General features: G+C 40.3%; 4 protein-coding genes, 1 long non-coding RNA gene and 1 other non-coding gene across 6 annotated transcripts; 4 read left to right on the top strand and 2 right to left on the bottom strand.

Moving 5' to 3' along the window:
• Positions 1–6,555: 6,555 nt before the first annotated feature.
• LOC124253249 lies at positions 6,556–21,135 on the bottom strand. Its single transcript, XM_046686993.1, has 8 exons — positions 21,004–21,135; positions 16,349–16,372; positions 16,048–16,152; positions 15,241–15,341; positions 14,718–14,823; positions 9,029–9,199; positions 8,121–8,281; positions 6,556–6,991 (listed from the first exon to the last, which is right to left on the bottom strand). The coding sequence occupies exons 1-8, from the start codon at positions 21,065–21,067 to the stop codon at positions 6,896–6,898; spliced, it is 828 nt and encodes a 275-aa protein (XP_046542949.1). The 5' UTR covers positions 21,068–21,135; the 3' UTR covers positions 6,556–6,895.
• A 14,408-nt stretch (positions 21,136–35,543) lies between these two features.
• Positions 35,544–39,199, top strand: LOC124253238. Its single transcript, XM_046686983.1, has 4 exons — positions 35,544–35,656; positions 36,305–36,525; positions 37,196–37,291; positions 38,374–39,199. Exons 1-4 carry the CDS (start codon positions 35,620–35,622, stop codon positions 38,707–38,709), a joined length of 690 nt encoding a protein of 229 aa, XP_046542939.1. The 5' UTR covers positions 35,544–35,619; the 3' UTR covers positions 38,710–39,199.
• Positions 39,200–49,241: 10,042 nt separating this feature from the next.
• On the top strand, positions 49,242–51,242 carry LOC124253235. The gene is made up of 3 exons (XR_006892144.1): positions 49,242–49,455; positions 50,025–50,123; positions 50,769–51,242. It is a non-coding gene; the product is annotated as an uncharacterized LOC124253235 (long non-coding RNA).
• Positions 51,243–53,207: 1,965 nt separating this feature from the next.
• LOC124252944 lies at positions 53,208–56,155 on the top strand. The gene is made up of 4 exons (XM_046686635.1): positions 53,208–53,478; positions 54,151–54,386; positions 55,035–55,133; positions 55,693–56,155. The coding sequence occupies exons 1-4, from the start codon at positions 53,472–53,474 to the stop codon at positions 56,041–56,043; spliced, it is 693 nt and encodes a 230-aa protein (XP_046542591.1). The 5' UTR covers positions 53,208–53,471; the 3' UTR covers positions 56,044–56,155.
• Positions 56,156–77,358: 21,203 nt separating this feature from the next.
• Trnae-cuc lies at positions 77,359–77,425 on the top strand. Its single transcript has one exon. It is a non-coding gene; the product is annotated as a tRNA-Glu (tRNA).
• A 259-nt stretch (positions 77,426–77,684) lies between these two features.
• LOC124252936 lies at positions 77,685–81,402 on the bottom strand. Its single transcript, XM_046686624.1, has 4 exons — positions 81,394–81,402; positions 80,098–80,258; positions 79,355–79,418; positions 77,685–78,708 (listed from the first exon to the last, which is right to left on the bottom strand). Coding segments are annotated over exons 1-4 (657 nt in total). The 5' UTR covers positions 81,395–81,402; the 3' UTR covers positions 77,685–78,277.
• Positions 81,403–123,719: the final 42,317 nt, after the last annotated feature.

Raw genomic sequence — 123,719 nt, 5'->3', positions numbered from 1 at the left:
ACACGCACACATGTCTTCAAATACCCAAACTCACAAACATTTCCTCAGATACCCAAACACTCACACATATCCTCACACACATCCTCAAATACCCAAACTCACAAACATGTCCTCAGATACCCAAACATGTCCTCAGATACCTAAACACTCACACATGTCTTCAAATACCCAAACACTCACACATGTCTTCAAATACCCATACTGTCACACATGTCCCCAAATACCCAAACACTCACACATATCCTCACACACATCCCAAAATACCCAAACACATACACTTCCTCAAATTCCGAAACTCACACATGTCCTCAAATACTGCTCAAAAGTAATGGAATACCTGTCATGTTTCCTCATGGGCTAAACGAATGTGCTACAGATACCCAACAGATTGAACAGAATGTTATAATGTAATTATCTGTCCCACATTTGAACCCAGCAGTTTAGGTGTTCGCAGTTAAGAATTTTGCGAAGTCCTTATAAGGAATCTACATTTGTATACAGCAAACACAAGGCGTGGTCTACATGCTGTTGACTGCCAGCCGGGTCGACGACATTACACACACATTTCCCGCTCTCATGTGTTTACATTATCATCGCTATTTTGCATTTTCTCTTTAATGGAAACTCTTTCGGCGGGTAATCGACACCGAACATTTTATATTTACCTGCAGCAACCTTTGCCCTTTGTATGGGTTGACGGAACGTGTAAGTGCTCGAGCACTGAAGCCTCCAATAGTCCGGGATTATTTATGATTAGAGAGAGAGAGAGAGAGAGAGAGAGAGAGAGAGAGAGAGAGAGAGAGAGAGAGAGAGAGAGAGAGAGAGAGAGAGAGAGAGAGAGAGAGAGAGAGAGAGAGGAGAGAGAGAGAGAGAGGAGAGGGAGAGAGAGGAGAGAGAGAGAGAGAGAGCGAGAGAGAGAGAGAGAGGAGAGAGAGGAGAGGAGAGAGAGAGGAGAGGGAGAGAGAGAGAGAGAGAGAGAGAGAGAGGGATAGGGAGGGAGGGAGGGGAGGGAGAGCGAGAGAGAGGGATAGGGAGAGAGAGAGAGAGAGAGAGAGAGAGAGAGAGAGAGGGAGAGAGAGATGGAGAGGGAGAGGAGAGGAGGAGAGGGAGAGAGAGAGAGAGAGAGAGAGAGAGAGAGAGAGAGAGAGGAGAGAGAGAGAGAGAGAGAGAGAGAGAGAGAGAGAGAGAGAGAGAGAGAGAGAGAGGAGAGAGGAGAGAGAGAGAGAGAGAGAGAGAGAGAGAGAGAGAGAGAGAGAGAGAGAGAGAGAGAGAGAGAGAGAGAGAGAGTCAAATCGGTTGTTTCAATGAGAGTAGGTGTATCGTGATTTCATAAGCCCTCATTACCCACACTGCAATAGTTGGCACATGCGCAGAGAGCCGGTTGGATCCTACTATCTAACTTGTGATCCTCGTAAATTTGTCCATGGGCAGGAGGGGCCAGGCAGTACCTAACGCTAATGGTGGACAAAATAGAGCCTGCAAAACCTCGACCTTTTCCGTACATTGTCTCCATAAAGTCTGCTTATCATGTGATCAGTTTGCAGTCAGTAAATTTGTGTCATTTACCATATCAAAATCTGGTTTTATTAGTATATTCATTGGTGGCGACGTAATGTGTTGTTTATAAGCAAGGAATTATTAAAGCAATGTAGAAGATACTTACCTTTATATGGAAAAGGGCTTTGTATGAAATATCATCCTGGGGATAAGTCAAAGAGGCAATACAAATATACTTCACATACTATAGAGAACAGTAGCATGTAATAACACCATTCACTTCCACCAATAGTGGAGACACCTGATATCTCTCATGTCGCTGGGAAGAATCACCACCATCGGCGAAATATGTCAACCCTTCATTATTTAACAACCAACAGCAGTTTTCAAGCCCGACCCATCATTGTAGAACGCAATGGTACATGTTTGGCTAAACTCAAAAATTCGTACGCTTCAACGTTGCACTTCATCGACGCTCAGTCAGCATTAAATAAATACCATTTCTATTTAACTGATGAACAGTAGCATTACAGCGCTTGAGGTTACACCAGTAAACGGTAGTATTTCATTTATCTAAGATCGGAGTGAATGACCACACCTAACGCACTTTGTGTGCACAGCCGGATCTGTGTTCACAACCTCGGTGAAAAGCGGAGAGGGTTTAATGCACGATCCCAACAAACACTGGCACGTCTGTAGGACGGGTTAAAAGGTAGGCTAGCTGGCTGAATAGTTCTTAAAAACTGAGTCTTGATTTAAAGTGTGATCCTTGACGAGACCCAGTCGTGGTCAGTGGTGGTCAGTTTGATGACGCTTCTTGGTAAGTCCAGTGGTATCTGCCCAAGGAACTGCACGACACATCCCAAATCATACTTCGGACTCTGCTCTTGATGATAATGGAAATACTCCTGTCGTCTCCGTTTACACTGACTCCGTTTACAACAGCCATTGAGCCGATATGTGGGGCCTTGTGATGGGGACGAAATGAAGGCACTGAGGTACTGAGAAATATCGATCCCACTACATGGCGGCGATGTAACCTAGTGCAGTTCCTACCAACCCATACAGTGATTGAAGTCATGAGCATCGATCTAAGCCATAAGGATATGAAGCTGTGCATCGGCCAAGGCAGAGAACCATAGCACATGAATCCTGAACAGAAGGAAATAGATGTATTCGTTTTTAGCTTGGGTCAGCGCGCCCGAATATACCCGTCGCCATGCGTATATGCACGTGGGTTTTAAAATCTCGTGCATTTTGTGGATATAGCTGACGACAGCGTGAATCAGTTTAACATCGTCGATATAGTTAGACATTGTTGAGGGACAAAGACGTCCATATAGACATCCAGCCTGGAGTTACAAATTGCTGGTTAGATTGCTTCCATTATCGAGAAGACATTTATACAGACGTTTACTTATCATTCATGTTATCGGTGAATGTGCAGTGTGGGGGAGTTTCCATTGGGTTTACTGTTTTGTTTCAGTTTTGGTGTATTAAATGTTCAGACATAATTCTTTTGACTTTTCGTTTATTTTATAAATGGGGAATACGAACTGCCTCATTCCGAATTCCGTTAGTTATCTCTTGTGACAATCATGGAGAGTTGAAGACACATGATGAATTGTTTTTGTCACGGATATTGTCTTGGAACCTAGGTAGCTGGAAGCAACTCAGTACAGCAGACTACTTGCCAAATGAGCTTAACTTGGTTTGGTTTGTTGTTTACGCCGCACTCAGCAGTATTCCAGCTATATGGCGGCGGGCTGTAAATCATCGAGTCTGGACCAGAAAATCCAGTGATCAACAGCATGAGCGTCGTTCTAAGCAATTGGGATACGATGACATGTGGCAACAAAGTCAGCGAGCCTGACCACACAACCCCATTAGTCGCTCTTACGACAAGCATGAGATACTGAAGACCAAAACTAACCCGGATCTTCACGTGTTGAGCTTCACTAACAGGCTGTGTTAACACAAGTCATATAGCGTCGGTTCGGAGTTTTAGGGTCAACGTAGGAAACAAACTTGATTATATGCCATTTTCAAAATAACATTATTAGAATTAATGTATGCTATACACAATATGTCATAAGAAATACCCCCTCAATTGTTATTTACTTAATTCCAAAATGAGGGATACATTGTTTAATGTTATTTAAAACCCACCTTTTTGTGTAGGTTGAATATCAAGCGATTCCTTCCGGTGTATGGACATTTATCGCACAACATTTTTACCGTTTTTCGGTGAATTAATCCGCTGGAGAATGACAAGTGACAAGTTGAGCACCCTCCCACAGATAACACTCCGACATGCAGAGGATGAACGGAATTCTTAATGTCATTTCTAATAGGTATAAATGCTCTCTCAACAAGAGATTGGTAAAACTGTCAAATTACAATAGTTACATTCCTCGCAAGTTTGTGGCGTGTCATTTCAGGGGGTGTACATATGAAATATTAAAAAACAACATACGCAGTGGAGTATAAGGGACACGAGAAGCACTTGTCACCTTGCAATACATGGAAGTTCACTGGTAGCCCAGTCGTCCCACCTGCTACCAATAGTTTGAATCCTAGATTCGCCCTGGTATGTTTCTACGTTTCTCAGCGCTATGACCGGTTTGTTGGGTTTCACTAACCTCTCGGACTTGCGTTACTTCGGGACTTCCTCCCACATTAAGCTGACATGCTGTGACATAACCGCATTATTGTTCATAACGCCCTTAACGAAACACGCTCACTCACACAACGAAGCCGTTTAGACTGACTCCTGTGTTGGTAGCTCAGTCGGCAGACATCAGCAGTTGATAATGTATAATTATAATGTAAACATGAAGCAGTCTGAACTCAGTTTGTATGAACCATGTCACTATTGTCAGTTTACATCATCTTAGTGGATGAACCATGTCACTATTGTCAGTTCACATCATCTTAGTGTATGAACACATGTCACTATTGTCAGTTCACATCATCTTAGTGGATGAACCATGTCACTATTGTCAGTTCACATCATCTTAGTGTATGAACCATGTCACTTTTGTCAGTTCACAACATCTTAGTGTATGAACCATGTCACTATTGTCAGCTCACATCATCTTAGTGGATGAACACATGTCACTATGGTCAGTTTACATCATCTTAGTGTATGAACCATGTCCCTATTGTCAGGTCGGATCATCTTAGTGTATGAACCATGTCACTATTGTCAGTTCACATCATCTTAGTGTATGAACCATGTCACTATTGTCAGTCACATCATCTTAGTGTATGAACCATGTCCCTATTGTCAGGTCGGATCATCTTAGTGTATGAACCATGTCACTATTGTCAGTTCACATCATCTTAGTGTATGAACCATGTCACTATTGTCAGTCACATCATCTTAGTGGATGAACCATGTCACTATTGTCAGTCACATCATCTTAGTGGATGAACCATGTCACTATTGTCAGTTCACATCATCTTAGTGTATGAACCATGTCACTATTGTCAGTTTACATCATCTTAGTGGATGAACCATGTCACTATTGTCAGTTCACATCATCTTAGTGGATGAACCATGTCACTATTGTCAGTCACATCATCTTAGTGGATGAACCATGTCACTATTGTCAGTCACATCATCTTAGTGGATGAACCATGTCACTATTGTCAGTCACATCATCTTAGTGGATGAACCATGTCACTATTGTCAGTTTACATCATCTTAGTGTATGAACCATGTCACTATTGTCAGTTCACATCATCTTAGTGTATGAACACATGTCACTATTGTCAGTTCACATCATCTTAGTGGATGAACCATGTCACTATTGTCAGTTCACATCATCTTAGTGTATGAACCATGTCACTTTTGTCAGGTCACATCATCTTAGTGTATGAACCATGTCACTATTGTCAGGTCACATCATCTTAGTGTATGAACCATGTCCCTATTGTCAGGTCACATCATCTTAGTGTATGAACCATGTCACTATTGTCAGTTCACATCATCTTAGTGGATGAACCATGTCACTATTGTCAGTCACATCATCTTAGTGGATGAACCATGTCACTATTGTCAGTCACATCATCTTAGTGGATGAACCATGTCACTATTGTCAGTTCACATCATCTTAGTGTATGAACACATGTCACTATTGTCAGTTCACATCATCTTAGTGTATGAACCATGTCACTATTGTCAGTTCACATCATCTTAGTGGATGAACACATGTCGCGTGACGACTGACAGAATGGCATTGAATTGAATCACTGAATACATGATTGCACAAAGGTAACATTGCTTGGCGGTATGTCGGATAACCTTTTGTCAGATGTAATCTTGTTCTTCAGAACCCCTTTCCATAAGAAGCTGAAACTTTATAAATGTATTCTCTGTCTGGACATTACTGAAGAGAGAAAACCGCAATGATGAGAGGGACTCGTTCCCTGTGACGTTCACCGTATCGGCTATGCAATGGCAGCATGTGTATGAGCATTCTTTGGGCGGCGGATTAGTACCGTCGTTAAAGCATTCGTTGGGTCGAAACACCACCAGGTTCGAGTCTCTACATGCAAACCGACCCGTGAAGATCCTGGGTAGAATAGGCCTTTAGCAACCCATGCTTGCCACATAAGGCGACTATGCTTGTCGTGAGAGGCGACTAACGGGATCGGGTGGTCAGGCTCGCTGACTTGGTTGACACATGTCATCGGTTCCCAGTTGCGCAGATCGATGCTCATGCTGTTGATCACTGGATTGTCTGGTCTAGACTCGATTATTTACAGACCGCAACCATATAGCTGGGTCTGTCATAGGAGCTGAATATTGCTGAGTGCGGCGTAAAACTAAACTCACTCACTACATGCAAACCATGGCTGAATCTTGTGTTGTTGCTTAAAAAATTCAAAAGGACGTAAAACACCCACTCACGTTTCAGGTGAAGTACATAAGTACATAAATAATGTCTTGACATTATCGTTCATATTGTAGTCCAGTTCATCTCTAGAAATCTGCACGTGTTAGTAGAACGATCGATGTTCACTAAGTTAAGAAACAGACAACAACTCCAGTAACATGCGTAATTGTATTTAATAACTTTAACAAGTTTAGAAAAATACATCCGCCGTGATATTGCTGGAATATTGCTGGAGTAGTACCATACTCACTCACTTACTCACTTACTCACTCACTCATCACTCAACAAATGTAAAGCGATAAGATCCATTTACAGTTTCAGCGTAAAACAACTGTTAAAAAACAAAACAAGAAAAAACAGTTTTCACCACTCGAGGATCCAAAACGCAACAACCAGCAAACCAGAAAACACCAGTGTGACACAAACTCGAGAGTCCACGTTAAATCTCGGAAAGGGACGAGTACTGCCGAACTTGCTATCCATACTGACTCGGCTTAGCAGAAGTTACGTAGAGGGTTGGACATATAGATGTGGAGTGTGGACATCCGGCCGAGTCCGGACAGACAGCGTGGAACAGGGTTCAGGAAACGCTGAAATAATAATAATAAAACAAATGAAATGAAATCATGTATTTTCTATCCCACAAGATTCTGGTGATTGACAAGATTCATGATAATCATGGTAAATATGCCTCGCATGAGAAATGTGAAGAGTCCATCCCTAGTACCAAGCTGCCCGGCTCCCAAGTGTTATAGGTACTACCCAATCTCTTGATTTTAAATGGGGTGTGTGTGTTCTGGATGAGTAGGGGGGCATCAATTTTGTACATAAATATATTTAACAATTATGCTTAAAATATGGGGGAGGGTGGTATTTGATTTTGTACATGACATGCAGGGTGGTCACTTACTTTGTACATTCATGTTGGGGGGGATGGGGGAGGGTGTGTGTGTGTCATTCACATTGTACATGCTTCTCCACAAAAATCATCACCACCCACCCATAGACATAACTTATGAACGGTCCCCAAAGGCCCTGAGCTGTTGATGAGCCTTACCAGCATGACTGTACCAGGATCACCCGAACCCTCTTTGATGCATTCATTTGTTTTGATTAATTTATATATAACAGCAGAAATAGCGGAATTGGTGATTGTCACATGTATGAATGGAATGGATTGCATGTCCCACAATGTGATGCAGACAATTCTCATGCTATTATATATATTTGTACTGATGCCCTCGGGTGCTCGTGAGGCAAGCATTCTACAGTGTGTCGGAGAAATAACAATTCCAACAAAATCGATAGTAGCGTTAACGTACTTTTCCTAGCTACCGTTGGTCTGTCTAGGTTGAAACAAGGAACATTCGTGGCGCTAGGAACATCTTTCCGATTGTTTGTAGCTTCGTCTTACCCAAATAGCATGTATCTCACACTCTCCAGATAGCTTGTGATATTACTGATGCTGTTTCCTTTGAATCCGCTACGAACTTTATTTCTACAGATTTAATTGCTATGAACCTGAAGACCAGAATCCTGACTATTGCCAAACTTTAGGCCAACAGTGGTTGGTTGGTTGGTTTTATAGTTTTAAGGCGACGTGGGTGCTGACGTGAGTGCTGAACAAGGAGATTTGCATCCCCTTATTGTCCGTTTGAGCCGCTGGACCGACGGGGGGAAGGAGTATAAGAGTCTAGCTGACTCCTAGTGTGAACTTACCCCAAACTGTGATTCAGGAGGATGTTCAAAACGACGCGACGACAGATTGGCGTTAAACGCCCAGCCAAAAGAGTTGAGCTTGCCACCATTGTACATGAGAAACACTGGGAAGAAGCGGTCACAGTCCATGTTCAACGAAATGTCATACCAGTAGTGAACTCCTGAAGAAACACAAATTAGACGTCTTGGTATCCATTCAAGTTACGATAACGATACTCAATGTATGTGCAATTATCACCAATGTGACTACGGGGTTGTTTCTACGGTATATCGCTTATAGAATAATGTGTTTTGGAGCAATACCAAATCGTATAAAATAGAAGAAAATGAAAACATTCACGTTTGACAAGGCCCGTTAACTACAGAGACTTGAGGCCTCTGAGATGATCACGAAACTTCGAGTCATCTGTCCTTCGAGTTACGCTCCGCGCTCACATTACTTCACAGAATGTTAATATAACCAGACAATCATAGTATACACTCATTGTTATGACGACTATGAAACAACACACGAAGAAATATTCTTGTGATTATCAATTGTTTCACACAGGCGTTCTCGTTGTGTTTAGAAAAAAATTGTAAGGAATCAGAGACAGCTTACAACTCAGCAACGTTTTGTTGTTTGTTATATTTTTGTTGTCAAATCCATTTTTTAAGCGTAGACTTTCTTTTGCCCAGTGGCGTATATATGGTTAGTGTAGTGACTGTTGACGAGGTTGACTATTGTTTAATGCCGATTTGCCATCATTCCAGGAGCACCAGAAATCATGGAAACCAGACATTGTACAGATGTAGGGAATGGTACCAAGAGATTCGATGTGACAGGCAAACGCTGTAACCACTAGGCGAACGCATTCCTCCTTAGCGAGGCTTAACAGTAGTGTGATGGTATCTTCAAGACTGCTTACCCATCCATGGGAAGCAGCGTCCCCTTGTCCAAGGTGTTCTGAGAAGTTCTGACTCGGTCATTGGTATAGTGATGTACTCCCCGGGGATGGTGCCGTTCTGGACCAGCAGCCGTGTACCCGTCCCCTCCTCGGAATACTGGCTCGAGGTCCGTCCCGTGCTGCATATCCTGTCTGAAAACATGATGAGTGAGTGAGTGAGAGTGATTAAATGGCATTTGTTCAGTGACTATGCCTGTGATAGAGAGTGAGTACAAGCATTTTGTGTGACCCAAATGACCGAAAAACATATAAATTTACAGATGTACATGATTTGAGATTAAGTTGCAGATTGTAAAGCCTCTCAGCGCTTCATAGTCACCCTTACTGTGACCTTGACCTTTTGCATGAAATATCTGAACTAGATCAAACAATCAAAAGCAGTATTTGACTGTTTGACATTTCAGTTTCGACCCATGCAGTCTGGGTTTTGTATGAAGAACATCAATGAGCGCAAATGGGTGTCGCTGTCAGTGCAGATGTGCTTTGTTCCTGTAACGTCGGGAATCTCTTGACCTCTCATTATCAGATGCAGGGGTGGGAGTGGGTTGTGGGAGCCTTACACTAGTGGTGCTGGGACCCAAGGCAGGCATTCAAGGAGAGATCAGCCTCATTTGCCGCCCACCTATTCTAAGCCCGGAATGTTCATGGGGAGATGATCCTTAGCTGCTGCCCACCTAATCTAATACAGGAATGTTCATGGGGAGATGATCCTTAGCTGCTGCCCACCTAATCTAAGACAGGAATGTTCATGGGGAGATGATCCTTAGCTGATGTCCACCTAATCTAAGACAGGAATGTTCATGGGGAGATGATCCTTAGCTGCTGTCCACCTAATCTAAGACAGGAATGTTCATGGGGAGATGATCCTTAGCTGCTGCCCACCTAGTCTAAGACAGGAATGTTCATGGGGAGATGATCCTTAGCTGATGTCCACCTAATCTAAGACAGGAATGTTCATGGGGAGATGATCCTTAGCTGCTGTCCACCTAATCTAAGACAGGAATGTTCATGGGGAGATGATCCTTAGCTGCTGCCCACCTAGTCTAAGACAGGAATGTTCATGGGGAGATGATCCTTAGCTGATGTCCACCTAATCTAAGACAGGAATGTTCATGGGGAGATGATCCTTAGCTGCTGTCCACCTAATCTAAGACAGGAATGTTCATGGGGAGATGATCCTTAGCTGCTGCCCACCTAGTCTAAGACAGGAATGTTCATGGGGAGATGATCCTTAGCTGCTGTCCACCTAATCTAAGCCGGAATGTTCATGGGGAGATGATCCTTAGCTGCTGTCCACCTAATCTAAGCCGGAATATTCATGGGGAGATGATCCTTAGCTGTTGCCCACCTAATCTAAGCCGGAATATTCATGGGGAGATGATCCTTAGCTGCTGCCCACCTAATCTAAGACAGGAATGTTCATGGGGAGATGATCCTTAGCTGCTGCCCACCTAATCTAAGACGGGAGAATGTTTTATGGGGAGATGATCCTTAGCTGCTGTCCACCTAATCTAAGACAGGAATGTTCATGGGGAGATGATCCTTAGCTGCTGCCCACCTAATCTAAGACGGGAGAATGTTTTATGGGGAGATGATCCTTAGCTGCTGTCCACCTAATCTAAGACAGGAATGTTCATGGGGAGATGATCCTTAGCTGCTGCCCACCTAATCTAAGACGGGAGAATGTTTATGGGGAGATGATCCTTAGCTGCTGCCCACCTAATCTAAGCCGGAATGTACATGGGGAGATGATCCTTAGCTGCTGCCCACCTAATCTAATACCGGAATGTACATGGGGAGATGATCCTTAGCTGCTGCCCACCTAATCTAAGACAGGAATGTTCATGGGGAGATGATCCTTAGCTGCTGCCCACTTAATCTAAGCCCGGAATGTTCATGGGGAGATGATCCTTAGCAGCTGCCCACCTAATCTAAGCCCGGAATGTTCATGGGGAGATGATCCTTAGCTGCTGCCCACCTAATCTAAGACGGGAGAATGTTTTATGGGGAGATGATCCTTAGCTGCTGCCCACCTAATCTAAGACGGGAGAATGTTTTATGGGGAGATGATCCTTAGCTGCTGCCCACCTAATCTAAGACAGGAATGTTCATGGGGAGATGATCCTTAGCTGCTGCCCACCTAATCTAAGACAGGAATGTTCATGGGGAGATGATCCTTAGCTGCTGCCCACCTAATCTAATACAGGAATGTTCATGGGGAGATGATCCTTAGCAGCTGCCCACCTAATCTAATACAGGAATGTTCATGGGGAGATGATCCTTAGCTGCTGCCCACCTAATCTAATACAGGAATGTTCATGGGGAGATGATCCTTAGCAGCTGCCCACCTAATCTAATACAGGAATGTTCATGGGGAGATGATCCTTAGCTGCTGCCCACCTAATCTAAGACGGGAGAATGTTCATGGGGAGATGATCCTTAGCTGCTGCCCACCTAATCTAATACTGGAATGTACATGGGGAGATGATCCTTAGCTGCTGCCCACCTAATCTAATACAGGAATGTTCATGGGGAGATGATCCTTAGCAGCTGCCCACCTAATCTAATACAGGAATGTTCATGGGGAGATGATCCTTAGCAGCTGCCCACCTAATCTAATACAGGAATGTTCATGGGGAGATGATCCTTAGCTGCTGCCCACCTAATCTAAGACGGGAGAATGTTCATGGGGAGATGATCCTTAGCTGCTGCCCACCTAATCTAATACTGGAATGTACATGGGGAGATGATCCTTAGCTGCTGCCCACCTAATCTAAGACAGGAATGTACATGGGGAGATGATCCTTAGCTGCTGCCCACCTAATCTAAGACAGGAATGTACATGGGGAGATGATCCTTAGCTGCTGCCCACCTAATCTAATACAGGAATGTTCATGGGGAGATGATCCTTAGCTGCTGCCCACCTAATCTAATACTGGAATGTACATGGGGAGATGATCCTTAGCAGCTGCCCACCTAATCTAAGCCAGGAATGTACATGGGGAGATGATCCTTAGCTGCTGCCCACCTAATCTAAGACAGGAATGTTCATGGGGAGATGATCCTTAGCTGCTGCCCACCTAATCTAAGACAGGAATGTTCATGGGAGATGATCCTTAGCTGCTGCCCACCTAATCTAATACAGGAATGTTCATGGGGAGATGATCCTTAGCTGCTGCCCACCTAATCTAAGACAGGAATGTTCATGGGGAGATGATCCTTAGCTGCTGCCCACCTAATCTAAGACAGGAATGTTCATGGGGAGATGATCCTTAGCTGCTGCCCACCTAATCTAATACAGGAATGTTCATGGGGAGATGATCCTTAGCTGCTGCCGACCTAATCTAATACAGGAATGTTCATGGGGAGATGATCCTTAGCTGCTGCCCACCTAATCTAAGCCCGGAATGTACATGGGGAGATGATCCTTAGCTGCTGCCGACCTAATCTAATACAGGAATGTTCATGGGGAGATGATCCTTAGCTGCTGCCCACCTAATCTAAGCCCGGAATGTACATGGGGAGATGATCCTTAGCTGCTGTCCACCTAATCTAATACAGGAATGTTCATGGGGAGATGATCCTTAGCTGCTGCCCACCTTATCTAAGCCGGAATGTTCATGGGGAGATGATCCTTAGCTGCTGCCCACCTAATCTAAGCCCGGAATGTTCATGGGGAGATGATCCTTAGCTGCTGCCCACCTAATCTAAGACGGGAGAATGTTTTATGGGGAGATGATCCTTAGCTGCTGCCCACCTAATCTAAGACAGGAATGTTCATGGGGAGATGATCCTTAGCTGCTGCCCACCTAATCTAAGCCGGAATGTTCATGGGGAGATGATCCTTAGCTGCTGCCCACCTAATCTAAGACAGGAATGTACATGGGGAGATGATCCTTAGCTGCTGCCCACCTAATCTAAGACAGGAATGTTCATGGGGAGATGATCCTTAGCTGCTGCCGACCTAATCTAAGCCGGAATGTTCATGGGGAGATGATCCTTAGCTGCTGCCCACCTAATCTAAGACAGGAATGTACATGGGGAGATGATCCTTAGCTGCTGCCCACCTAATCTAATACAGGAATGTTCATGGGGAGATGATCCTTAGCTGCTGCCCACCTAATCTAATACTGGAATGTACATGGGGAGATGATCCTTAGCAGCTGCCCACCTAATCTAAGCCCGGAATGTACATGGGGAGATGATCCTTAGCTGCTGCCCACCTAATCTAAGACAGGAATGTTCATGGGGAGATGATCCTTAGCTGCTGCCCACCTAATCTAAGACAGGAATGTTCATGGGGAGATGATCCTTAGCTGCTGCCCACCTAATCTAATACAGGAATGTTCATGGGGAGATGATCCTTAGCTGCTGCCGACCTAATCTAATACAGGAATGTTCATGGGGAGATGATCCTTAGCTGCTGCCCACCTAATCTAAGCCCGGAATGTACATGGGGAGATGATCCTTAGCTGCTGCCCACCTAATCTAATACAGGAATGTTCATGGGGAGATGATCCTTAGCTGCTGCCCACCTTATCTAAGCCGGAATGTTCATGGGGAGATGATCCTTAGCTGCTGCCCACCTAATCTAAGCCCGGAATGTTCATGGGGAGATGATCCTTAGCTGCTGCCCACCTAATCTAAGACGGAGAATGTTTTATGGGGAGATGATCCTTAGCTGCTGCCCACCTAATCTAAGACAGGAATGTTCATGGGGAGATGATCCTTAGCTGCTGCCCACCTAATCTAAGCCGGAATGTTCATGGGGAGATGATCCTTAGCTGCTGCCCACCTAATCTAAGACAGGAATGTACATGGGGAGATGATCCTTAGCTGCTGCCCACCTAATCTAAGACAGGAATGTTCATGGGGAGATGATCCTTAGCTGCTGCCGACCTAATCTAAGCCGGAATGTTCATGGGGAGATGATCCTTAGCTGCTGCCCACCTAATCTAAGCCGGAATGTTCATGGGGAGATGATCCTTAGCTGCTGCCCACCTAATCTAAGACAGGAATGTACATGGGGAGATGATCCTTAGCTGCTGCCCACCTAATCTAAGCCCGGAATGTTCATGGGGAGATGATCCTTAGCTGCTGCCCACCTAATCTAAGACAGGAATGTACATGGGGAGATGATCCTTAGCTGCTGCCCACTTAATCTAAGCCCGGAATGTTCATGGGGAGATGATCCTTAGCTGCTGCCCACCTAATCTAAGACAGGAATGTTCATGGGGAGATGATCCTTAGCAGCTGCCCACCTAATCTAATACAGGAATGTTCATGGGGAGATGATCCTTAGCAGCTGCCCACCTAATCTAATCCCGGGATGTTCATGGGGAGATCATTTCAATCGGTTATCGAATAGTTGTAGATTATTCGAGACAAGATCAATGTACTATTTTGTAGAGATCCAGAATGAGAGGGCGACCCCATGCCCAGAACATACCCGACTATCTTGGGATGGAATAGTCAGCTGTGTTACTGTGTGTCATGTTTACCCTGCCAAGCCTTGACAGACCGTGACGTGACGTAACTGCAATACTACAGACACCGGTGGACAACAGCATTCAATTACTCTGGTGATTAGCTTAATCTGATTTTCTTCAAGCATAGTATATCCTACTCAGCAGATAACACATGTACGTACTGGGGTCCATGAAGTAAGCGGTGATGAACTGGTGATTGTCGTGCTCCACGAAGGGGTGGTTCTGCAGGGGGTTATGGGGGTACCCATTCGGTTGATTGATGGGGAACTGAAACACAATACATCCAGAGTGAATGAGTGAGTTTAGTGTTACGCCGCACTCAGCAATATTCTAGCTATATGGCGGCGGTCTGTAAATTATCGAGTCTGGACCTGTCAATCCAGTGATCAACAGCATGCGCATCAATCTACACAATCTACAAAATTGGGATACGTGTCAACCAAGCCAGCGAGCCTGACCACCCGATCCCGTTAGTCGCCTTTTTCGACAAGCATGGGTTTTTGAAAATCAATTCTAACCCGGATCTTCACGGGTCCAACACATCCAGACGTTACACCACAATTGGCCATGCAGTACAGTTATTGTAACTGGGGAAGTCAAATCAATAGAAAGCTGTATGACATTTTGAAATTCAACATCGCAACATGTCTAACGATAATGACCTGCTTCATATATTGATCTTACCCCTGTTTGAATCCCTGCGATGAAGCCGTTCACGTCGAAGATGAGGATGACTGCGAAGTCGCCATTTTTAGCATAACGCTTGCCAGCAAACATAGGAATTGCTGAAAACACATTAGTTACAAACGGAAATATAAACATGAGATACTGCGGCACAACAGATAAATTTCGTAAATGTGTATTGATCGAAATAAATATGACACCACAAAAACAAATTAAGTGTGAAACACCTTAGATTACACACATCCTCACACAGATATGCTCACAGGCACACACGCTCATATACACACATACTGACGGACAAATATACTCACATACACACATACTGACGGACGAATATACTCACATACACACATACTGACGGACAAATATACTCACATACACACATACTGACGGACAAATATACTCACAAACACACATACTGACGGACAAATATACTCACAAACACACATACTGACAGAGACATACTCACAAACACACATACTGACGGACAAATATACTCACAAACACACATACTGACGGACAAATATACTCACAAACACACATACTGACGGACAAATATACTCACAAACACACATATTCACAGACACCCGTAAGAGACGACTAACGGGATTGGGCGGTCAGGCTCGCTAACTCGGTTGACACATGTCATCGTACCCTTATTACGCAGATCGATGCTCATGCTGTTGATCACTGGATTGTCTGGTCCAGACTCGATCATTTACAGACCACCGCCATGTAGCTGGAATATTGCTGAGTGTGGCGTTAAACAACAAATAAACAATCAAACTTACAGACGCACGCACTCACCTCCGCACCCGGACAGCTGGGTGTACCCCTTGGTCCTGGCGGCCAGCTCTGTTCTCGGGACATGTGAGAATGTCCCCGAACTGAATATGTTGATTCCGAAAGTCACTGAAATAGTGATAAAAAGTTTGATTATAACCACATGAAATATAAAACAATTGCAAAATACATACATATAACTAGACAATTCCTGCTGACAAATCATGAAATCTGAGTATATATGAGACTTTATTCTGAATTATGACCGAACGGGCCGCACAACCTCCCGCAGCAGAATGTACAGGATTTAGTGAAATCAGTTTACCTTGCAGCTTGTTCCAGTCGGGGGCTGAAACAGAAAGGCACTAAGATAAGTGTCATAGTACATGTCGGTATAGTCACGGGTAGGCAAGCGGGGATAAGGAAAGGGGAATGCGGGGATGGAAGAAGCCTGCGGGGATAGGGAGAGCGGGGACTGTGGGGATGAGAGAAGCCTGTGGGGATAGGGAGAGCGGGGACTGCGGGGATGGAAGAAGCCTGCGGGGATAGGGAGAGCGGGGACTGCAGGGATGGAAGAAGCCTGCGGGGATAGGGAGAGCGGGGACTGCGGGGATGGAAGAAGCCTGCGGGGATAGGGAGAGCGGGGACTGCGGGGATGGAAGAAGCCTGTGGGGATAGGGAGAGCGGGGACTGCGGGGATGGAAGAAGCCTGCAGGGGATAGGGAGAGGGGACTGCGGGGATAGGGAAGAAGCCTGCGGGGATGGGATAGGGAGGAGGGGACTGCGGGGATGGGAGAAGTGGGGATAGGGAGAGCAGGGACTGCGGGGATGGAAGAGCCTGTCGGGAAGCGGGAGCCTGCGGGGATGGAAGAAGCCCGTGGGGATAGGGAGAGCGGGGACTGCGGGGATGGAAGAAGCCTGCGGGGATAGGGAGAGCGGGAACTGCGGGGTGTGGGAGAAGCCTGAAGGGATAGGAGAGCGGGAACTGCGGGATGGGAGAAGCCCGTGGGGATAGGGAGAGCAGGGACTGCGGGGATGGGGAAGAAGCCTGCAGGGGATAGGGGAGAAGCAGGGAACTGCAGGGGATGGAAGAAGCCTGCGGGGATAGGGAGAGCGGGGACTGCGGGGATGGAAGAAGCCTGTGGGGATAGGGAGAGCAGGGGACTGCTGGGATGGAAGAAGCCTGCGGGGATAGGGAGAGCGGGGACTGGGATGGGAAGCCTGTGGGGATAGGGAGAGCAGGGACTGCGGGGATGGAAGAAGCCTGCGGGGATAGGGAGAGCAGGGACTGCGGGGATGGAAGAAGCCTGTGGGATAGGGAGAGCGGGAACTGCGGGGATGGAAGAAGCCTGTAGGGGATGGGGACTGCAGGGGGGGAAGAACTGCGGGACTGCGGGGATGGGAAGAAGCCTGTGGGGATAGGGAGAGCGGGACCAGGGGATGGAAGAAGCCTGTGGGGATAGGGAGAGCGGGACTGCTGGGATGGATGGAAGAAGCCTGTGGGGATAGGGAGAGCAGGGGACTGCAGGGATGGGAGCCTGTGGGGACCAGGGAGAGCAGGAACTGCGGGGTGTGGGAGAAGCCTGAAGGGATAGGGAGAGCGGGAACTGCGGGGATGGAAGAAGCCCGTGGGGATAGGGAGAGCGGGGACTGCGGGGATGGAAGAAGCCTGCGGGGATAGGGAGAGCGGGAACTGCGGGGATGGGAGAAGCCTGCGGGGATAGGGAGAGCGGGGACTGCAGGGATAGAAGTAGCCTGCGGGGATAGGGAGAGCGGGGACTGCAGGGATAGAAGTAGCCTGCGGGGATAGGGAGAGCGGGAACTGCGGGGATGGGAGATTGAAGGGATGGGAGAGCGGGAACTGCGGGGATGGGAGACGGGGAGAAGGACTGCAGAGATGGGGAGTGGGACTGTGGGGATGGGAGATGAGGAGAGGGACTTTGGGGATGGGATATGGGGAGAGGGACTGTGGGGATGGGAGACGGGGAGAGGGACTGGGGTGGGAGACGGGGAGAGGGACTGGGGGTGGGAGACGGGGAGTGGGACTGTGGGGATGGGAGATGAGGAGAGGGACTGGGGGATGGGAGACGGGAGTGGGACTGCGGGGAAGAGGCACTGGAAGGATGAGAGACGGTGAGAGGGACTGCGGGGATGGGAGACGGGGAGAGAACTGTTGGGGGGAGGGGGGGGTTGTAGACAGGGAGAGGGACTGCTGGGGCCACACCCCTTTGAGCTGCAGTATTCTGGTAATTATGTCAACTTCATATGTCGGCCTATCGGGTTAACGTGCCGAGAAATACAGCAACCGCGCGCGAAACTCGTGCTATCAGACAATCTGGGAGTAACATTCACCTCAAGGGTAACTCCACAAGCCTACGTCCTGTCATTCTGTCACGTATGTTTCGTTTATGCAGTTGTTTCTTGATTTCTAACGCCGTAGATAGTCAAATTCCAGATTCTACGGCGGATAGGAAGTACTAGTGGTTCGACCAGATTAACTAGTGATTGATATGATGTGGAACACCCCCATGTTGGGGACAGTCAACCAGGCTCCACCCCTTCTAACACTGATGGGGGATCCAGGAAGGAATGTCAGTCGGCCAGTATACGAGTAGACGCTGTCATTAACGCCAGCTAACACATGCAGTACTGTTGGTGTTAGCGGAGTTCGAGACGGTGCCGGTATTCAAGAGGAATGCCATGTTTATAACTGAAACTAAGAAACAAGTACATGGAGGTATTGCACGTGCATATCAAATGTATCAACACTCACATGCCTAAGTTCGAACAGGATATTTCAGTGATAAAGAAAATGATTTTACGCCGCTTTTTGCATATTGCAGGTGTCCAAGCGCGTTGGTTTCGCCCTCGCAAAGTCGTCAGGATGGCTGACAGACGGACGGAAGACACAAGTCTGTGGAACTGATGACAAGAGAAGCAGTTTTTATTGTGGTTGGTTGACGACAGGTCGAAATGGTACAAGTTGATGGTAATCGCGTGACCGAACGCAAACCGGGAACGAGTGGCCAATGTTCCCGGTGAGGAGGACCGCTATGTCATTTACACCCATCCAGAAGTCGGACGGCGATTCTTCATCGTCGACGAAGTCGTTGATGATCCGACTAGATGCACAATCAATCCGCTTCTGTCGATGATCTGGTCTCGTCTCTCCTTTACGCCGTCTCCGACTGATCATTCCAGTCAGATGTTACTCTCATAAGAACTACATCCCATTTGAACCAAATCCCAAATTAACTACAGGGATTAACTAGGGATTAGTAGAGCAGTCCCCGATCTGAGTAGAGGCACCCCCATGGCATGTAATGAGCACAGTCCATCAGCTCGTCATAGGCGACGCAAAACGGTAGTAGCTATGTCGTCATCATGTGTATGACGTTACAGTTAGTGACAATAGGTAATATGTAATAGATATATAAGACATATCTTCTTATGTAGTTGAAAATGCTGATCATAAAGCAGTAAAAGTCCCAAGAGAGACACTTATGAAAACAAAAGAAACAAATACAGAGATGGACATTCTTCCATTTGTTTGTACCTACAATCCTAATAACTGTACAATTATGCCCATTAAAAAAGCAAATCTTCCAATTTTGTATAAAAGTGATACTATGAAAAAGGTTTATCAGTCAGTTTAACAAAATGTCAAATACCTTGATATGGAACTAGTTAAATCATAACTGAAGACTGCAAATTTACATTTTGTGAAGGCAAACTATTTACTATCAAAACCAACATGAACTGCCGCAGCTAAAATGTTATACATGTTTTATTTGTTTTGTGTTGGGCAAATCCATTAAGCAGACGCAGGTGACAGCTTGTAGTTAATCTGTGCACTAGACCATCACATGTGTTGTTTTAAGCTGTAGTTCTTATGGGATGTAGTTCTTATGGGAGGACACCTTATAGATGGAGGACACCTTATAGATGGGGGACACCTTATAGATGGGGGACACCTTATAGATGGGGGACCTCACGCCATGCGGTGCAAGGTCACTGTTAATTGACATATACTGATAGCATTAAGGCTCCTGCTTGTGGGGTTGGTGATGGTGGTGGGGGGGGGGGGGTGGGGGTGGGGGTGGATTGGTGGATTGGTAGGGTGGTGGTTATGAAAAGAGGGGATACAAATTTTTTTTGTGAAATGGTTTGCACTAAGACACAAGCAATATGGAAATAAAGATGACTAAACCCAGTGTCGATTGTACAATTGTGACTATATCACGAGTCTGTGTTCTTTGACGCCGCATGCAGCTGTATTCCAGCTGTACGTCACGTTTCCTAAATCTGATGACGATGTTATGTTTCGACAGTGTTAACAAGACCAAGTGTCACACATCCACTTTCGCAAATCCCCGCAGAAATTAAATATGACAAACACAAATATTGTAAATGCTATGTATTAGTCAGGAAGAAACACATCACCTGAGACAGCTCATGCTCCGTATAGCATGACAATCTGAAAACGAGCGAGTATTTTGGCGTTATATACATACAATTCCCTTGACTAGAAGGCACAAGATTGACTAATTGCCATTTCGTGACAATGTGGAGTGAGTGAGTGAGTTCAGTCTTACGCCGCTTTTAGCAATATTCCAGCAAAATCACGGTGGGGACACCAGAAATGGGCTTCACACATTGTAACCATGTGGGGAATCGAACCAGGGTCTTCGGAGAGACGAGCAAACGCCCTTAACCACCAGGCTACCTCACCGCCCCATGACATATTGAAATATGACATTAAACCAAAGGGCCGATATTAGACCAAAGAGTCGATATAAGACCACAGCGTCGATATTGGACCAAAGAACTGATATTTGATAATAAATGCTGGACCCGACTGAAAAACAAAACAGACAGACTTCGACTTCGTCAAAGAAAGAGTTTTACGTGCCAGTTCTTCGCACTCAGTTATGTACACATTACAACAGGCCATGTATGATTATATGAAGGTCGACTTACATCTACTGAAGAAAAACGCCTGGGACACAGCCAGAAGTGAGACGATCAGCAACAAGCGGAACATTGTCGAACCTTCCAACTCAGATGACCGCCGTGGACTGACTAGAAGCTGGAGCCGCAGCCCAGGTAATACCAACGGGAACGTACACTTTCAGCTGGAACCCGAGTCGACCCGAGGTGTCACGAAACAACTGGAGTGAGGATGCGAGTGCGATAGTACTTGCCTGAGTGCGTGTGTTCTGCGAGTGTGTGTGGACGGCTGGGTGTGTTTTGCGTACGTGTGTGTGCGGTTGGTTGGTTGGGTGTGTTTTGCGTACGTGTGTGTGCGGTTGGTTGGTTGGGTGTGTTTTGGGCAGGGAGCTGGTGTTTAATGATTTAATGAAACTACATTGATACTATGGCACTGAATCTGAACTGATGATTTATCCATCTACGACGTTGTGACATCTATTTTTATTCCACATGATGAGGAACGCGTCATTCCGTTGTTAGGGTGTACCCGTGAAGGTCCGGGTTAGACCGGGTCTTCAGTAACCCATTCTTGTCGTAAGAGGCGACTAACGGGATCGGGTGGTCAGGCCCGCTGACTTGGTTGACACATGTCATCGTACCCCAACTGCGTAGATCGATGCGTATGCAGTTGATCACTGGATTGTCTGGTCTCGATTATTTACAGACCACCGCCATATAGCTGGAATATTGCTGAGTGCGGCGTTAAACAACAAACCAAGCAACCAACGTCGTTAGGTGATCTTGTAGATGCTGACATTTAACACTCCACGTGAAGATCCGGGTTACCACACACCGATATATTTCTTTCCCGATATCTTCCTGTCATCGTATTCCATGTGATTGGACTGGTGATCATGCTGTAAGTCACTGGATTGTCTGGTCCAGAATTTATCATTTTCAGACCACCATCATATAGCAGGAATATAGTTCTCATCCAGGCTGAGTTGGTCAACAGCGTGTCGTACTCTTGCATTGCAGGCTTCTTAAGCTGTTTTCCCTGTATACAGACTGTTCCATAACAACAAGTTCTTGTCTTTTTCGACAGCATGTAATATCTTCGATGGTAAATTTGCACCTATTTTGTTGTATGCATCGGAAATATGGGGCCTTAAATACCATTACTGTATTGAAAAGGTGCAAACAACCTATTTCAAACGTTTCTTGTGTGTTGGGAAATTCGCATGGAATAAGGCAATATTAGGCGAAATTGGTCGTACCAATATGTTTGTTTTAAGTAGACACAGAGCTGTTAAATATTGGATTAAATTGGTTAGAATGGGTGTAAACAGATATCCACATCAATGTTATAACATGCTGAAAGAACTGGATGACAGAGGTAAAAGGAACTGGGTTTCAGATATCCGTCTCGTTTTCACACGTATGGTTATACCAAAATGTTGGAGACGAAAAATTGTTCTTGTATGTGTTCAAGCAAAGATTAGTTGATATTTATGTCCAAAATTGGCAAGGAAATGTACAAGCTTCACATTTTTTGAGAAATTATAGTCTTGTAAAATTAGGATTTTACCCTGAAGCGTATATTACATACCTGTTTCATGATAAGACGTTACTGAAGGTATTTTTTAAATTCCGAATTTCTCTACATAATTTGAATGTAAATGCAACCAGACGAAATAAGGATGCTGAAGAAGAATTTCATATTTTACTACAATGTCCAGAATTTAATGATTTGAAAATAAAGTATTTAAGATTTCTCGATTGAAATATGTATGTAAATCCCAAATGATAAATGTATTTAATTCACAAAATAGACATACCGTTAAAGCAATAGCAACATTTCTGAAATGTGTATTCTCCAAAAAATGTTTGAAACAGTGTTGAAATATAGCTTATCTATTTTCTTACGACGTGACAACAAAAGTGTTGTAACAACAATTGTAACATGGGCCAGTTGGCCAATATTACTAAATAAAATCTGTCTGTCTGTCAAACATTACTGAGTGCGACTTCAAACAAACAAACAAACAATGGGGTGGGTGCTGAACTTTTTTGGAGCTGTATATGAAGGGAGTCATGACTGTGTGCATTACACAGGCAATGTGTCATACAGACGCCTGGCTTGATGCCAATAACCGTATGCTGGGATCGAGTAGGTGATGTCACTATTGCGCAGGCGCTCCAATAACGTTTTCAAACATGCACGTGAGTTTATGTGATAAGGAACATGCTGTTGAAGAATGCCCATGTAACATTCAAGCATAAACAACAGACACGAGACCTGGCAATACGCCAACAAACAAGCACCAGGATAGACTACTCGACTTTGACTGATTCTCCGACTGAATATTTCACGACACGATTGTTCCACTGTCATTTCCATCGGCCTACTTATCGTCCTACACGTATGTAGGCGCCCTGTTCCTGTTGACGAATGTGTTACAATGGTTGTCTGACAGTTGTATCCAGTGCACGTATGGCACGGGAAGGATGACTCTTAAGTCTTAAGTATCATGACGTAGATATAATAGTGATAATATCGCATCTATAATGGCAACAATAATTGTGGAGGACTTTGAGGAATATATGAATGAATGAAAGAATGAATGAATACAATGGTGTTGATGATGATACTCATTTAAACAATATTCCTTACATTTTAAACTAAAGTTCCAAATGCAAAAAGCGTTCAATGAATCACCACATATAAATTTTCACCGGCTTACCATTGACACATTTGTTAGTTAGAATTACAATTTACTGTGAATATTATTGGTAGTCAGCTGGCGACCTATATACTTGGTGCCCCCGTATCTGTGACTGTTCTGTATATACACACATATAATATTATATACTTTGCCCCTGAAGTATATGTGATCTCTAGTGGAGGGCTGGAGTGAACAACAACTCACAGGGCACCTACAGAACAGTGACGGTGACCTGCACTGGGTAATGACAATTTAACCTGATAATGGCAGATTGTCTTTCCAACCTTCATTCAGCGACACTTATTGTGAAGTGCATTAATTTCTCGGCGGTTATGAACAATTCCGACTACACCAAGGCAATATTATCACCAGAGCTCAGAACACCCGACGTCCACGCCGAGACGATGGCAGACATGGCACCATAGACCCCAGCTCTGGCCGCCGTGGACTACAGAGCAACCGATCAACAGCCTCACCCTGACTGCAACCTTGATGCGAGATACCATGGGGTGACCATATTGAGCCAAACACTAATACACTGAACAATTTGACACTCTGTGTTAGATAACAGAAGCAAACATAAGATGAAGCATGAAGAATATGCAAAGTCGTGAAATGAACCAACAAAGTATTGCTTGTAGTCTCAACAGAAGTCCCAAATGCCACTACAGTCGACATAATTCAGTAAATGAATTAATACATGTAGAAAAATATACAATGGAAATAAACCCGAACTTTCAAAGGAAAATTTTAAAAATGGAACAATTGCTTTAATGATAAATGAACTGAAGTAGAATCATATTGAATTACGATGCAGGCAAAGACTGGAGTTCAACAACATTCTTGAAGAAGACATTGGACAACCAGACAATCATACAGGATAAACTATAGATGGCTGAGATCATAGACAGAGTCCACGGGATGGGTCCAAGCACACCTGGTAAGAATATACCAACAGTTGCATGTACCCATGTGTCTGCACATGATAATCGTATAAAATCCAATGCCAACAAGCTGAGTGGTACCAACATTGTTATGTCAGACCAGTACCCTGGGGAAGTAGTGGTAGTTGGTACCTACATGCAGTCACGAAGATAGGTAAGACGGCTCACCTGCGGATAGACGAGCTAATCGTGAATGGGAGAAGGATATCCATAACGCAAGATGTACTGCCCGACCCGCTGTTCCCTGCTGCATATCATGGTGAGTTCCCTACACTGACCAGGAGCCAGAAAACTGGCATAGCATTCGTCAGAAGGTCTGTAAAACCTTCAAGGTTTAACTGTTCACGAGAAAGGTACACTGGATTTTACAAACCTGTTCAGAAGTAGAAGAAGAAGAGAAAGAAGAAGTAGTAGTAGGTTATAGTATTTTAGGCCTCCCGCCTACCTACAGAGTAAACAAAATATATAGTAACCTACACAATTTGATGTTACTTGTAGTATTGCATCAATTTGAATACATTATTTTTCAGCATGTTATTTCTTAAGAGTGTTGCATGCTTTAAGAAGAGTGAGAGGCGTACAATGTCGGTATCATATCTAGAGGTCATAAAAGAAGAAAATGCAGTTTCTGGTGGTTCACTTAAGTACCTGTTTGGTATATACAGAGTAGGGCATGTAGATACAAAGTGGATTTTATGCTCTATTCCTCTTTTACGTAATATAAACTTCCTTTCATTTTTATCATTCCATATTATTTTTACGGTAGATTTTGCATGCCAAAAGACGAGTTTTTTTCTGGGCAATCGCATCTCTGGAATCCCCATACTTCTGAACAATAGAACAAAATCGGTTGTATTTGAGAATTCAAAATTTTAAAACAGACATTAGAGGGAACATTGTTAAGTTTAGAACAAACAAGAAATATTTCAATCAAAGCCTTTTACAACGTACATACACTAAACACTATTCAGTTGAGTCTGTAGTCCAAGAGCGGAATCTGCGATGTGATAGTGTGGGTGAAGGCAAAACTGTCTTAGGATTATCGGAACACATTTAGCTCTGTGCAAGTTACTTACCACTTGAAGACTCTCGACCTCCTATCAATCAATCCGTATTCAGATCTGAAGGCCACATGGCCGTAGTACAAGTATATACAATGTTCAATAACAGTGTGTATCTCTCTTCATGACAGCATGATAAATAAACAGAACAATTATTCTAATTAACATACGGTTAGCAGTTGACAATAGCTAGTTCAATATGTGTTTTAACGGTTGTTTCGTAAAATAACTGGGTAGATATTTGCTTCTAATAGTACTATAATGATCATAATTAGCAGAACATGGTATTCGTCATCCAGGACATTAATTTACAGTATTAACACACAGTAGGTTTGTTATGAAAATTTCCCTTTTAACACCTTTAATCATAGCAAACGGGACAAACCTGGGATACCTCTATTCTTTCTTTCTAATATTGATATATTCACATATGAAGTTTTCTTTAAACAGGGAATAAATAAAAGTACTGGGACTATTTTGGAGTTTTACATGCCACTCTTTGCTACTTCTTACAAGACAGGGTGGGTTCAGACATACATTTCTACATAATTAGGAATGGACGTACGTACCTAAGACAGGGTGGGTTCAGACATACATTCCGAGACATCAAAAGAAGCATTCGTAAAATGCTTGTCTCCTGCTACAGTGTTTAAACAAAGTAAAGGACAGCTTAATGAACGCCGTTGTCGCCACGTTCTTGTTTGGTTTTGGGTCGGTAAACCGAAATATCTGATCTGAATTATGTCTTTAAGATCTGATCTGAATTACGTATTTAAGATCTGATCTGAATTACGTCTTTAAGATCTGATCTGAATTACGTATATAAGATCTGATCTGAATTACGTCTTTAAGATCTGATCTGAATTACGTATTTAAGATCTGATCTGAATTACGTATATAAAATCTGATCTGAATTACGTATTTAAGATCTGATCTGAATTACGTATATAAGATCTGATCTAAATTACGTCTTTAAGATCTGATCTGAATTACGTATTTAAGATCTGATCTGAATTACGTCTTTAAGATCTGATCTGAATTACGTCTTTAAGATCTGATCTGAATTACGTATTTAAGATCTGATCTGAATTACGTATTTAAGATCTGATCTGAATTACGTCTTTAAGATCTGATCTGAATTACGTATTTAAGATCTGATCTGAATTACGTATTTAAGATCTGATCTGAATTACATCTTTAAGATCTGATCTGAATTACGTCTTTAAGATCTGATCTGAATTACGTATTTAAGATCTGATCTGAATTACGTCTTTAAGATCTGATCTGAATTACGTCTTTAAGTCCGCAACATAGTATTTGCTTTGTTTGTTTGTTGTTTAGCTATTTTTCAGCTATATTGCAGCGGTCTGTACATAATCGAGCCGGGTCCAGACAATCCAGTCATCAACATCATAAGCATCGATTCACGAAACTGGGATACAATGACATGTGTCAATCAAGTCAGCAAGCCTGAACACCCGATCCCGTTAGTCACCTCCAGCAACAAACGTGGGTTGCTGGAGATCAATTCTAACCCGGATTTTCAGGAGCCAAGAGATACTTTTCCTTAACTTGAAATCAAATTAGCTTACAAAAGACAGAGGTTCTAGAGGTGTCTTGGTGTGTGCGGGCCACGGCAACACGTTGACATTGTTGGCTGCACGGAGTTGCTGAACAATTCGGGCAGCTTTGGGTCTTGCGAGGTCATGCTGATGAAGGACATCACGTGGTAGCAGTTGTAGAAATGGTAGGGCAATTAGGCGAATAATGTAACCCATATAACGCTTATAGGTGTCAAATTGACCTAATTCCTCCCTGCAACACCGCACTCTCTTCACCATTCGGCAAGACCCCCTATAAACAACATGACAACTCTGAACAGACAGACGCAACGTGCAGTCCGATCCCATCTCGATCTCAGAAACTGTCCTCTGTAAGGTGTGTAAGCCCTACTTCCTTGAGCCTTGAGCCCTGAGTCACAATTGCACAAATACAATAGTGTGTTAGTTAAGTACGTATAAAACAATTACACAAATACAATAGTTTGTTAGTTAAGTACATATAAAACAATTACACAAATACAACAGTGTGTTAGTTAAGTACATATAAAACAATTACACAAATACAATTGTGTGTTAGTTAAGTACATATAAAACAATTACACAAATACCATAGTGTGTTAGTTAAATACATATAAAATAATTACAAAAATACAATAGTGTGCAAGTTAAGTACATATAAAACAATTACACAAATACAATAGTGTGCTAGTTAAGTACATATAAAACAATTATACAAATACAATAGTGTGTTAGTTAAGTACATATAAACCAATTACACAAATACAACAGTGTGTTAGTTAAGTACATATAAAACAATTGCACAAATACAATAGTGTGTTAGTTAAGTACATATAAAACAATTACACAAATACAATAGTGTGTTAGTTAAGTACATATAAAACAATTACACAAATACAATAGTGTGTTAGTTAAGTACATATAAAACAATTACACAAATACAATAGTGTGTTAGTTAAGTGCATATAAAACAATTACAAAAATACAATAGTGTGCTAGTTAGGATACGTGTTCCAACGTCACCAACGTACAACAGTTTATACATGATTGAATATCATATGTCGTACACACTCTGTACATCACTACATTGGGCAATCACACAGTATATAATGTAATGTAAACAGCATAATAAGGTTAAACAGAACTGAAGTAATCTATGATGAACACAGTACATGAGAATATCTGAGAAATCCACCAAAGTATAACATGTTTGACATAAACCTGAAGATAGTGTCAATGGTAGTAGCATATAGTTAAGGTACAATAGATTAAAGTTAAGGTACAATAGCTCATGGTACAGATTTAACAAAGTAGAAGGCAACACGAAAACAACGCAAAGAACTATCTCGTGAACTTGAAATTTCTTCAGAAACTGATATTAATACCTTCTTTAAATCTGTGCGTAAGCTGAGACGCCCGCGGTGAACAGTTGACCAATTAGTGTTTAACAATACCCACGCGGACACACCAGAGGCCATTTGTAACCTGTGGGGTGCTTACTATGCTAACCTCGCCATACCACATCATGCTGAAACTTTTGATGATGCATTTAAAGCATCTGTGGATATCAAACTGGCAGATATAATTTCACAACCTAATGATTCTACTGCTGCTGACGCTGTACTATATGCCGATATCCAGCCATTAGAGTTAAAACAACATCTGGTTAATCTAAATAGTAACAAACCCCCTGGTTTGGTACCTCCTGATCTCTTGGCGCAGATCAGGAGAGTGCCCGGGGTCTCCACCGGGAGCACAGCCCTTCTGACACTCTGGGTAATGCAGAAGGCTGCAGTGATCGGGAGCCTTCATGTTTTCCGTAAAGTTCTTGGTGGGTTCGACTAGGCAGTGTTTCCTTGGAGAAGTCCCATTCGCTGTCTGGGATGCGTGTAGAGGGGGAAGGGCCCTGAGCTGATGATGAGCCTTACCAGCCTGACTGTGCCAGGATCACCCAATCCCTCTCTGCTGCATTTTCATCTTTAATCTGTATAACATAATAATACTGTATTTATAAAACGCCTAATATCCACCATAGAGATGCTCAGTGGCGCTGTGACAATATTGGTGAAGGAAATAGTTCATATAACTTTATATAAAGGCAGCAGTGAATAGATGGGTCTTTAGCAGAGATTTAAAGTTTCTTTCGATGAAGTGTTCATGATTTCCTTTGGAAGACAGTTCAACAGTTTAGGGCTGGCACAGGAGAAGGCTCGGTCAGACAGTTGGTTTGAAGATCTGTGTTGGGTTAGGAGAGAGCCAGAGGAGGATCGGAGGCTTCGCTGAGGTACATACCTAGGTTTCAAGCCTCTGCAGTCGTCATCCTGCGATGCAGCATGTTCGGCAATTCAAAATTGTATTGCTGATATCCAAAAATGGATGACCAGACATTTCCTGAAGCTGAATCAAGACAAAACAGAAATGCTCATTCTCTGTTCAAGTTCAGCACGACAAAGGTTGTCTTCAATAAGACTCGAAATTAATGAGTGTATCATTGAACCCACTGATCATGCTCGCAATCTTGGGGTGATATTTGACAGCACTATTAGCCTTGAAAAGCACGTCAATAAAATGTGCAAGAATGCCTACTATTTCATCCGCAACATAGGCTTAATCAGGAAGTACATCAACCAGCAAACTGCTGCAACATTGATGCAAGCATATGTAGTATCTCGGTTGGACTATTGCAATGCTCTGCTGCAGGGGATTCCAGAATATCTTCTGAGCAAGTTACAGAGAGTCCAGAACTCAGCTGCCCGAGTTGTGACACGCACAAAGAAGACAGAGCATATAACACCTGTTCTGATCACATTGCACTGGTTACCCATCCGACAACGTATCCATCACAAAATATTGATACTGATGTTCAAAGCCTTGCACAACATGGCACCAGTTTATCTCTCAGACCTTGTGCAAGAATATCAACCAACACGCCATCTGAGGTCATCACAACAACACATGTGCCAGACTGTAGTCAGCCGGACCAAGACATTTGGTGAAAGGTCTTTTCAGGTTGCCGGCCCAGCTTTGTGGAACAAATTACCCCTCTCTCTTCGATCAGTACAGACATTCAATATTTTCAAATCCAGATTAAAAACTCACTTGTTCAGCATTGCATACGGAGTTCAGCAGCGCTCTTGAGCAGTCTTCTGAAGACTGGATATTAGCGCTATATAAATGTATATAAATGTAAATGTAAATGTACATACACAGAGATGAAATGTTTGAGATAGTCAGGAAAGTTATCATTGTAGCGGCAGTCATGAGTCCGAATGAGGATTTTGAAGGTAATTCTTGTAGTACTGGGGTGATATGATCATGACGATGAGTGTGAGTGATACATCTGGCAACAGAATTTTGGATTCTTTGAAGTTTCTGGGGTGATTTATTTGAGAGGTTGGCATATAGTGAATAACAGTAGTCGAGTTTGGAAGTTACAAGACAGTGCATCAGAAGTTTACAAGTGTCCGTATCAAGGAAGTGGCGGACTTGGGTGATGTTATCGATGTTGTAGTAGCAGGCTCTACCGATGGAGGTGATGTGCGCATCCATGGACATGTTGGAATCAAGGATGACACCAAGATTCCGGTCACTTTCTGATGGTAGGATGTCTGTGTCACCAATACGAAGTGAAGGTAATGACAAAGCAGTCTTCAACTTTATAAGCTGATGTTTGGAGCCGATGAGAACGAACTCAGTCTTCTCCTCATTCAACTGCAAGTAGTTGGAGGTCATCCACGATTTGATTTCATTAATGCATAGCTCAAGTTTGTTGATATACAGTGAAACATCGTCTGATTCAAAGGCAATGTAGAGTTGCGTATCATCCCCATATATGTGGAAACCAATGTAATGCCGCCTGATAATGTCACCAATGGGGAGAATGTAGACTGTAAACAGAAGGGAGCCAAGAACTGATCCCTGGGGAACACCATATAACAATGGTGACTTTGATGATTGAACATTTCCGATTTTGACAGATTGTGTGCGACCTCGTAAACATGAAGAGATCCACTTCAGCGCATTTCCTGTTATCCCAATGTGATTTTTAAGTCGATGCAGGAGTAAGGTATGATCTATGGTATCGAATGCGCTGGAAAGATCAAGGAGCACAAGCGCTGTCACCTTCTTCTGGCCAATATAGAGAAGGATATCATTGTGGATTCGCACCAAAAGCTGTCTCCGTACTATGAGATGTCTTGTAGGCCGACTGGAACGATTCTGCAAGGTGGTTTGTCTCAAGATGTACCTTCAGTTTGCCAGCTACCACTTTCTCTAAACATTTGGAAACAAATGAAAGGTTGGAGATTGGACGGAAATTTTTCAAATTGTTTTCATCAGCTCCAGGTTTTTTTAGAACTGGCGTGACAATTGCATGGTAAAAAAACAGCACTCGGAACAGTGCCAGAGGAGAGAGATGAGTTCATAATGTCCCATACTGCAGGTGCTAAATAGTATAGCACAGACTTGAACAACCAGGTAGGAATGGGATCCAGTGGTGAAGATTTAGATGGTGCATTCTTCATGATATCCAGTACAAGGTTGACAGAAACATGTCCAAAGCTTTCAAGCACATTACCAGAGAACTTGCTTTCATTAGAAGTATCCTGTATCAAGATTGGTTCTAATCCGATGTATCTTGTCCTGAAAGAATGTAGCGAATTTCTCAGCCAGAACAGTTGGAGTACTGTGCTCTGGAAGCTTGTGTTCAGAGTTACCCTTTATAAGTTGGTTCAACAGTTTGAACAGTTCTTTTGAGTTGTTCTTATGTTTGGTTATATCATCTGATACAAACTTTTGCTTTGCTGTTTTCAAGGCTGAGTTCACTTTATTTCTGGTAACTTTATATATCTGGCGATGAACTTCGAGTTTGCTGCTGCGCCAAGATTTTTCAGCAGATCTACACAGATGTTTCAAGTGTCTGACTTCATCATCATACCAACTTGTATTTGGACTAACAATGATGGAACGTTTCCTAATAGGAGCATGACTGTCAAGAATGTCTACCAGACTGTCATTAAAAGTTTCACATTTGGAGTCAACATGATCGGCATTGCATACATTTGCTGTGATGTCGCATCTATCTAAGTCATCAGCAAAAATATCCATATCAATGCTTCGTGTTTTGCGATAAGTGAAGACCTTCTCGGACTGGTCCAGGCTTTGATAGATCAAGAGTAATGTCAATCAAAAAATGATCAGAAATCTGCTTATCTGAAACATCATTAATTGAGATGAAGTCATCCATTTCTCTAGTAATAACAAGATCCAAAGTATGACCTAGTTTGTGTGTGGCTGTTTTCATATGTTGTCGGAGATTAGCAGATGACAGTAGCTGAAGGAAATCCTGTGCAAACTTGTCAACACTTTTGTCAACATGAATATTAAAATCACCAGTGATCAGAAGTGCCCATGAGAGACTGCTACTGTTTCAATTAGTTCTGACATTTCAGTAGTGAACATTTCAGTTGTAAGTTTATTTTTCTTTGATGGTGGTGGTCTGTAGACAATGAGATGTTTGACTTGTTCATTCCTGATGTTTAAGGTGAGATCAAGAACCTCAAATGACTGGAATGCATGAACACTTGACTTGACAGCTTTCATAGAGCTTTTGTATACGACTGCTACAATATTTGTGTAAATATTGTGTAAATAACATACAATGCATCGAAAAGCACTGTTTTTCGGAAAGGGAAACAATCTTGTCCTGAGCTCTCATTCTCCTTTTGCGACACCTCTATTAATATAAGTTCATCAGTAAAATATGGTGGTATTCTATTCTCATCAGATCCGTCTTGTAAAGATAGAGTTTTCGCTAACTGTCAAAAGGCCAGGCAAACCATAAATTCTTTGCGCTCATTGGGTCTTAACAGTACTGACTTACATCCAGTTACATGTGTTAATATATGGAAAAGAATGGTTTTACCTCCAAGTTTCTATGGTTGTGAAACCATGCCTACGCTATATGGCAAAAACATTGATCTGGTGGAAAATACCCAACGATATTTCGCTAAATATATTCAAGGGTTCAACAGACGTATGCCAACATATTCTGTATGTGCCATCCTAGGTCTCTGGACAATGGTTGGGTACATTGACAAGTGTAGATTATTATTCCTTGGAAGATGATGTAATAACGCTTGTAATTCATCAACAAAAACACTGTTCTGTGCATTTTTATCACTCACTGTTCATTTAAATATTAGCTCACGCAGTATTTGCAACACTCTGTTATGTACAGCACGGAAGTATAATCTGCTGGACTATGTTTTAACTTACGTGCAAACTGATATTTTTCAAAGACAGTTTATGCGCAGAATAGTTGTAAGTTGTATCTTCTCTTATGAAGAAGCTCAATGGAAATTGAGGCTTCCATAAGAGAGGATATGTCCAGATATGCTGTAATCCATCAAACACTGAGTCTACATAGACTTTACACACTAATGTATCTGTACCCAGAATATAAAGACCATATACAGCTTGCTGTACTAGTCGGTTCTAAAGCCAAATTCTCAAAAGAATGTATGCTTTGTAATAAGTACTGCTATGACCACGATGCCAACATCATCTTACATTGTGAATCTGCAATGAGCCAAAGAAATATTTTTTATATGTCCTACTGGACGTAGAATTATATGTATTAACTGAAATGCTTGATGATGAAGATGCCCTTGTACTGTTTTGTGGTGCAAAACTTCACATCCCTGGCCTTCATGAAACAGCATGGCAAACCATCATACTACATTTTTCGAACTGTATCTATTCTTTAAAAGATTCCTTGATGTATACTTTCTGAACTATCATTGTTGTAAATAACCTTGCTTTGTACATATCATATGTACATATATGTAACTGACTGATGTTTGTTTATGTAATCTTCGAATATCTTTTAGGAGGAAATAAAGACATTCATTCATTCATACAAGCAGCTTCATATATTTGAGAATATCAGATGATTCTACTGCAGGCTTGTGCCGACTTTCTTGGGTTCAGAGGCTGAGTGCAGATCCCAAGTTGTTACAAGAAAACAATAACATCTTGCAATCGGAGAACGTTCATTGCTTTTATCTGTATTGCCAACATGAAATGATACCAACATTGGACAAGGAAACATAACAGTACTAACGAGAACGATTTGACAAACCAGGAATGATCCAGATAAATTGCATTGTCCACATGTAATGTCTCGTGTAATGGTTCCGAAACCGTCTATCTCTATCAGTCAATTTTCTAAGATGACCTTTCTTCTAACGACCAATGTTAACATTTGTATGTCATGATCCGCTAATTCTTTTTCACTTTACGTGCAAGTCATATGACTTTAAGGTGCACTCTTCATCTCTGTAGGCTTGCATTCATACATAGCATATATCATATTTATATATTTACATAATCTATCCAGTACCTCGAAGGAGGTTCCATGTCGTGGTGTGTGTGTGTGTGCATGTGCGTGTGCGTACGTGTGCGTGTGTGTTTGAGTGTGTGCCTGATATACTGGCATACGTGGACAAAAGGCGTCTACGCTAAGACGATAAGGACGCCGAGATGAATAAGTAAAACATCCGGATTCAAACCTTTTCCGAATACGATCCTTGGTATCAGCGCCTGGCCGATGCTCTGAGTCCCAAAGTGGCGAAAGGTCGACAGACGTCACCCTGGGCTTCCCTTTCCCTCTTTAACAGCTTACAACCAGATATACCTGAAATACCATCCACAGCGGGGTTAGGTCCCACTTACTATCACAAGTTGACATTACCTGTGTAAAGACCCACCAGTATGTCTATTGTATGCATGTTAAGAGAGTCATACCGCTGTCGATACACTGGAAAGTCCTACATTCAGGCCGATTGTGTAAGTGAAGGAGGCACGCATGAGTAGGTGACCCTACTAGCCTAACCACATATAGGCCGTGTTCCTCACGACATTGCACTGCGAAAGGGAGGTAAGTGAGAACGTTCCCGTTTGACTCCCCGCTACCCCAAATGTACTGCGTACACGGAAGCCCGGAAAAACCTCTGATTGATGTATACACATACAATGCTCCAACACTTGCAGTGCAGTATCATATGCTCCCGTATTTGGTTCGAGTGTGATTGGCTTTGTCCTGTAAGTAATAGGCATATACAGGTATTCAACATACAGAAATGCCCGGCAGAGATTAAGGAAAGTTTGAACATGATGAAGATAAATTCAAACAAGAATTCCCAAGATTGTCTGAAAATGTTAATGTATAAATATGGCCTAATCCATAGGAATGTACTCAGTTCCGATCAGCTCGTTTACTGGCATATTGGGTGTCTAGCTCTCCTGATTACATAACAGCCATCTTAACAGTCTCACTTCCAACTCTGCTGAAATGGAATCGCGTAGTGCAGTTTTGGTATTCACGACAGGTTGGTTACAATTATTAACAACATTTACCTCATTACACTTTCAGTATTAGTCCTATGTTCATGGTGTAAGAAAAAGGTCGTCCATTAATTTTATACATTGCTCTTTCGCATAACATCTGAATATGTTGTACCTACAACATCAGTCGGTCGAGGTAACGATTCACCTGAGTGTTTCCCTTGATCAATGAGGATGAGCTGTACCATCATCATCATCATCATCATCATCATCATCATCATCATCTTGTTTCCTCTATTAGGAGATTATTGTGAGGATATTTACAAATTTGGACAGTAGGTGGACAATTACATGTTTTCAATAAGAGATGTTAGTAATTAAAGAGTGGGTTTGATTAGGAATTGCAAAACATAGGGGAACATGTATGATATGACGGATAAGGTATAGTTCATATGTTTCTAGCATCTGCAAAGTGCCGAGCTAATACTGAAACAGTATCAAAGGGCCGTCAAACCCAACCCACTAAACATGTCTTTGTTACTTCATATAGTGCCTGGTATCATGTTTAGTATGTCCCAAGTAGCAGTTATTTACAGTACATGATTCATGTCTAAACTCGCCATGTAGATAACATACCGTTGTGCAAGTCTTTTACTACATTTTTACAGCAATTAATTTGACTTTCATATCAGTGGTGCTATTATCGTCACAACTCATTCCAACAACGATCGCTGCACCGCTTGCCGAGGAGGACGGGCGTTGGGTGAACCCTTGTGGAGGGAGTCGGCCCATCTCCGGATCAGCTGTGAATCTTCCCACACCCCCACCCAAGCCCATCAGCACCGAACTAGCTACACTGAAACTCATGGCACAGACCGCTGTCAGTCTCTGTGACGAGACAACATACACAATAGTAAGTCGTATCACAGGCAGCTTTCATACCTTTGTACCACACTGATGCTGATTGGTGTTGTACCCCCTAGTAGTTCGGATCCGCTGATCGTGGGTTCGAATCTCCCCATTAAGACGTATGCTTGTCAACATACCCGTTGGTTTGAACCAAGCTGTTATTACTATTATCCAAATACCTGAGTGTAATCTCACTTCCTGGTTGTGGCATAGATGTGAAACAATTTGATGTTAGTTTTAAATATGTATGTCGTTTAAAATGTTTTAAGAAATTAAGATAAGGATTGGCATTTTAAAAGTTGGTGGGTAATAAGAAAGTAAGATAATTTTTGGATAACAACGTCTATATTATATATTTCATATAAACCACCAACTTCTAAAATGCCAATCAAACAAAACGTTTAATGTTTTGTCGACTAAAACGCTCATAAGCCTGACTCGAACTGATTAAAACACAATTTGTAATCGCAGTATGATGCAGTTGTGTCGACTGCACGTTGAGACATTAATGACATTTTTTCTCGAAAACTAACATATTGACCAAAAGGCAAGGGCCCGACCCGGGCAATCAGGGCCAACGCAACCCCCAAGACTTCCACAGACTGCAGGAATGTTTTCTCTGAATGTTGTATATACTGTCTCCCAATGATAGGAATCTATTATGTTTCTTACAGCGATCTAGAATAGGCACCTCCATGGCTGTTGCTGCAGCCAGTATCCCCCTGGATGGATTCCCCGATACGGGCGCTTCATACACAAACGGAACAACGGTAGGGTCAACTTACGTGGTAATACACAATTATCTAACAATTATAGTCTGTTTGCAGTGAAAACGTACCAGTGAATTTCACTTTAAGCAAAAAAGTAAATCAAGTTAAGTGAAATTAAGATTGCGAGTCCTCATAATTTTACCTTGCCATTTGAACATTTAAATCTCAAAATTTTATTCAACTTAGTTGGTTAACAAACGATCATAAATTCAAATCGCTATTATTAGTTTGTATTACAAGGAGGTGAGCGCAGTAGATGGAACAGTGAAACAAATGCACATGCGGAACGTGATGAGCGTTAACTTAAACCAACACTACTTGTTCTCGGTGTTTCATTATAAAGTGCATACCCCCTTGTAATGCAAACCAATAATAGTGAGTGAGTGAGTGAGTTTAGTTTTACGCCGCTTTTAACAATATTCCAGCAATATCACGGCGGGGGACACCAGAAATGGACTTAACACATTGTGCCCATGTGGGGAATCGAACCCGGGTTTTCGGCGTGAAGAGCGAACGCCTTAACCACTAGGCTACCCCACCCTCCCCCAAACCAATTATAGCGATTTGAAACTATGCTCGTTTGTTAAACAACTTTTATCCTAAGTTGAATAAAATTCTGAGATTTGAATGTTCAATTGGCAAGGTAAAATTATGAGGATTCGCAATCGTAATTTCACTTTATTCGATTTATCTTTTTGTTTAGAGTGAAATTCATTGGTACGTTTTCACTGCAAACCGACTATGAAGAGGATGAATAACCTCTAATTTCTCTAACCTGTTGCTTTAAGTATACCTGTCGACGTGCTTGAGTTTGTGTGAACGATCAAGGGCTAGAGTTCGATATATCGTAACATGACTTTTTGTACAACCAGTTATGTTTCGTTAACATACATGATGTCATCGTCATCAGTGAAGTTATTGTAGCAATATTCAACATCTAGTTGCATGTCAGTAGCAGGGTATGAACCAACTAAACTTTTGGTTGATAACCGTGGTATACTTGTCAACTTTTCATATTTAATTCATTGGATGATGATGATGATGATGATGATGATGATGATGATGATGATGACATTCTTCAGATTGAAGAAATGCTCTTGAAGGAAGTTGACCGGTTGTCGAAGATTGGAGTTTTCCTGGAACAAGCCGCACATGATACGTATGACTATGCTGACAAAATCAGACAAGTTGAAAACAAGAATGTGGAAATGTTGTGTAAGTTGCACATTATGTTGAAGGGACTTCACCAGGAAGTTGCGACAAATGTGTCACGTGATATCATGCCAAGCGAATACAGGACCCTTGATGAGATATCCCAGATCGACGTGAGGAACTACATTCTGGTCCGCGGTACCCAGGCCATTGTTGTCCTCATGTCGGAAGGGATCGATGTGTACTTGCAGGGGAACAGCTCCTAAACGTTTCTGTTATGACGCAGGCACGTACAAGGATATTTGCTTTATTTTACGACTTCACTAGTAACATGACATTCATATCATGCATGTATTCATGTCCAAGTTAACCTGTTTAATGGGAGACTGACATTCTATGCGGTAACACACTGTGCATTTTCCATGTTGTTTTGAAAAAAACATTAAAGTATATACTTTTATGCAGGAGTTTTATTACAAGAACAGTGTCTTTTAGACTTTTTCTCCATAAGACCTAATGTTCACATTGTTTGTATACCCAGAGGAAGATCTGTTATGTTGTATATAATCCAGGTAATATGTCCACAGATTGTAATGTTAACACACGTCCGTCGGGTAATGTTGTGTGAGTATATGTGGGAAGGATGTTCTGATTGGCTGACTGCTAAGGGTGTTATATATGTTATTAACATTGTTTGTTACCATTATGGCTCTTTTATTTTATATATATATATTTATATATGTCTTATTTGACAAATGTTTTACAAAATCTTGCTATGAAATATTTATATTTTTGTACTTTTCAAAATAAAAATATGTCAGTAACTGATCGTTAATTCTGTAGAAAAAGCGGAAATACTTCCGCCACATTCCCAGATACCCCTGACTCATTATCATGCAGCACAACCTCACCTCGTACAAACTGAGATTCACTTTATTTCTTAAGGGGGCGGTGGGGTAGCCTCGCTCGTCACGCCGAAGACCCGGGTTCGATTCCCCACATGGGTACAATGTGTGAAGCCCATTTCTGGTGTCCCCCGCTGTGATATTGCTGGAATATTGCTAAAAGCAGCGTAAAACCCAACTCACTCACTCACTCATTTCTTAGGTGTGTTGCTGCGTTGTAGTGCCACTTTAAGCCATAAAGCATATTGTCAAATATACAAAGAGCATCCATCCCTCAAGTGATACCCGAGTCTTATAAAGGGTTCACATATTATATCGAATGTCCGGTTTCGATTCCCCTCATGGGTATGAAGAACATATCTGGTTCTCCATAGGGTTGCATGAATAATGCTAACAACGATTAACACTATACTTCGTCACCCACTTAGTACAATCAGCTGTAACATAAACGAACGGTTGTCCGGGAAAGGTTCATCTTAAGATACTGCCTCTCCCAGCAGTCGAACACATGGCTTGGTACTGAATTGTGAAATTTGATTGGTTAAATGATAGCACTATGTGGATATGTAAGCGGTATGCATGTTGAGTAAATGCCAGCAGTGTGTGGAAATGTAAGCCGTATGCATGTTGAGTAAATGCCAACAGCGTTTGGAATTAAATACTTAAAAACAAGTAATTTATAAGCGTAACCCACACACGCAGCAATATTCCAGCTATATAGCAGCGGTCTGAAAATAATCGAGTCTGGACCACACAATCCAGTGATCAACATCATGAGCATCGACCTACGCAATTTGGATAAGATGACTTGTCAACCAAGTCAGCGAGCAAAAAAACAGATTATATACCAAAACACTCAAACAGTTTAAGAAGTCAGTAACTATCACTGTCTCACACTCCAACCTTCAAGGAGCTAAAAGACCAGGCTATTACCCCCGAAGACGCTAATATGGTATATCAAATACATTCACATCATCACTTTAAATTTTTGTGTTCCATTCATGTTTTTATTTATATATTTTATCATGTCTGTAAGTGTATTACAGTGGAACTGCTAAACTGCCAAATGCCCGTCAAAAATGAATTCAAAGCTCTGCTAACACAAAAACATAATTTCACCTGATATAATTCTTCTACAAGAAGCCAGAATATCAACAAGAAAATCTATATATTTTCCACACTACAATATCATCAGAAAAGATAAAACCACAAATATCAAAGGACCCCGAAAGGGCGGCCTCATCACTTCAATTAAACAAGGCATCGATTACCAACAAATCGATATCAACTGAAAAGAAATAGAAAACATAACTATAAAAATAAATATAGCAAATAATCAAACTATGAAACATCACAACAAAACGCACCATCCGTAAAATACCTTTATTTAACAGCATGATTTTCAATTTCGGCGTGTAGTGTCACAGAATACACAAGTCACATGAAATGCACGTGAAAGTTGGGGATCAGATAGTCTCAATGATGGGTATAAAAGGTTGATCGCTGTCTGTCGATTATTCACTGTATTTGGAATATTGTTGACAAACGCAAAATGCCACGTCTAAGTGAAGCCAACCGTCATATCGCCATTGGTTTGCTTGAAGCTGGCCAGTTTCAACGTGCAGTTGCCCGACGCATGAATGTTCACCAAAGCACCATTTCAAGGCTCTGGGAGAGATATCGCTAGCAGAATGCGGTAGCAGATGCCCCCTCGTAGTGGGCGACCTTGAGCGACCACTGCGGCGCAGGATCGCTACAGACCGGGTACATCACCTGCGTCATCGGACAGCTACGGCGACCAGTACCGCTCGACAAATACCCGGATTGAGGAGGTTTTCTGCACAGACCGTCAGGAACTGGTTGAGAAAGACTGGTTTACGTGCCAGAAGACCTTATTTTGGCCCTGTGCTTCGACAACAACATCGTCGACATCGAGTTCAATGGTGCACCAACGTTCAGGCCTGGAACCTACCGAATTGGCGTAGAATCTGGTTCAGTGATGAATCACGATTTCTATTGGAAGGACGCAATGGAAGAATGCGGGTGTACAGATGTCGACGTGAACATTTCGCCGACGCTTGCGTTCCCCAGGTGGACAGATTCGGCCGGTACAGTGTTATGATGTGGGGAATAATGATTGTTTTCTATCCATTTTACTATTATAGTGCCCTTTTTACAGGTGGTGGTATCCTCTTCCCAAAAGTCATTGTGGGCATTGAAGTCCCCTGCTATATAGTTGCTGTTTTTATATATACTCTCCCAAAAAAGAAACGCATATAGGAATTTTAACTGTATTTTTATGTTTATTTTGAAACGTCTTGTAGGCTTTATGAGTCAATGAAATATAGCGAAATTTCACACTGGGAATGCAGACTTATCCGTCTTTGGCACAAACTCGAGGAAAGTCAGTTTGAGTGTCACATGGAGACGTGTGGTGGCGCTGAAGTCAATACGTCGTGTGACCACCGTGGGCATCCAGAACTGCACGGCATCGCCTCGGCATCGAACGAGGGGCATCTGCTACCGCATTCTGCCGTGAAATGGTGCTTTGGTGAACATTCATGCGTCGGGCAACTGCACGTTGAAACTGGCCAGCTTCAAGCAAACCAATGGCGATATGACGGTTGGCTTCACTTAGACGTGGCATTTTGCGTTCGTCAACAATATTCCAAATACAGTGAATAATCGACAGACAGCGATCAACCTTTTATACCCATCATTGAGACTATCTGATCCCCAACTTTCACGTGCATTGCATGTGACTTGTGTATTCTATGACACTACACGTAGAAATTGAAAATCATGCTGTTAAATAAAGGTATTTTACGGATGGTGCGTTTTGTTGTGATGTTTCAAAACATAAACACCATAGGACTCATAAACAGAGCAAAACCTTTTGTAAAATGAATCACGTTTTAATTCATTGCTACATGAAATTGCTATTTTCATGATGCGTTTCTTTTTGCGGAGAGTATATGTTTATCTTTATTCACCTGATAAATATGTTTTTAAACATTGGTTAATAACTATACAAAAAACAATAACAATAACCATTTATTACACTACATCTATATTAAAGTCCAAATTTTTAATACTCTTTACCTATTTCATATGTTTTACCTTTTTAATTCCGCTCTCCATTCAAATGTCCCTTAATACTCAGTTGTTTGTATTGTTTTGGTGTGTTTTTTGTTCGTTGTTGTTTTGTTTTGTTTTTTGGAAGGGGAGGGTTATTGCTTGTTGGTAGTAAAACCACTCTTTCAAAATTTCTTAATAAGTGTACTACCCCGTCGCCGAACGAAATACCTTAGTTGTGCGTGCGACGTTAAATAAAGCAAATAACAACAACAACAACAGCGTAACCCCCTCACTCAGCAATAGTCCAGCTATATAGCGGCGGTCCGAAAATAATCGAGTCTGGACCACACAATCCAGTGATCAACAGCACGAGCATCGATCTACGGAATTGGGAACCGATGACATGTGTCAATCAAGTCAGCCCCTGACCACCCGATCCCGTTAGTCGCCTCTTACAACAATAATGGGTTGCTGGACCTTGACGTACTTTGAACTCTTGGTAGAAACGGTGTGCCTTGTCACTCTGCATGTTAATGCCTAGATCTAGATACGAAGGTCTCACTGGCCTCCGTTATTTCTATCCTGACGGTGTTTGGGTAGTTGACCTGTATTGACCAAACTCAAATATTTCACATACCCGGGGATTAAGGTAAACATTTTGGTTAGATTTCTTTGTTTTTATCTTCCCAGAGAAGAAATTCCGACTCAAGAATGAAAATAATTTTTAAACTTCAATCCTTGCCAAAACGACACCAGGTCATAAGAGAGGTTTGGGAGTTATACAGAAGAGATCGGTTTGATCATCCAAATTGAACACATATAGTTTCCACGAAGTAACTATTATTACGTATTTACAATCACTGCCTGACAATCATTACATAACATCTATGGCTACACATATATCAATCACCACGTATGATTACATAACATCTATGGCTACACATATATCATTCACCACGTATAATTACATAGCATCTATGGCTACACTTATATCATTCACCACGTATAATTACATAACATCTATGGCTACACATATATCATTCACCACGTATGATTAGATAACATCTATGGGTATACGTATATCATTCACCACGTATAAATACATAACATCTATGGCTACACATATATCATTCACCACGTATAATTACATAACATCTATGGCTACACATATATCATTCACCACGTATAATTACATAACATCTATGGCTACACATATATCATTCACCACGTATAATTACATAACATCTATGGCTACACATATATCATTCACCACGTATAATTACGTAACATTTATGGGTACACAAATATCATTCACCACGTATAATTAGATAACATTTATGGGTACACATATATCATTCACCAAGTATAATTACATAACATATATGGCTACATATATAGCATTCACCACGTATAATTACATAACATATATGGCTACATATATAGCATTCACCACGTATAATTTATGGCTACACATATATCATTCACCACGTATAATTACATAACATATATGGCTACATATATAGCATTCACCACGTATAATTACATTATATGTGATGTCTGCACATTTATCACTTACCTCAGACTTACATTAGAAATATTAACCATTAATCAATTACATGATAATAGCATTACAAACATTGCCCACAAAATCGCCACTGAATCGTTTACATTAGAATTACATTGTCAATATTACCAACACATTTATGGAACAACCCAAAAGGTGCCTGTCAACTGTAACGCGTCGCAACATTAATGATGAGAAATATGTCCAGACTTCCCTTGCAGAGTAACAAATGTGGTGGGAATTTACACTTAGTTGTTACTATTCATTTCTTGAATATCTTTTCAAGGCCAAAAGGCGCACCGTGCTTTCGTGGCCTGGCGTTTACATCCTTGTGTGGGAACTTCATAAAGTTAATGGAGCTATTAAACTTCCCAGATGGGGTAACTACACCAATATAACTGTTGATGAGACAGCCGCATGAGACAGAAAACTAAAATAGCCGTTGAACGTTTTACCTGAGATACTTGCCACCTGATGACACGGCTCTGACACAGCCTACTACATACCACGGAAACATCCTGAGCCGGCACGGTATGACTAACTGACTAACTGAATGAATGGGGCTGTTGCATGAATGAAAGTGTCTCTCTGATGAAAGGAGTCACTTTATACAATGTCCCGCTGTATCTACTTCACTCCCCTCCACATCGGCATATAACACACCGATAACCCCGAAATACCGTATTCTTATAAATATGGTTTATCAATCTGTTTATTCATATTTTCCTTCAGTGGAATTTTGAAATGTGCCCTATAGGATGATAAAAATACAAATGGAAAAGAAAACTCTTGAACAACGAAACATCGAAAGCTACAAATGTTTGAAATGTTCTAGTTGCTCCTCCAGGCGTGTTCAAGAGAGAGAGTCTGGCTGGCGGTTTTAGAGTGCAACCTGTCACTGATTATACGTACAATCGCATACACAAACCAGCAAGCCGAAGACAATGTGTGTTTTTATGTAGATTAAGGACATTCTATTCAAAACAGATAGATTGTTACAAATAGCGGTTTTCCTGGAACAAGCTAGTCTCGATATGCATGACTGCACTCCTAAGCGGACTTGAAGTAAGTCGATATGTTGGAAAAGCCTCAACCAGCACGTGCAGACATTTGTGTCACGTGATATCATGCCAAATGATCACGGGTCTCTTGAGGATGTAGTCCACAGTAGGAACTATCTCATCCTGCGAGAAACCATAACAGATATTCCGGCAATTGCAGAAGGGATTGCTGCTTTCAAATAAGAAATGCAGGCGACAGAACTCTTTCCACATCCACACAGATAAGGTCTAAACCATATAGTCTTTGTCTGGCTGAGATTTCTCGATGAATTTGGTGTCAGATTTGTCTCTTATTACAAAAGCAACCACACCTTTGTCGGGCCCTGATTATGTCTGTGTGCTACGTTCACGCTACTAAAAGGCAAATGCCATTACCCTTGAGCATATTAAACTCCATTTCAATAAAATACAGCGATCAGCAGCAGCTGAAACGGGGGTCAGTTGCTCCCTGGTTGTACTGTCCCTGCCTGATTGGTCACAGCCACAGCTCAGGAACTTCATGGAAACTATACCTGGGTGCCGTTGTACAAAACAACCTTAGCGCTAAGTCTGTCTTAAGTATATGTTGGGGTATGGGACTTACGATCAACTTAGTGCTAAAGTTGTTTTGTACAAAGTTGTTTTGAACATCTTATAATCTGAACGTATGCCCAAATCGCAAGACCGCACTTCCGGTCCATATGTACCCGTCTTAACATAGGTTATATTTGGGATTGCACTTATATTTAGTAAAGTACAAATTCTAGTACTTTGGTTGGGCTGAATCCCAATTTAGGAGTGCAATCTACACTTGTCCCAGTTGTAGATTGAAAACAATCATTATGTATGTTGATCACCTAATTCATTACTACTGTATTGGCTAGTGTGATCGGATGGTGAAGTACATTCCGCACCATCAAACCTTGGTGCTTGTAACCCTGTGTTTGTTGTAGTCGATCACTATGTGCAGTCAAAAACCTTTCAACTTCTGCAAATAAACATATGTCACATCAGAGTGATTCTGTTTCGTTTTAGTGCAGGGAATTCCTATCTGTTGCCACAGGAAGGTAAACGTTCATGTCACGCGACCGATCTATTTGTCCAATTGCAGTGCCGTGCAAGTAGGCTGTATTTGTATCACATGTGTGTTGTAAGCTTATATTTGAAATCCCACTAAAGATAAAAATTTATCATACTGTCATAAGGTTCTTCTGGAAGATTTAATAAATTCATTTTTTTTCTGCTCATTTACACACCTACTTCCTTGATGATCCGTAAGACTGGCATCCCTAGGAAACACGCAATGTCATAACAAAGATTTAATATTTGGGTCATGAAAGAATATTTCCTGGGAACGATATTGTTTCGACAAAACATCGATATATTCCTTGGAACGGAAACATTTCCAGAAAATGCAAACAGTGGACACTTGTCTCAGTGTTCTTGCCTGGCCATAAAGAAGCACCCGTTGTGTCATTAGTAATATCAATGGCAGGTATCCACCACGTATCCGCATACGGTGCGTCTGTAGATGTTACATTATTTTAACCACGATGCTAATGTGACAGGACACCTCCCACAACAATGGGCCACAGGTACATCCCCCACTCCCCTGGGAATATACCACCACCCCGGGGCTTGGCCCCTAACCATTGCCCGCTGTTCAAACAGGATTTCTCCGTACAACAACAGCAGCCTTGTTCTGTTCTGTGCACGGATGCGGCCTTTCTGTGAAGTGAGTAAACGTACAAAATAGTTTGTTTGATCAGTTGGTATGTCGATTGTGCAAGGTGGAGTGTGCTGTCACGCATCCACGAGTTCCACTTCCTTGTCGCTGGCAATCAGTAGCTACGACTTGCACAACGCATGACAGCCTGACGCCATTAACAACAACATCATCATTTACAATATATCGTATCTGCCTGAGACATAAGAAATGTTCTTTATTCCAGTTTTGAAATATTACTCATTCATTCATTCAATAAGATATAATAAAACTCCTGTGTAAGAGACCTATTCGTTCAGAATATCATGCACACCATGAATCTTAAGAGCAAAACATCTTTTTGTCGAACAATATCTAAACGGGTATTCTTTACTTGACACTTTAGTTGGAGTGGCTTCTATGTTGATTCAAAAAGGTCACTAGATCCTTAGTGTGTTTCCTTCCGTTACCAAGGGACTATTGTGTATACAAAAACTACACAAACCTTTCTGTATACAAGAGAAATCTCTGCCAGAGTTCGCTGTACGACTGTCAGGTGTCTATATGACAGTGGTGATGCAGAACGCTGTTTACTAACGCTAAAAAATGGCTTGAAACTGAATAATTGTGAATGAGAAAAGTTTGGATAAACACAGTGGAACAATATTTCAGTTACATCACGTGTCTGCTTGATGAATGCGGAATGCCCAAAGTGATACAGGTTTTGACATATACCTCTACGGTATACCCCATAAGAGCAGTATGTGAAATAGGGCGAACCTTTCTGGTTTCTGTGAGGTTCACCTGCTGTAGCCAACTGTGGAGCACCCGCTTCAGGACATTCTAGTGTAACTATGTCGTTTAGTGATTGTTGTTTTCTGTCACAACTAAATCGCTCAGCTAAATCAAAATAGGACCAGGAAAACCTGTGAATGTTTCACAACAGGGGCAACGATCCATTGGGAGCCACAAACATACATTCACAGAACCAGTGGCGTTAGACCACTTGAACAAAGGCTAATAGAAGAACCTTGACTTTCGTCATTCTTTCTGATTCCACTCCTACGTTCCGGTAACTGTGGAACTTAGCTCAGGGTGAGCTTCATGGTAACCTTCCTGAGGATGGAAGGAGGAATCACTGTATATTTTAATAGCGCATATTGAAGGACATCAAACGCGTTTAGTTCTTTGTGAAACGTGAGAACAATTTTGTATGCCTGTACATTCATAGGCCCACCCCACCCAGATGGTGGGTCACGGTCTGCATGAATTATACTTTCGTTGAGGAAAGTCAAAGTCCCACATCAGTTTTGTTTTCAATGGTTCATTGAGGCAAATATCTACACACTGTAATCATGATCCATAAGCGAGCGTGTATTCAGATATCTCCACGGTGTAATAGTGATCGACTATCGATCTTTACCCACAAGTTACAGGAAACCTTGGGTTATATACCAAGTGATAGGTCTCCGTATTACACGTAGCTGCAATCATCCAGGCAGAACCATGGAAAGTGTAGCGAAAATGTTGGATTGGAAGCAGTCATGTATGACAGTTTTCATTGTCAGTGGGACGATCCCAAAAGAGGATGGAAATATTGAAAATGCCCACCAACTAACCTATGAGCGACGTACTCGTCAGCATCAATGTCGTGATTAACCTGTGCATGTGTCAGTCCCCAAACACGTTCCCAGATTGGGGTTCTTGTACTTTTACAAAGATTCAAAATGTCCGAGAAATGGGCATTCCCAACGAGATTTGATAATAAGGAATTAGCTGAGAAGGGTATATATAACGAGGTAGATGTTCGTGTTGGCACATACATCTGCCACCTTCAATAGCTGCAATACTCTGTCGCTTGTCAAAGTTGATACACAGGAACATATTATGGCCATGGCACGTGTTATAGTAGGTATGTGTACTGCTAGCTTGTGCTAACCCTGTCTGCAAATACTTACTAGTACATTCAAGTGACCATACGCTTGATACTTTGCACTTCACATAGGTACTGTGAAGTCGGGACTCCCATGTGAGATACTCATATAATATTGATGCATGTAATATCGCCCGTGTTACAAATACACCATAATATAATAACAATATCTTGTTTGTTTCATGTTGAGTCTCCATCGAACATATTTGTATACTTTCTTTAACTACCGATCAGTGTGTACTGATGTCTATGTAAATCCACATAAAGTAAATGCTAAATGTTTACTTTTTCTTGGACTTACCATTTGTAAGTAATTGTGATGAGGTCTTCCTTTTACACAAATAATGCTCTTCTGTCATCTTCCCTTGGTAGGATGAGTATTCGTCTGTCAATGACGTCTTCCTTATGTAAAGGTGTCGCTCGCTTCTGTCAGTGACGTCTTCATTTTATGAACACTGTGCTTATCTGTCAATGACGCCTACTTTCTTTATTAGTGCACGTCTGCCATTAACGTTTTCCTTTGTTGGTCTTCTGTTGGTGAAATTTCCTTTCTCTATATGTAGTGCTCGTCAGTCAACTGGTAGCAGCGATAGCATCTGGACAACTCTTGGGTCAAGAAGGAATATGGGTTCGACCCTGCGCAGGAACTACCGAAATAACAGATCGGCCATTACATCGCCCAATACATCGACCCAGACGCTCTCATCACTTGAGATCGGAACTTCTACTCTTGAAACTGAAGACGGAGTCTGCAGCGAGTCTTTGCGGTGAACTCAGGAACAGAATTGTAAGCATTTCATTAGAGTGTCTACATTATTCAGTAGTTTTCTATGTCTTGTTAAATGCTTAGATCTGTAACGCAAAGGAATCTTTAATATGTATTTGGCATTCGTAAAGTTCATAAAGTCATGTCGATAGACATCCAGAAGTTGAAAGAACAAGGAGTTATAATCAACAATTATATTTGGGAAACAACTTTATGATTTCCTAATGAGGGTAGCCTCTAGCCCTGAGGTAGACCTGATCCGTCGATATAAAGCAATGAAGAAGTTGTCTTTAAGATGTTCCTTGTCTTAATAGTATTCTTTTCGTGACGGAGCGATGGTGTATTCAAGTACACGAGTCAGTGCCAAATATACCAAGTTTGTCTTCACAAATCGTTACGGCACATGATCCCCCGTGTTGTCGATGTCTCTGCTGCACTATTACTATACGTGGCTTCAAGCACAGTTCCCACCATCCATCACAGGAATGCTGTGTTCGTTAAAGAATTAGACTGAACTGTGAAATCCCTAATCCGTGTTTGTATGGTCACAAAATAACAGCACTCCGCCATCAGCTTTATTCCTGTTTCAGACACGCATCATCCTTCCATCTACTGCCAATGTACTCAACAACTACCCGTCCTTGACTGGCTTCCCCGACACTCAGACATCAGACAGGGTTGAGAGAAATGTAAGTAAACCATTCCAAGATAATTACCATGTATTATTGTACAATTCCCACGATAAGAGTTACTTGGCATGTGTTTATGAGTTACTACCAGCTGGTGGTGAAGGCAGATGTTCGTATTGCCCAGCCAGTGTCATCCGCCAAAGACACATGTATACTATGGAAGTAATGGCTTCATCCAAGCATACAGTGGAACATATGACGCAGTTCACACCAGAGAACTGACATTGTTCACTGAAGATTCGTGGACGAGGATGGATAAAGCATTTTGGAACAACGGGCAAACCATATATGAATTATTTTGAAAGTTTTGAAATGTCGTATGAAATACAAAATAACCACTTGCTGCCCATGCGGGCGGACTTTGAAATGGGCAGAAATAACAGTCTCGATTGTTGCTCAGTGAAATATAGACACTCATAGCTGGAGACATAAAGTAGGAATTGATGACATCACTTTTGTCATACAGTGTTTGGGATACTTATTTTACACTACCAATATAAATGACAATGCGGTACTTTCACTGGTCTGTTGTAGAGGGGACATAATGTATCGGCGGTTCACAAGGAGAGGTTGACATATTTCAACTGGTTTTCACGGCACACTATTCCAACCATTTATACCTCATCACGTGTTCTTTGTTCACAGATGAAACAGTTGCTGTTGTGGGATGTCCAGAGACTGGCGCAAGTTGGTGTATTCCTGGAACAGATTCTCACGGAATATGTTGACTATATTGACGAGCTGCGCCAACTGGAAACCAAGTATCGGGAAACCAAATGTCAGGTCCATCGTCTACTTGACATGGTGGGACAGGAAGTGACCTCACATGTGTCACGTGACATCATGCCTGATAATTTGCGAAATATGTCTGAGTATGTTCATCGCAATAATCGTAACTACCTGATTGTTAGGGACATGCATTCTGTATTTGATTCTATTGCCAGGAGAACTGGGCGGTTTGTAATGCAACATTTCATCTAAATTAAGGAGTAAATGAAATTATATGTCTGAGTTCACAATATTTTAGTGAATGAAAATATCGTAGCAAATAACTGACTACATACAACAACAAAACAAATAAGCACTCAGAACAAACTGCTGCTGATCATAGACATCGTGTATTTGAAATTAAATATATATTTTTCTTTATTTTTATGGCACGGGTGATAGGGTTACAGGTTCGTTTTTCACTCCAGACTTCAATATATCATTTAAAAAGTCACATAGCAGTCGCAATTCCTTTTGCCAACTGTTGCAGAATCAATGATGGCTACATAGACCAGAACAAAATTTAATGTAACAAAAGATGTTTTCAGTGTTCTGTAAAATAAAAATAAAACAAGCTCAGTATTCTATCATATGAGCCCACGTTTAGATTAGACAGCGTCAGACATTATGCTCTATTCGAAAGTTCAGTATAACACAGTTTAATCCAAAGGTTTTTGTCATGCTATGGTTGATATAATCAAGTCTATTCAAACGGCTACATGAGATCACCTTTATAAAAGTCATGCTTGAACCGGTTCAGCAGCAAGGCATGCATCATCTAACAAGAGTAAGGCGAGAGCATATAATTCAAGTTTTAGGAGCGTTTCGTAACAGTTTCCATGCTAATATACATGTTTCCACCTTATAACTGCCATCTGAATATATACTACCCATCAAAAGTTTAGACTCACTAGTGTAAATGTAGCCACTTACTTGTCCACTGTTCTAAACTAGCTTTTTGCAAAATATTCCATACTGTTTAAAGGTACTGTTTGGTTATGAACTGGTGTATTGTAAAACATATTCGTAACATTGAAAAGATTATTGTCATGAGTTCAGTAAATGATTAAAATCTGTGAAAATTGGCGAATTCTTAACAAAACTTTACACCAAAACGAATCTGTTCACATGCACGACATTTGCTCATGCCTTTCGCAATTTGAAGCATCATCCTTGTGCAATTCATCTGCATATGGTTTTCAGTTGGTTCCCCGAAGTTGGTGGAGAAATTCATCTTCGATGTAACCACATACTTATACATAACATATAGTGAGTGCTTTAAGTGAGTCTAAACTTTTGATGGGTAGTATAGTAGGTACTGATGAACATTGGTCTGATAAATGGTTGCTGTTGGGAAATAGCGTTATACGTATTTCGTGGGAGCAAACATGCTTATACTTGAGTTGGGTTGCTTATAGTAATATTCCAGCAATATCACGGCGGGGGACACCAGAGATGAGCTTCACACATTGTACCCATGTGGGGAATCGAACCCGGGCCTTCAGCGTGACGACCAAACGCTTTAACCACGAGGCTACCCTGCCGCCCAAATATGCTTGTGAACAATTCTCCTTATGTAGAGTATGTTTCAGAGTCAGTACAGAATCCCTTGGTGTATCAATTGTCATACATAAGCGTTAATTACATGCAGCGTCCAGAATAGGTGAATGTGTGAGATAATTTATTTATTTATTAATACATGTATTTTATACACTTTTGTATTTCTTTGCTATTATATTTATGTTTGAATAAAATGCCATCTGCCATTTGACATCTTTATTATTGCTTGTATTATTACGTTGATTATGAAAACGTATTGCATCAGTCGTAATGATTTAGTTAAATAATGAACTCAGATTTTCCAGATATTTTAGGCTAGTCAAATTACTAAAAAAAAAGAAGCTAGATCTACTTGACAGCTTGAAGTTTGTGATTTCTGCATTACTTGGATATTATATAGGGGATAACATGTGGTGGGAATTCAGCACATTATATATGGAGCACCTGTTGTCGTGAATTTACCATATTAGATATGGAACAGATAGTGTCGGGAATTCAGCATATTAGACAAAGTATAACAGGTTGTGGAAATTTAGCATATTACAATATGAACTGAACTCAGCATATGAGAAAACGTTAATGTTGACGTATGGTAAGACATATTTATTGTCATATCGTTTATTGACAAAAAACACGATGTGTCGTACATCCGTCAACAGAGGTAATAGATGTTACACAGTTACACAGTACTGGCTGGGAGACGTGACGTAAGTGTGGGACGTCGACGGAAGCCTGCACCTTACAGTCGTTAGCAACATCCGGGTTGTCTGGCCTTGCAGTATATAGTCAACAGCTAATCGTAGTCTGAGAGAAGACAGACTCGCCCGCATTCCGTCTGCATGTTACTCTGTACTCGGAGATTATACGTTACGCACACTGGGACTCTCTAGCTGTCTGCAAGAGGGTCTGTACTCGGAGATTACACGTTACAGACATAGGGACTCTCTACCCGTGTACAAGAGGGTCTGTACTCGGAGATCTGTATATACCATCAAGTGATAAGTGAGGACACTAGCTACAATGAGAGGTAAATGTCACATTTAGTTTAAATACTCTGATTACTGTGGATATCCATAACATTAGGGACCGTAGATAGTTTATGGCTGTGGGTTGTTGGTGGTGGTGGTGGTGGTGGTGGGGTGGGGGTGGGGATTTTGGGGGTCACCCATGATGATTTTAAGGGAGCTAGGGGTCACCCATTTTGTTCAGGGAGCTAGGGGTCAATGGTCAATGATTTTGTACATAGAAATTAGGGGAAGGGGGGGTCAATGATTTTGAACATAATGCAGGGGTTTGTTCACTTATTTTGGGGTGGGGGGTGGGGGTGTCATTCACATTGTACATGCTTCTCTTTTAAAATCATCATCATCACCCGAGGCCATAAATTATGAACGGTCCCTTAGATGGGTGTTTTTGCAGGCGAATTATTCGAACAGGTAGAGTGTTCACATCCTTCAGAATAAAATACACGAATAATGTGAAAAATAAGTTAAAATAACTATATTTCCTCTTTCATATCTTTAAGAATCTTTAAGTTTAATTAGACTTTTCTTTATGAAAATGAGATATTCTGAGGTTTAAAAAATATGAAATGAATGGTAGCATACCAGCTAAATTGTTCTAAACACGTTGCTCCTATGTTGTCATTAATGAGTATAACTTAATTATCTGTATATACTAGTATTGTGGATATTTTCAGTGTTGTTGTCCTGTCACCTGGCATCTGTGCTGTCTCTGGCTGCAGCGTCGTTATGGCAACCAAGTCTGGAGGTCTGGACAAATGGGTGTGGTGGTCGCTCCACTGTGACTGACCCCTCAAGCTCTGTGTCCCCACCCCCCAAGCCAGAGGACAGAGCGGTGAATGACAGTCTCGTGCTGATTCTCCTCATGTCGCGGACCGCGGCAAGGATTTGTGATGAGCTCAATAACACAATTGTGAGTTAGCAACATACCTTGTCAGAATGGAGGGAGTTAGTTATATTAACGGCATTTAGTGGGAGAGGAAGGTCTGAGGTACGATCCTCGGCTGCTTCGTACCAATAGACGTTAGAAGATGGAACGTGTTGTTTGTCTGCCTGGCATTAAGAATGATATCACGTGTATCCATGAACAACTGCAGCGAGGTGTCTGAGAGGCTAGCAATATAAATGTTGCACTATAGGGACACACACACACACACACACACACACACACACACACCACACACACACACACACACACACACACACACACACACACACACGTGTATGCACGTGGCTACACTAAAGCAATTCCCTTGAAGATGACGTTGAGCACCATTTCACCTCACTTCGTGTTACTTGTCGCAGCAGCTATATTTAGTCATCTCTTGTGAAAATCACACTTCTGGGGTAGTGGTCGCAGTCAGCGTCAATCTGTAGCCTTGTGGGCCGAGCGTCCGCTCGGTACACTAAAACCGGGTTCCATTCCGTATGTAAGTACCATGAAAAAGCAGCTTGTCAAGACATGACAAGCGTTCAATGCCTTTCAAGATGTCAGTACCACCACAAGCATGACTATAAGTTTGACAATGATGTTGATATGTTTCTATTTATTTTCCTCCAGATTTCAGAACTCAACAAGACGGACATACAAGTCAACCTACCAGGAGAATCTCAGCTTGAGACTCTTCTTACAGGAAGAACGCCTGGCCAAACTAAACAGGTACTTCACAGAATATTTCCAATAACAAAACATTTCCGGGTGTATCCTCTATGCCTGGATGGTGTATGACACTGGGTATTGGCTGATTGCCCGACATTGTGGATCGTTGCTCATGCTCTCAGTCTCTCACCTGCAGCTTCAGGTTCTATTGCGAGGTGAAACCACCCCACAGTCGCACTATCCGCCTCTCAGATAACCAGTTTAACTCCGTATAGTTAACTACGTCTGTGACGAACACGCCCACAGTCGCACTAACCGACTCTCAGATAACCAGTTTAACTCCGTATAGTTAACTACGTCTGTGACGAACACGCCCACAGTCGCACTAACCGACTCTCAGATAACCAGTTTAACTCCGTATAGTTAACTACGTCTGTGACGAACACGCCTACAACAACTGGTTTCTGTCCCTGTCACTTGTTATCTATATAAGCTGGAAGGCGTATAACGAAGTATGGTTATATCGAATTAGACTTTGTGGTCCCATGTGTTCCTTATGGCCGTAGTGTATTGTGTATCATTGACCATGAGACATGCTTGATAATATCGCTCGTTCCAGATACAAGACGTGTTGGGAAAAGCAGTCACTAGGATGTCTAGGATTGGACTTTTCCTCGAACTTGCTCGGAACGACACCATGGACTATTCGGGCAAAATAACCGAACTGGAGAGGAAGGTGATGGAGATCGTGTGTCAGATATATCAGCTGATGAAGGATATCAACGCGGAAGTGACGTCACATGTGACACGTGACCTTGTCACCTCCGAATACCGAGATGGTCTAGACATATCAGGCCGACACAGACGAAACCTTCTGATTACAAAAGGTGCGAAAGCGATGCTTTGTAAATTTGCAGAAAGACTTCAGAATCTCACACAGATGCGCCAGTTACCTCCCCTGCATAACTGAATATATCATGTGCCATTTACTTATTTGTTGATTTGTTGAAATATATATTTATAATTGAGATCTATTTTTATATTTATTGTCAGATGTTTTGTGATTAAACTATCCAGTCGTGTATTCGAGTTCTTTGGTCAGTTTACTGGCTGCCTTCAGCAACCCTAAAATAGACCTGAAGGGGTTGTCAAAATTCGCCTTCGGAATAATTGTTGGTAAAACAACAGTGGAAATAAGCACCACACACAGAGACACAGATATACACACAGACACAGACACACACACACCAAAGACACAGACATACAGACAGACACACACCAAAGACACGGACAGACACACCAAAGACACAGACATACAGACAGACACACACCAAAGACACAGACATACAGACAGACACAGACACACACACCAAAGACACAGACAGACACACACACACCAAAGACACAGACATACAGACAGACACACACCAAAGACACGGACAGACACACCAAAGACACAGACATACAGACAGACACAGACACACACACCAAAGACACAGACATACAGACAGACACACACACCAAAGACACAGACATACAGACACACACACCAAAGACACAGACAGACACGGACAGACACACCAAAGACACAGACATACAGACAGACACACACCAAAGACACGGACAGACACGGACTGACACACCAAAGACACAGACATACAGACAGACAGACACACACACCAAAGACACAGACAACATACAGACAGACACACCAAAGACACAGACAGACACAGACACACACACCAAAGACACAGACATACAGACAGACACAGACACATACCAAAGAGACACAGACAGACACAGACACACACACCAAAGACACAGACAGACAGACACACACACCAAAGACACAGACAGACACAGACACACACACTAAAGACACACACACACACAAACGCGCACGCACGCACAAACGCTCACACACATTTCTTCCCCTCACACCAAATCCCTTAAACCCCATCTGGAACTCCGGTCGCAAAATAAACACCATCTGTTATTATCGCCACCGGGATTTCATTCCAAAACTGACTTACCTAAACACGTCATAATGCACATCATGTTTTATTATTGGGATCCGGTTATGTTCGAACAGGAACTGACTGTCTTCCAGGCGTCCGGGTATAACATCAGTCGTATGAGCAATAAATATCTCACTTTCAACCTCCAATAGTTTCACTGTGAACGCGGTAAGAGAACAAGGCGACCTGACAGTGTGTGACATGGGAAGTTTAACATTATTTCCGCATCGTGCCAAGCATAATGTTCTTAAATAAAATAAGAACATCATAATATTTCGAGCAAGTGACCTATTGGGAAATCTTCAATGAACCTAGAAGTGCCTGCCCAACGGCTTTAGACGAGGCTGGTACCGTAGGGTATGTGATTGCCAAAACTGGATGACTGATGTTCGACTGGACACGTCATGAATGTCATTAAACAAGGGAAATCTGATAATTTTCCCGTCTCTCAAACATCCCTTCCTTGTTGTTTTTGTACAGTGCGTGACGTCATGGTGTTAACAAGCATTTCATCACATACTCCGTGAACAAAACGGACCTACGTTATAACAGGTGCGCCCAAGATCAGCTGTCTCATAAATCTTTCAGTGGACGCATTGTGCAGCCGGGGACGAGTACTAAGCTAACGGTCAAAGGGAGGCAACTCTGCCGAGCCATGCATAGAACGAGACCGTCTCATCATAATTCCTATACTACAAGGGCTACAGATATGAAACTACCCCGGTGACTGGTTTGTCTGTCATAACCCTGTGTTGAGCTTGTATCTCTGTCTCTAAACAACAAGACCGTTCCCTTGTTGTCTCTCTCCTCCGGCACCACAGTAAACAGTTTACAATCTAGTGTCAGGACGTGTTCATTCACGAGGGTGGAAGACGTGTGCTACTTGTGCAACGATCTAGTGCTGACAGATCAAACGTCATAATCTGATTGGATCAGCGGATCCTGGTGCTGCTAAGTAAGCCATCAAGCCGAAGAACCTTTCTAAGGTTGATCAGTTATATAGTTTTATCAAGGACACGCTCAGAAGTATGATTTATCATACACACCTGAAGTATATTTGGTTTAGCTCCACTGTAAGAAACATGACAGCGGCCCGGTGAACATGGTGGAGTGAGTGAGTGAGTTATTATTTAACGTCACATCGGCAATATTTCAGCCATATCGTGACGAGAACATATTTGAGAACATGGTGGAGCCTAGACCAGGAACTTCTATCTTCTAACTGAAGTTCAAATCGTTATTCAGACAGCAGACTACATGTATGTATCCAGATGAAATAATAAAACTTAATAAGGACGTTTGTAAACTCATCATAAGCTGAAGACGCTCATATGATGACTGGGTGATGGTGATGGATGGCGAATGTGCTCGACAGTAGCGCCAGCTGCTTAAATTGATTCCAATACACTCTCATGTCGTGAATAATTTCAGACCTGGTGTATACGTAGACTAGTTGTAAATAGATTAGTGAATGAGCATGTTTTACGCTGCCTTTATCAATACTTCTGTAACATCAAGGCGGGGGACACCAGACGTGTGCTTCACACATGTGGGGGACCCAGGTCTGCAGCGCTTTTACCACGAGGTTACCCCCTCGCCCCGCTGCGAGACGTGTGCTTCACACATGTGGGGGACCCAGGTCTGCAGCGCTTTTACCACGAGGTTACCCCATCGCCCCGCTGCGCATAAAGGGCGAGGTACGTTGTTCTTGTTTACAGTCACTGGCTTGCTTGGTCCAGCGTATTTACAGGTCGCCCATCTCTTCCCCCACCTTCTCCTCTCTGCCCTCTGTCTCTGTCTGTCTGTCTCTCTCTCTCTCTGTCTGTCTCTCTGTCTCTCTCTCTCTCTCTCTCTCTCTCTCTCTCTCTCTCTCTCTCTCTCTCTCTCTCTCTCTCTCTCTCTATCTCTCGTCTCTGTTTCTCTAAGATTTCACAGTAATTGTTTATAAGGACGTAATGAGTTAATCCACATTTTTAAAGTACGCAGTAAGCTACCACGTGTTGAAATACAAGTGTTCCCCATGGCCAGTCACTTTGATGTTTTTCTACAACCTGGTGACATAATCTGCAGTGTTACCATCGATTGTCTCCCTTGACAACACTTCCCTTCACCGGACACGGAACCTCGCATGTCCTTGACGGTTCTGTGGCAACATTCTTCCGGAAAACTAAACAGCATAACATAATAATTAGATTGCTGGTCTGTAATGAAACCTCGCGGAAAACTGTAATGGTACATGGTATCGTTTGACAGTGGTAGTATCATGACATATATGGCTGTGAGCAGGTTGTGATCTTTAAATATTAAACATTCCCAAACACTGCCCTGGTCAGTATCCATTTGATAATGGTCCACCGGTTTGAAATTGTCTGACAATGTAAAAGTGAACTATTGGTTTGTATGGACAGCGTAAAGGCAAACTATTCGCTTGTATGGGCAATGTAAAGGCGAACTATTTGCTTGCATGGACAGTGTACAGACGAACTATTCGCTTGTATGGACAGTGTAAAGGCGAACTATTAGCTTGTATGTGCATTGTAAAGGTGAACTATTCGCTTGTACGGGAAATGTAAAGGCGAACTATTCGCTTGTACGGGAAATGTAAAGGCGAACTATTCGAATGTATAGACATTGTAATGGCGAACTATTGACTTATATGGATAGTGTAAAGGCGAACTATTCGCTTATATGAACAGTATAAAGGCGAACTATTCGCTTGTATGAACAGTGTAAAGGCGAACTATCTGCTTGTACGGGAAATGTAAAGGCGAACTATTTGACTTGCATGGACAGTGTAAAGGCGAACTATTAACTTGTATGGACGGTGTAAAGCGAACTATTGACTTGTATGGACGGTGAACGAATTTGGCTTGTATGGGAAATGTAAAAGCGAACTATTCGCTTGTTGGACGGGAAATGCGAAGGCGAACTTGTATCGAATGTATAGAACTATTGACATTGTATGGACGGTGTAAAGCGAACTATTGCGGTGTTGAACTATGGACTTATATGGATTGTATGGACGGTGCGAAAGGCGAACTATTCTTGTATGGACTTAAATGAACTATTGACTTGTATAGACGGTGGCGAACTATTCTTGTATGGCTTGTAAAGCGAACTATTGACTTGTATGGACGGTGTAATGCGAACTATTGACTTGTATGGAATGTAAAGGCGAACTATTGACTTGCTCGGTATTGACTTGTATGGACGGTGTAAAGCGAACTATTGACTTGTATGGACGGTGTAAAGCGAACTTTTAGCTTGTACGGGCAATGTAAAAGTTAACTAGTCGCTTTGTATGGACTATTGACGTTTTTCCCTTTCTTCTTGGAGATTTGGGAGATATTGAACCAGTACAATCTTCTGTTACTTTCTACTTCAATATTTAGTGCTTGTTGGAATGTTTGCTTCGTGGTAGACAGTGGCTCTGAGCAGGTTTTGATCTTTATAAATAACAATCCCACACACTCTCCTAGTCAATATCGATTTGGTAATAGTCCACCGGTTTGAAATTGTCTCACAAAATCTTTTACTGACGACCTAGCTCACCGCATTTACACCCAGCAGTCAGGACAAAATATAGATATTAGAATCGAAATAAGAAGTCTTTCATAAGATAATTAATAATATCCGTATATCCAAACCGTGTATGGTAACATAAAAGATACTAACAACGGTTTATTGACAGTACACGATTCTAATGTCGATTATCCGACTGCTTCAACAAATGTCGCCACAACGTGACGACATATTTCCGCGTGAGTCATTCAACCATAAACACAACCTCTTTGGTAAATACAACTAGAAAACAGTAACGCCCTCAGATAATCCCAGATTGTGCGTAGGCAGAAACGTCGTGACACTAACTGGAAATATTCACTGGAAGCCCAATGTATGTGTACTTCACAGCAAATGAAGAAGACACGATGGACGAATTATATATTCTTTGTATGTGTTACCCCTGGGCCATATTGATTTGCTTTACAATAGATAGATAGATAGACAGACAGACAGACAGATATAGTTTGTTTAGATATTCAAGTAGAATCATAGAATTCGCTGAAGTCACTTCTCACCTTTACTTGGTTGTACCATATTTTTATTATCACATTATCACATAACGGTGCATTTAAAAAGTACAACATTTAACACAACCTACATTCACATTCATGCACGCACAATGTAAAAGTTAACCATTGGCTTATATGGACAATATTAAGTGAACTATTCGCTTGTATGGGTATTGTAAAGGCGAACTATTCGCTTGTATGGACAGTGTAAAGGCGAACTATTCGCTTGTATGGACAGTGTAAAGGCGAACTATTCGCTGGTATGGACAGTGTAAAGGCGAACTATTCGCTTGTATGAGCAATGTAAAAGTGAACTTTTCATTCATAAGTAAACGTACATGTAACATGTAGCACTTCCCATTTATGTGCATATTAAGAATATAAATTGTTTTGGAAATGAACAAAACCATCAATAGAATGGTGAATACATGACGTGATCAAACAGGTAAAACATACTGTGGTCTGCAAAACACTGATGCAGTTTTATTGTAACTAATTACCCAAGCGATCTCTCCCGTAAAAAACACGTTTTGAATGAAACACCGCTCTACCTGTTTAGATCTCGGCTTTACTAAAAGATTATTTCACAGATAATGCCAGGCTGTCATGTTCAGTCACTTGATTAAACAGTGACCAAACTGTTGTGGTAGGAAATGCCCTTTACAGATTGTAGAAAGAATTACTGCCATCTTACCAACATTGTTGGTTCCTATTTCCATCATCCGTTAATCAACAGCCTTGAAAAAATCTCACGTGGTCTATACAATCGCTTATCCCCCGCTCCCCTACACACTCCCCCCAACTTGCAACTAGCCCCATAACATCGGCAACGTCAGTCCTATGAACAACATCACTACTTAGATTCAGCTCAAAGGTTTCAGTGTTTGTAGCGTCCTTGAGACTTGTGATGCCGGCCAGTAGATAACATAGATATGTTTTGATAAGACTGGTGAGTCGGAGACTGGCGTGCTGAACTCTGCAGGTCGGGTTTAACAGTGTCTCCATCTTCCCCTGTTCAATCTGCTCTAAGATGGCGATGTACTCCAGAATGTACACGATAGGCAGTGTCTCCATGCTCTCCAGTTCCTCCTGAACACAAGGGGAAAATCACACATGCTAATTACAGGGAACGGACTCAGACGAGACAAACTGACAGCAGCATCATCATCATCATCATCATCATCATCATCATCATCAAAATGCTTATTACGTATGAAGACCACAGGCCCATATACATATTAATGTACATAATATACACAGGCAACTTTATATTGCACGACATTCGTTGTTTGATAACTCCTTGTATTGTAAATATTTTAACTGTTCATGTCAGATGTAGTGAGTGTCTGGTTTCACCAGGGCACTAGCTGTGTAGACGTAGAGTGCAGATTGAAGTGCATAGCCCCCTCTTCCCGTATTTACTTATGAAGTTAGCAAGTTTGTATATTTTAATATATTTGCTCTCCTAGGACGCTGGGTTTTATCAAGCCAGATGTCAAGAAAGCAGGACAATCCATATACAAGTTTTCATTTACGAGGACGATATCCATTGCCGTAATATGATTGGCTGCCTTAGGTCACGTGTCTGATTTTGACCAGTCACGACCCTTATAGCAGACTGTAGCGAAAAAGCGTCATTAGAAACCAATTTTTATCCAATAAAATCGCTTCTTACAACTGTGAACATACTCTCGGCAAGGGTTCAGTGATGTTGTTGATGTTCAGAGCTTTCGAAAGATACCCGACATCAAACGATTCGCCTCCCATGTTATTCATACGACGCTTCGAAAACGGAGGTATTTTCTGTTGTTATGTCATGTTACCGAGCGGAAAGCCACAGATATCGGGAAATAGGCGACCATACATATTATTTAAGAAATCTTTTTATAATAATTTTCTGATGACGTAAAAATGAAAATATAAAAGAAAAAGGCACTGGCATGTTATGACATGTCACAAATGTAAAAAGATCGCCATAGTTTTTGCTTCTTTCGTGGTTTATCTGGACGTTATATTTTCCTTCATAAACATAGGCTTCATCTATGACCTCATGCAGAGTCTCGATAGTAAGGAAAGATATCAAGGGGAAGTAACTCGGTGCATATACTGTGGTTTCAGCAGTCCGAACGTTTCACTATCCGAACGTTTTTTTTATAAAACCAAAGTGTTCGTATTAACGAGGTCTGACTGTAATCTGCCAGGCAAAAGAATTTATACACTTTAAAATTGGATCTTAAAATGATTTTCTCCCTCGGAAAACCTGCTATGAAACCATGTAGGACATTGTCCATAGGTGACTATAGATGCATACGTCTTTGTTTCATATGAAAATACGGCAAGTATATATGCGATCTACAAGATACATTTCCTAGTTTTGAAAAATCGGATCCTCGTTCATGTTGGAAACAATTAAAAGGCAAAAAGGTGACACAGCAAAGCTTCCGGACAAACAATTACGTTTTGATTTTCAAAATGCTGAATGAAAAACCAGGAAATTGAGAAAGGAATAACAAAGGAAGATATTATTGCCTCAATTACGAAACTGAAATATAGTAAAGCTGCGGGACTTGCATGATGTCATAAACGAGTACACTTGATATTTATGACAAAACAACCACCACTGATGTTGATGTAAAACCTTTTAATCAGCTTTAACACGGTTTTAGACAAGGGTGGGGTGGGGGTGGGGTTTGGGGGTGGGGATGGGTGCTTATAATGGAGTAATAATGCCAGTCTATAAATAAATAAGTGATCCAAATAAACCAGAAAATTATAGACCCATTACACTTAAGAACTGTTTCGGGAAATTATTTACAGCTATTTTAAACAATCGCCTCACAAAATTCCTAAACTCTAATACAATATAATTTGAAGCACAAGCTGAATTTAGAAAAGGGTATTCTACAATGGACCTCATTTTTACAATTTGTCATTTTTGGTAAATCCTGAAAAGCAGGAAAAAAGAAATTTTATTGTGATTTCATTGATTTCCAAAAAGCCTTTGACACAGTCTTACGTTCGGGACTAGAGCAAAACTTGATATCAAACAACATAACCAGAAAATCCATTAAAATTATCCATAACATGGAAGAAAATATCAAATCTTGTGTATCATATAGTGGAGAGAAGACCAGTTTCTTCCCGTGTATGTCTGGCGTTCGTCAAGGTGAAACTTTATCACCGATACTATTTGCAATATTTCTGAATCATCTTGACCGTCTGATAGCGTCAGACCCGAATGATTTACAACGTATCTTAGATATACAAATATACTTTTATTTGGTGGTTTAAAAATCATTATAGATACTGTTTCAAAACTGGAAATTATAGAGAACTTGCCATCATATAAATACTTAGGAGTATGCAAAACATATCAGAGTTAATTTAATAAAAATAATCTAATTGAGAAGGCCACTAAACCTATTTATTTTGTTTTAAGCAAAGGTAGATAATTCATTTGTCTTGTGATTGTCAGTTACGATTATTCGATTGCTTGTTTGTCCCTGTTCTTTATGGGTGTGAATTATGGGGTTTCGGTACTAATTCTTGGATAGAAAATATTCATTTAGAATTTCTAATGGAACTCCTTTCGTTAAGAAAATACACTCTTTCGTTCATAGTTTATGGAGAACTGGGGATATATCCACTAGAAACTGAAATTAAATCACGAATGTTACTCTTTTGGGGAAAACTCATTTCTGGTAGTGTTTTAAATTTTCTCTCCTTATTTGCAAATTACACTACAATGATACAACCTGAACACATCTGGCTATAAATGAAGTGCCTGTACTAAGGACACTTTTGAAATAAATTGGAGTGAGTTATATTTGAGCTACACAGGCTTATCCTAATAAAAATAGTCTTAAAACACTTGTTGAAAACAGACTGAAACAAATTACTCTACAGACTTGGATATCAAAATCTTCAAGAGGAGCTATTTATGACATTTTTAAAAATTCTGAATTGAAATACGAAACCTTCCTGAATATACTACATTATAACAATCGGAGGGCGTTACTTAGTTCGGAACCTCAAACAGTTACCGTCCTACCTTGAAACAGGACGATGGATTAAAACACCACTAAATGAAAAATTATGTACTCTTTGTAATCCAAACGATATTGGAGATGAATTTCACTTGTTGTTTATTTGCCCTACCTTGGTCCAAGAATGGAAAATTATATATCAACAACCATTACCGTAGAAAATGCACAAAATGAACCAGCTTCTGCACTCGAATAAACTAGGAACAATTATGAAATGTCTCATTTTAAGCAAGTAAATAAGATAAACAATAACGCAAGAGTGTAACATTGTTCCTTGTTAAATGCATGTACAGACATGTCTATTCTTGCAACCAAACGATATGTATATATTACCATTTTGTGTCCTACATGTATGTAGCATGTATCAGTAGTAGATAATAATGATGTGGTTCAAATTAAATTGAATAGGGATCGGTGAACAAGCTGTAAGCTTAATGAACACCTCTCCCTTACAAAAACAAATAATAATTACATAGTTTGGCTGTTAGTCATGTATACGCTGTACATAGTCCAAAAGAAGAGAGGTATGTCGACATCATAGGTTGAGGGTAAACAATCATATCTTGAGAAAAGGGCGTCAAATCTGCCTGATTTTACGTATATAAATGAACAGATTCAAGAATCTGCATATTTACAGGTGCAGTTGCATGGGCATTTCAGAATAATACTGAGTCTAATGTATATCCTTTTTGGTAAAAGTACATGTTATTTCGAGTTACAGTATATATTGGACAAGTAAAGAAAAAGTGAAAACTATCCTCATTTGCTAGTCCACATGAGCATATCGGACTTTCTAAAATGTATCATTCATATTTGTGAGCATTGAGGTCCCTGCAGCCGAGTCGCAGGCGGGAATGAACGATTTGAGCAAAACGGCTTCCATCGTTTAGATTTAAAAATATACGAGGTTGATTAATAGTCCTCAGTCGTCTTTTAAAACTGGACAGGGACTCTAATTGAGTAAGATGTTGGGGTAAGTTGTTCCATAGTTTAATAGTATCGGGTAAAAACGAGTTTTCGTAATTACTTGTTCTGCAATTAATATTTTGAATGTTATTACGATTTCTTAAGTTGTATTGGTTTGAATCAGATACACAAGGAGGGACAAGACTGGTTAGATAGTCAGGCGTTAAGTTATTAACCATTTTGTAGAACAAAATTAATTTATTATTATTTCTTCTCATCCTTAAAGGCTGGATATTTGTTTCGTCATATAATTTGTTATGGCTACTTCCGCGTACCGCTCCACATATTGTTCGTATAGCATCTAGGTTATTTTTTTCTAGAAATTCAGATTGCTCTTTAGTGCAGTTGTCCCAGATGTGACCATAATAGTCCAACAAGGGTAATATATACTGTTTATACATAATTTCAAGGGTTTTACGATTAAGACGGTATTTGTATTTCCGTAAGCAATTTATCATTGGGCTTACTTTTTCCGCGACATCGGTAATGTGTTTGGTCCAAGTGCAATCGCTCTGCAGAGTAACCCCTACATGTTTATGACTTTCGACTTCACAGGTAACAATATTATTCATAAAAAGTGGTAGTTTAGATCTCGGATATTTTTTTCTAGTAAAAAGTATGGATTCTGTTTTTAATGGATTCAATGAGACTTTCCATTTTTTAGGTAGCGAGCCGCAATTGCTGGGTCTTCGATAATGATATATAATGAGGTGTCATCAGCAAATAAACGTATGTTACTATCTATACCATCTGTAATATCAATTATGTAGATTATGTAATCATGTACCTCTAATGCCGGAGTGAAATAGAAGTTCAGTTCAGATAAATACATTTTCATCAACTTATATATATTTTTAGTAACCGTTTTTTAATTCAATCGTATGCAATTGGTCGTCATGATATAGTAAAACATACATTTGGGATATGAAATATTACAGGTTACCGTTATATTCCCTTTGACCGGGCATCCGTCCCTCCACGTCCCATTACCACGCCAGCGTTGAAGAGCGTCAGCCTGTGGATACACAGATGGGTACCCGTTAGTCAAATTACACATTATGACGTCACGACATTGTTATAAAAGCGACTGTTCAATCAGCCACATTCTTTAATAAATAATTATCAACATCGACAATGTCAGATTGTGTTTCAAGCATTAAGATAATTACTGTTGATGAATTATTTTCCCAAAGAAGGTATTAATAGTTATATCTGCCCTCGGTGTTGTTCGTGGTCAAACATCATTCATACTATCATGGGGGCTGGGGTGTGGTTTCAGACAATATTCAAAAGATGTTCATATGATGTTCATCTCTTCCTGTTAAAGAAACAGATGGCGTCTTGATGCTGTGAATAAAACTCATTCCGATTATGTACTTACAATGTTTATCAATGCAAACTTGTTCTCGTCACTATATGGCTGGAATAATGCCGATGTGACGCAAAACCCAACTCAACTCATCTCAACTGATGCTGTGACGGACGCATATTCCGTGCGTCGCAGACAATCTTATGACCACGTCTCACTACTGGGTGGCTGTTCCCTTGATAAAAACGCCAGACAATCTCAGGACCACGTACAATGAATGCGTGAAACTCAAATTGGCGGTGAAAATGTATAAATAAATAAATGATGATACCAGGTGTATCCGGTACATATACTTGTACAACTACTTGTACATATACTTGTACAACTACTTGTACATATACTTGTACAGATCTGGCTGTAGCCATCCGTATGTTAACCGGACAGTTATTCGTGCTTTGTACTTACATTCACACTGAGCCACTCATGCGTTGTGTCTTTCAAACGACTTCCATAGTTTTGTATTGTTTCGTTGGACATTGACCCCGGCAAACGGAGACCACATACGTCGTCCTGGAAGTACGTCACGTTACGTTGATACGTCCCACTGACGTAAACTGTCCCTGAACAACAAAAATACCCCATTCTATTTGCATTAATAGAACAATTATGTTCTAAAATAAGGCACATAAGATATATATTGACAGGCGTCTATTATCACTGGTTTTAAATGTCAGATATACGACGGCAACTGGGCTAAATAGGGAGCGAAGGTCACCAGGGTTATGCAGGTTTGATGTTTACCACTGGATACAACCTACCACAGATATGACACGGAAATACAATACAATACAATACAATACAATACAATGTGAACCTACAATCAACAAAACATGCTTGCGAGGGAAACATGTCTTACAGCAAAATGCAAAGAAGCAACAGAACCTTTATAAAATGAACAAAATATCTTTGAAATTTTATAGTCTCCACTAGCATAAACTAAGATCAATACTTCATACTCTGCAAATGAACAGCTTACAGATGATAATAAAAAAAGGTGAAAATCTCAATAAAGGTTTAGTAGAACAAATTATCTTACACAGTAGAAGTAATGAAAACATTGGTAAATGAAAACGATTCATCGTTATGGTTCTGAAGTATCTTGCGAGGACGAGTGTCACGGGCAGTTGGTCCTTTGATGATTACACTGCAGCGTATTCTTCCTTATATACACAGCGTAGACGCCAAGGGGTTTTCTAAGCATCACTAACGGAACATCTACTCGGACCAATCAATGATGTATCAACATGAATCCGCTCCAGTGTTTATATATACATCGGTAGACACACATGGAATTACATGGAGGATCTCGCAACCTATTCACATGTTTCACAACCTATTCACATGTACTGCCGGCTTCTTTAAATACCCACATTTTAATGACTGTATATATGATCAAAAATCAACCACTCACTTTAGATATGTAAGCAATACCGAAACATCAAACATCACTGACACATGCAACAAGTGTGCTGTATCCGCCTACTGCTGACCTGGCGTGGGTACTTTAACCGTGGGGAGGGGGGGGGTGGGGGGCTTATCCTGAGGTCATTTCCTATGCTACATATGAAAGCCCATTTCTAAACAGACGATAGAGAGAAACCACCCTGTTTGACGGTATCTACTTGCGCGTACACCGAGAGGACGAAGTGGATAATTGGACATTAACGAATGGATGTGTGTTTGTACCGTGTCTACTCACACACAAAATCACACTTCACGCAGGGACTTTACAAAAGTCATAAGGGACGTGTGTTGTTTCCCCACAATCTTCAAAACTTCCGAAACACAGAGGATTGCATTGGACTTTATTTTTGCCCCTAAGTCGTCGATTTTGTCAAATGGCCTCCACATTTCCTTCATAGACGATTTGAATGCATTATGGACGTCTTGAATGCTGTAACTCTGATCAGACAACGTTTGAGCTACGGTCTTTGTTATCTTTGAAAACAACGACTGAGTATTTTAATGTGTTTCTTCAACACAAGGCAAGAAAATTGTATTACCGTACACATGAAACACATGACAGCTATCACACATGAATTGCAGTCATGCTTCATGACGAGTCCGGGTTTGATTCCTTAGACAGGTACATGTGTAAGTCACGGTTCTAGTGTCCCGCTGACATGATATTGCTGATATTTAGTCCATATGCACTCACACATTAGACAATTCCTGAACGTACACACAGGAGTATATTTACCTGAAGGACTGACTGACTGAGTTTGGTTTTACGCCGCTTTTAGCAATATTCCAGCAACATCACGGCGGGGGGACACCAGAAATGGGCTTCACACATTGTGCCCATGTGGGGACTCGAACCCGGGTCTTCGGCGTGACGAGCCAACGCTTTAACCATTAGGCTACCCCACCGCCCCTTACCTGAAGGAACTGAGGGAGTGTTGCTATGTAACACTGGTAATATTTCTCTGACAGTAAAACACGCTGACCTCTGCTAAGACTGTCAACACAAACCTCTACCTATATATATACGTTGTGCGATAATGTGTGAGTATATTTGGCTAATGTTGCACCATTGTTAACTGAGTGCTAACTTTATCTTCAAATGTAATAGAATTACTAAAAAAAAATGACACAATTGTATTTGGCTTGTTTTATGTCTTTGGCGACTTTGGGAAAAGGTTATACGTGGATGCAGATTAATATATATCTCCGTTCTTAGAAGAAGTAAAGCCCGACATTTTTTCGTCAGATCATATAATCACTGTTTTACCTTGTAAATAATGTCGTGAGAAGAAAATAATAAATTTTACTAACAAGGAACTATTTTCAATTTTGTTTTTTTTCCAATAAATATGCGGTTTTGTCTCTTCATAAATATACTAGCAAGTTGAGTTGTACTGGACATTCGAAGTGCGGTCTAAAGAGGAGTGACACATCGGTACTTATCCCCCCGTCATCAAGCGGGTTAACGCACCAAAACAGCCAACCATATGACGCAGCATTCTCCTGACCACTGATATCATCGTGTAGTGTTGTTTGTTGTGATTTGGTCGCTTGTAGCATGCGTTAGCTCCGTGTCCTTCTCACGCGGAACTGTAGTAAAACTAACTCTCAGTACCTGTGTACTGGGAAGGGAGGAGCTGGTACTAGAATAATATTCAGTTGATGACATCAGATATAATTTTGCATGTCAGTTGACTATTATATTGACGATCCAGGACAAAGTGGGTGTAAAAGGGACAACAGTGAAGAAATTGTATGAATGGATCACAGAAGATGTGTTGAAGTGGGTCAGCATGACTGCCCTGTGTGAAGCAACCAAGCCACAATGAAATGTTATACAATTCTACAACTCTAAATTGTTCTAAAATACTAACTTTACAAATCAACACAAATTACCGGAATTAAAATGGCAGTACAAAATGGTGGAAGTAAAGATTCAAATTCAGTACAAATACAGTTGCACTATATAACAACAGAGGTGATTATAGTGATGAAGACAGTGATGTTAGTATGTTCGACTGCAACTTAAAGTGCAGTGTCTCACAAAAGGCAGCAGTATTGCTCGATACAACCGGGAACGTTGACTCAGGGAAGTTGAAGTGAACCCTCCTCATACAGCCTTGTGCATAGTTCCAAACAGAAGAGGTTTCAGGTCATTTCTTCCACAAGTACCCCTTTACTACCGCGATCACAACTACAACTACTTCCACCACTACAACTACAAAACAGCAGCGACTGCTGCTAATAATGGTACTGGCAACAAAGGATCAGTACTGGACATTCAAGTATCGTCGACGTAATCACTGTGTATTGAGTAGGGATGCAACGATACAAACGATAGCGTGTCGGCACTGTCTTCCTCTTTCGAGTAAATGAGTTTAGTTTTACGCCGTACTCAGCAAAATTCCATCTATATGGTGGCGGTCTGTAAATAATCGAGACTGGACCAGACAATCCAGTGTTCAACAGCATGAGCATAAATTTACGCAACTGGGAACCGATGACCATGTGTCAACCACGCTTGCGAGTCTGACCACCCGATCCCATTAGTTGCCTCTTACGACAAGCATGGGTTACTGAAAATCAATATTCTAACCCGGCTTCCTCATTAGAACTGCATGGCGTACATAGAGAATACTACACGAGGTCTCATTACATACGAATTATACGAAAACGAGTGTCCTTCCTATGGTATCTGACCGAGCGAAAGCGAGGTCAGATAACATAGGAAGGTCACAAGTTTCGTATAATTCGTATGTAATGAGACCGAGTGTGGTATTTTATTTATTACCCACGTCTTACATGCATTAAATTGACAAAATAGCGTATTTTTGTTAATATTTTGGTTTCAAACCGAAACCGGTTTCATAAAGAGGTTGCGGAAGTGTTTTGTACTGTAGTACAATATTTGCATGACGTCACTGTAATGACGTCACTGCCTTGGTAACCGACGTCACGATGCATGTCAGTTGTCATCGCCTCGTACAGCCTCCTACAGTAAACTACTCCGTAGCACCTCGTTTCTTGGTTTGCAGTTGCTTCATTCGGCTAACATCACTGGTGGAAACATTGCGTTTACGTTTTTCGACGGGTATAATGTCTCAGTTCGACTCACAATTAAACAGCGACACGGCAACGTTCGCGATGTTTACATTCCCACAATGCATTTAAGTTGTAGAATGAATGAATTCACGTGTATGTTATGAATGAACAAGTAGTTCCGTCACAACGTGACCTAACTGAGAGGTCATCGGTTATCCAATCAAATCGTTAGAATCTCAGGTCAAGTCGTTACGACACAGGTCAACGCGATACGACACACGTGTGACGTACGAGATTAGTATGCAACTACCCATACGTTGACCACGTGGGTAATAAAAGTTTATAGTTTTCATGAAACCGCTGATTGTTACCATGATTCACCATCTACTGCAGAGATTGTCAACCTTCTTCTTGTTGATGGTGTATTTACAGGCTCCATGGTGACCAGGTCTCATACCTCTGGAATCTGGAAAACCGAAGTTGCTGCCGCCACATCAGCCAGTGTCCGTAATGTGGAAACCAGGACGTGTGGCCAAGTACCTAGGAAGTACAATACCGCCAAGCCGGGACTATATATATTCGCGTCTTGACTTAATTCATGAGTCTTGGTCAAAAGACCCTTGGTACAAAAGCCCCTCTGGACGAAAGTCCCTCGAAAAATGACCAAAAGCCCCTCACTTTATATATCAATGGGAAATGGTTACCTAAGTTGGATAACTTGTTCCTCATCCCTTTCTTCACTGAATAAAATATGTTTAAATCAAATCAAATCAATGGGAAAATAAGATTAAAGACACGAAATGATTAATGTCATGAGAATTTTCATTGCTTCATAACATAATGACCCTAAATAATATAAATCAATGTGTAATTAGAAAATAAATTTAGTTAATAAGAAATAAATATCACCAAACAAATCAACAAGAAATGATTATTGACATGCAAAATTGCATTGCAGCATAAGTAATAATCAAACCAATCAACACAATGTAATGTCTTGCCTAAAAGCGGGAAGAAAGTCCATTTTGTTTATGCCGCAAGGTGGCGTAATCCATTATCTGTGGCGAACAGAAATCATCACGATTTCTCCATTTCCTTTACATTGATATGACAACATATATGCCATATATGGTATATTTAATGTTAGTGAAATCTGGGAGGTGATTTGTGTTAATATATACAGAAGATTGCTTGTACATATACAGATGAGTAAGTATTATAGGCATGTGATTATGGTACTTGCTACAATAATAGATATACAATTGACATTATTAATAACAGGCGATTAAGAGGTAATAAGATACAAATTATGAGAGGATTTAATAATATATTTAAGATATGAAGTGATTAATAACGTTGTAAGGTAGGAAGTCAGTAGCGGAGGTAATAAACATGAAGGTAGGTCGGTAGAGCTGATGGGGGCAAGGTGAGGTGACTCGTAGCTTAGGTAAGGGGAAAACTACTACACTATCAAGATGGAGCAGCGTGGCCGGGGACCTTGGTACCAGTTCTTGGTATTCTACAAGTCATATATGGTTAGGGGAGAGAAACTCTGAGATTCATGGAATCCACCTCACAGTCTTACAAATATGGTATTGGGGGTACGAAATAGAGGTGGGGGAGAGTAATGGATAGTCCGGTTATGGGTTATTGACAAATAGAAAAATGGAAAAGGGTGTTGGCTGTGACATAGGAACCCAGCTTTAAGCTGGAGCAAAGCTCAGAGACGAGAGTCTGGTGCGGGCCTACTCTTGATGTTTGGTCACTAGGAATCGTCTCAGAAATTATCTTGAAGCACCAGCATTTGGCTTAAGACTGAAGCTTCGCGGCTGAAGTCTTATAGAGTGACCATAGAGTAGGTTGACCAGCAACACAGTGTTAATAAAACTACTGAACGAAGATCATCGTCTTGTGGTTGCTGGAGGAACTACGGTAAGGTTCCAAGGGACCCCGGGTACTGACACTGTACCTCTCGCACATCCCTTATCGTCAGGACCGAAGTACGGGGGTATGCCGTAGTTCAGGTAAGGACACGCCATCCCAGGTGTGGGATACTGACAGGTAAAAACATTTACCTGCCAGGTAAATGTGCTTGTCGGAACGCCTTGGAAATAAGTACATTAAGTCACCAGTCACTTGCCAGTGTCTGTTATCTTATGACTAAAACACAACCAGTCTGTAGCTCCCAAGACAGTGCCATGTCTAGAAAGGCACCCCGATTCCGCCGATTGGAAAGGAAGGCATTCAGTCGACCGATCAGGCCAACCTTTGTTGGTATTTGACCGATATCAGGACAATTTTTGTTGGTGTTCAACCGATCACGTCAACTGTTGTTGATATACGACCGATCACGTCAACCTTTGTTACTATTCGACCGATCAGGTCAACTGTTGTTGATATACGACCGATCACGTCAACTTTTGTTAGTATTCGAAAGGTCAGATCAACTTATTGTAGCTATTCGAAAGGTCAGATCAACTTATTGTAGCTATTCGAAAGGTCAGAGCAACTTATTGTAGCTATTCGAAAGGTCAGAGCAACTTATTGTTGCTATTCAAAAGGCCAGAGCAACCTATTGTAGCTATTCGAAAGGTCAGAGCAACCTATTGTAGCTATTCGAAAGGTCAGAGCAACCTATTGTAGCTATTCGAAAGGTCAGAGCAACCTATTGTAGCTATTCGAAAGGTCAGAGCAACCTATTGTAGCTACACGATCGATCAGGATGTAACCACTGTGTCCGTTACAACGAATTACCGTTATCTGTTCAGGTTGTTGACACAAGAACCAGCATTAGTAGGCAACTGGCCATATCGTTACTCAACGCCTACAACCAGAAAGCGACATCAATCTCCCGATCATTGAGGCTCGTGTCACATTCTACGCGTTTTATTGGTGTCATAAATCTATCTATAATTTATTTTACAGTTTTAAACTTGATCAAATCGTTTTATTTAGCGCCTTGAGCATTCACAACGACGTGGAAGCATGGGCTTTATATATAGCATTATTAGCATTATTAAATATTGCAGACCTGCCTCACTTCGGGCATTGATCGTCCCTCAAGCTGACATGCCAGGTTAGGACTGAAGGGTCGAAGGTTTTATTTTTCTCAACTTCCACCAACGGTGGTACATGAGTGAAGTGGAAAACAACTTACATACATATATACACCAAAATGGCATTGGAGAGGTATAATTGAGACTGGATAATGTACAATACAATATACATACATATTCATATATACAAGGATGCCATTAGAGAATGATGCAATCATTTAATTACATGTATTTATATCTAACCTTCTATTGATACATTTCATAAACTTTGACAAATCGTTAGCTCTCTTTGAACAAAGTAATCTTTTAAGTGTATAAAGGTTGGGCCAGGTATTGACATTCTGAGGTATATACAGCTGTCGCTGTTGGTGAAGAGCTTGGCACCTGAAAAGGTAGTGAAACTCATCACCAACAGCATAGTGAGTTACATAATTTACATAACTATCATATCTAGGGGTATTTGTTCACCGGCCAGTCTCAACAGGTAACTAATGGTTACTAGTTCTAAATTTAAGAATAGGCAAGTAAATTGCTTTTGGCATAAAAAGGTATGGTTCAAAAGATAAATCCTGTTTATAATATTTATAAACTTTGGATTCCCTTAGAACTTTGTTCTAGAGAATTTCTCCAATTTTGTAAATTTTGGACCTTGAGTATCTGTTCGAATTCTACTGTTGAGGCTAGCCACGTGGTAGTGCAAATGGAAAGATTATCATATATTTCATTTAACCCACAATCATTAAGAATTTTTTAACAAATAGGTGAGGTGAGGTGAAACTAGGTTTTACGTCGTGCTTGTGAATATTTCGCTCATATGACGACGTGCATGCGTGTGTATGTGTATGTGCGGCTGCTTGTACTAGCCCAGACTTAAGGTGGTTTTATAGTGCTAGCTCACTGAGATACCATGCCGCAGTGAAGCATGAATACCCCACTCAGACACATTATACTGACTCCGAGCCGACCAGTCCTTGTTGTACCCATTAATGCCGAGCGCCAGGCAGGGACCAACGGCTAATTCATTCCATGTACAAACTATGCACTACTATCATCGATGCTTATAGAGGCCACACACAATACTGACTTTGGGATATCTTAATGGTACCAAATTTGGTGATTTTGTTTGTGTGAACTCTAAATGTGATTCCCAAAATGAGTTAACCATAATTGTCAAGTTTGAACTCAATCCTCCGATTTGATTGTTCATTAGAGTAAATTAAAGTGTGTGTTTTAAGAAACTGCTATCAGTGCGACATTTCTTTAAATTTGTGGTTCAATATATGTTGATATAAATTGGCTCTCTACCAAATTCACCAAAGAGAGCAAAATTTGGAGTTGAATTTCTTTATGAGGAAATTAGTTTTAAGAATCTTAGGTGTAATCTTTCAAAATTCAGTAAATTTTCAAATCCCCCAATTTCGGATCCATATATCATAATAGGTGCGATCGATCATATTGTCAAACGCTGATAAAATACAATCTAGTGGTAAATTTACATTCCGAGCTTTTTTCAATAAAGCATACATGGATTTTGTGATTTGATTGTAATTACATCTCTACCATTCCTATGAAGTTTGATTCCAAGGTAATTGTACACGTCGATAGATAAGAGAACAGCCAGGCGAGGGGCTAGAGGTGCTAATTAGTAGCTTGTAACCACAACGGGCTAGGGGGGCGGGGGATAGAGGGGTGGAGTCATTGACAGACTATTGAACAGAGACTGCCCGTGTACACGTCGATAGCTAACGGAACAGCCAGGCGAGGGCCTAGAGGTGCTAATTAGTAGCTTGTAAACCACAAGGGGCTAGGGGGACGGGGATAGAGGGACGGGGGCTAGGGGGACGGAGGATAGAGGGACGGGGGCTAGGGGACGGGGATAGAGGGACGTGGCCCATGGGCTAGGGGACGGGGGCTAGAGGGTGGAGTCATTGACAGACTATTGAACAGAGACTGCCTGTGTACACGTTTGTTGTCGACAACATCCAAGCTAGAATTCAAAAGTAAGAAAAATTGGTAGCACCAATGACATTGATTACTTTCTTGATTATTTTTTATGGATAGTATAAGTGAGTTGTTACCTGAGGAATTGATTTCTCATTGATTACTTGTGATTGGAAGTACACGTGAGCTTGCTGTATTTTTACGAGTCGCCTTCCTGGAAATAAACCAGGAAGAAAAACTCCCACCGCAAGCCACAACTTACAATAGTGCCGGGGATTAATTATTGCCCAGAAGAAAACGAGGTTAGCACGGTGGTGTAGTGGTTAGCATGCTGGCCTCTCACGCCAAAGGCCCGGGTTCGAATCCCGGTGGAGACACCAAACTTTGTGACCTGGGTCTCATACTGTGTTGTGTCCCTGGGCAAGGCACTTCTTCCACATTGCACTCAGTCCACCCAGCTGTTCAAAATGGGCACCTGAGAAGCGAATGTACAGACCTATATACGGTCAGTTTTGAAAGTACAATTCCGTCAGGGTAATAATGTAACGCCAGAGGGCAGCATCGTGTTGGATTCTAGGCGCAAATATTAGCATTATTACGTTAAACATGTTTTAGATATGTAACAGACATGATCAGTAAAAGTGTTTAAATATTTTTATTGCAAATTCACCATAGATGTACTGACAACCAGTTACACAGGATCACAAACGCTCAGGTATTTCCTGGGTATACATATATATGCATTCATCACCTCACATTAACTCACATCAACTCACATTTTTAAAACGTGTGAACAGTAAATGTTTTCTTTAAAAGAAAAATCAGATTGCTCTATAAATATGAAGACATTCTCACATGAACAAAGTCATTGCACCAATACCATCATACCAGCGTGGTATGTCTTGGCAAATAAATACAAAATAAATAAACGATAATGCTGAAAATGACTAAAACCCGTAAACGATGGACATTCACATATGTCCCTGTCACACAATGTCTCACAGACTTCACAGACGCTCGGACTGTGTTCAAGTTGAACATTTGATTTCAAGCATAGCGGAACTTTAGTTCCATAATTTTCTGTTGTAAAATATGATCCCTAGAAAGACCATACATTCATAAACTCGACGACAATGTTTTTCATAATAAAATGTTTCAACTGAGGATATTTTACACACAGAACTAATTTTTATGAATGTTAAATGTATTTTGTTTACATCTTGCTGGTATTAATGCTTATCTGTCCTCCTCCCCCCCTTGCCCCCTTTCCTTCGTCCTCCCCCTCTCTTTTTCCCTCTACAACCTTTAAACAGTTTTAACCCACGCGAACATTTCTTAACCGATTTCTTTCCGATACAGGATCCGTACTTCATCATACGTTCCATGGTTGTCGTAATGTTGGATCGTTGTACGATGTCAGTACTGAGGTTCATCTCGAAACTCCCAACGTTGGTATTAGACCGACTGGCAGTGCCAACAAGCAGATAACACAGGACGCCTTTGATCTGCTTGAACTGTGCCAGGCTGTTGTTATTGTCAGTACAGTTGTGAAACAACATTGTTGAAACCTTCTCTTCTTCAACCTTCTTCAAAATGTCAAGATACTCCAGAAAGTACATGGTAGCAAATGCTTCTGTCTTTTTTATTTTCTTCAGTTGCTACAATATAAAAATGGGATTATTTTAGAAAAAAACATTGAAGGCTGTTATGTTATGTTTGTATCAGGTGTCGCTCGACTCTGACTCACAACATGGGTTTTATCAAGGTTATAACATGGATTCAAACCGTTCTACGGCAGACGCGAAATGTAGGCTTCAGTGATTCCCTTGCGCCATATTTTCCCATTTTGTTTTAAGGTAACAAGTTACTTGCGTTTTCACGTGTTCGTGATGAACACCACGAGGGGAACACAATTACTAACCTTTCAAGAACACCTGGTGTTGTCATTGTTTTATAGCGATTCATAAACACATACATTTTATATAGTCGGGATGGACTATTCTTTATTTTACCACATCTTTTCTTACTGCGCCTATTTACAAGTGTACTTTGTAAATATAAATAAAACTGTGTATGTGTTTGCTTGCACCATCGATATATACGGATGAACAGAGGATTCAGTGTTTGTTTGTACCGTTATAGCATGTCATCGATATATACTGATGAACAGAGGATTCAGTATTTGTTTGTACCATTATAATATGCCATCGATATATACTAATGAACAGAGGATTCAGTGTTTGTTTGTACCATTATAGCATGTCATCGATATATACTGATAAACAGAAGATTCAGTGTGTTACCTTTTTTATCAACTGGGCATTCATCTTTGAATTCCTCTTTGCCACGCCATTGTTGTAGAGCAGCATTCTGGTAACATAAGCATAGTGTGAGGATGCATATATGATAGCATGTCCTGACATACGGTGGCAGGGATAGTTTTGATGGTGGTATGAATGTGGACACATAACGAACATACATAGTTTCTTAGTTTGTACATAATACATATAGAAAAATGATTTTCACCCAGTATGCAAAAACCAAGGTATCTGTGTTTGGCCTTAATAAAATGATAGTCATTTTACACAGTGTCTGTAACTTCGTTAGAAGTATGAACGGTCAACTCCCAAAGGTGACGTGATGAGCAAGCCGAGTAGATAAAGTACGTCACTAAATACTGTTCCATCAGAGTATTCACAAGATGCTCATTAGTTCGTCTTTCTTGAATTTAGGAACTGGGTTCGTTAGAACATTAACTCAAGTCAATATTGTTTCTGCCCCCCTGACTGCCATGTCTTACGATGGTATTACATCATGAACTGACCCTATACACATGTCCGTTTCAGCTAACGATTAAGTTACTGTAAAACTTCATACGTGTATTGTCAACCATGATATTGTCTACATGACCTAAGCAAGTCTTAAAAACAAGATTGATACGATCATGATGATATTTGACGAGTTGATAAAACAATGCCCCCATCGTATCTGTGGATACAAGATAACTGGACGAACTGCCGTATACTCAACACAAACTCTAGATACTTACATTCATACTGAGCCATTCGCCAGTGTCTTGTTTCAGCATACTTCCATACTTTTTCCGGAATGTCTCCCAGGTTTCCTCCGTCATGCTTCCTTGGATAGGGAGGTTGCATACGTCATCCTTGTAGTACGTGAAGCTGCGCTCACTAGCCTGGCTGCCATACACTGAATAGAGCACACATACATTACTTCAACTACTAGTTTCAAATACCCGTGATTATATATACAGGAAGAACATAGTAAAACGCGGCAGACGGATTACTTCATAAGAGATTTATGAACAGCAAATATATACACAATGACTACGCTCAACTCAAACATCTAAAAACAGAGACAAACATCGGGAACTGTTTAAGAAAAGTGACCAGGCCGCAGATATTGGAGAACAAAAAAATACATAACGTGATTATCTGTGTATTAAAGCCAACGTTCAGGGTTTTAGTTACTATCTTACCTGATAAAGTCAGACAAAACAGTGCTAGTTTCAAATAATTCATCTTGTATACAATTCTAATTGTATCCTAATTTCGTCAGTATAGTTGATAACCAATATAATTGTTATTAAAATTCGGGTTCCTTTTATACAGACTATATGACCTGGTTTGGCATTTCCAAATTCTATTTTTTCCCTTAGGGGGTATGGGGTAAGACAAAACATCCAACCAGAGAACTCTTTTCTGAAAAGAAAGAATCACATTCTATATTTGGTTTGTGAATGTGATGACAACAAGCGTGTGTGTCCGCCCCCCGGCCTAACCAGTCACTACTTCCAGATGTACGTATACTTCCGGTTTCTAAAGTACTCACCACTAGTTCCTGTACCTATCGAAGTATTCATAAATGTGTGTAGATAGCTTTCCCAAATGTATTGTCACATAATACATATACAGAAAAGATAAATTATTCTTTCGTTATTGTTGAAAAGGCAGGTAACTGCTGCTGGAACATAATGCAATTGTATAAAAAAATGTATCCATATTTTAAAGGAACTTAAAAATCACTAGTCTATAAAATACATCAAAATCTTTAACGTATTGTTCACCCAAATGTGGCTACTTCGTTACTAAAAAAAAGGAAACAGTTATATTTATTCAGTTTTGTATGTATCAACGTTCTAACTTTGTTATCTCCCTTTACTGATAACACGAGATAAGAGAGGAAACGTGTCTGAAATAGGTTTCGGTTCGTGTGTAATGAGATGTATATTATTCTCAGTTTAGACCAAATGGTATGATTAAGTTATGTTTTGGTCCTTGTACTGTAGCAAGGCGTGGAGTCATCCCATAGATGCCATCCTCACTAGCTTCCTCAAAGGGTTAACCTCTTTGGTGATGTGGACAAGTAAGGCATCCGACTTCAGATCAGATGGTCTGTGGTTCCAATCCCAGCAGGGAAGTCGGGAATGTTATGGCCGCTACAGTACCTGCAATAATAGGTTATAAATACATCAGACACGTCAACGAACATTTCACAATAGGAGTTGTGTAGGAGTAACATTGCTGCCAGGCCAGAGGAGGATGTCAACACTGTACCCGAAATGGTGGGTCTAGCTTGTACAACAACACACACTGCCCCGGGGACTTGGAGGACACATACCACTAGTAGGGAGAACACCAGGCAAATGGAAATGCTCAAAGTCGTCGACGGGCATAGTATACACGGATCACGATCTGCAGACTGGACACGCCTGTGACTACCCAGCCAGGTGTTAACCGTGAAAACACATGTAATGCTCTGAGTATTATCAGGCTGGTAAAATCACAAATCACATTCGGCTCAGTGAGTCGCTTCATTCATACAAACACAAGTATCAGCTTATTTTACAACTTCTTTCAATTTAGTATGTTATTGTTTTATATATTTATATGGATGTGTGTGTGTGTGTGTGGGGGAGGGTAAAATATCAATATAATCATTATGAAGAATATGAATAATTAATATACTCAAGATTTTAGAAAGACGTTTAAATAAACATAATCATCATTGATCAATATCCCCCACAGCCTAAGACTGATATGGTGTATACACTTCAACCAACAGAGGGTATAACACGCTATGTACAGTGTGAGTGCTACTTGAGTCTTAATCAGTAAATCATTGTTATTACAATAACAATTATCCAGTGGAAGCTAAAACCTCGTGATGTAATTAGCCAGAATCTTCAGATCTCCGGACGCCTTTAGTTTATCTTATCCAGTTTCACATTTCTTGAAGCATCAGATCCCACCTGAAAAATACCCCTGTTCGGCTTTACTTTGAATATTATGTCCGTCGTGTAAAAATAGGTCGCTAGTAACATATGTTTGTACACACGACACCTGGCGCTGGAAATGGACACACTACTGTTTAAGTCCATGTTTAGGGCCTTGTCTTTTCAACTAATAATAATTTATTCCATATATCAGTACTTCGTGCAGTATACTACGGTTATAACGAACTCAAAGGGACCACTAATTATAGACTATAGTTCGTTATAACCGTACTTAGTTACAGGCATTTCGACTAAAACATCTAGCAAGTGGCCCGTACCGAACACAACCCAATTAGTTAGGAGTGTGGTCGTTGAAAACTTTACTATGTAAGTAATATTAATACACCCTCAAACACACACAATTATATGAAGGCAAAACACATTTACATGTATGCTCTTCTCTGATGATATATAGAATTCATTTTGCTTCATCCTCTGATACTTCATAATGACATATACTGAAGAAGAAAGGAAACTTCAGTCTTGGAGAAATGAATTATATTGAAAATGGGTAGTGCAGGGGAGTTAATATTGGTGAATAACACGCGGGGTGCATACAGCATGCTCTTTTGTAAAAACGCAAACAAGTACGTATGCAGGGTCACGTCTACACAATTTCAGTGCTTAAAAACCTATATGTTTGCAGAATTTTGTTGATGAAAAAACGCGTTAACAATTCTTGAAAGATAAACAGTTCTCATGCCTTACAAATGAACGTTCAATTTGCATGTTCAAAGCTGGAAGTCTACAGTGGTTGTTGCACGTGCCATGTGGCGCCGTGGACGTTCAGTTGGGCCGATTCTGACACAGGTAAACCGTAATGAACGTCTACCCTGGGCATAATTGCACCTGCAGATGGCAAAACTCGGTTGTTGACGTCATGGAGTGGCCATCGAGATCACCTAATCAAAATCCCACCAAATTTGTATGGGATGCTCTTGGAAGATGACTTCGTGACTTGAGACGTCAACCCCCAAATATATTCAAGATTTGGACACAACATTGATACAGCAATATCACAGGTTGCTTGATGCCGTGTTAACGGGTGTTAGGTAGTCAATGAGGCAACGTTGAATTGCCTATTGTGAATGCAACGTATCGGGGAAGGCGACACCTCAGTGCCTGATTGTGGCACTTGAATGCCTAATCCTGTTTTGGTGTGCGCTCTATACGTCCATAAACCAGATTTGTCCACTACCAACACACTTTGTTGTGTGGGTATGTTTAGGACATAAAGTAACACATATGAAGTTCCTTATCTAGTTAGTATATATTGGCTTAAACACAAGAGGCAGGAGCAGCGTCACAAGCATAGACACAATAATACGTTTGTACGAAATGGGAACAATTAATTCAGAATAACTCAAGATCGGGAATAGTGTAGTAAATGACAATACAGTACCCGGCAATACAGTACCCGGTAGTACCCGGCAATACAGTACCCGGTAGTACCCGACAATACAGTACCCGGTAGTACCCGGCAATACAGTACCCGGTAGTACACGGCAGTGATTACCCTGTACCCAACAATATCTTCTTTTTGATTTTTATACCCATCACTAGAAAAAAAAGTTGTTTAGGAAAACAACTTGTTTCAGGTATGGGTATAATAAAAGCAAACATCAGATATTGTTGGGTACAGGGGATTCATCTGTATTGACATTTACTGGTCTAGTCCCGATTTGGAGTTATTTTGCAATTCATCGTTTTCATTTGGATACAACTTGACTGTACCGAATCAACGCGGGATTGAAACGCGATCACGAGCACGACAAACTGTTGCTTCAGGAAAGGCACTAGTGAGTAATGTGAATTATTTTCACCTTGATGTCCTGTTTATGATGACTGAAAATAGAAACTGCGTTATATTTACCTCGTGTTCATTGTTTTGTAAATGCCCGCGTCCAGTAGGATGTAAGAGAACTATATTATGTAATTTTACAGCGTAAACGTTTTCATGATTGGGTCACCAAACTCATTTCATAAATTTGTGAAATAATTAGACACCGTTAACCGGGGATATTTTCACGAAATGGATTAACAAAACTGTACATGTATGCATATACACACGCATATACACACAGATATAATACCACACACACACAGACACACACACACACACACGCACACGCGCGCGCACACACGCACACACACACACGCACGCACGCGCGCACACGCACACACACACACACACACACACACACACACACACACATACTCGACGTCATTTATAGTCATGATTTATCACAACGGCCTACAAAGATCGAGTCGGGGCCAAGCTGTTAAATGAATGAAAGCGTGACCCAGAAAGTGAATGCACTTTGCGAGCCATTTCCATAAAGTGATTAAGTAAGTTGTTGGCAACATCAGATCTAGGAGCCGTGTTCCAGGTTTGAGCCTACAGAAAGTCGACTCGAGTTGGAGTGAGAGCAGTGTGGTTTACGTCAACATGGTATCTGGCACGGCATATCATTATAAACTTGAAGGAAAGACCACAACTCCAATGTCGAGGGCGTTCAAACCCAGAGAGCAGAGACATCATGTTGACAGACCAAGGATCAACTTAAGCTCGAATCTGAGCAACCACGATCACCACTCATTGGAATATGAGCCATGTTATATGTTCTATTATACATATTATATCACTATTACGTACACGTATTGTAGTGAAAACTTGAGTGTTGGAACATCATCCCTTAAACTGACGGTATTACACATATTGTACTGGAACATCACCCCTTAAACTGACGGCATTACACATGTTGTACTGGAACATCACCCCTTAAACTGACAGCATTACACATGTTGTACTGGAACATCACCCCTTAAACTGACAGCATTACACATATTGTACTGGAACATCACCCCTTTTAAACTGACGGTATTACACATGTTGTACTGGAACATCACCCCTTAAACTGACAGCATTACACATATTGTACTGGAACATCACCCCTTAAACTGACGGTATTACACATGTTGTATTGGAACATCACCCCTTAAACTGACGGTATTACACATGTTGTATTGGAACATCACCCCTTAACTTTGACTGGCATTACACATATTGTACTGGAACATCACCCTTTAAACTGACGGTATTACACATGTTGTACTGGAACATCACCCCTTAAACTGACATCATTACACGGTATTACACATATTGTACTGGAACATCACCCCTTAAACTGACGGTATTACACATGTTGTACTGGAACATCACCCCTTAAACTGACAGCATTACACACATTGTACTGGAACATCACCCCTTAAACTGACGGTATTACACATGTTGTACTGGAACATCACCCCTTAATCTGACAGCATTTCACATGTTGTACTGGAACATCACCCCTTAATCTGACAGCATTACACATATTGTACTGGAACATCACCCCTTAATCTGACGGCATTACACATATTGTATTGGAACATCACCCCTTAAACTGACGGTATTACACATGTTGTATTGGAACATCACCCCTTAAACTGACGGTATTACACATATTATACTGGAACATCACCCCTTAAGCTGACGGTATTACACATATTGTACTGGAACATCACCCCTTAAACTGACGGTAATACACATATTGTATTGGAACATCACCCCTTAAACTGACGGTATTACACATATTGTATTGGAACATCACCCCCCAAACTGACGGTAATACACATGTTGTATTGGAACATCACCCCTTAAACTGACGGTATTACACATATTATACTGGAACATCACCCCTTAAGCGTACGGTATTACACATATTGTACTGGAACGTCACTCCTTCAACGTACGGTATTACACATATTGTACTGTAACACTGGCCCTTAAACTGACGGTGTGGCACATATTGTACTGGAACATCACCCCTTAAACTTTGGGTATCACACATATTGTACTGTAACACTGGCCCTTAAACTTTGGGTATTACACATATTGTACTGTAACACTGGCCCTTAAACTTTGGGTATTACACATATTGTACTGTAACACTGGCTCTTAAACTTTGGGTATTACACATATTGTACTGGAACACTGGCCCTTAAACTTTGGGTATTACACATATTGTACTGTAACACTGGCCCTTAAACTGACGGTATGGCACATATTGTACTGTAACACTGGCCCTTAAACTTTGGGTATTACACATATTGTACTGTAACACTGGCTCTTAAACTTTGGGTATTACACATATTGCACTGTAACACTGGCTCTTAAACTTTGGGTATTACACATATTGTACTGTAACACTGGCCCTTAAACTTTGGGTATTACACATATTGTACTGTAACACTGGCCCTTAAACTTTGGGTATTACACATATTGTACTGTAACACTGGCCCTTAAACTTTGGGTATTACACATATTGTACTGTAACACTGGCTCTTAAACTTTGGGTATTACACATATTGTACTGGAACACTGGCCCTTAAACTTTGGTTTATTACACATATTGTACTGGAACACTGGCCCTTAAACTTTGGGTATTACACATATTGTACTGGAACACTGGCCCTTAAACTTTGGGTATTACACATATTGTACTGTAACACTGGCCCTTAAACTTTGGGTATTACACATATTGTACTGTAACACTGGCCCTTAAACTTTGGGTATGGCACATATTGTACTGGAACACTGGCCCTTAAACTGACGGTGTGGCACATATTGTACTGTAACATGGCCCTTAAACTTTGGGTATTACACATATTGTACTGGAACACTGGCTCTTAAACTTTGGGTATTACACATATTGTACTGTAACACTGGCCCTTAAACTTTGGGTATTACACATATTGTACTGTAACACTGGCCCTTAAACTTTGGGTATTACACATATTGTACTGTAACACTGGCCCTTAAACTTTGGGTATTACACATATTGTACTGTAACACTGGCCCTTAAACTTTGGGTATTACACATATTGTACTGTAACACTGGCCCTTAAACTTTGGGTATTACACATATTGTACTGTAACACTGGCCCTTAAACTTTGGGTATATTGTACTGAACACTGGCAATTCTTAAACTATTATTACATATTGTGTAACACTGGCCCTTAAACTTTGGGTATTTGTATTGAACACTGGAACACTGGCCCTTAAACTTTGGGTATTACACATATTGTACTGTAACACTGGCCCTTAAACTTTGGGTATTACACATATTGTACTGTAACACTGGCCCTTAAACTTTGGGTATTACACATATTGTACTGTAACACTGGCTCTTAAACTTTGGGTATTACACATATTGTACTGTAACACTGGCCCTTAAACTTTGGGTATTACACATATTGTACTGTAACACTGGCCCTTAAACTTTGGGTATTACACATATTGTACTGTAACACTGGCCCTTAAACTTTGGGTATTACACATATTGTACTGTAACACTGTACTGTAACACTTAAACTTTGGGTATTACACATATTGTACTGTAACACTGGCTCCTTAAACTTTGGGTATTACACATATTGTACTATAACACTGGCCCTTAAACTTTGGGTATTACACATATTGTACTGTAACACTGGCTCTTAAACTTTGGGTATTACACATATTGTGTAACACTGGTCAAACTGGGCTACACCTTAAACTTTGGGTATTACACATATTGTACTGTAACACTGGCCCTTAAACTTTGGGTATTACACATATTGTACTGGAACACTGGCCCTTTAAACTTTGGGTATTACACATATTGTACTGTAACACTGGCCCTTAAACTTTGGGTATTACACATATTGTACTGGAACACTGGCCCTTAAACTTTGGTATTACACATATTGTACTGTAACACTGGCCCTTAAACTTTGGGTATTACACATATTGTACTGTAACACTGGCTCCTTAAACTTTGGGTAAACTTTACACATATTGTACTGGAACACTGGCCCTTAAACTTTGGGTATTACACATATTGTACTGTAACACTGGCCCTTAAACTTTGGGTATTACACATATTGTACTGTAACACTGGCCTCTTAAACTTTGGGTATTACACATATTGTACTGTAACACTGGCCCTTAAACTTTGGGTATTACACATATTGTACTGTAACACTGGCTCTTAAACTTTGGGTATTACACATATTGTACTGTAACACTGGCCCTTAAACTTTGGGTATTACACATATTGTACTGTAACACTGGCTCTTAAACTTTGGGTATTACACATATTGTACTGTAACACTGGCTCTTAAACTTTGGGTATTACACATATTGTACTGGAACACTGGCTCTTAAACTTTGGGTATTACACATATTGTACTGTAACACTGGCCCTTAAACTTTGGGTATTACACATATTGTACTGGAACACTGGCCCTTAAACTTTGGGTATTACACATATTGTACTGGAACACTGGCCCTCTTTTAAACTTTGGGTATTACACATATTGTACTGTAACACTGGCCCTTAAACTTTGGGTATTACACATATTGTACTGTAACACTGGCCCTTAAACTTTGGGTATTACACATATTGTACTGGAACACTGGCCCTTAAACTTTGGGTATTACACATATTGTACTGTAACACTGGCCCTTAAACTGTAACACTGGTATATTACACATATTGTACTGTAACACTGGCTCTTACTAAACTTTGGGTATTACACATATTGTACTGTAACACTGGCTCTTAAACTTTGGGTATTACACATATTGTACTGTAACACTGGCCCTTAAACTTTGGGTATTACACATATTGTACTGTAACACTGGCTCTTAAACTTTGGGTATTACACATATTGTACTGTAACACTGGAACACTGGCCCTTAAACTTTTGGGTATTACACATATTGTACTGTAACACTGGCCTCTTAAACCCTTAAACTTTGGGTATTACACACATATTGTACTGTAACACTGGCCCTTAAACTTTGGGTATTACACATATTGTACTGTAACACTGGCCCTTAAACTTTGGGTATTACACATATTGTACTGTAACACTGGCCCTTAAACTTTGGGTATTACACATATTGTACTGTAACACTGGCTCTTAAACTTTGGGTATTACATATTGTACTGTAACACTGGCCCTTAAACTTTGGGTATTACACATATTGTACTGTAACACTGGCTCTTAAACTTTGGGTATTACACATATTGTACTGTAACACTGGCCCTTAAACTTTGGGTATTACACATATTGTACTGTAACACTGGCCCTTAAACTTTGGGTATTACACATATTGTACTGTAACACTGGCCCTTAAACTTTGGGTATTACACATATTGTACTGTAACACTGGCCCTTAAACTTTGGGTATTACACATATTGTACTGTAACACTGGCCCTTAAACTTTGGGTATTACACATATTGTACTGTAACACTGGCCCTTAAACTTTGGGTATTACACATATTGTACTGTAACACTGGCCCTTAAACTTTGGGTATTACACATATTGTACTGTAACACTGGCCCTTAAACTTTGGGTATTACACATATTGTGTAACACTGGCTCTAAACACTGCCCTTAAACTTTGGGTATTACACATATTGTACTGTAACACTGGCTCTTAAACTTTGGGTATTACACATATAACACTGTAAACTTTGTACACATATTGTACTGTAACACTGGCCCTTAAACTTTGGGTATTACACATATTGTACTGTAACACTGGCCCTTAAACTTTAATTATTTAAACTTTGGGTATTACACATATTGTACTGTAACACTGGCCCTTAAACTTTGGGTATTACACATATTGTACTGGAACACTGGCCCTTAAACTTTGGGTATTACACATATTGTACTGTAACACTGGCATCTTGTAACACTGGCCCTTAAACTTTGGGTATTACACATATTGTACTGTAACACTGGCCCTTAAACTTTGGGTATTACACATATTGTACTGTAACACTGGCCCTTAAACTTTGGGTATTACACATATTGTACTGTAACACTGGCCCTTAAACTTTGGGTATTACACATATTGTACTGTAACACTGGCTCTTAAACTTTGGGTATTACACATATTGTACTGGAACACTGCCCTTAAACTTTGGGTATTACACATATTGTACTGTAACACTGGCTCTTAAACTTTGGGTATTACAAATATTGTACTGGAACACTGCCCTTAAATATACGATTGATCACACGATATATCTGTTCAAGTTTACAGGGTACAAGCGAAATGTAACAAACCCGTTAATAATTCCAAGGGGACGTACATAAAATTGCAATATTTATTTCTCGCCGGCAAATATAAAGATTGTAAAGTTACCAAACTGCAGGTTGAAGATATTTCTTTTCAGTGTACAATTTCAGCTTGTAAAGAGGGAAATCGTAGTTTACTATTCACACTTTAGTTTCGTGTCGCCCCCACCGCCCAGCGTGTGACTGACTGTCTCTTTCCGGCTTTATGTCATAATTCAGTAAACTATGAATGACAAATGTATCAATCATCATGACCCCTGTATATAGCATACACCCGTATGTATATGGGAAGAAATAGCGTACAGGGCGGGGCACCTGCTGATTAATGAATATTCAGTTTGGGACGACAGATGAAGCGAGGTGTTTCTATTTCCCGCTCACGGGTATATCAGTGGGATGGCATTGACCATTTGAACGCTATCAGATTATCGATACATAAAGTCTTCGACAATTCACTAGAATCTGTACTTTACTGAGGAAGTGTAATCCCAAATATAGCATGTGTTACATTTGACCACATTCTAAATGACGTTGTGTATTCATGGCAATTCGATTGTTTTAATTGTTTCAAACGCATCACGCCGACACTGACCACATGGGTTAATTACAAATCACCGTTCCGGGAGAATGCATGTAGGTTTTGAGGGGTTACAAGGGGATCCACTGACCCACTGCACATCATCGATGACCCACTGTGACGGAGAAAGTGGGAAATTTCAAACCACTGTTCCTCGAGTATACACGTCAGTACTGAGTGTTCTTCTAGGGCATATATTGACCCCACTTCGCATCACCGGTCGCCCCCACCTGACCGGAGATCAAAACGAGTTATCAAGGTCAGTATTGAATTGAGAATGTTTCATCATGAAAAAAATGAACAACTGCGTACTACAAAGCGAAAGACAACCAAATATTACACTAATTCAGGACTCGGCAGAAAAGTGTTAAGTTTAAAAAATTTAAATTTTCTAATAATCTGACGTGCAGAAAAACGAGTTTTCAAAACTGACGGAAATATGTGTCACGTAAAAACACATATTTCCGTCAGTTTTGAAAACTACCGAAGCACGTAGCCTATTATCCGCACGGCGGACACATGCATCACACCTCGCCCATACCAGGAAGGGAAGTCAGCCAATAAACTATTAGTCAGTTTCGTTTTGTAACACTCTCGTGTATAGCCATTCATGAATCTTCACCTGTAAAACGTGCTTTGAATATATGAATTGGATGTCTGTGGCTGGGGGACTACCGTGCCGACATAAAATATTTTCCTTTGTCAACTCAGAAGTATTCCTATAAGGAAAGCCGGTGTACATCTATGCGTTTGTTCATTATGAACATACTGTACATATACTTTGAGTCCCGTCACATGAGACAACATATAGAGTATTTTTGGAAGCGGATGTAAAGGGCTGAAATTACAAATATTCGTTTCTAAAAATTCGAAAACAAGAATTGTATTTCAATTTGCTTCATTTTTGTTCCTTTAATAGGATTATTGATGAAGAAAATGCATGTGTTTGTTCTGAATCTCGTCACCATGTAATTACTTCAGTTAGTTAGTTCACACAGTATACACACCGAAATGAAATAAGAACACCTTGTAATGTCTGGTGATTTTAACAGGTCCAAATACTGTTGTGAGCATGCCGCGGTGATAACGGAGTATAGTTTAGTTTCACTGTCCAGATTGCACGATCAAACACTGAGGCAGGTATACAGAAATACAGATAAAGAAAACATACTGTAACATTTACAATAAACTAAACCAATGGCGACATATATATTTAGTTTGTTACTTCTTTACCATGCACATTACTTTAACCGTTTTACCTATGTGGTAATATAAACAATAAAAACACAGCTTCCTAAATCATAAGAAATAACTGCTAAATGCCACGTCTACGATTCATGCTATATCCTGAGCATGTGCATGACGACTTTCAATTAGTGACGATACAGTGGATTTGCTGGATGTTAAGCGTACCAATCTCAAGAGATGGCGACTGGTCACCTGCAATACACGGAAATACATGGCGGCACAAGACAATGCCGAGACCTGCATCATTTTGTCACTCGTGCATTAAATTGAAAAATGTCGACCACAGGGGTATCATTGGATGAAAACTAAGGCCTTGTATACTCCACCGAGATCGTGACATTTTTTCTGTACTGGGGCCTTGAATACTTTCTGTACTGAGGCTTTGAATGTTTCCGTACTACTGAGATTGTGAATTTTTATCTCTACTGAGGCCATGAATGTTTCTGTACTGAAACCTTGAATGATTTTTGTACTGAGATCGTACTTTTTTCTGTGCTGAGGCCTTGAATATTTTCTGTACTGAGGCATTCAATTTTTTCTGTACTGAGGCATTCAATTTTTCTGGACTAAGATCGTGAATATTTTCTGTACTGAAATCGTGAATGTTTACTGTACTGAGATCGTGAATGTTATAGGAACAACATTTGACCAGGAGTCATGTGAAAGCTTGGTACAAAGAGCATGCTTGATTTGCTTGAAAGCTGTGAAATGTAGGCATACAGATGTGTAGACATCCTTCTTGCCATTCCAAAGTATGATCACTCTTGTCATACAGATGATACGAGGTGTTTGCTGAACTGTCTCCTGCCCCAGCGGTGGTCTCTGTCACATTCCAATGTATCATCACTCTTGTCATACAGATGATACCAGGTGTTTGCTGAACTGTCTCCTGCCCCATCGGTGGTCTCTGTCACAAACACATGCAAAGACAAGGCAGTCGATGTGATGCTGTGTAGATGTGTTTTGTCACTTTTGGTTCACCAGTATTTCTTGCTTATATGCGTCCACTGGCGCAAGGGAAGGGTAACAACCAAAGGCATAATTCCGAAGATGACGTTTTCAAAATAATAATATTTGTTATTTGTACTGACAGACATATATAAAAAAATCTATATAATTCTGGATGGAAGAAATTTCTTCTATAATGCCCAATTTAAGTTTGTAATGAAGGAAGTGTAATTCCTGACCGTTAGTCATATATTCCTTCATGACTGACTGACTTGCCCAATTTCCGTCTCGGTTGGGTAATATAGTGAACTGGGTGGCAAGTGCAGTGAAGGGAACCTGGCGGGAAGTAATGACGCTATAGTACTGTCGGAAATAGAAAAAAAACTGTATTTTCTCAGTAATCACTACAATTCATGTAGTTGATATGTGCAAGTGTGAAATATCTCTTAAACTAAGTTCGGCCTAACTACAGTCTCAATGGTAGGGACACAAGAAACGTAGAAAAAGGACTTTGCTGAGGAAAGATTAGTGCAGAAATGAGCAATGCGATTTGTTTTTACGTCCAAAAAGAATTATTTGGAACAGACCATGGCTCTATGCAAATTAGTGTGTGACGTTATTGCATTATAAAGGACACTTTTTAAGTAACCAATTTGAAATTAGACGTAGCTTCATTATAAACGATAGCTGGCGTAAAAAATAATAACTTTCATGCTGAAACTATTAAGGATGAAGCTACCATGGAGTCTCACTGTCACTATAATAAGAAACAGATAGGAGGGTTCGTCTCAAGAGCAAAACCTGGACGGGTGTCGCAGGCGATCGTTTGGGTCGGGCTTGGGGATAGAGATATCAGCTAAGATACGATAATCCTTTAGGGGAATTATACTGGGGAAGTACACGGCATGTCATAACAATTGACAAATAATATCCAGTCCTGTCGATCTTCGCGATCGGGTGGTCATGCCACCTATATATTTTGGGACATTTAATACGATGCGTTTCTATGGTTATCAGGTATCAAACTCTTTTACATATCTCAACATAAACTTTATGAAAGAAAGACACTTCTAAAAAACATATATAAGCTGTTAATCAATAGATGAAGCATAGTCAACACACATGAAAAAGCACAAAATATCTTTGAGATGACCCCTTTGGCGCCTGTAGGCAGCACATGCATTTCATGCCAGGTGAGTCGACGGTCCGTCGTCATACCTGTCTGAGCAACCTAATTGCCATCTATCGTCTGATCTTTTGTTTTCAGCAGCTATTCGCAGCCAAAGTTTTGCCCGATTTTACGAGTAAAATGCTTTTCTGGATATCCTATTACGCATCCCACTGAATGCCAAGTTAGGGCGAAGTGGGTTATTTCGACATATGCTATTTGCATTTGTGTAAATTTTAGGGATACAGAGTAAGAGCCTAAAAACAGTTTTTTTCTATTTCCGACAGTACTATTTTTTATAGGAAGGCCAAGCTATAGTGTACATGTATATGTTACAAACTCGCACCTAGATGGGAAGAACTCAACAAGGCGTGCCTGATGTCGGTTCATGAATGTCTGTGGTTAACTGACATAATCCTTGACAAACTGATAGGCCTTCAATACAATATTCTTATCTCACAATACATAGGAATAAAGTCATGTTGCCTCTTTTAATTATATCATGAACTAGTTAGTAAACGCAAAGATCACCTGAGTTTACGAAACCCTGTCAAATATTGATAACACCCGGTGTTCTCTTGCTGCCGGATATGGCACCAGTCACAAACACATGCAAATGCAAGGCAACCTTGAGCTGAATGTTCAACTGCATTATATCCATTGTATCAAATCAATAGCCAATTTACCGTTGACTATTACTAATTAACTTGTAAACATGTGTGTTGTGGTGGAGATACCATCTTAGTACATAGTTAAGTTGGGCGTGGCCTGCTCCACGTTATGAAAGACGAGCACTCAACATTCACACATTGACAATGTAATCTCAGCGCTATCCAGGTGTGAAGTACAAATTGTTCAGTTGTGAATGTTACGGTTCATGCTTTCCGCGAGGTATTTGTGCAAACGACCACATGCATACTTCTTTGGGGTCGCGAGTGAATAGTCCCGTTGAACGCTTGTCTCTTTCCCATACAGCTGGCAGGACCAGGACAGATGAACTTACATTCACCAACCCATTCGCACGAAGTGGACACTTTGTACTGGACTTTGTTTACACGACACAGGGTGTCCACGTCCCGAGAATACCCCGTACACTCATGTTACACGACACAGGGTGTCCACGTCCCGAGAATACCCCGTACACTCATGTTACACGACACAGGGTGTCCACGTCCCGAGAATAGCCCGTACACTCATGTTAAACGACACAGGGTGTCCACGTCCCGAGAATACCCCGTACACTCATGTTACACGACACCGGGTGTCCACGTCCCGAGAATAGCCCGTACACTCATGTACAGTTCACGCACTTGCTATTGTGGACACGGTTTATAAGGCAATGGCGATTGAAATTAATGAATGAATTAATTAATTCATTCATTCATTCATCCAAAGCCTGCCATAATGATGTATAAAAATGATGCAGATAGTATACTTTCAGCGAGAACTTGGACTATCCCGACCGGAATACCCCAAGCCATAGAGCGAACGTCTGTATACGTGTACTATATGCGCTGCTAGACGACTGTACGCATCACATAAATTGTACTTGGATATTCTAGAAATGTCACACCATCAACAGTTCTGCCTTCATGCATTGTAAATTGTATAGAACAGCAATTGCATCATATGTTTGGAGGTGTCGCAAGTTTGTTGGGGGACAGGGGTATCTACGCGTGTACGTGTGGCACATACAGGACATTTTTGTTTCCTTCTGAGGTGTAGTTCAGAAACCGGCAGATGAGTGAATGAGCTGGGGGCGTGTGACAATAACCTTAGCAGCTGCCGAAAACGAACTCCAAGTTGGAAGCTGGGTAGGACAATAAATCCTGTATTTTCTATGTTATGAGTTTAGCATCCGCAATGATACAGAAATCACATGTGTAACCTCCGTTATTGGGGAAGACAGCGGACCTCGTGTTAATGTGGAAAACCAAAACATCAGGTATATAAAGACAAACCAGTCGAGAATCGTGGTAGTTAAAAAAACGCAAGCATGAATGCTTTGAGGACAACAGTTGTGTGTGCTGCAGTTCTTGGTAAGATGGGGGATCAACATTCACATTAGCTGAATGGGTAGTTCTAAATAAGGGTAGTTCTTAAGGGTAGTTCTTAAGGTTATTGTCTTTTTAAAATATGTTTCATTGTTAAATGTGAATATTAACATTCACGTAGTATAATGGTCCTCAGATGACTGTAGTGGACATCGTCGACCCAGTCGTGGTGTTTGAATCTAGGTTGTGTATAGGTTTGTCGGCACCAGACTGGTGTTTCTCTACAATAGTACACACTTGAGACCTGCATCACGGTGGCCTTCCACATCACGGGTTCTGTCTACGAAACGTTCGTGGAGTTACGAGCTATCGTAAATATATAGTTTATCATAAACTTACGAATATCCTAGTTCTGCGAACGCTTTGTGAATCGGGCTCCAGACTGGCACCCTGTGCTGTGACTGAAATATTGTCCTAGTTCATCTGGTACTAATTACAATCACTCATTCAAGTGTGGTGTCTTTGGCTGTACATTCCGCGTATTTTGGTAATGCCATCTTCGTAACCTGGTACGATTTATAATGCTGAGTGAATAATTCCAAGTCCCATTGATACATTCGAATTCTGTATTTTTTTATTCTTACTGAAAGGGGTATACGTTGGGAAAATGATAACTATGTTACGTTTTATTTCTGCTGTTCAGGGTCAGTTTACGTCAACGAGGCGAGTCAACGTAACGTGACGTACTACCTGAATAATGTATGCCGACACTATATGCCCGGATCAATGCCCAAAGAAAATTTACCAAAAAATGGAAAACATCTAAGAGAAAAGACAGGGGAATGGCTACGGGAAATGGCAAGTACACAAGAATACTGAGTGAGTGAGTGAGTGAGTGAGTGAGTGAGTGAGTGAGTGAGTGAGTGAGTGAGTGAGTGAGTGAGTGAGTGAGTGAGTGAGTGAGTGAGTGAGTGAGTGAGTGAGAGTGAGTGAGTGAGTGAGTGAGTGAGTGAGTGAGTGAGTGAGTGAGTGAGTGAGTGAGTGAGTGAGTGAGTGAGTGAGTGAGTGAGTGAGTGAGTGAGTGAGTGAGTGAGTGAGTGAGTGAGTGAGTGAGTGAGTGAGTGAGTGAGTGAGTGAGTGAGTGAGTGAGTGAGTGAGTGAGTGAGTGAGTGAGTGAGTGAGTGAGTGAGTGAGTGAGTGAGTGAGTGAGTGAGTGAGTGAGAGCTCCGTTGATAATGCCTTAATTCTCCATCAGTCACTGACGTTAGGTCATTTATGGACAGACATTAAGTCCTTTTTTCTTTGTTATTAGAGTAACATTCTGGGAAACTGGAGCGGAACTGAGACAATGAGAGAAAAATGCAAAACTGCCGGAAGCACGATAACGGTAAACAATACTGCTAAGTGTTATATTTAGTGGGCATATGTCAATGTGCTCCGATGCTGTTGCTCGTCTTCACCGAGTTTTTTTTTCATAAACACTCAGTGAACACTTAAAATACTTAAAAGTTCAAATTTGTTGATATCGTTTGTTCGTTACTAACTTGTGTTTAACGAGTGTTATACAGAGCGCACGTTCAGTATTATATCACTTGTTACACATATACTGACTGACTGAGTTTGGTTTTACGTCGCTTTTAGCAATATTCCAGCAACATCACGGCGGGGGACACCAGAAATGGGCTTCACACATTGTACCCATGTGGGGATTCGAACCCGGGTCTTCGGCGTGACGAGCCAACGCTTTAACCACTAGGCTACCCCACCGCCCCTGTTACACATATAAAACACTGTCATGATATAACTATGTTATTTCATTTTACTGTATTTTAAAACCAATGAACTTTAATGTGTAATTATCACTTCAGGTACAAGGCAACACAGGCCTAGTCGGTGTCATGTTCTTCCTAGAATATATGACCACTTTGACAAGCAATGAAGACAAGAAAGTCTCGACAATGTTATTTTACAACTGCAGTAACAATAATAGAAGCGTGGAACTCTGGTATGATATCAGAACACCATTGTGTTACCTGCTCTATTACAACGACAGTCGGGGAGATAACACCAAAAACACTTCCATTGATCTGTGCTCGGATGCCATACAGAACACAAGCATCAGTGGCGTCATGGAATCTCTGGCAGTGTTCGGGAAATGTCTAGAGACCACGGATCTATCCCAGTGCACACAAAAGGTGAAGTTGTTCAAAGATAGTTGGATGAGTAAGACGAAGAGACGAAGGGGGAGAAGGGGAAGGGAGAAGACGTGGGAGAGGCAAGGGGAGAAAGGGGGCAAAAGGAAGCAGAAAGAGGGACAGAAAGGAGGGAAAGAAAGGGCGAAGGAAGGCAGGCAGAAAAGGAAAGAAAAGAAACAAAAATCAAAATGATCAAAAACAAAATTAGAAAACCACACTGATGATGATCCCTGAGTCTATGTGTACGTGCTTATTCAGTTGAATTCCACTTGAATTATAGAAATGATTTAGATCCTGACAGTCAGCTTGGAGTATATTGTTCAGCTGTAAAACTGTACTGATGCGAAATACATGTGAACAGAAACTTGTACTGTTATTTCATTTTATCAATATTATTTTTAATACTTTAATACTTATATGTGCTTGCGTGTGTTTGTTTGTTACCTGCCCTGAAAATACCGTTGTTGTTTTAGTAGTACCCGACTGTATTTCCTGGTCTGTGTGACAGGGAGTTGCTGTCGTGGATATGTACAACATAAATGTAGTGGGCGAGAGTTCGTCTTCCTGGTGTGTAAGTGCTATGCACTACCCTGTAAGCCTTGTTTGACATATTTCATGTTTGAAGTTTGCAGTAGACATTATGTCAGTTTACGACTGTCAAGTTACAAAATGTTGGGAGAATGATCCATGCTTAGATATGTAGCGTATATTACAAATACAGACTGCCTAATATTTCACTGTTTAGAGGTTTATCATAGCATAGCATAGCATAGCATAGCATAGCATAGCATAGCATAGCATAGCATAGCATGTGATACCATTGTCACTGTGTTCAATATTAACGGCCAATAAACAAGTGAAATATTCTTATTTGTTTGTATTTTTCAAATAATTATTCATGGGTACTGGTCAAGTTCCCATTCGTCACGCCTATATGTTCTTAACGTTCCTGACCCTGAATTTGGCTTAAATAGAAGATAAGACTTGACCAGGTGCAACCGTCCTCGAGAGTGATGTATGTGACGGAGAAAGTGGGAAATTTCAAACCACTGTTCCTCGAGAATGCACGTCAGTACTGAGTGTTCTTCTGGGGCATATATTGACCTCACTTCGCATCACCGGTCGCCCCCACCTGGCCGGAGATCAAAACGAGTTATCAAGGTCATGAAAAACATGAACAACTGAGTACTACAAAGCAAAAGACAACCAAATATTACACTAATTCAGGACTCGGCAGAAAAGTGTTAAGTTTAAAAAATTAAATTTTCTAATAATCTGACGTGCAGAAAAACGAGTTAATTTCATTGGTGTTTTTACGTGACACATATTTCCGTCAGTTTTGAAAACTACCGAAGCACGTAGCCTATTATCCACACGGCGGACACATGCATCACACCTCGCCCATACCAGGAAGGGAAGTCAGCCAATAAACTATTAGTCAGTTTCGTTTTGTAACACTCTCGTGTATAGCCATTCATGAATCTTCACCTGTAAAACGTGCTTTGAATATATGAATTGGATGTCTGTGGCTGGGGGACTACCGTGCCGACATAAAATATTTTCCTTTGTCAACTCAGAAGTATTCCTATAAGGAAAGCCGGTGTACATCTATGCGTTTGTTCATTATGAACATACTGTACATATACTTTGAGTCCCGTCACATGAGACAACATATAGAGTTATACCCCGTACACATTCATGTACAGTTCACGCACTTGCTATTGTGGACACGGTTTATTAGGCAATGGCGATTGAAATTCATTCATTCATTCATTCATTCATTCATTCATTCATTCATTCATTCATTCATTCATTCATTCATTCATTCATTCATTCATCCAAAGCCTGCCATAATGATGTATAATAATGATGCAGATAGTATACTTTCAGCGAGAACTTGGACTCCAACCGACCGGAATATCCCAAGCCATAGAGCGAACGTCTGTATACGTGTACTATATGCGCTGTTAGACGACTGTACGCATCACATAAAAAGTACTTGGATATTCTAGAAATGTATCAACTGTAGCAACCAAATGTAGAGACATCAACAGCTCTGCCTTCATGCATTGTAAATTGCATAGAACAGCAATTGCATCATATGTTTGGAGGTGTCGCAAGTTTGTTAGGGGAAAGGGGTATCTACGCGTGTAGACGTGACACATACAGGAAATGTTTATTTCCTTCTGAGGTGTAGTTCAGAAACCGGCAGATGAGTGAATGAGTTTGAGGAGTGTGACAATAACCTTAGCAGCTGCCGAAAACTAACTCCAAGTTGGAAGCTGGGTAGGACAATAAATCCTGTATTTTCTATGTTATGAGTTTAGCATCCGCAATGATACAGAAATCACATGTGTAACCTCCGTTATTGGGGAAGACAGCGGACCTCGTGTTAATGTGGAAAACCAAAACATCGGGTATATAACGACTAACCTGTCGAGAATCGTGGTAGTTAAAAAACGCAAGCATGAATGCTTTGATGATAATAGTTGTGTGTGCTGCAGTTCTTGGTAAGATGGGGTATCAACATTCTCATTAGCTGAATGGGTAGTTCTAAATAAGGGTAGTTCTAAATAAGGGTAGTTCTAAATAAGGGTAGTTCTTAAGGGTAGTTCTTAAGGGTAGTTCTGAAGGGTAGTTCGTAGGTTATTGTCTTTTTAAAAGATGTTTCATTGTTAAATGTGAATATTAACATTCACGTAGTATAATGGTCCTCAGATGGCTGTTGTGGACATCATCGACCCAGTCGTGGTGTTTGAATCCAGCTTGTGTATAGGTTTGTCGGCACCAGACTGGTGTTTCTCTACAATAGTACACACTTGAGACCTGAATCACGGTAGCCTTCCACATCACGGGTTCTGTCTACAAAGCGTTCGTGGAGTTACGAGCTATCGTAAATATATAGTTTATCATAAACTTACGAATATCCTAGTTCTGCGAACGGTTTGTGAATCGGGCTCCAGACTGCCACCCTGTGCTGTGACTGAAATATTGTCCTAGTTCATCTGGTACTAATTACAATCACTCATTCAAGTGTGGTGTCTTTGGCAGTACATTCCGAGTATTTTGGTAATGCCATCTTCGTAACCTGGTACGATTTATAATGCTGAGTGAATAATTCCAAGTCCCATTGATACATTCAAATTCTGTATTTTTTTATTCTTACTGAAAGGGGTATACGTTGGGGAAATGATAACTGTGTTACGTTTTATTTTTGTTGTTCAGGGACAGTTGACGCCAACGAGGCGAGTCAACGTAACGTGACGTACTACCTGAATAATGTATGCCGACACTATATGTCCGGATCAATGCCCAAAGAAAATTTACCAAATCATGGAAAACATCTAAGAGAAAAAGACACGGGAATGGCTACGGGAAATGGCAAGTACACAAGAATACTGAGTGAGTGAGTGAGTGAGTGAGTGAGTGAGTGAGTGAGTGAGTGAGTGAGTGAGTGAGTGAGTGAGAGTGAGTGAGTGAGTGAGTGAGTGAGTGAGTGAGTGAGTGAGTGAGTGAGTGAGTGAGTGAGTGAGTGAGTGAGTGAGTGAGTGAGTGCTCCGTTGTTAATACCTTAATTCTCCATCAGTCACTGACGTTAGGTCATTTATGGACAGACATTAAGTCCTTTTTTCTTTGTTATTAGAGTAACATTCTGGGAAACTGGAGCGGAACTGAGACAATGAGAGAGAAATGCAAAACTGCAGGAAGCACGATAACGGTAATCAATACTGCCAAGTGTTCTATTTAGAGTACACATTTCAATGTGCTCCGATGCTGTTGCTCGTCTTCACCGAGCATTTTTTTTATAAACACTCAGTGATCACTTAAAATACTTAAAAGTTCAAATTCGTTGATATCGTCTGTTCGGGACTTACTTGTGTTTTACGAGTGTTATACAGAGCGCACGTTCAGTATATATATGACTTGTTACACATATAAAACACTGTCATAATATAACTATGTTATTTCATTTTACTGTATTATAAAACCAATGAACTTTAATGTGTAATTATCACTTCAGGTACAAGGCAACACAGGCCTAGTCGGTGTCATGTTCTTCCTGGAATATATGACAACTATGACAAGCAATGAAGACAAGAAAGTCTCGACAATGTTATTTCACAACTGCAGTAACAATAATAGAAGCGTGGAACTCTGGTATGATATCAGAACACCATTGTGTTACCTGCTCTATTACAACGACAGTCGGGGAGATAACACCAAAAACACTGCCATTGATCTGTGCACGGATGCCATACAGAACACAAGCATCAGTGGCGTCATGGAATCTCTGGCAGTGTTCGGGAAATGTCTAGAGACCACGGATCTATCCCAGTGCACACAAAAGGTGAAGTTGTTCAAAGATAGTTGGATGAGTAAGACGAAGAGACGAAGGGGGAGAAAGGGGAAGGGGAGAAGACGTGGGAGAGGCAAGGGGAGAAAGGGGGCAAAAGGAAGCAGAAAGAGGGACAGAAAGGAGGGAAAGAAAGGGCGAAGGAAGGCAGGCAGAAAAGGAAAGAAAAGAAACAAAAATCAAAATGATCAAAAACAAAATTAGAAAACCACACTGATGATGATCCCTGAGTCTATGTGTACGTGCTTATTCAGTTGAATTCCACTTGAATTATAGAAATGATTTAGATCCTGACAGTCAGCTTGGAGTATATTGTTCAGCTGTAAAACTGTACTGATGCGAAATACATGTGAACAGAAACTTGTACTGTTATTTCATTTTATCAATATTATTTTTAATACTTTAATACTTATATATGCTTGCGTGTGTTTGTTTGTTACCTGCCCTGAAAATAGTTGTTGTTTTGGTAGTACCCGACCGTATTTCCTGGTCTGTGTGACAGGGAGTTGCTGTCGTGGATATGTACAACATAAATGTAGTGGGCGAGAGTTCGTCTTCCTGGTGTGTAAGTGCTATGCACTACCCCGTAAGCCTTGTTTGACATATTTCATGTTTGAAGTTTGCAGTAGACATTATGTCAGTTTACAACTGTCAAGTTACAAAATGTTGGGAGAATGATCCATGCTTAGATATGTAGCGTATATTACAAATACAGACTGCCTAATATTTCACTGTTTGAGGTTGATCATATCATAACAAATCATATCGCATCGCATCATATCATATCATATCATATCATAGCATAGCATAGCATAGCATAGCATAGCATAGCATAGCATAGCATAGCATAGCATAGCATAGCATAGCATAGCATAGCATAGCATGTGATACCATTGTCACTGTGTTCAATATTAACGGCCAATAAACAAGTGAAATATTCTTATTTGTTTGTATTTTTCAAATAATTATTCATGGGTACTGGTCAAGTTCCCATTCATCACGCCTATATGTTCTTAACGTTCCTGACCCTGAATTTGGCTTAAATAGAAGATAAGACTTGACCAGGTGCAACCGTCTTCGAGAGTGATGTATGTGAGTGCATATATGTGTGGCAGGGTTATGCTGAAACTCTCCATTTTATACGGAAAATACATAACAGAAGCCAACAATTGCTGACTGTGAAAGTAAGTTGCATAGATTCAGTAAAGAAAACAACAGAATACAGCAGCCAAACTGTACACGCTAGATGCGTACACCACACATACCTCTGTACCCGTGCGACTGTCAGGTGTTTTCCATCTCCCAACCTGTGGGGCCGTAAAACAACACAGGGATTAAGTGGCGGGTGGGTCCTATAATTGCAAAAGGGGTGGCAGGTTTCCCGATGCTGGGCCATTTCGTCAATTGTAAAGCATGGGGGTGGTAAGCTAGATCATGGTTTATCACCATCACGCAAAACGGTACAAATTGAACCAGAGCTGAATGTTATTTTCATATAATTTTTCAGAACATATGATTAATGCACACATAGCAACACTTTTGTAACACACTTTGTAATGCATTATTCATTTATAGCTGAATTTGTATTTCATACAATAATTAACATCACATGATGAACCATATGCATATGTCATTCGTTCAGAGTTGAATTTATATTTTCATACAATAATTCACATCATATGATAAATCATACGTCATTCATTCAGAGTTGAATTTATATGTTCATACAATAATTCAAATCACATGATGAACCATACGTCATTCATTCAGAGTTGAAGTTATATGTTCATACAATAATTCACATCATATGATGAACCATACGTCATTCATTCAGAGTTGAATTTATATTTTCATACAATAATTAACATCAAATGATAAACCATACGTCATTCATTCAGAGTTGAATTTATATTTTCAAACGACAATTAACATCACATGATAAACCATACGTCATTCATTCAGAGTTGAATTTATATGTTTATACAATAATTCACATCACATGATGAACCATATGTCATTCATTCAGAGTTGAATTTATATTTTCATACAATAATTCACATCATATGATAAACCATACGTCATTCATTCAGAGTTGAATTTATATTTTAATACAATAATTCACATCACATGATAAATCATACGTCATTCATTCAGAGTTGAATTTATATATTCATACAATAACTCACATCACATGATGAACCATACGTCATTCATTCAGAGTTGAATTTATATTTTCATACAATAATTCACATCACATGATAAACCATACGTCATTCATTCAAAGTTGAATTTATGTTTTCAAACAATAATTCACATCACATGATGAACCATACGTCATTCATTCAGTGTTGAATTTATATTTTCATACAATAAGTTAAGAATGTTCTCTAAGCACTTTACTTATATAGTTATACTACTCTGAAAACCCTTGATAATCTTGTAAAGGGATAAATTGTTAAGACATTAATACTTTTTTTATAATGAATTGATCTGATTGTGTTTACCTCCCACTATTGTCTTCTGAAAATATTTGTTTTGTACAAACTATGTGAGGTAAGCATTGTGAATAGGGTTTGTACTATCTACCTGTATGTGTTCCATTTCGAGAGGTAATGATATCGTGACTTACAATCACTTGCAGGTACTCATTAAAATGTTATATAGACATGTTTTAAGAATGTGGAAACTGGAGAAGTGTATATGATGCACACAAAATTTCTATTGAGATAGTGAAGAAATCATCTTATCTTGTGACTTGTTCATGTTGGCGACTTGACATTACCTGATGCACACCATTTATTGGCCAAGTAAATGTTATACACAACACAACAACTTACTGCCTTATCCTAAATGAACACAAAATGATAGGAATCTTCCGTTACATCATCTTTCAATCTCAAATTTGACATAATTCACATATTTTTTAACTTGACATATTTTGGTCTTTGAGAGTTGTTTATCTTGACGTTTCACTCACTTATATTTTAAAAATGACTTTCATTGCAAATGCTAGATTTATTCAAGTATCATAAGTTGCAATATGATATTATGTGTTGATTAGGAAAATTATAGTGTTTTATACCACAAACTAAAGCTATAATTACTATTTATCGTATTATAACACATATCATTGCAAAGACTCTGTGACAAATCACAAAGACTCCACCCTCACTGTAACCAAGTTTCCTACCTTGTTAATACCTAATGTTGTCTTTTTTATCTGGGCATATACCATTATAATCAAGGGTACAGCTTAATAAAACCATAAAAAGTGGTGTGTCTTTTGGGAGGTCTGTCTTATGGGAAGATACCGAAAGAAGCAACCTTACATGCCGACTGCTGGACACACTCGTCTGACGGCATTTTGTACAGCAGATTCGAAGTCAGTGTATTAATGGGTGGATTAAAGTCAGTATTTAACTCATGTTTCAAACAACTACAAAATCTAACATAATGGCTTGGGGGAGGCGGGAGGGGGTGATGATTATTTTTATGGAGAAGCATGTACAGTGTGGTTGACCCCCCCTACACACACACACACACTCATATTTATGTACAAAGTAAGTGACCCCCTGCATTTCACGTACACAATCAATGTCCCTCTCTCTAGTACATCAGGTAGCAATGCAAATACTAACGGAAACATTTCTTACACAAGCATGACCAGAAAATATATGAGTAAAGGGCCCGGGACACATGCTGAAGGTGCCATCACAGAGAATGGTGTCAGTCTGGGATAGATGTCGGGGATTCGGCGTTGTCGATGTAGATGTCGTCATCAGAATGGATGAGGAAGCAGTTTTGGTGCTGAGGTCAGGCAGATTGATTTCAGATCGTTGTTTCGGTAGTGTAGGGCCCTCCTTCACTCTGGATCGGTACAATGATGACAGATCGCCGTTTCGGTAGTAGTGGGCCCTCCTTCACTCTGGATCGGTACAATGATGACAGATCGCCGTTTCGGTAGTGGTGGGCCATCCTTCACTCTGGATCGGTACAATGATAACAAATCGCCGTTTCGGTAGTGGTGGGCCATCCTTCACTCTGGATCGGTACAATGATGACAGATCGCCGTTTCGGTAGTGGTGGGCCATCCTTCACTCTGGATCGGTACAATGATAACAGATCTCCGTTTCGGTAGTGGTGGGCCATCCTTCACTCTGGATTGGTACAATGATGACAGATCGCCGTTTCGGTAGTGGTGGGCCATCCTTCACTCTGGATCGGTACAATGATAACAGATCTCCGTTTCGGTAGTGGTGGGCCATCCTTCACTCTGGATTGGTACAATGATGACAGATCTCCGTTTCGGTAGTGGTGGGCCATCCTTTACTCTGGATCGGTACAGATCGGTACGTTCGCTTTATCTTAATGAAGTCCTGAAAATAATAAATTAAGGGCATTATAATTCGATCCATTTAGATGTTGATGTTATATGTAACATGTTACTCTACTCTATACATTTATGTATGTGTGTATGTAAACAGTATAGTTGTAAAAAGCGTGATTGACTATTTACTGTAAATATTAAATAAATGTAATTTGTAAGATCATACCTGCTAATTCCTCTCTAAAGATGGAAGGACCGGTCTTGCTTTGCTGTCTGACTTTGTTTTTCAGGTTGATCATGAACTTGACTACAGCCATTCTATCATGCTCAGGCAAATGGATGTGGTGGTTCTTCAAGGCTGTGATCAACCCGTTGTTGGTATTCACGGCAGCAGGGCAACCCCCAAGTGGAACACTCCCAATAAACCTGACCAGCTCTTCTTAATGTTTCTGAACTTGTTGCCATTACAAACGAGATTTTCACAACCTTGCTTATCCTGAACAAACTCCACTTGTGCATGGCCATGATAGCATTTGTGGCTGATACAATTCCATTACCCTATACATATCATCCTTTGAATTAAACTGATTATCAATGTGATCTCTGAAAATTGATGAATATTGCTCTGAAGTATCGTGTAATGACTGACAGTGATTGGTGAACTGGATATGATTGGTGAACTTGTGTGACTGTGATAAGTGAAATTAGTATTATTAGCAACAGTGAGAGACAGCTCACCGGGCCCAGTTTACCTGGGACCGCTACCCACTGTGATGGCTGGGTTCATCTCAGGACCGGGCTTGCGTGTCCGACACCCCTAACATTGGAATGCCCAAATTAATCCCCCTTGTCGTTTTCCGTATGACTGAACTTGTTGTTTTAAGGAGTCCTGGGAAACCGGAGGCAGACCGCAACTACAGGTAATACCGATCGGTCACCGTGACTAAATCAATGATGCTGTTTCACAAGTACTTTTCATTGAGTTTTTAAGAGTCTTTTGCATTTATTCAACAAAATTTTTATGTTCCTGTTTAAAGAATATCATTGCATGAATCATGATGCGTTCAGTCGCTTAAAAAGCAAATGATGTAATTACGAATAGTTTAGCCCCTATAGCCTCTTCCAGAAGATCTACTTCAAAGTGCTTGTTTTGAATGGTCATTATGTTATTATAAAATACAATATGCATTATTATGAGCAACATTATTCTCATTATTTTCATATAAAGGTAATGATGATATCGAAATTCAGAGTATATTCTGTCAATATTAACAATAATAAACCTCTACAAACCACTGCCAACAGAGGAAAGGCAAGCTGTTTGTTATTGCCCTAGAGAGACGAGTACTATACCGTCGTCCAGGTGAACATACTATAAGAAGAATACAGATTTCCTCTTTTAGTATAGTAATGTAAGCAAAAAGGCAGACATTCAAAACCAATTTGAAATACCATTTCGCTTTACCCACATATATACAATGTTTTGTTTGTTAAGATTTACTTCATATATTTACGGACCACCTACGTGGTGTAGTGGTTAGAGCGTCCGCCCGGAGAGCGGATGGTCGCGGATTCGATCCCCGACCGCGTCATACCAAAAGACGTTAATATATAGTACTTGTTGGTCCCTGTCTGGCGTTCGGCATTAATGGGTACAACAAGGACTGGTCGGCTCGGAGTCAGTATAATGTGTCTGATTGGGGTATTCATGCTTCACTGCGGCATGGTATCTCAGTGAGCTAAAACTATAAAACCACTATAAGCCGCACATACACATACACACGCATGCACGTCGTCATATGAGCGAAATATTCTCAAGCACGACGTTAAACCTAATTTCACCTCACCTCACCTCATATATTTACGCAAAATAATATCATAATTATTGTGCTGTGTTCAGATAGTGCCACTGATTTCTCCCTGTGTATTGTAAAAGGCTGTATTCAAGTGATTAGTGTGACACAGTTTCAAACCAGGAGATGCTCGTTCAACATTGTATACTTTAGAAACAGGAAGTGATGAGTGTCTGAAACGCGAGGGGCATGATTCGCTGTAGTTGGTGGTGACACTGTGACAGTCAAATATCGGATCGCACCCTTAGCTCAGCACTTACTGATGAGAAATTACCTTCGGGGGTTGGAGCTTAGGGTGGGAGCAACTTTTGGAAATGCCAGACTCTCTGATACTTAAGCTCAAAAGTCGTCGTCCAAGAACTAATCTGCAGTTGGGATTAATAAGAGCAAAGATGAATTGTCTCAAAATAACGGTAGTTTGTGTCACTGTACTTGGTAAGGGATTGGTTTCATGTTTCATGTTTTATTCTGTTAGAAGACATTGACTGAATCTTTGTTCTTGTTGACTGTGATAGGCTGTCCTGCTCGCCATACTGTAAATACTCGAAGTCTAGACAAACACACAGAACATTGGATACCCATTTCGTTCAACCGTGGTATGGCTCGGAGAGTATTGCTTCAACTGGCGGCATAGAACCATACTCACTCACCTAGCTCATGCTCACTGACACACATTACAGGCATTTGATGAATCTCCTGCAGGATTATTCGTCCTCATTTGGGTAATGAGACTTGTTTTCATATGTATGAGGTAGAAACATTCACGTCATATTATTCTTTCTAAAGCAGATACACAGGTTCACAAGATTCTAAGAACTTGATGTCTAATTTTGTTCAGGGACAGCGTACGTTAGCGAGACGTACCAACGTAACGTGACGTACTTCCAGGACGACGTATGCGGTCTTCGAGTGCCGGGGTCAATATCCAACGAAACATTACAAAAATATGGAAGTCATTTGAAGGAAACAGCGAAGAAATGGCTGAGGGAAATGGTAAGAAATTTACAAAATACAAAAAAGGCTTCATGAATCAATCTGTATTATGGTCATATTTGTCATGTTTATCATCATCAGCACCATCATTATCATCATAATCATCATCATCATGTTTTGTTTTTGTTGTTAGAATGACACCCTTCAACACTGGCCAGGCACACGGTCGTGGAAAGAGGGTTGTAGAATCCACGGGAGAAAGAAGGTACAAACAAACACGTTGACATTCCATTTTAAAGATTTCTGTGATTCAAACGTCATTCTCGATAATTGTTCGTGTCTGGAAATATTCTAAATATGAAATACATGAGAAAATAGACTTTACCCATAATAACATAATTCACATACATATCGCCACATTTAGCTTTTAATATGTTTACTTGTGGATGCCATGTGGTGTCTATGCATAACCTGACATTAATATCCTTACAGACTTTGAAGAACATTGGCACTATCCCTATTATGTTTTTCCTGGAGTATCTGACAATTCTACAAGAAACCGAAGAAAGGAAAGCTTCACGAATGCTGTTTTTGAACTACGTTAAGAACTCTGTTAGTCACAATCTCATCAATGATACTACAAGTGACCTGTGTTATCTACTGGCTGGTCTTGTTCATACGCAGCCCGAAGCTAACAACGTTAAAATCAATCTGTGTAGCAACGTAGTACAGCGATCGAACGTCAGGGACGTCATGAACCTCATCGTCCGGTTTGGAAATTGTTTGAGTAAATATAAAACTGCATCATCGTGTACGAAAAGCTCTGGTGTTGTTCAAGGTTGTTATGAAAGTCCTCGCAGAAAGAAGCCAAGGTGCAGGAGATGCAAGACGAGGAGAACTGGACAGACAAGGATCGGACTGATACAGGGTTAAAATATGAACCCGTAACCAACACCATCAAACCACAAGTTATAACTACAGCACGAAGACAATGTAAATCTATTTTCTTGTGTCACAGTATCCCCATGGATACATACGTTATCATTATACATCACATGTCAGGGACTATGGTCCATTCATATATTGGCCACCGTTATTTTGCCTTTTATGTCCAGACGAATCTGTTCCGTCTGATAATCCAGACTGGTTTTTGTCTGTACTTTATAAAGTCCAACGGCCGTCTAATTCAGTTAGATTTGGCAAATCTCCTTTTATTTCATGTGATATTTGTTATTTAAGAATTGGATCTTAATACATGTCATGAGTATACATATTGTAATAAATATTATTTACTGTTTTGTCACTTTCAGTATTCTTGTTTTTCTTCAGAAAGCTTATTACCGTTAATGTGTGTAATATAATCATTCGATCTGTCCTTCGTCACACCGTGTTCCACAGATAAGAACATATTCATGTTATCTCCATATCAATGTGAACCTGCATAAACCAGAAACCACATATTGCGGGCATATTCTTCAGCTTCAAATGTCATTTTGACTTCAAACGTACAACACACGGACTACGTCAGCCTCATTGCTCTATCCACTATCAAGGAACACATTACAGTGTATGCCTACTACCATGCACTACATTAGAGTGTTCTGCCTACAGTGATGGAACCCACTATATGATTCTGCATACTACCATGCACTACATTACAAGGCTCTGCCTACAGTGATGGAACACACTACATGTATATGATTCTGTCTGCAGTGATGGAACACACTATATGATTCTGTCTGCAGTGATGGAACACACTATATGATTCTGTCTGCAGTCATGGAACACACTATATGATTCTGTCTACAGTGATGGAACACACTATATGATTCTGTCTGCAGTCATGGAACACACTATATGATTCTGTCTACAGTGATGGAACACACTATATGATTCTGCATACTACCATGCACTACATTACAAGGTTCTGTCACACTATACGATTCTGCACACGATCATGGAACGCACGACATTGTTCTGCCTACAGTGATGGAACATACTATATGATTCTGTCTACAGTGATGGAACATACTATAATGTTTTGCATACTGCCATGGAACACACTTTATACTTCTGCATACTATTATAGAACACACGTTATACATCTGCATACTATGATGGAACGTACTATATAATTTTGCATACTGTCATGAAACATACCACATTGTTCTGCATACTGTTATAAAACAAACTTATAGTTCTGTATACCATCATGGAACAAATTGTCTAATTCTGCACACTATCATGCAACATACTATATAGTTCTGCATACTATCATGCAACATACTATATAGTTCTGCATACTATCATGCAACATACTATATAGTTCTGCATACTATCATGCAACATACTATATAGTTCTGCATACTATCATGCAACATACTATATAGTTCTGCATACTATCATGCAACATACTATATAGTTCTGCATACTATCATGCAACATACTATATAGTTCTGCATACTATCATGCAACATACTATATAGTTCTGCATACTATCATGCAACATACTATATAGTTCTGCATACTATCATGCAACATACTATATAGTTCTGCATACTATCATGCCACATACTATATAGTTCTGAATACTGTCATGCAACATACTATATAGTTATGCATGCTATAATGCAACATACTACAGTGGAAACCGCCTAAGTAAAGACCGCTTAACTAAACAAACCTGATAAGTAAACACTTTTCTTTGGTCCCGGCAAATTTCTTCTTCAATTATCACTATTAGAGTCCTGTTAACTAAACTCGGATAAGTAAACAATACCGCTTAACTAAACGTCTTTTCACGGTCCCTGGAAGTAATTTACTTAACAAAAGATACTGGATAACTAAATTAGCGAATACCACATAATCCGACATGAGGGGCAGTCGTGTCAGTCTCCAGTCAAACAAACATCCTACTTACAGCTCGCTGGCGTGAAGCAGATGACAATACACTAACAACTGGAGGCCAGCCCTGATAAGTTGTTCATTGTTACACATGCATACATATGCATGCCTATGGTTGTCATTTGCAGGTTTTTATATGTTTGGATAAGTAAAATACCTGATAAGTAAACAATTTTGGCGAGTCCCTTGAAATTTTACTTATCAAGTTTCCACTGTATATAGTTCTGCATACTATCATGCAACATACTATATAGTTCTGCATGCTATAATGCAACATACTATATAGTTCTGCATACTATCATGCAACATACTATATAATTCTGCATACTGTCATGGAACATACTATATAGTTCTGCCTTATGCATGGAACATACCATCATGAAATACACAATGTCTGTACACAGTTGTAACCACCAGAAATGAAACTAGAAGAGGCCAGTGAAAGTGACTTATATTTCCTATCACATTCTATGCATAAAGAATGTGACAAGGACCAGCTTCACAGTGTGACAAGATGAAAAACTTCAGTTATCCAGCTATATGACAACACATTTACCCTGATATTTTCTACGTCAAGGTTCTTTCTTGCTGCGTGGATGTTGAGACCTTGTCATTATCTGTATATAAACCTAACATACCAAGTAGAGATACCCGTCAGGCAGGTGTAGTGAAGTTCTGACTAATAATGTACGCATTACGTCCTTATAAGTCATTGAGTCAGGCAGGTGTAGTGAAGTTCGGACTAATAATGTACGCATTAAGTCCATATAAGTCATTGAGTCAGGCAGGTGTAGTGAAGTTCGGACTAATAATGTACGCATTAAGTCCATATAAGTCATTGAGTCAGGCAGGTGTAGTGAAGTTCGGACTAATAATGTACGCATTAAGTCCATATAAGTCATTGAGTCAGGCAGGTGTAGTGAAGTTCGGACTAATAATGTACGCATTAAGCCCTTATAAGTCATTGAGTCAGGCAGGTGTAGTGAACTTCTGACTAATAATGTACGCATTAAGTCCTTATAAGTCATGGAGTCAGGCATGTTTATTCATGTTCATTCATTTCTGTTTAAATAACCTGTCCCCGCTACCTACATTTTATCAAAGCCGGAAGGTCCCGAACTCTTTTAATATACTATAATGTTTAAGAAACCCAGTTGACGTAGCCCACAAACGTCAGTAGTGTTTCGTAAATCACAACATGTAGCGGTTTAGTTAATATTATCCATCAGGTCATGTCTTTACTTCGGGCATAATAAACTTGTTGAAAGAAGGTACATTTAGCCATGTAGCTGCTACTATGCACGTGCTGCTTCAATTGGCCTTTTTATATGACATATATACGACATGCATACAAAGGCACCAAAAAACACTTGATAAAACATTTTAGAATGTATCGACATGACTTTGAATAATTTTACACAACCAGTCACTATTTACAGGACGGAAACTTGTAACCCCTGAGTTTATTATATGAAATCATGGTCATGTCCTCACAAGACCTCAATGACCTCAGCGAATAACCTGACCATGTCGTACCTTTCGCAACTATGTCAACACATTGGTCTGAAACTACCATACTTCCTCCTGTCCGTGACATGCCTGGCCGGTGACACGTGACGTCATGATACAGGGTACAACCATGTGCGCCTAATGATCCCATGACATGAAATCGAAACAAGCATCTGATTGGCGGACAAACTGGAGGGGTATTTTGACACGCCCCCTCTGCTTCACTCGTCTATAGATAGGTACATGTACACTCTACTGAAACATATTGCTAGCCTCCCCCCCTGACAGTAGCTATAGTGAGAGGAAACTCTGGCTTACACAGAGCAGGAAGAATATGGAGAGGTTGAAGAGGTTAGCACTTCCTACACTATAACTCTGTGTTCATATGTGTGAATGGGAAATGTCATGAAGCGATATACCTACAAATAATTCCAGCCTTTCCAACATGCATACACAGGCGATCCCGACAGGACCAAATCGGTTTACGAACAGATGAAAATTAGTAAAAATCTAAATCATATGGACTATTTGCCATCACAGAATTCATAGGTCTTTTATCTGTGGACACAACAGAAAGAGGATTATTTTATCTTATTTTTCTAGTTCATTTTTCAAGCGTCTTTCTTCAACAAAGGTTTTAAGGAAATGTTATATAATGCTCGAGTTGGTGATCGGTTCATTTCTTCACAAATCAGTTGATCTTACCGGAATTCGTTACTCGCACAAACAACATTTGTAATTCCTACATGATTCTCATCTGTGTAACTATGTCCCATCCAGCATGTGTAATTTATCGATGAATACAGTAATGTGAGTGTAGTACTACATACCCAGGACGTTCACCGCACCTCGAGCACCGGGTGTCATAACTGTTCTTTACAAAAGTATGTTAGTGATATAGTCTAAATCTTAGAACGAGATTTTATCTCGTAGTTCTTATGATTATGTTTGATTCGTTTAAATATAGTTTTGTTGTTTTGAAATGTGTGTGTCCTCATTAACTGACGTTCCCAATGTTTGTGATTTATAAGCAACAATCAAAACATTTTTCAAAATATTCACATTGTTACTTATTTCCAAAAATAAAATAAAAATTCCCAAACCACAAGTTGTGTACTTTCTTTTGTACGTCGGTTCCATGTCAATGTCGGACAAATTACCTTCATTTATGTTCTAACTATATTTTTAGTTTTTGGTGAAATTTAACATGACGTTACATACATGTGTACATGTGTGTGTCACTTTTTCTTGAATGGAACTTTTTATTTCATTCCCTTTACAAACTTTTGGAAATGTAATGGCCCTCTTGCTCGTTACAATCGATAATAATTAATTATGGTTTAGGACCCGTGAAGGTCCGGGTTAGAATATTGATCTTCAGTAACCAAAAGGCGACTAACGGATAGGGTGGTCAGGCTCGCTGACTTGGTTGACACATGTCATCGGTTCCCAATTGCGCAGGTCGATTGGATTGTCTGGTCCAGACTCGATTATTTACAGACCGCTGCCATATAGCTGGAAGATTGCGGCGTAAAACTAAACTTACTCACTCACTAACTATGATTTATCGGGCAAAAGACAGAATACACTCGGAATTGGCACAGCAAAGGGTACAACTGAGAAAGGAGAACAACATTGAAAAGTCATTAGGCTCAAAACTCCGAAAACTAAACTGCAAAGCTTTAAGTTCCAAACACAGCAACAACCCCCAGATACAATGTATGATCATCGGCCAGTTCTTGGTCGTCTCATTCCTGACCCTCATTAAAGATGGGCGGATACTTTCGCCCGGAATGAATGGAAAATAAATTAATGTAACGATGCTTCACTGTTCCAACACAGTCATGGGGCTAATTTACCAAGCAAACAGGAATGAGTACTTCAATGATTACAGGCCCGTCTGACATAATACTGATGGCGAGAAAAGGAAGGTAGCTAATACAAACTTTGACTTACCGACCATATTGTCCCAGTAGCAAGATGCGAGCCCACGGTATTATCGCTGCTTGTACTGACCAGGATTGTAAACACGAGGCAATGACCAGAATGTCAGCACATACCCGTCGGGAAATAGCGCGTGATATACATTCCATGTCATATACCTAAACTTTGCGGGCTAGCGGTTACACATATTCCATTCAACCACGTTTGCTATATCGATCTGTTCAACGCCTTGTCATGAAACCGACCCCAAAATATATCATATGTTTTCCTCAAAATATCGCCTTTGTTCCATGCTCAATTGATCTGTCGGTATTTTCAGATAAAAACACAAACTTCAAAGCATTTTAAAGAATCCCCCAAAAAACAAAAAAAAAAAAAGCACATCTCCCCTGGATCCTTAATATTTCTCGAGGAACGTTTATCGTCTATATAGAGTGTGTCATGTTGCAATCTTAACTTCGGTATCTTTGAAGCAAGGCATTTGACCAGTATCTACGCCAAAAGACATAAACTGATTTCACTGAAATACTTCCTTGTAGATATGTCCCGTTAGACGTTCATCCATTCCACCACTGATAAGCGTTTATCAACATTATTGAAACTCACACAAGGATGTCAGTTAAAGCATATGTTTCTGTCGTCATGGGATCAAAGGTGACGAACCCATCAATCCCCCAACCCCCCACTCCAACCGCATCTAAATGCGTATTTCAGAAACATCCAATGTTTATTTCAGAAACAACCGATGTTTATTTCCCAGGTAGATTTTACATTGTTTGTCCTAAGTTTTTCTGGGAATAAAACCTATGTTTTTTAATTTCATATGCGAAGGTATATAAGTCATATATTTCAAGGTCCAGGCAATAAATCAAGCATGGTCAAATACGTTGTATACTTCGCGGCTGTGTTTCTATGCGGTAAGCTTGCATTATTACTGGTCAATGCTTAGTTTTATTTGGCCCATCTTAATTTAGGTTTGCAATTTATCTCCAAGTCAGACAATCAGTAATTTCAAGCTTAAACAGTTCCATTCAAGCTTATGTTTGCTGCGGAGAGTTAGCTGTTGTGTTTGCTCCTGTTAATGTTGCTGCTGCACAGGTTTGTCATAATGTTGCTGCTGCACAGGTCTGTCATAATGTTGCTGCTGCACAGGTCTGTCATAATGTTGCTGCTGCACAGGTCTGTCATAATGTTGCTGCTGCACAGGTCTGTCATAATGTTGCTGCTGCACAGGTTTGTCATATGTTGCTGCTGCACAGGTCTGTCATAATGTACTATACATAACTTCGTCAATATTAGTCGATAGGACTCTTCACGTTAGTTACTATTTACATTTGAATCTAACTAAGGTTAAATATTTTGTCCGTAATCTATACATTATTCCATTTGTTATGCTTTTATGCCGCACGAACGAGGTGATCATAGCCGGTACATTTTTATCAAATCATTACGCTAACTTCTTTTCCTTATTGAATGATGAACAATATATGTGCATGTCAATGATAATGAATAATAGCTGGGTTTGGAAGAGAGGTGGAGAAGTCCACCCTTTTTCTTGGTTTTTAACTCTAATTTCTTTTCTTTTTTCATTTTTAAAAAAATTATTTTTACTTTGTTCCTACACACAAGCATCTATGTCGTCCTTTTCATTGTTTTTATCTCTCCCTTTCCTCTTTATTTTTCCTATCCATAAATTTTTGTTTCCAATACGGTACAAATTTCGCATTCTTCTGTAACAATATTCCAATTTTTTCTTTGCATTGTATCTTTCTCTCACCTCGCTATCTTTCTTATTAAAAAAACTTTGTTCCCAACATTCCAGTACAAATCTCGCCTTCACTTGTAACAATACCCCAATTTCCAAATCATCTTAAAACAACCACTATGACATATTGTTCAAAGCCCTTTCCTTTTATATCACTTATGAAGCATTTTATTTTGAGATCACTGTATTCAAGTACTATTGTTTTAGTATCTGACTGTGGATAAGACAAAGAAAATCAAAATGATTTCAGCTAACTGTAGAGGCTTAGCTGACAAAAGCAAAAGAAAGGAAGTGATGAATTTATTTAAGAAAAAAGCTTATTCTATAATCTGTTTACAAGACATCCATGTCACTAAAGAAGATATTAACAGAGTGAAAAATGAATGGGGATTGCAAAGTATAATTGCACCATTTAGATCGAACTCTAGAGGAGTAGCTATACTCTTCAATAATGACATCGATCTCACTATAAATAGAACACTAGAGGATGAAAACGGTAATTATATTATTGCAGATGTAACCGTAGATGATAAACGATTTACCCTTACCAATTTATATGGACCTAATATTGATGATCCCAATTTCTATTTAAAATTATTTGAAAACATCTGTAGTTTTGATAATGAATCCGTAGCTATTGTTGGTGACTGGAATCTGGTTCTGGATCCTTCCAATGATTTGGAAAATTACAAAAATATTAACAACCCCAAGGCCAGAGATATAGTTTTAGACAAAATTGAATCCTTAGATCTTATTGATATCTGGCGGGAACTAAATCCTGATTTAAGAAAATATACATGGTGGAAAAAACCCCATAGACAGCAAGCAAGATTGGACTTTTTTTTAATTTCGCAGGACATGTTTAATCTTTCACTTGATGCTGACATCATACCTGGCTATAAAACAGACCATTCAGCTATTAGTTTTACTTTCTCAAACACTATTAATCAAAAAAGAGGGAGGGGTTACTGGAAATTCAATACTTCTTTACTCTTAAATCCCGATTATGCTGATTTAGTCAGATCAATCTTAAAGGAGACGACCAAAGAATACTCAGATATTGACTCAGATGTTGAGAATGTGAATGACTCAGATATCAAACTTAAGATAGATGGCAGCTTATTCTTAGAAACATTTCTGATGAAAGTTCGAGGTAAATCAATATCTTTTTCATCCTATCTTAAAAAGAAAACAAAGGACAAAACAAATGAGTTAGAAACTAAAATAAGAGACTGTGAAGATACTATTAGAAAAGATTTTCAAAACGTAGATGAAGCCTTACTATCTGAACTTTCTAAATTAAAATCAGAACTACAACAAATTAAGGAAGAAGAGATACGACGAATTCAACTCAGAAACAGAATTCTATGGTATGAAGAAGGGGAAAAACCAACAAAATATTTCTGTCACTTAGAAAATAGAAATTATGTCAGCAAATCAATTAATAAAATTATTACAGATAAGAATGACGAAATTACTGACAGCGATGCAATCTTAAATGAACTTAAAGAGTTCTATAAAAAAACTGTATTCTTCTGCTGAGAACTATGGGAATGATGCATGTTTAGAAAATGTGATAACTCCAACCTTGAGTCACCAACAGAGAGACAAATTGGAAAAAGAATTAGACATAAATGAAATATCATTGGCAATAAAAAGTATGAAAAATAACAAAAGCCCAGGTATAGATGGATTTCCAATTGATTTCTTTAAATTCTTCTGGAAAGAACTAAAGGTCTGGATTTTCAGATTTATCAAAGATGTATCAAAACGAAATAAGATGTCTCTTACCATGAAGAGAGGAGTTATCACTTGTATACCTAAAGCTAATAAAAATAGGAACTTATTGAAGAACTGGAGACCAATTACTTTATTAAATGCTCTGTATAAATTAATAAGCGCATGTATCTCAAATCGGTTAAAAACTACCCTTGATTCCCTGATACATAACAACCAGACTGGATTTATACCTGGCAGAACATTAAGTGAAAACACAAGACTATTATATGACATTATGTTTGAAACTAAGAAAAGAGACATGTCAGGTTTATTAATTTTGATCGATTTCGAAAAAGCATTTGACACAGTTTCTAAGGATTTTATCAATTCTGTCCTAATAAAATTTGGTTTTGGTCCAAAGATTATATGTTGGATTAACGTCTTAACATATGACACAACTTCATGTGTTATTCAGAATGGGCATCTCTCTGATTTCTTCCAAAATCAACGGGGTTGTAGGCAAGGGGATCCCATATCTCCATATCTATTTCTTTTTGTTGCTGAAATCCTAGGATGTATGATAAGGCAACATGAAACTATAAAGGGTATTGTAATTGATGATCAAGAATACAAATTAGGTCAATATGCAGATGACACTGAATTATTTTTGGATGGCTCAGATGAAAACTTGTATTCTGCTATAGACACACTTAATACATTTTACAACATGTCAGGACTAAAGATAAACATAGATAAGACTAAAGCAATCTGGATTGGCTCAAAAGCTGGTAGCAGGGATATACTATGTGAAGATTTGAATATACAATGGCAAAGAAAACAATTTGAAGTATTAGGAATTAAATTTACTCCGGATTTGAATGATTTATGGGTTATTAACACAAAGAAAAGACTAGAAGAAATTAATAGATTACTAGCAACTTGGAGAAAAAGACATTTGACGCTGATAGGGAAAATTACTGTTATTAAGACATTGGCTCTTTCAAAATTAGTTCATATTTTTAACACTTTACCTAACCCTCCAGATGATTTTCTCACCGCGCTTGAGAGAGTATTTTTTAAATTCATCTGGAATGACAAAAATGACAAAATCAAACGGAGCACTTTAAAAAAAGATTACAAAATGGGGGCTACGGATGATTGATATTAAAACCTTTGTTAACGCCATGAAATTATCTACACTCAAACTATACTTAAAAAAACAAATCCGGATAACCCATGCAATTTTCCTTTTAAGGATATGCTAAAATATGGAGCAAATTTTCAGAATATAGTTGCAGTTGATAATCCTTTTTGGAAAGACGTATTAAAAGCATGGAAATTATATTGTATCAAAAATACCATAGATGCAGAGAACATTAACGAAATTTTAGCCCAACCTTTATGGTTGAATAACAATTTTAAAAACTCAAATCACATCATTAGTCACTGGGCTAAAAGTGGAATCTTGACGATCAAAGATCTTTGTGATGAACATGGGTTTATATCCTTTGATCAATTGAAGCTTAAATTTGATATAAAAGGTACTCACTTAGATCTTGGATATGTTATATATATTTTACCTGAACCTTGGAAAAAGACTTTAAAGGAATATAGATATATAAACATTAATGACCTCACAATAAATTCACTCCAAAAGGATTTCATATCCCCAAGAAAAGGTTCAAGAATATTTTATGATAAATTGTTATCTGAAAATGTTAAACCTCACATGTGCCAAAAATGGGAAACATTATTTGACTGTATTGATTTTGATTGGCATTTGATTTTTCATACTTGTAGAAAAAATTTAAGAGATGTGAAACTGTTAGATTTTCAATATAAATTTCTGCACGGAATTGTTTATACCCAAAAAAGAACTTTTTAGAATGAATCTGGTGGACAATACAATATGTTCTTTGTGTAATGATTCTGTTGAAACTTTATGCCATGTATATTGGGAATGTGATGAAACCAAAACTTTCTGGAAGAAACTTGAACAGTGGATTACGAAACGTATCCAAACACTTAATTTGACAAAATCTTTGATTTGGTTTGGCTTTTTAGGTAAGAACCCATTATTGAACCACATAATCTTATCTGCTAAGAGATATATTTACACTTGCTCTTTGACAAAAACAATTCCAAAAGTTGATAATTACTTAAGGATATTGAAAGACATATTTACCACTGAATCATTCATCGCCAGAAGAAATAATAATGTTGAAAGCTTTTTAGTCAAATGGTTTCCTCTCATCCCTGAATTTAACCCTGAATGACTATTAAACAAAGAACATATCACTAACATTGATATTCAATGCACTTAGTGTACTATATCGCTATTGAGCCCACTAGCTTGTATGTGCACACATTCCTCTATATGCTTGAACTCATCATGTTTTTGTACTCATCACATTGGGAACAATAAAAAAAACAATATATCTAAATGCAGTTGTTTTGGAGGCGGACGGAGTGATGGAAAAGTGTCGGAGCACCTGGTGTCATCACTGATTTCAATTCCTACTATTTTCGAATGATTTTGCTCTCTTTTGTTTATGTTTTAAACTGGACAAGTTCTTCATTCGACCCTGTATCTTAGCTAAAGTATTTGAACATTTTCTCAGGATATCTGAACTCATTTCGATCGTTTCACAGCTGTTCTCCATCATACATTTCCCTTGGGACATTTCCATCTCTTAGTGTATTTTAATGTTTTTCATAATATAATATAGTACAAGAAGCAAACATTGCATTTTCAGACAAAGTCTAAGACGTATGAGCATTACAAAAACCTCTCCGAAGATACGGACATCAATCCCTTCCTGCAGAAGGTGAGAACAACAGGGCGGACACCTTAGGACGTGGGTATTTGAGGGGGTTTTAAGCGTAGCCCGGCAGCCGGGCGATGTCTTAATGACGGCAGGCTGTTGAGAGTGATATTAAGTGGCAATGGCTATTGGGAAAGATGCGTGTTACTGTTATATAATGGGGAGACATTCATTCGGTGGGTACTGAGAGTGAGAGAGTTTAGTTTTACACAGGTTTTAGAAATATTCCGGCAATATCACTGTGGCTGACACCAGAAATGGGCTTCACACAGTGTATCCATGTGGGGAATCGAACCAGGGTCTTCGGCGTGACGAGAGAACACTTTAATAACCACCAGGATACCCCAACGCTCGGTGGGTACAGAGAAAGATTTGTATTACTGTTGGGTACTGAAAGAGATATTGATTAGGGTGACTATTAACTAGCTATCACCAACAACATGCATGTACTTACAAGCATTCCTGCAATATGTCAATGATTGTGATAGTACGACAACAGGATATGGTAATAGTACTGTGATAGTACGACAATAGGATATGGTAATAGTACTGTGATAGTACGACAATAGGATATGGTAATAGTACTGTGATAGTACGACAATAGGATATGGTAATAGTACTGTGATAGTACGACAATAGGATATGGTAATAGTACTGTGATAGTACGACAATAGGATATGGTAATAGTACTGTGATAGTGTGTTGACGTCTTCCCTGCTCTGGTATCTATGTCCTCCCATCCACATGTTGCTGCAATATTGCTATGTGTAAAATCTTAATCGCTTAGACAATTATACCTCACAGGTTCCTTCCTACCATGCACAATACCATGATTTATATGCTGCACTAACTGTTTCATTGTCGCTCATTTCAGAAACCGAAGTCTAAGCGCTTAGAATATTGTCTCATAGCATCTATAAGATATTT

This window comes from Haliotis rubra, unplaced genomic scaffold (genome assembly GCF_003918875.1).
Source record: "Haliotis rubra isolate DU_JTF1 unplaced genomic scaffold, ASM391887v1 Scf114, whole genome shotgun sequence".
NCBI lineage: Eukaryota > Metazoa > Mollusca > Gastropoda > Lepetellida > Haliotidae > Haliotis > Haliotis rubra.
The sequence above is the reverse complement of the archived record's forward strand: the minus strand, read 5'-3'. Positions and strand labels throughout refer to the sequence as shown.

Bases quoted from the DNA above. Each gene is read 5' to 3' on its own strand.
- LOC124253249 (XM_046686993.1), bottom strand. From the start codon at position 21,067: ATGTTCCGCTTGTTGCTGATCGTCTCACTTCTGGCTGTGTCCCAGGCG. The intron at 14,824-15,240 runs GTAAGATCAATA...ATTGTGTTTCAG, and splicing joins TCGCAGGGATTCAAACAGGG to TTCCCCATCAATCAACCGAA. The intron at 8,282-9,028 runs GTAAGCAGTCTT...GTGTTTCTTCAG, and splicing joins ACGCTGCTTCCCATGGATGG to GAGTTCACTACTGGTATGAC.
- LOC124253238 (XM_046686983.1), top strand. From the start codon at position 35,620: ATGGAATCGCGTAGTGCAGTTTTGGTATTCACGACAG. The intron at 36,526-37,195 runs GTAAGTCGTATC...TGTTTCTTACAG, and splicing joins ACGAGACAACATACACAATA to CGATCTAGAATAGGCACCTC. The intron at 37,292-38,373 runs GTAGGGTCAACT...GACATTCTTCAG, and splicing joins CATACACAAACGGAACAACG to ATTGAAGAAATGCTCTTGAA.
- LOC124252944 (XM_046686635.1), top strand. The intron at 54,387-55,034 runs GTGAGTTAGCAA...ATTTTCCTCCAG, and splicing joins ATGAGCTCAATAACACAATT to ATTTCAGAACTCAACAAGAC. The intron at 55,134-55,692 runs GTACTTCACAGA...CGCTCGTTCCAG, and splicing joins CGCCTGGCCAAACTAAACAG to ATACAAGACGTGTTGGGAAA.
- LOC124252936 (XM_046686624.1), bottom strand. The intron at 79,419-80,097 runs GTAAGTATCTAG...TTATGTTACCAG, and splicing joins GCGAATGGCTCAGTATGAAT to AATGCTGCTCTACAACAATG. The intron at 78,709-79,354 runs AAGGTAACACAC...TTTTTATATTGT, and splicing joins TGAATGCCCAGTTGATAAAA to AGCAACTGAAGAAAATAAAA.